General features: G+C 36.0%; 8 protein-coding genes and 4 long non-coding RNA genes across 15 annotated transcripts in view; 2 read left to right on the top strand and 10 right to left on the bottom strand.

Moving 5' to 3' along the window:
- Nucleotides 1-7455, top strand: part of LOC129923999 (39S ribosomal protein L9, mitochondrial-like) — a 13003-nt gene extending 5548 nt beyond the window's left edge. Inside the window, exons 3-8 of the mRNA XM_056017576.1 lie at nt 770-932; nt 2747-2871; nt 3745-3795; nt 5116-5217; nt 6622-6702; nt 7138-7455. Coding sequence (XP_055873551.1) covers nt 770-932; nt 2747-2871; nt 3745-3795; nt 5116-5217; nt 6622-6702; nt 7138-7215 — 600 coding nt within the window. The 3' untranslated portion in view covers nt 7216-7455. The remainder of the gene's footprint in view (nt 1-769; nt 933-2746; nt 2872-3744; nt 3796-5115; nt 5218-6621; nt 6703-7137) is intronic.
- A 29157-nt stretch (nt 7456-36612) lies between these two features.
- Nucleotides 36613-58928, bottom strand: LOC106066619 (cilia- and flagella-associated protein 52-like). 2 transcript variants are annotated; one of them, XM_056017561.1, is made up of 15 exons: nt 58804-58905; nt 57619-57756; nt 56532-56659; nt 54276-54414; nt 52478-52673; nt 50408-50514; nt 49097-49195; nt 47332-47478; nt 46534-46612; nt 45994-46169; nt 44868-45068; nt 42348-42524; nt 41396-41581; nt 39406-39528; nt 36613-37455 (listed from the first exon to the last, which is right to left on the bottom strand). In XM_056017561.1, the coding sequence occupies exons 2-15, from the start codon at nt 57742-57744 to the stop codon at nt 37294-37296; spliced, it is 2046 nt and encodes a 681-aa protein (XP_055873536.1). In that variant the 5' UTR covers nt 57745-57756; nt 58804-58905; the 3' UTR covers nt 36613-37293. The 2 variants fall into 2 exon arrangements, with proteins under 2 accessions (XP_055873536.1, XP_055873535.1); XM_056017560.1 differs by having other exon boundaries at nt 36614-37455; nt 57619-57759; nt 58804-58928.
- A 1625-nt stretch (nt 58929-60553) lies between these two features.
- On the bottom strand, nt 60554-66462 carry LOC106066616 (uncharacterized). Its single transcript, XM_056017575.1, has 3 exons — nt 66288-66462; nt 64178-64243; nt 60554-62989 (listed from the first exon to the last, which is right to left on the bottom strand). The coding sequence occupies exons 2-3, from the start codon at nt 64209-64211 to the stop codon at nt 62070-62072; spliced, it is 954 nt and encodes a 317-aa protein (XP_055873550.1). The 5' UTR covers nt 64212-64243; nt 66288-66462; the 3' UTR covers nt 60554-62069.
- A 254-nt stretch (nt 66463-66716) lies between these two features.
- LOC129924000 (uncharacterized) lies at nt 66717-74933 on the top strand. Of its 3 annotated transcripts, none has more exons than XR_008775966.1 (4): nt 66717-66735; nt 70540-70674; nt 72187-72328; nt 74799-74933. It is a non-coding gene; the product is annotated as an uncharacterized LOC129924000 (long non-coding RNA). The 3 variants fall into 3 exon arrangements; XR_008775965.1 differs by lacking the exon at nt 66717-66735 and adding an exon at nt 70234-70379; XR_008775964.1 differs by lacking the exon at nt 66717-66735 and having other exon boundaries at nt 70386-70674.
- A 1090-nt stretch (nt 74934-76023) lies between these two features.
- On the bottom strand, nt 76024-78379 carry LOC106066618 (uncharacterized). The gene is made up of 2 exons (XR_001217585.2): nt 78202-78379; nt 76024-76401 (listed from the first exon to the last, which is right to left on the bottom strand). It is a non-coding gene; the product is annotated as an uncharacterized LOC106066618 (long non-coding RNA).
- A 1951-nt stretch (nt 78380-80330) lies between these two features.
- Nucleotides 80331-81539, bottom strand: LOC106066617 (uncharacterized). The gene is made up of 2 exons (XR_001217584.2): nt 81391-81539; nt 80331-80506 (listed from the first exon to the last, which is right to left on the bottom strand). It is a non-coding gene; the product is annotated as an uncharacterized LOC106066617 (long non-coding RNA).
- Nucleotides 81540-86047: 4508 nt separating this feature from the next.
- On the bottom strand, nt 86048-87908 carry LOC129924001 (uncharacterized). The gene is made up of 2 exons (XR_008775967.1): nt 87661-87908; nt 86048-86236 (listed from the first exon to the last, which is right to left on the bottom strand). It is a non-coding gene; the product is annotated as an uncharacterized LOC129924001 (long non-coding RNA).
- A 3488-nt stretch (nt 87909-91396) lies between these two features.
- Nucleotides 91397-92464, bottom strand: LOC106062337 (FMRFamide receptor-like). Its single transcript, XM_013220605.2, has one exon. The coding sequence runs from the start codon at nt 92462-92464 to the stop codon at nt 91397-91399; it is 1068 nt and encodes a 355-aa protein (XP_013076059.2).
- A 10417-nt stretch (nt 92465-102881) lies between these two features.
- LOC129924036 (FMRFamide receptor-like) lies at nt 102882-103901 on the bottom strand. Its single transcript, XM_056017642.1, has one exon. The coding sequence runs from the start codon at nt 103899-103901 to the stop codon at nt 102882-102884; it is 1020 nt and encodes a 339-aa protein (XP_055873617.1).
- Nucleotides 103902-113295: 9394 nt separating this feature from the next.
- LOC129924035 (uncharacterized) lies at nt 113296-113919 on the bottom strand. Its single transcript, XM_056017641.1, has one exon. The coding sequence runs from the start codon at nt 113917-113919 to the stop codon at nt 113296-113298; it is 624 nt and encodes a 207-aa protein (XP_055873616.1).
- Nucleotides 113920-119964: 6045 nt separating this feature from the next.
- LOC129924034 (probable G-protein coupled receptor frpr-1) lies at nt 119965-120981 on the bottom strand. Its single transcript, XM_056017640.1, has one exon. It carries the CDS (start codon nt 120979-120981, stop codon nt 119965-119967), a length of 1017 nt encoding a protein of 338 aa, XP_055873615.1.
- A 7011-nt stretch (nt 120982-127992) lies between these two features.
- Nucleotides 127993-129030, bottom strand: LOC106075309 (uncharacterized). The gene has a single exon (XM_013236271.2). The coding sequence runs from the start codon at nt 129028-129030 to the stop codon at nt 127993-127995; it is 1038 nt and encodes a 345-aa protein (XP_013091725.2).
- Nucleotides 129031-144179: the final 15149 nt, after the last annotated feature.

Raw genomic sequence — 144179 nt, 5'->3', positions numbered from 1 at the left:
ATAAAACAACACAAGATACAGAAATTTTACAAAGAGAATTAGATGAATTACAGAAATGGGAATCAATTTGGAGCATGTCTTTCCACACAGAAAAATGTCAGTTATTAAGAGTAATAAAAAACAACAACTAATTAATTCCACTAATCTTATTCACGGTAAACCAGTAACACAGACTGAAAACACAAAATACCTAGATGTTATAATAAATGATGAAACTATTAAAAAATCAAACAAAGCATTAGGGTTTATTAAAAGAAATTTCTATAAATCAAAAAAGAACATAAAACTAAAATGTTATTTAACCTTGGTTAGGCCAATAATAGAATATGCATCCTCTGTTTGGAACTTAAGAAAACATTAAGAAACTGAAACAGACAAAAAATAGAGCAGTGAGATTCATAATAAACGAATATTCACATTTGACTAGAGTAACACCTTTAGTAAAATCACTAAATTTAGAAATATGCTAGGATAAATTTGTACAAATGCTCCTTCTTCCCTAGTGCTATTAGAGCATGAAATGGGTTGCCTGAGCTAGCCAGGAAAACCAGTGACTTGGCAGAAATTAGGTCAATGGTTAATATCCATGATTGAATGCATGACGCGTAGGACATAATCATCTGTACTATATAAGATAAGAAGATATATTAATTAATATAATATTTTGAGAGTGTATTTTATTTTTATAACGTGTGTATTTTTTTCATGATATAGTTGTCTTGTATGATTTTATTTTTATGTTTGAGTAACATATCTCAACTATTTACAGAGCTACACCATCATAATGGAAAGAGTTTTCCCACTGCCACCTGACAAAGATGGAGAAAAACCAGATATCAGTCAGATGAACGAAATTCATAAGATTCTGCGTGATGTTGAAATAGTTCAATATCCAGAGGAATTAGATTGCCTCCTTATTCAGTATGTTGAAGGTAAGGATAATTACATAATACATAGTTTACATCTTAACAGCAATGAAATGAAATCAAACTTTAGTACTAAGTGGTTTCTATTGTTTTTGTTTTCTATCAAGTTATTTAAATGGTGGTTTATTATAAGGGGATGTTTTGATAAGTCATTTTATGTTAGTAAAATGTTATGAAACTGAAATTGGGAAAGTATCTTATTGATTTGTAGTCTTTTTGATTACTGTTGGAAAATGAGAATATTTGGTAAAAATGTGTGCATTTTAAGTTACCAGTATTTATAATTTCTGTGATGGAAATAGTCAGTTCTACCTGAATTTTATTCCTTTTTCTTGTGATGTGTAGTTACTGTGTAGAAATTTAAGCGAGATTCTTGTAGATCATAGTTAAAACAATATACAAAAATATTTCTTTTAAAACATTTATTCTTTTTCTGGTAACAATAAAGTCGATATTGCCTTGCACCATAATCAATTTTTGTTGACACAAAAATCTTGTCACTTCCCTAAAACTGTCATGTCATTAATTTTTTTTGTTTTTTGGGCATTGCACACCTTTTTACTTTTACACCTAAAGCTTAATGGTTTTCTTTTTAAAATAGTGTTGTTAATAAACTTAAGGGAGGCAACTCAGTGAGGCACATTCAGAAAGGAGGGAATGTTTATTTACAGATGATATGAGACTATTACAGCAAACATAAATAGCAATCTTGGTCACTGTCAGGTGCCACCTCTGTCACCTCTATCACCACTGCCACTAGGGTCACAGATCTTTGTCGCTCTATAGTTGTCCAAACACCACCAGGAATGTCTTTTGCTATCCACTGTTTCTCAAACCTTCCTGTCCTATCTGCCCTACAGAGCATCTATACTGTTCCTCACCATTTTGCTGGCCTGTCCTCTAGCTATGATTTCTGTTTAGTGTAGGCAGAGTGGACCAAACTCTTCCTTTCTACTTCTCTTCTGTTTTCTTCTTCTTTCTTAGGCAAAAGGAATCTTTGTCTTAATTAAGATATTCTTGTCTTGGACAATGTGCAATAGTGTGCTGGATGGCAGTGCATATAAAAGGAGTTATGTACTAAAAGCATTTAGCGTGTCAGACATTAACACCTAAAACCAACCTGGAAATCTCCCCCACATCTCTTACAAGACTAAAATAAGAATCTTTAACTCTAATGTCATGGCGGTCCTACTATATGATTCTAGAACATGGATAACAACTGAAGCAACAATATAAAAAGTACAGACCTTCATCAACAGATGTCTTAGAAATATCCTAAAAACACACTGGTGAACAAAATAGACAGGTGGGGATGAGTGGACAAAATATAGAGGTGCAGATCTTAGAGAGGAAGTGGAGATGGATTGGTCACACCATTAGAAAAGATACCAACAACAAAACTAGGCAGGCCTTAGAGTCTAACCCCCATGGCACAAGACGTAGAGGAAGACCAAAAAGAGCATGGCAACGCATTTTCTAGATGAAGGACAGGAAAGAGCTGAGAAGCCATTTAAAAAACTAGTAAGAGACCATGGCCATGGAGAGTGGTATGTTTTTACTGAGGTCCTATGTTTCATGAGGAACGCAAAGGAAAGATGATGATGAATAAAAGAGCACCTTTACAATATATCAGCAGTAACTCACTTTTTATTTAGTTTATATTTATGGAACTACTTTGGTCATGTTTTGCCTTTGATACTTACATACTATCCTTCTCTATTCTTTTCTAAAAAAAATAAATTTCAATGCTGCTGTTAAATAATTTAAAATATGACATGAAAATGTTGATTTCATCAAAAATGTATATGTGCAATTCTTAGGGTTAGGTATAAGAGGAGACATAGTTCGTGTCAAGAGGAGTTTGTTTCATGAGCAGCTGTTTCCTTCTGGTCAGGCTGTCTATGCATCGCCTGACAACATTAAAGAGCTGGAAGATGAAAGGAAGGTTTGTAGATTTTCAATGAAAATTTATCCGCATTATAGTGCAACCCAATTTAAATTATATAACTAGTATCATTTGTTAACTGAGTGTCAAACTCTAATACCTATCATTTAGAACCTTGTTGAAGGCTGGACTTTTAAATCTTAAACTTGAGACATTCAGTACTCCTATGAATCAGACATTAGTTGGACAAAGAAAGTATCAACATGAACAAAGTAGTATAAAATACTAACAATTAATTGAATAGACAACTATTGGAGCTAACACAGTTTCTGAAAACATAGTACTTTTTTAAATTTCATTTTTGAAGTAGGTGCTTTGTCTAACTGTTTTGATTTATTGATAAATACAAAGTTTTTAGTATAGCAGATTGTAATGGCATATGTGTTAGTTTGTGATGTGATTTATGAGTTTCACATTTGGTTATGCTTCTTAAGTAAATTTGCTGAAGTTAATTAGTGCTTAGAAGCTAGATGGCTGTAATGAGTTGGATGTGGTAAACAAAGGAATGACATCAGAGAATTAGGAGAATTAGGAATATACTTGGGATGCTTGAGAGAAAGAAAAGAGAAACACTATTCTGTACAACTGATCACTTAAAATTTCATTTTGTAACAAAATGCATACTTATCATTAAGTAATTAATCACTTACACATCAGGTCATCCTTGGTTGTTGTTAATTATGTGTTGTTGTTGTTTTTTTGTTCTCTAAAGAAACTAACAATGCTGGTATGTAGCTACACTAATTTGTCTTAATTTGCTTTTAGTGTTATGTGGTCATAATGGAGACACTACATCTTAAATCTAAAAGTATCACTAATCAAAACATGCTGGTAAAAGTATTTTACTAAGTTTGGTACAAACTTTATTTGCAGGCTCTTGGAATAGACAAACCTGAAGCTAGGCTTGGTGTTCAAGCCAGGATGGTGAGTGCATTGTGTTTTACAGCCCTTGGACTATTATATCTTTTTAATTCAATGTTTTTTTCCTTTGTGGTAACTTGATTTAAATTTTTTTCTGCCCAAGGCTTTATTGTTGTTGTTTTTTTTTAAAGACAATGAAATAGGGCATAGTTATAAACTAAAACTAATAAATTAAAATAGTTTTTTTTTTTACTAGCATTTCTCAACATCTGGTATATTTACCTCCTAGAGATCACAATGGACTAGTACCCACTAATATGCTATGGGTGCTTGAGAGAAAGAATATGAGAAACACTATTCTGTACAATTGATTGCTTAAACTAAACAAAAAATATGCATGGTTATTTACAAACTAGGTCATCCTTAGAAATGCCCATATGAAAAACAATGCCTTGAAGGCTAACTTTATTTGATTTTATTATAGCTACTGATTAACAATAATCCTATTGCTGTTATCAGTGTGAAGGGTTTTATCTCTATTTGGCCACTGTACCTATTTTTTGGAAATTACCTGGTGTGTGAAAAAAATGCATCAGAATCTATACCTAAACAACCAATGGCCATTCAACCTCGTGATTAGCCATTACTATTATCTTCACACACACACACTCCCCCCCATCCCAAATATATTTGAATTGACTATGTGCGTTTTAAATGTGAAACATTTTGTGACATTGATTATGAACCAGTGACGTTGAGGTAGTTATAGTTTTTTTTTCACAGTCCTAAAGTTGATATTTTAATTGATTACACTGTTAGGAATCAGAATTAAGGTTGTGAGAAATCCAATGAAAAAAAAATCTTTAATTTTTTTTAGATTTTAAGTCAGATTGTTAGTAAGGAAGGTTGGGGGGTGGGAAGTGTGTGAGTCCCTCAGGAACTCAGTTATAGTTTAGGGACTAATGTCTGGTAAGGATAAGAGATCTCTTAGGGATCATCATTTATGATAGTATGTATGTCACAGCTGGGTTTTGAGTACCATATGGGTGGGAAGCGTGGTCGAGAGGCCAAGTGCGCTTGAACTTGGCTTGGCTTGGCTACCTAGAAGGGGGCTCGAGGTTCGACACCCGACTCGGGCAGAGTTGTGTTTACTGAGCGCCTAAAGGCAGCACGGAAAACCAACTCCTAGATACCCCCTCCCCCCCCACCGGTCCACAAATGAGATTGGACCAAAAGCGCTCTGAGCATGCTATAAGCATGAAAGTAGCGCTATTTAAAAGCTATAATAATAATATAATAATAATAATAAATTACAATCTTTTGACTCTTTCTAGTCAATACTATTTTATAACTGTGTGTAAAGTTAATATCAAACAATTCCAGGCTATAAAAGAACTGTCGCATATGAATCTTGAGATCCCAATGAATGATAAAGAAGAGTGGACACTTACCAAAGAACATGTCCAAGTGGGGTTTAGAATCCAGGTGAGCACGGCTAAAAAGTTTGTAAAACTTCTTGGGCCCTTAAGATGAATTTTATATTCTTCTATTGCGTTCTCAGCACTTTCAAGGGTTCAGATAATTAGTCCTATATCTGAGATGAATTGTGCAGTGGTGTTCAGATTCTATAAGGCAGTTGAGTTTTCTTCTATTGGGGTGTTTTGGGGTCAGTTTCTTTTTCTCAATTCTCCATAAAGTCATTTCAATTTTCAAACAAGAAACTATACCATTGTTCTTGTATTTAAATTACTGAAAAAAATCAAGAAAATGCTATGAAAAAAAACTTTTAAAAGGAGAAAGCTTGTTCATGCCTTCTACTTATTTTTTTGTCTATTATTGGTCATTTTGTTACAATCCATTTAGCACTTAAATCTTTAGCTTTTTAATTATCTTTCACTGTAAATTTAATTAGCACAAGCTCTTGGCATCATTGGGGTGAAGCAGCTGACTGGTTAGCACTTGTCTTCTCAACTGAGGTCTTGAGTTTGAATCCTGTAATTGTGAAGTTTAGGATATTTAGGTTTTCCCCTGAGGTCCACCCAACTCGAAGCTACTTGACATTTGTTGAGGAAGTAAAGGCAGTTTGAGTTTAGGCACATTGGCACAATTTAGGCCATGTCGTGCCCGTTATCAGCTTGTCATTGTGCTGACACATGATACTTTTGTTAACCATCAGCCATAAAAAAAGAGTTTTACATCATCTTCTCCCATAGATTTGCAAGGTCTAAAAGAGCTGTCTTTATTTGTTACTGTTGTTTTTGACATTCATTAATCTCCTTCAGTCCTAACTTGAGTTGTAAGACAACTATGGCTCATCTAGTGCATGAGCTAAGAGCCTAGCATTGGCTGTGGTTGGAATGCTGTTTCCCACACACCAGTTTCTAAAGCAGTGTCACAGGATCTGCCAAATTGTAGCACATTGTGCTTCAAGTTCTTTTAGGGTCACCTGCTCCTGATTTTGTATCAGGGTTGACTCACTAAGCCTTTCCCATGTTTGGATATAGCTGCAAGGCATTGGAGGTTTGAATTCAGAGTTTTCTTTCTTGTAGATGGCTAGCCAACAAAGGTTAGTGAGCCACATCCTGACTAAAGCTTTCTGGTTTAGTCACCAGAGGCTTTCCCGCACATCTCCTTCTGTGCTAACAATTCCTCTGGACCCGAATTCTGAGCTACATGTGAAGGAAAGGAGTTGGACTGGTTGTCAGAGGTCATTTGAGACTCATGCCATTATTAGAAGCATTTTGAGTAGTGGATTTCTTAAATATTATCCATTATCTCTTACTGGTGGTAAAAATATTATTATTAAAAAGATATCCAGTGTTAATAGGCAAGAAATACTCTAGCTGTTTCCAAGATCTTTGACAACATTTGTGACTAATCTTTCTTTAGGGTGTTGAACTGCAAGAAGAATGCATTGTTTTACCAGAAGAAGAAGTAAAAGAATTCAAAGAATTGATAGTGAAAGTTTGTGTAAGTACACCATTTGTAGAGACATGCTTGTGAGGGTTGTTAAGATTGGTTAGGACAGATACAAAGTTTTAGATGTATCAACATCTGATGGTTTAGATGCTTAATATCTAATGTTTTAGATATTTCAACATCTAATGTTTTAGCTATTTCTATAACTTTTTTTAAAAATACCTGCTTATGTTTTAGATGTATCAAAATGTTTCTGCAAATTTTTAAATGTTCTACTACCAAAGCTAAAAAAAAAAATTAATTATAATTGTAATATAGATGATAACTTTAAAACACCAGCCATAGTCTTGAGAAAGTGGCAAATTATGTTAATTAACCTGAAATTTATTTTTAAAATAATTAAGAATAATATTAAGTTTTTAAACTAGATATTGCTAAAGACAAATAAAAACTTATTTTGACAAAATAAAAAAAAATGTTTTTCAGATCAACGGCTTGGAGTCTGTAGACGTTAAAGCTAACATTATTCCCATCTCACAGAAATATGTCATCCCTAAGAAATGATACAGTTAAGAATTTCTATGTAATTTGAAATTAATGACAATTGTGGACTTGACTGGATGTAGTGGCTCCGGCCTTAACATTGCAGTCATGTTCATCATTTAAATTTTATTTTATTACAAACATTGAATGAATGAATCAATCACAGGTATGTAGTTGCAGATGATTATATCTTCCCTAGCAATTCATGTGTAAATTATACAGACTGTTATAAAATTATTATTATTAAATATTTTGCTGCTATTCCAGTCTTGGATCTTTGTTTTCTTGTACTTTAAAAACAAAAAAGGAGGTAAATGTCCTGTTTATGACACCATACACAAATCTTCATGATGGTTACAAAAACATGAGCTTATTGTCATTACTCTGACACTGCCAGAAACAAGATTTGTTGAAGAGAAAACAAAGAAGTTTTATTGTATGTGAAGCTTTCTAGGGATGCTTTAAACATGGAATGTCTGCAACAGCATCCTCTCTGATAGCAATAATTTTATTGTAGTTTTAAAAGCAAAAAAAAAAAAAAACAACACCTTTTCAAATTGATAGATATGCACAGAAAGTTTAATAAATGCAATCAGTTTATAGTTTCAGCTGTATGTTTTGTACAGCTGGTGTGACTAGACCAGTTTTTACATTTGCATAAGCTGCAAGGGGAAACAAGAGCAATTTGACATTACTTTTTTTTTATATACAAAAAACAAATATAAACAGAATTTAGCCAATTTGAGGTTTGAAATACATTTTCATGGGTATCAACAACAGGAATTTAGATTCAGATTTAGATCTCAAATCTTAGTTATCAAATTAATAATTTACTCAGTAAATACAAATATTACTAGTACTGTTTTTTTTTATATGCTTAGGCTAAATATGAAGAAAAAGTATATTATTTCTAGTTACTACACAGTCACTTGGTATTGTCCTTGAAATTTATTCTCATCTAACAAAACTGTTATCAGTCAGGGGTCTAAGTCTGTACCTGACATCTGCAGTAGCTTTTCTCTGGGTCTCAAATGTGTTAGGTGCTTAGGCTAAATATGAAGAAAAAGTATATTATTTCTAGTTACTACACAGTCACTTGGTATTGTCCTTGAAATTTATTCTCATCTAACAAAACTGTTATCAGACAGGGGTCTAAGTCTGTACCTGACATCTGCATTAGCTTTTCTCTGGGTCTCAAATGTGTTAGGTGCTTAGGCTAAATATGAAGAAAAAGTATATTATTTCTAGTTACTACACAGTCACTTGGTATTGTCCTTGAAATTTATTCTCATCTAACAAAACTGTTATCAGTCAGGGGTCTAAGTCTGTACCTGACATCTGCATTAGCTTTTCTCTGGGTCTCAAATGTGTTAGGTGCTTAGGCTAAATATGAAGAAAAAGTATATTATTTCTAGTTACTACACAGTCACTTGGTATTGTCCTTGAAATTTATTCTCATCTAACAAAACTGTTATCAGTCAGGGGTCTAAGTCTGTACCTGACATCTGCAGTAGCTTTTCTCTGGGTCTCAAATGTGTTAGGTGCCTCCAGGCTGTGTCTTGTGCAGTAACACTCAAATAAGCAAACCAATTGACACAGGTGAAAGGCCAACACTATAAAGGTACTTTACGCAGATGAACCCCGTCAAACAAGAAGTTTAATACACAATGAAGAAAACCCTCCAATGTCACTAAGTTAATTATCTAAAGCTGCCAGAAGTCTTGTGTGTTTACTTTCGCTACACTACAAATCCTAGTCTTGTGTTTAATAATCACGTCACTGTCTCTAAGCAAAAGTTTCCCTTTTTAGGAAACAGTTTTTCACGCCAAATTCCTAATCGTGTCTCTTTCGGATACAATTTCCTGAAGGGGCTCTTCTCTTCTATGTCAGTAAGAACAATTAATAATTATCAAAGAAATGAAAGCTTAAGTTAGTCAATCTCTGAACTTGTATAGAAGGAAACTGTTTATGTCACTTCACATACTGTACCACTCACTTAAGACATCTCTAGAAAATAAGCACAAGAAGGGAGGAAACTCTGCTGGTAAAAGTAATTAAAATGAGAATACTGCTTACTAATTCTTCTTTGTGTGTCATCTGATGTATCAACTAGGTGTTCTAAATATAAACAAAAAGTTCATCTTTAGTCTAAAAAACAACTTTGAACACACATTTTATGTACAGATCTTTATCCATTTTTATTACAAAGGTTATATCATTTCACTCTGTCTGGTAAAAAGTTGTACACATCCAATCTCTGATCAAATGTCTTTAGGAAATTGTTTCATGTTTGGGTGAAACTGTTGTTTTTGTTAACATCTTAACTAATAATATCATGGCTCCTGTCTCCAATGACAATGGATGTGCCCAGGTGAATCACTAGCTTTAGGTTTTATTTGTGTTGGAGCAGAATTGATGTTTGACTAAATATGAATAATATAAAAAATACTTCTGTTTTTAACAAAGCTTATATTAAGTGTAATTGTATCAATTAGTTTAGAGAAAGAAGGTGGTATCTGGGTGAAGGTTACCATGATAGCTTTTAAAATGTATTATATATAAAATAATGTGTACGATTTGAATTCAAACTTGAGAGCTCAAGCTACCGTAGTGCCAGCGATGTGTTTATGAAAATAGAAGAGGTTTCATAGCTCTATTTTGTTAGTTTCAAACTTAAAAGGGAAAAGTATAAAGGGGAATAATTCAACTTATGCTGCCACATCTGTCATATACAATATGTTTTCCTTGTCCAATACCCCCCCCCCACCCCCAAAAATCATTATCAACAATTAATTAATTGGTTCATTTTAATTTATTGATCATTGTTTTGTCAGTTACAAGAAATAATTGTGCAAAATTTCAACTTCATCCAGGATTGGGTGTGGGAGAAATGACATGTACGAATATTGTACCAGACAGAGTGAGCTGATATAAAGCTTTGTAATAATGCAGTTCTGGATCAGCAAAGTTTGCCACAGTTTGTGCATATTAATATCTAAATTAACTCACAAGTTTTGTTGTTGTTTGTTTTTCTAATTACTTTATATAGTGCAGCTTCTAGATCCAAACTCAAGCCCCCTTTTTAAAGTGGCCAAGCCATAGCCAAGAGGTTTTGGTCTCTCAGGCACACATCCCTTTTTAAGTAGTAGACCTGACATTCTTACCAGAACAAAATAAAATCACAACCTTGACTGGAACTGATTGAGTGAAAAATTCAGAACCCAAAAAACTTCAGAAAAACAATCATTCTTTAAAAATTGTATTTTTATTAGAATTGAATGTTCATATTGCTTTCTGTAAATACTATTCATAATTAAAATCTAATTTAGACAATATTGGTTTGTCAGGCAACAAAATACAGAAAGGACTTCATACTAGCAGCTAACACAGGCGTGACAAATGTTTTCTTTATAAATAATAAAGTAAAGGCATGCTATGTACACTGAAAGACTCATGCTAAGTGCTGCATTGTATTGACATACTTGTTGAAGACATTTTTCTTTAAGTTCAGTTAAATTAAATTAATGGTAGAGAAGTAAATAACCAGCCACTCAAGAGGTTTAGTACCTTGTGAATTTAAGCTATTCCTTAACACAGTATTAAATATGGTATCTTTCATCTCAACACAGAAAATGTGCAAATAGCTCATCATGCATCCGACCATATTTCAGAGAGCCTGACAGAGCTTAAAAACATCTTGGCATGTTATACAAAGCTAATTAAAGTCAGTTATTCAGGCCTATCTCAATTTTTTAAACAATCAACATTGTCTAGCACAGTAAAGTCTAAAACTAAAAAAAGAGAGCACAAGCTTGTAATAATTTTTATGACTACTGTACAATCATATAGTGGAAAAGAAAAGCGATAATTTTGAGCTAGTAAAGAAATAAAAATCGTTTGTAGTTAGCCTTCCAGTTCTCTAACCCCCTCTCCCCCCCCCCCCCCCCACAATCCAAAAATATAATAAATATTTAAAACTATGAAAAGCCAGTCCCAGTCTAGTCTTTATCCTTGCAGTGCACCTTGTGGCAGGTCCCAGATACAGATGGTTCCATCCTTTCCCCCAGACACCAAGAGCGAGGAACAGGAGCCCAGCCTGCAGCAGATGATGTCGTCACTGTGTGCTCGTCCTACGTGAGTGACCACCCCTTGCTCCGTGTGCCAGAGCTGCAGACGTCAGAAAGAATAATAATAAAGCTTTTTTTTTCGAGTCAGAAGATTAATGAGGAGTACAGTCGTCACAAAGAATAGATTGTGTCTTAAATAATAAATAAATAAATTATTGCTTTTATATAGCGCTACTTTCATGCTTATAGCAAGCTCAGAGCGCTTTGGTCCAATCTCATTTGTGGACCGGGGAGGGGGGTGGGGTGGAGAGGGTGTATCTAGGAGAAGGTTTTCCGTGCTCCCTTTGGGTGCTCAGTAAACACAACTCTGCTCAAGTAGGTTGTCTCTAACTTCGAGCCCCCCTTCATAGTCAAGCCAAGTTCAAGCGTACTTAGCCTCTCGACCACACTTCCCACTTCTTAGTAGTAGGCCTATTCACACACAAAACAAAGCCAATGCCAAATGCTTATAATTAACGCTTCAGTTATTGGTATAATATTGTTGTAGCACTGCTTCTGCACTGGTATTTAAGGTGCGCACCAGCACGCCGTTTAGTACCAGGCCGAGACATAATTGATATAAAGGAGGGATAGGGCTTCCGGCCCATTGAAAGAAGAGAATAGCGAGTTGACCAATCATTATGTAAGGCCTGAACAATGACCTGCGACATCGCAACCTGTGGGCAGTTTAGACTAATAGCTTGTTGTCACGTCTGACGTCAGACCTTTTGTTTAGTTTAGACTAATAGCTTGTTGTCACGTCTGACGTCAGACCTTTTGTTTAGTTTAGACTAATAGCTTGTTGTCACGTCTGACGTCAGACCTTTTGTTTAGTTTAGACTAGTAGCTTGTTGTCAAGTCTGACGTCAGACCTTTTGTTTAGTTTAGACTAGTAGCTTGTTGTCACGTCTGATGTCAGACCTTTTGTTTAGTTTAGACTAATAGCTTGTTGTCACGTCTGACGTCAGACCTTTTGTTTAGTTTAGACTAATAGCTTGTTGTCACGTCTGACGTCAGACCTTTTGTTTAGTTTAGACTAATAGCTTGTTGTCACGTCTGACGTCAGACCTTTTGTTTAGTTTAGACTAGTAGCTTGTTGTCACGTCTGACGTCAGACCTTTTGTTTAGTTTAGACTAGTAGCTTGTTGTCACGTCTGACGTCAGACCTTTTGTTTAGTTTAGACTAATAGCTTGTTGTCACGTCTGACGTCAGACCTTTTGTTTAGTTTAGACTAATAGCTTGTTGTCACGTCTGACGTCAGACCTTTTGTTTAGTTTAGACTAATAGCTTGTTGTCACGTCTGACGTCAGACCTTTTGTTTAGTTTAGACTAATAGCTTGTTGTCACGTCTGACGTCAGACCTTTTGTTTAGTTTAGACTAATAGCTTGTTGTCACGTCTGACGTCAGACCTTTTGTTTAGTTTAGACTAATAGCTTGTTGTCACGTCTGACGTCAGACCTTTTGTTTAGTTTAGACTAATAGCTTGTTGTCACGTCTGACGTCAGACCTTTTGTTTAGTTTAGACTAATAGCTTGTTGTCACGTCTGACGTCAGACCTTTTGTTTAGTTTAGACTAATAGCTTGTTGTCACGTCTGACGTCAGACCTTTTGTTTAGTTTAGACTAATAGCTTGTTGTCACGTCTGACGTCAGACCTTTTGTTTAGTTTAGACTAATAGCTTGTTGTCACGTCTGACGTCAGACCTTTTGTTTAGTTTAGACTAAAAGCTCGTTGTTACGTCACAGGTCGTTACGTCAGACCTATGCCTATGTGAAAACTGCCCACAGGTCGCGACGTCGCAGGTCAAGTGTTGGCGTGAGCAAAGGAAAAAAGGTTGGCGATTTGTGTGTAGGGGTTTTTTGAAGCGAGAGTCACAGTTGTAAGTGGTTGCTAGACTCCAGAGGGTGACTTATGGGACTGCGGTGTGGCGGTTGAGTTATGTGGCAATCGTTCGTATTGAGTCTTATACCGAGAAGCATCAATGTGACAGCAAAGACTATCATTAGCAAGAAGTTCCAGTTAGCAGCGACTGTAACTTGTTTAATAAAGAGGGATAACTCTATCCGCAGAAATAAGAGAGTGATCTTTCCTTTACTTCTTCTTCTCGTCCAAAGTCTTGAGCGAAAAAGAAAATTATATATACTAGTAATTAGCAAACTATTTTTGAAGTACCAAATATAAGAAAAGCCTCTTAGTTGTGTGTGGTCGCCTACGAGTTTATGTGAAAACACAAACAATCTTTAATCGTTTTTTTTCCACGATAACTATTTAAATATCAATCTATTCTATTATTTTATATAGATCTTTGAATACTATTTTTATTATGATATTTCATAACATTTTTTTTATTACATTAAATGCGTGTCCTCATGGTCACTGGGGATTCAATTGCTCCAAGATTTGTCCTAACTGTGTCTACCCATGCGATAAGAAGACAGGGGCATGCAGTAGCTGCATTGACGGATATAAATTGTTAACGTCTCTTGCAATCAAGGTAAAGGATAATACACAATACGTTGGATTCCTGTGATTTATTGAATTATTTAGGGATTAGTTTCTGCAGTGGCTTATGCTTGTGAGTTTTTGGAATTGAGATGCTACAGAAGGATCCTAAGTTTCACATTTAAAGAGTCCCCCTTATACCTAGTGCTTAAATTTTGAAACCAAAAATAGATATCCATGAAATCTATTTTTATAAGTAATTCGCTGGCACAGTGGTTAGTGTATCGGCTTGATGAGGCTTGATCTCTCGAGATCGAATTCAAGTCGTAGAACCTTTTTAAAAAAAAATGCATTAAAAATCAATCACGTTTACGATAACATTCAACCAGATACACACCCCCCCTCTCCAAATACCTCAAATGGTCTAGACAAGTAATAGGATCACATCACACTGAGAAACTTTAAAGCAAGAAATTGCGCTAAGCAAAAAAAAAAAAAATAAAAAAAAAAAATAGAGAAAATATTTCTAATTGCAATGATTTATTTGGGTTAGTCCCGATCTATACAAAAATTTTAATTAGATGACAGATCCAAACTACTTGATACTATTACACTTAATCTAAGTTTTTTTTTGTTTGTTTTTATTTAAACTCAAAGTGACCGAAGGGCCCGACAACAAGCTGAAGATTATGAAATGGGATTCATGGAGGATGACAGGCTGCAACTTACTCCGTTGGCATCGAGATCAACAGCGAAGACCAAGTCTGTCAAATCCTTCAGCCCTGTTGTTCATAACAATGCTTCTGACACCTATGTCTAGAGAACCGATCGTTCCTTCCACCACAGCGGATGTACCTTTGTTGACCCCATCGGTCCCATGCTGACCACAACGGACTCCACAGTGCCCTTGTTTATCATTGTTACTTGAATGGGTGTTGCTGTGTATGCTTGCTGTGTTAAGTTAGATGTGTGTGTGTGTGCTTACCTCAGAGCTTTACAATAACAAGAGTGGAAACTTAGAAGCATTTACCCGAGAAAAAAAGTATCTAAGTATCTACGCTTTGTAGGTATTAAAAGTCTTTAAAAAAACTGCTTAAAATTTAATTAATTATACTGCCAAATCCGGTTATTTGTATCACCGGTTAATCGGATTAGCCGTTTATTAGGACAGAATCTTCTACTACCGAAGCTTTCTTGTAATAGAGAAAATGTTTGTGTAATCCAACCAGCCGGTTAATAGACCATACTTGCATAGTCTCAATGTGGGCCGATCAACCGGAATCGATTGTAGTCCCTGGAGACAGCGACCGATTATAAAAATGTTTATCTAGTTTAAAAACTTGAGATCCACTCATATAATGAACCATGACTGTATAGCAAAGTCGAGTACATTCGCAAAAAAAAAAAAAAAAGCCAGAAAACCTCTTTTTATTATAATGAGGAGAAATGGTCGCAATTCTAGCCCTCCCATCTAGATCCATTTAATTGAAGGGTGTACGACATATTTTTGGAACTCTTGAGCCGGGACGAATAAATATTTATATTCCATACTGAATTCTTGCATTGTGAATAGAAGGTTCAAAGAGTCAGATCGGACCTTGTGACGATCTAATTATGACCCCAGCAAATGGTTGGGACATCGCTGATTTCTTCAATGCACTCGAAATGCATCTATCACCTTTTTTTTCCATTCATGATTATCTCTTAACTCATTGTTCTATGGATCCTATTTCTTTTGTTCTCTATTGCCATTTCACTGAAAATGTAAGCTTATATTTTTCGTATTTCATTTATACATTCTTAATGAATTCACGTTTTATTTTAAATAAACACATTAAAAAAATATTAATTTAACGTTTTTTTTTTATTAGTTAATGATTTTATTTCAATCTCCAGTGATTTTTAGCGTAAGGGGAAAAGCCTCTATTAGGTTTGTGCAAAATGTCCGTCTGTCACACTCAGATCTTGAAAACTAGAAGAGAAATGAAAAACATTATTTCAATATGCGTTGTTACTTGCGAAGTTTAGGATGCAACGGCTAGTTTTGGTTTTCTAAAAGCAAACCGTTTAGTTTATAAAATTAATTATGCATGGGATTTTCTTTTCATAAAAAATACACCAATTCTAAAACAATACATAAATGTAAGGGAGAGAATGTTACAATAGGCCTATGTTTACAAAGACAGCTAATCTTTTCTGTTGGTTGGTCTGTCCGTCACGTTTAGATGGACGGGCAGAGAGACCACACTAAACTAATAGCGTTTATTACACTTTCGGAGTCACTAATAAACAAGTAATAACTGTTTCACCACAATGGCCAAAGTCCCCCTGGCCCAGCCTTATCGCTAAAGAGTGCCACGACGACCTCACGCACATACGTTGGAGCTGTCAAAGGAGGTGTAAGAGTTTGAGTAGTGACGGAAACTAAACTAAACTTAAAAAGTTAAACTGTTTCAATTTTAAAAAATAAGTTAAACTTAAAGTTTATGATGAATTTCAAAAAAATTATTAATTATACTACAAAATCTTTTCATACCTTTTTTTTATTTGGGGGGGGGGATCTAGATCTAGCTAATCATCATCCGACTGTATACCTACGTACGGTTCGATCTAATTCTTTAAACATTATAGAAACATTTCCCCATAATGAAATCAGTAATATCAAATATGTTTCGTACATATAAGTTATTGCAAAATAAAATGTAAAAGGAAGATGTCTAAATAAATATGTGTGCTGATATTTTTTGCATGAATTAAAACCTTTAGAAAAGAAAACTAATTTTATCTTTTTAAAGTATATTTACTTAGTAAATATTGGAAAATCATACTATATACCGGTATAATAGTAATTGTAATATAGTAGTATATATCTATAATTTCACATTAAGATGTAGGCCAAGTGACCAGAGAAACTAAATTGTTGTAGTTTTATAAAACATTTAACCTGGGTAACTATTGAATTAGTATAAATACTTGCTTGACTACCCATGTCAATGTGTTATTATCTTGCCTGACCACTCACCAAACACCCATCACTATTGCACTATTTATGGCGTAGGAAAATGCGGGGTGGTTTTGTCATTATACGGACTATACTATACAGTACACTATGCCTACATGTGTACGTCTATCTGATCGGGTAGTCAGAATCTGTCGGTCACACAGTTTATTTACTTTAGGGCTGGGAGGGTGTGTAATTATTTGATTGTAAAGATAGATCTACGTACATGCTTGACTAACCACACAAGTAATTCTTTTCTTCTCTGACCATTCGACATTAAGCAAACACTATTGGAGAGACTATTGAAAGAGTGCAAACCTTTAAATACCTTGGTACTATCCTAGACAATAAACTAAATTTTACTGCTAATACTGATTATATCAGCATAAAAGGGCAGCAAAGATTACGATTGCTAAGAAAACAGTGCTCGTTTAATGTTAGCGAAAAGGCCTTGGCTATGTCTAATCACGCTCACATCTGCAATATTTTAAGTTTTAATATCACTGCCTGGTATGGCAATCTGAGTATTACAATTTTAAAAAAAACTTTATAGAATCCTAAATGCACAAATTGTAAGACAAATTTCCATACGAACAATAAAGATTATTATTATTATTATTCCTGAACAGTGCCAAAATGCGATCGGCCAATTGACGTTATTCATGCAGAATGTGGCGGACGGCTTTCAATAGGGCAACACAAATCGACCTGGTTAGTCGACGCTAGCGGTTTCATAGATCTCAAACAAGCCTACGATAAAGTATGGGTGCCTAGTCTGTCATATGTTTAAGTGATATTGGTAAGCACGTATCGAGGAATCTTCCACTGGAGCAAGGCGTGCCGCAAGGTCGGCACTCAGTTGTACACTTGTGTACATCTAGTGATGGGAACAAAACTAATTTTTAAAAGTAAAACTAAATCTAAGTTTCAACTAAAATAAAGCAGTTAAACTAAAAGTTAATCACCAACTTCAAGTTCTGGAGAACGTTCTACATGGGTGCATTGCGCTCTCAAATGAATTAAAGAGGGCTTCTCTTTTCCCGTCCGGTTGCTTCCCCCTCTCCGATAAACGTTTTCGACATGCTGTCGATGCGGAAGTGCGTCCTTGACCAGTGGTGACAAGGCAATGTGACCCTAGACGACGACTACAAGCAGCCAGAGAAACCATCGCATCGTATCCGGTAGAAGCGTCCACTATCTACACAGGCGGCTCTGTGGAGATGCTCGAGGTCATTGTGAGAGCTGGGTATGGTGCGGTGATCCCACTATCTGGCAATCCCGAAAGTGAAGAGCTGATATTATTCTGCCGTGGTAAAAGCAGCCTCGAGGCTGAGTCGGTAGCAATGTTCAAAGCGTTGGCATGGCTGTATGAAAGAGTCAAAAATGAAACTGCGCCAATTAGGGTTAGGGTTAGCTATTTTCATTGATTCGATCTCCGTCCTAGAGGCCCTCGAGGGGCAGTGTGCAGGAGTCAGAAGTGGAAAAGTTGCTCACGTTCGTGAAACACCTTCAAGAGCTTGGTGTATATAGTTTTATCCAATGGGTGCCCACCTATTGTGATCTGGTTGGTCACAACAGAACCGATATTTTATCAAAAAACCACGGTCCAGACGGCATTCGTGCACTTAGAAAGGAAAGTGTACTAACCCTAGCCGACAGCCGATTGTTGGCACTTTGGTACGATGACTTGGTCGCTTCCGACAAAGGCCATAGGTTGATGATCAGATGATCACACGTCTTCATGAATTCTATTGAGTTAAACTATCATGTCATAATAAGGCTGTGAAAAGATCATTCTAAATTAGGCTGCTTTATTGATCCTTACGGAAATGTGTTCTGATTTTAAGGACTCTTTTCTCACATAAAGACAAACAGAAACATACACATAAATACAACAGACACAACATAAAGAGTTCATTCAGCGACTACACACAGGCATCTTGGTGTTTTTCATGTTCCCTGGTCAACGAGTGGCGGTGATATAGTCTGACCGAATGAGGTAGAATTAACTTAAATAAAAACAAGATTACAAAGAGAGTTTTGTTGCCACACAAACTCAGAGGCGGCCCCCGTGGGAGAAGGATCCCTGTCGGATCCGCATATTCGCAAGGAATATTCAAGACGTGATTTTGTTTTCATTATTAAAAGTAATAATGTTTCAAAGATTCATTGGGCGTTGTAAAATTTATTTTTAATGTAAAATCTCCCGCTGGTCGACGGAGGATGGCATCGAGCAGGGTATGAAACCGAGACCGTAGATATAATCAGTCCTGCGCTCTAACCGCACGACCAGGCATTGCTCTTAACCTAATGACAAACTGGTTACAAACTAATAGCCTATTATTGATAATATACCTACACATTACACATTATTTAAAAAAAACTTGTTCTTACAATAAAAAAAAAATTAATATGAATATTAGAATTGCAAACCTAAAGATGGAATTCATCTAAGAAAGAGTGAGAATTCTAATTTAAATAAAATATTTTTCCAACATTCTAATCTTTTATTTTTTTTTAAAACATTTTGTTCCAATGTTTTGACAGGCCGGATCTGGCCCGCGGGCCGTAGTTTGGCCATCACTGGTCTACAATATTTTTTTTTTTTTTTTTTTGCCTTGGAGGAGAAATTCTTGCAATCATCTTTCGATGTATGTGGACTGAGCTCTGGTCAGCCTGGGTCTCCTGTTAACTGTAGAGGAGAAAGGGGGGGGGGGCAATTCAGGTTGTTGACTTCAAAAATATTATTGTTTTGGATTGTTTTACTTGGTGAGATGTTTTTGTTGAATATAATGTAACTCATAGTAAGGCAGTGTGGTTTTGTTCCTTTTCCAGGACAGTTGGACTTTTGGATATAGATAGAGTCAAAGTGTAGACTCTAATTATTTTTCTGTGTTGTCATTATTCAGTCTTTGGAATATTAAACTGTTATATTTTAATTGATACTGGATATTTCAATTCTCTGAACTGATCCTGTATTATAGTACAGACTATGTAATTAACATGCTATATGTCTGTGAATTGGCATTCTGAATCTTTATTCTGTCGTTGTATGTGTCCTTACGGTATTGCCCAGGACTAGGATACATTTAGTAACCAGCATTGGAGTACACATACGTATGTTATAGAGGAAAGAAGTCTTGACTATGGGATAAATGTTCTAGTTTCTTTGAACAAAAGTAAAGAGTGTAAATGTATTATCGTCTTGCGGTCGGTGTCATCGCTCGATAAAATAGCATGTGAAACTCGTCCATCAGTTTACAAAAGTAGAGATTCAAGAAAGTTCTTCACATGCCAACGTGAAAGTCAAAACGTTTATGTGGATCAATGGAGCACTGGCAGCAGCAAGAAACCCAAAAAATACAAATGAATTAACTGCATTTGGTGGGTATTTTAGTGAAGAAATTGTAGATATCTCAGGCACTGAGCAGTTGTCTTTGAGTGTTCGTTTTGTTGATTGCGATTGTATTCGACTTCATTGGTTTAGTTCCTGTGGTTCAGAGAGACGCACTGCATGTGTCTAATGTCATTGTACTGTCTAGACATGGACAAAATACTTGTCCAAGGTTGCTTCCTGGTGGCTACTATTCTTTTTCATTAGCTGTCCCTAGCGATAGCGTTGGAACTAAATTTACTTCTTTTGTGTGAGACACAACTAACTAAAAAATACAAATCCATTCAAGATTTAAGTCTCAACTTAGAGATCTTTGACTGTTTGGTGGATACCTGAAATGAACTATGATTGGGAACAGAGCATATAAGACTTCTAATTAGTAACAGAGCATGAAGGACTTTTGATTGGGAACAGAGCATGAAGGACTTCTGATTGGGAACAGAGCATATAGGACTTCTGATTGGGAACAGAGCATAAAGAACTTCTGATTGTGAACAGAGCATAAAGAACTTCTGATTAGGAGCAGAGCATATAGGACTTTTAATTGGGAACAGAGCATAAAAAACTTCTGATTGGGAACAGAGCATAAAGAACTTCTGATTGGAAACAGAGCATAAAGGACTTTTGATTGGAAACAGAGCATAAAGGACTTTTGATTGGAAACAGAGCATGAAGGACTTCTGATTGGGAACAGAGCATGAAGGACTTCTGATTGGGAACAGAGCATATAGGATTTCTAAATTGGGAACAGATCATAAAAGACTTCTGATTGGAAACAGAGCATAAAGAACTTCTGATTGGAAACAGAGCATAAAGGACTTTTGATTGGAAACAGAGCATATAGGACTTCTGATTGGTAACAGAGCATGAAGGACTTCTGATTGGGAACAGAGCATGAAGGACTTCTGATTGGGAACAGAGCATATAGGATTTCTAAATTGGGAACAGATCATAAAAGACTTCTTATTGGGAACAGAGCATAAAGAACTTCTGATTGGAAACATAGCATATAGGACTTCTGATTGGGAACAGAGCATAAAAGACTTCTGATTGGGAACAGAGCATAAAGGTTTTCTGATTGGTGTGACAAGTCAAAAGCTTGCTGTCAGAGTCACTCAAACTTATCAAAGCATTAATTATATTTTATCATTATTTATTTATTTTATTTTAGTTATCTCCCCGTCTATCCCCAATTTTTTCACCCGCCCCACCTTTTCCTCGTCTCACTAGACTGAGTCCACCACCATGGCGGCTTTTCTCTTATCTCCCCTTGACCGGGGTAAAGATAAACACAGTCTCTTTGACCTTACCCATCGGATGTCTGACGGCAGCAATTGACACCACCTTGGGTGGAATGCAAGCCAATCTTTCTCCCCCTCTCTCCCACGTCTCTCTTTGATCAAAGAGATTACTCGGGTCAACGCGCTTCGTGACATTCCAAGGTGCGACTCTTGTCGGATTCATCCACGTGTAAGATAATTCTTAGCCTAGGACATTTCCTGTTTCCGCCCGTCTCTCCCAGGCCTTTATAAGGTAAATTAAATCAAGCCAGACCCTCTCATTTTCTCATTCGAGCTGAGCTATCGAGTCTGGACTGCTTCATTTATTCTTTCTCTTAGAGGAATACCTGGTGGTAAGCCGAACTTAATCACAAGTTCCATCTTAAATTACTCTGTGCATATTTCTCACTGGATATTATCATATGTATTTTATTATTTCATTTATAATTAATTAGTGCATTGTGTATTTCTCACTGTCGTAAGTAGACAACATAAACATGGCATATGTATTTAATTATGTATTGCATTTAATCTATTAATACTACGTAGCTCAATTGATCGTTGATGCAACCATGTATATATTTGTACATCTTATTTTATTTCCTTTATCTCGGCTGACCACCTGATAATTAACTAGCGCACTAATACTGCGTTTAGAGAAGAGATATGAATTATCTCCTTCTTAAGTCATTTTACTCTAACGAGAGTTGCGCCCCTTGAACGGGCACCCTCTCCACTCAAGCGCGCTCCATTGTTCTCGACCGACGGTTGTATGTAAACAAACCGTCATGGTCGCTGACTTTGCCCATTCTCCCCCTCCCCCCGTTTTCTCTTCCAACTTGTGTTGTTTATTTGAGATTATTATTTCCCCTTTTGTTGTACATTTTATATTGCTACTATCAGCCATTTTTTTCCGATTCCTTTTGTCATCATCTCCCCATTGGGCTCTAAAGGAATTTTACCAAACTGACAAATGCACCTCAGTCGAGGGCATCGATAAGATGCATGAGAGACATGTCCTAATCTGTCTTTATTTATCCGCAGCCTCCCTCAGGTGTCTGCCTTTGTGCTTAGTGCTATTCAGCACTGCACTTGCCTATTTATCGGATCACTCACCTGCCTATTTATTTGGCATTGTCTGCCTAGTCAACTGCCTACTTGCTATTGAGTATCATCTACTGCCTACGTGGATCTACTCAACTCTACTACTTGACGCTATCGGATCTATTTGCCCGCCTATTGGACAGCCCACCTGTCAACTTATTAGGTGCGACGTCCCTATAGACCCACATCTGTGCGAGACGTCATAGCTACGCCAAACCTTCCGCAACTCACTGGACTTATCCTGTCAACTACGCTGCCCACGGCAGATCAGCTCTGCCTGCAGTACCCTTGTTCCCACGGTAGCCGGCCACCCGCCCTACTGTACCCACTACAGATATCAGAACTTTGGATTGAGACTCCACAAGGACTGAATCACCGGCGTCCTTCTACCTGCTAGAGCGCCACCTCCAGCTGCCGAACCTCAAGCCAGGATCACAGCCAGCTGCGACATCAACAGGACGACCAGCCAGCTAAGTTCAGAAGACAAAGTGACATACTCTCTTATTAAGTGCAAGAGTGATGATTAGATATATTATTGATTAGGGATAGATGCAAACCCTCCCCCTTTTTTATTCTTGTATGTAAATATTTATGTAAATAAATATTCTTCATTTTTAACTTTGTATCTCTCTTTTATTGCTTGTCTCGTTGCGTGCCTGCTCTCGAATTATATGCTGACGGGTTAGTGTGTGATAGCTTTCAAAAATAATCATCCCCTAGACATTAAACGAGCCAAACACACGTCACTTTCCCCAACCTGTCACAATTGGGAAAAAAGCATAAAGAACTTCTGAATGGGAACAGAGCATAAAGGACTTCTGATTGAAAATAGAGCATAAAGGACTTCTGATTGGGAACAGAGCAATTGGGAACAGACTAAGAGACTGGAACGAGAGTCTGTAACCGTAGTTTTGCTGGTTTCTTTGTAGGTCGTATGGTCATTATAGTCTCAAATGTCGCATGGGCCAGAGAGCCAATCTGGTTCTTATCAGTCCGGCTAGTCTATCAGCCAGTGTCCCATATCGGGAACCCTCAACATCGGCCCATCGGTGTAAAAGAAAATGGCATCTGATGGATAGGATTTTATAAAAGCTGATGCCAAGTTATTGAGTATGACAGGTGATAAGCGCCTCTCGGTTGCTCCTACCTGCCATAAAAGGGTCAAGTTAATTTGTGCGATAGGCATCTTCTCCACGAAATGCTAGCATCTATCCTTTAATAGGGATCTGATCAAAGGAGAGCTCAGTTGTTTTAGATAAATTGACTGCGATATTTTTATGCGATTTCTTTCTCTCCACTGATTGACTAGTATTGGGGAGGGGGATTAGCCACAAATCCCCTTTTTATAACATTCGTAGGCTTTCAGTACCACCCTCTTTCTCCTTCAATGTAAGGGACCACGTTGCTTTAACCAGACATAGAGAGTGATTTTGTAAGCTTTGTAAAAAAAAAATAGAGTGTTCTGCTGTATTACACCAACTTTCAGGTGGTGACATATATAAGAAAGAAAACGCGTCTAGCAATATCGACCACCTAACATCTTTCTTAATATATTGTAATAACTGAAGTGAGGCAACACAACGAGGACATAGATGTTTATTTACACGAGGACATCGCAAACACTTAGTAACGTCTGCCTTTAGTACAATATCTCCATATTGGCTCTCCACTTGGGCGGAAATCGTTAGTCTCTTATGTCAACATCCGACTTGTCTGGTCACTGATAGTGCGCACCTTCTTTCTGCACTATCTTGGATGGCGGTGCGCATGGCAAAGTCATAACATTGCCCCCGTCTTAGCACTTTTCGTCCCGAAAAGAAACACTGCAGCTGAGGTTTGACAGTTCAGGTGGAGGTCGATCAGTGGGAGCCACAGGCGGCAAGAGCGTGTTCCCCACGAGGCCATCCGCATTGTTTTCTTCCAGTGCCGCTTTCTCTTTCTCCAGTTGACCAGGCTGTTGTTGCGATAATGACGTGGCCGTTTGCCACACAAAGAGATAGGGTCGAGCACTGTTTTCTTCAGCACAGCCGTTGATTGGACACGCTGTCTCAGTAGACCTTCCCGACAGACGCCTCTCAAGGAAGCTACAGGTTCGCTTGCAGCCACGTTGCAAGCAAAGTTCAATGCACCGAAGTCATCCTCAGACAACAGTCTTACGTCCAGAAGATAGGTCTCTTCAGGTTCAAGTGGAAAATGTCTTTCTCTTGACAGCTCAGATTTAGAGTGATTTGATTGACATTCATCTATGCCAATGTCGATGATGATGGTAGAAGTACATATGCGCTGTTGGTGGTTTTCTTGACATCTAAATTCTATGTGTGAAGCGCCGCACGTACAGTTCATGCTAAACTTCTGGATGCTGTTGTCAAGCTTCGAATTTCCCTCGTGAGCACCGACAGATAGGCAGAGGTCTTTAAGGTCCATAGCAACAGGCTTGAACGCAGACCCAACGTTGTCTTGATCTGTCCGGCTCATTGAGGTATTGGTAACAGGTACAACAGGAACAAACGCTTCAGGCACATAACAGACTTCAGTTAAGGTACTGGTAACAGGTACAACAGGAACAAATACTTCATTTGTCTCTTTCCGTTTGACTCGGTACATCTCGTTGAGATTATCACAGCAATCGTCATCACGTTTCTCGTCTTGAAAGTCACAACCACAAGACTTGCCCACAACACAGACACAGACGGCGCTCAAATCCCCAGCGTCTCCGTCACCACTGTTTGTGCAACCACAGTCTTGACCACGCAACTTCTTGACCAACGAGTCTACAGGCAACTGCTCCTTTACCAACGAGTCTACCCCTTCTTTCATTCGAGACACCATTTTATCTACCTTGTTCCCCATACTGTTAATTTGTTCACACATTGCTTCATTTATCTTGCCAATAAGCTCATAAATCTCCGGTTCAATTTCAAATAAGTAGGTATCTGGATCTTCGTCTTCATCTATCAAGGCTTGCCGGAGACGACCTGTAAGCACCTCCTTGGTACCACCAATTATCTCATATCGGTTACGAAGTTCCTTCCTAAGCTCTCTAACTGAGAGTTGGTCTAATCGTTTCAAAGCTGCCATTGTAAATCCTACCTCCTCTCGTTGAGTTGCCTATAATCCCACTTCTGACAACCAATTGTAATAACTTAAGTGAGGCAACTCAACGAGGACATAGATGTTTATTTACACGAGGACATCACAAACACTTAGTAACGTCTGCCTTTAGTACAATATCTCCATATTGGCTCTCCACTTGGGCGGAAATCGTTAGTCTCTTATGTCAACATCCGACTTGTCTGGTCACTGATAGTGCGCACCTTCTTTCTGCACTATCTTTGATGGCGGTGCGCATGCAAAGTCATAACAATATGTTATAACCATAGACATAAATAAATATAGACTGGCCTATTAAAGAGTTTTGTGAAACGAAAATTTGTGACTTGCAATTTTGTGTACTTTATTATACAGCATTTATGAGCAGTATAAAAGTTAGGTATTCATATCTATTTCAGCCACACACCTATATATATTTTAAATAAGGAGGCGGTGTAGTTTTGTTTAATCTCTAAGAATGAAGATCATGCAATTTTTTCATAATTCGGAAATCCGAATACAATAGATATACATGTTTTCAAGTTACATGAAGTTACTTCCTTTGGCCAGTCTATATTTATTTATGTCTATGGTTATAACCTTGCCATGTATACCGCCATTCAAGATAGTGCACTATTAGTGACTAGACTAGAGAAGGATGTTTACATTATGAGAGAGAGAACGATTTCCGTCCACGTCTAGAACCATATGAAGAAGCTGTGGTCAAGGCAGACGTTGTCTTTTGTATATGTGATGTCTTCGTGTAAATAAACATCTATATCTCGTGTATTAGACTCCCTTATGCTATTACACTAAATTGCATGAAAAATTATTATTTTTTGTTGTAGTGTTTTCTTTCATCCAACATGTTTTCCTGTACGTTCGCTCATATGAATTCATTCATTTCATGGGCGTTAGAATAGTTGGTGGTGGGGTATAAAAAACAAAACGCTGCAAACATACACTAAAATAAAACTAATATTAGTATTGAGTGTGTTAGTGTGTTTATGTGTGTGTGCGTTTGTTTAAAATATTTGTTTTCTATTTGTTCACACATGTGTGATTGTAAATGTGTGAGTTTATATGTTTTTTTTTATTGTCTGCGTTTGATTAGTTTGATGTTTAAATGTTAGTTTGTTTAGATGTATACGTTTGTGCGTTGCAATGTATGTATGTGTGTGTTGTATTTGTATGTTTTTGTGTGTGATTACTTTTTTTTTTTATTTATTTTGGTTTAAAAAAAATTGTATTGTGTTTTTGGTTAAATGTTTTTGGTTAGTTGTGTATTGTAATGTTTATGTGCTTGTGTTTGTATGTGTGTATGTATTTGAATGTTTTTAAATGTATTTTTTCAAGCCTGTGTGTTTTTATGTGTATACTAGTGATAGAATGTGTTTGATTTAAATGTATGTTTTTTTCATTTTAGAAATTATTTGCTTTTTGTGAGTTTATTTTTAATGTGTGTCTTTGTTTTAATTGTTTTAGTTTTTTTTTCAGAATTTTTGTTTGTGTTAAATCTGTATTTGTTTTTGAATATGTCCTTGTTCTAACGTGTGTGTGATTTAATTGTGATAATGTGTAAAGTTGTTAAATGTAAGTGTTTGTGTGTGTTCAATGTGTGTTGTTTATGTGTAAGTTTTGTTTTAAATATTTTTTTGTATGTTCACACATGTGTGATTGTAAATATGTGAGTTTGTTTAAATGTGTTTTTCTTTGTCTGCGTTTGATTAGTTTGATGTTTAAATGTTCGTATGCGTTTGTTTAGATGTATGGGTTTGTGCGTTGCAGTGTATGCATGTGTGTGTTGTATTTGAATGTTTTTGTGTGTGATTCCTTTTTTTTTGTTTAAAAGATTTTAATTGTGTGTTTGTTTAAATGTTTTTGGTTAGTTGTGTTTTGTAATGTTTATGTGCTTGTGTTTGTATGTGTGTATGTCTTTAATTGTTTTAATTGTTTTGAATGTTTGTGTTTTAATGTGGTTTTTTTTCAAGACTGTGTGTTTTTATGTTTATAATTGTGTTAGAATTTGTTTGTATTTGTTTTTGAATATGTGTTTGTGAATTATTTTTTTAGTGTCTGTTTGTTTTTTAATGTGTCTATGTTTCTAATATGTTCGTGTTTTAAATGTTAGAAGTTGTGTGTAAAGTTGTTTAATGTGCGTGTTTTTGTGTGTTAAATGTATTAGTGTTTATGTTAGTGTGTTTGTTTAAATTGTTTTTGTGTGTTTTTGTTTAAATGTATGTTTTCGTGTCATTGCTTTAAATGTGTGTTTACTTCGTGTCCAATAGTTGTGTTTAAATGTGATTTATGTTTTAATGTGTGTGTTTGTATTTGAATGTGTGTGTTTGGTTTCGAAAGTGAAAAAGAAAAAAAACATATCAGACCGCTATACTTCACTGCACAACATGGTCTAAGAAGGCAGTATTGCACATTTCTTTAGTTCTAGAAACACAAACTCAAACACTAGTTCTAAATACAGTACAAGGATTCCCTCTACTAATAGTCGTTCCACGCTCTCGCTAGCCCACGAGCTTCTCCAACCAAACAAAATTAAACAAAATACGAACAACCAAAACGAGGCAGCACAACACGAACACTGTAGGTATTTTTGTTTTGGGATGCAGCGTTACATTGGCTTAGGTTTTTACAAATATTTACATAGAAGAATAAAAAGGAGGAGTGTTTGCATATTTCTCTAATCAATACTATATTTAATTATCACTCTTGTCACTTTTGTCTTCTGAACTTAACTGGTTGTCCTGTTTTTGTCGCAGCTGGCCGTGTCCTGGCTTGAGGTTCTGTAGCTGGAGTCTCAATCCAAAGTTCTGATATCTGTAGTGGGCACAGTAGGGGGGGTGGCCGGCTACCGTGGGCACAAGGGTACTGCGGGCAGAGCTGATCTGCCGTGGAAAGCGTGGTGAGCAAGATAAGTCCAGTGAGTTGCGGAGAGTTTGGCGAAGCTATGACGTCTCGCACAAACTCGTGGTCTATAGGGACGTCGTACCTAATAAGTTGACAGGTGGGCTGTCGAATAGGTAGGCGAGTAGAGCCGATAGCGCCAAGTAGTAGAGCCAAATAGGCAGGTAGGCCAATAGGCATGTAAATAGTAGAGCCGAATAGGTAATTGAGTGTGTAGACGAGTGGCTGTCAAATAAAGCCGAATAAATAGGCAGGAGATGATACTCAATAACAATTAGGCGAGTGATCAGATAAATAGGCAGGTTCTTCCTTATTACTGCTGAGCTGTGAACTCTTTTGCAGACTGTGCCAAGGAAAAAAAGTGTGCTGTTTTCTTCAGTTGTTCAGCACTGCCGTACAGGGTGTTTGTTAGACTGTAGTGGAAAAAGGGTCTGCCTAAGGTTGATTAGGAAGGGGCATTCAAAGAGGATATGGTTTACGGTTTCAAAGGGGTGGGCGCAGTGTCTGCAAAGGGGGAGTTGTGTGGAGTTTATTTTTTTCAGGTGGTAATTTAATAGTGGTGTGTGTCCTGTTCTTAGTTGGAAGATTGTAGATTGTTCTTTGCGGGGGAGGAAGTTAATACTGTCCAGTTTGTTAGGCGTAGTCATTTCTCTGTACATGGCTCTGCCTGTGTTTCCTGATGCCAATTGGTTGAGCCACTCCTCTTTTTGATTGTTGACTAACATTGACCTTAGGGTCAGGTAGTTAACAGGTCCATCTGGTTGTTCCATAGATGAACCTGCCTTTGATAGCTTATCTGCCTTGTCATTTGCCATGATGCCAATGTGTCCAGGGATCCACTGTAGTGTGATATTGATATTTAAATTTGATATCATCTGGTGGATTATCACAATGAGTGTTGTCAACTCTCTTGGGCTTTTTGAGGTGCTGCTGTTAAGTGCTTGCAGAGTAGATTGGGAGTCTGTAATGACAACAATATCTAATGGTGGTTGCACTCCTTCATATAATTTGTTTTCCACTGTCTGTAGTGCTATAACAATTGCCTCAATTTTGGCTTGGAAGTTTGAGCAGTAATCGCCACAGGGTGCGCTTATCTCAAAGTATTTATTTTTAGGGAAGACCAGGAAGGCACCAAGACCAGCATTGATGGTGGCTTTGAAAGCCGATACGTCTGTCTAAATATGAATAGCTGTTTTTTGATAGCTTATATAGCTTATAATTTTTTCAAGCGTGCCTACTTTGAGCTCCAGTGAATTTGATTCTTTTGTTAAGGTGTTATTTAGTAAATGTGTTTTGATGGTTGGTTGTTTGTAGTTTAGTCCGGGTGTAATGTTTTGAAAATCTGGTAATTTTTTCTATGTTATTGGGTAGATGGTGTTTTAGATCTAGTTCGTCAGTAAGTTGGATCATCATCATCATCATCAAACTCCATTAGAGTGAGGGCTTGAGAGGCTCAAATCCTCTCTTGCAAAAGCCCTGGACAGAAACCCTGCTGTCTTGCGTAGTGCACAAATGTCGCCATACAGGTCGAGAATTTTGGGTTTCCCAGACCTGTCGAGACGGAGATCAGCAAGTCTGGGGCAGTCAAACAGAATATGAGGCACGGTTTCCTCTTCTTCCCCGCAGCGGGGGCACCGTGAATCAAAAATTTGTCCATAGCCGCTAGAAATATAAGCCAATAGAACAGTGGCCTGTCCTGCACTGTGATATAATAGTTTGCTCAGACCTGGACAGCCTCCACCATGGGGAAGTGCGGTCAGGGCGCCTCATGCGCTCCCAGACTCCACGGGCTTTTTGGGACTTGTCCCATCACTCAAACCACTTTTCCATTTCTGTTTTTTGTATTATAGCCAGGGCTTGATGAAAGCTTACAGCCTGATCAGTGGGTGGAATTTGCCCTCCCTGGTGGGCCAAAGAGTCTGCGATTGTGTTGCCAGTCACACCTATGTGACTCGGTACCCACTGCATTATTACTGGGGTGCCATAGCGTTGTTTGATGTTATGTGAAGCCATGATAACAGTGTTGATATTGGGGGGCCATGGTCCGGGGCTTTGCAAAGCCTGTAGTACAGATTTTGAGTCATTGACCACAACAATCTGTGTTGCCCTCAAATGTCCCTCGCCGAATTGAGAGTCAATGACTTTTAAGGCTTCACAGACTGCCATGGTCTCCGCATCAAAACTGCAAACACTACCACATGGTCCAAAGATTTTGACTGTGTAAGAGCCAAGAAAGTCGATGTAGGCTCCATAGCCTGCTCTTCCAGAATCTATTGATGCCGACCCATCAGTGTATGCAAAAATAGCACTGTGCTTGAAGGTATTAATGGTCTCCAGAGCTAGGATTTGAAGGTCGTTAGATGAACGGCTTTGCTTAGTGGCATTAGGGTCTACTAATTTCAAGCGTATGTCTGGGGTTGTTGGGCGACACCAAGGGGGAAGGGGATGAAAGCGTTGAATGTTTTGTCGGTTGGTGGAGAGGCCAGCTTCATCAGATAGTCTAGTGGCATGATGCATAAAAGACTTCATCTGGATACGTCTTCTGCATCTCCAACCATCCACTAGTTTTCTAGCTGTGAGTTATTCATCCAGCCTTTTATACCGCTCATAGCAGGTCAGTAGTGACTTTTCCCTCCTAAGAGTTAATAGACCTATATTAGCCATTATTTCAGCCGCATTTACTGGGCTTGTCCTAAAGGTTCCACAGACAAATCTTAATGCTTGTGACTGTATTTTATCAAGTTGTTCAAGAGCAGTCCTAGAGCCATAAATTTGCACAGGTAGGCTGTAGTCTATGATCGGACTACTCCTAAATACAGGGATCGGAGCATGTCTACTCGGGCTCCCCACTTCGTGGATGCCAGCTTCCGCACAATGCAAAGTTTCCCTGAGGCTTTTCTTACAACATCCTGGATGTGCTCACACATTTTTAGCTTGCGATCTAAAGTTACACCAAGGTACTTGGGTAGCTTTTCCATGCTGAGAGCCACTCCGTTGAGGGAGAGCTGGAAAGGTTGCCCGAGAATGCCAGTCCCGAGCGTGAACAGAGAATAGACCGTCTTGGAGGTGTTTATTTCTAGCCTCCATTTTTGTGTGTATGAGCAGAGCGTATGGAGGTCTTCTTGTAGCACTTTTTGTATAGAGGTTGCGCTCCTTCCGGATTTCCGAAGGACAATATCATTAGCATATAGCAGCTTTTGGCATTTTAGCTGAGCCAGTAGGTCATTTATGAAGGCCGTGAAAAGGGCGCATGACAGGACGGAGCACTGGGGGAGGCCGTGCTCGAGGGTCATTTCCCCTGAGACTTCTCCGTACATCCTTGTTCTTATTGTACGCTCTTGTAGGAAGTCTCTAATCCAGTAATATATCCGTCCCCGCAACCCCACGGCTCTGATCTTATGAAGCAAACCAGGCCGCCATACTTTATCATATGCCTGTTTTAAGTCAATGATGACTGCGTATGTGCTTTCGGTCCTTTGGAATCCATCTGCTACGCTCTGCACAAAGATGTTGACTTGGTCTATAGTGGACATTCCAGCCCTGAAACCAGCCTGTTCTGGAGCTATAACACGGGCACTCTCAAGGTACCAAACCAGACGCTCAATTACCATTTTTTCAGCCATCTTTCCCACTCAAGATGTGAGTGAGATGGGCCTGTAGCCCTCAGCAGTGGAAGCATCTTTTACCTTTTTTGGTATAGGAATAATGGTGGCACGTTTCCATGCCCTGGGCAGATGACCATCTGCCCAGGTTCTATTTACGAATGCCAAGAGCACGGCCCTTCCTTTCCCCCTACATGCTTAAGCATTTCGGGGGTGATACCATCCGGCCCGGGAGCCTTTTTAAGCTGGCATTTCCTTATGGCAGCATTAAGCTCGCCTATCGAGAATGGGGAGTTCATCGTTCCCTCAGCACTTTCGGTCTGTGGTTCCTTTCGGTCTTTTTTTTCATCAGCTTTGCGAGCTTTATCAATGGCTTTTGACATTGGGGACTTCTTGGCAGCCTTGTTGATCTTAGCAAAATATTTTTTCAACAAGGTGGCAATTTTCTTTTTCGATGAAATGGTTACCCCACTCGGTGAAGATAATGGGGTTGCTGTTTTCGTACGCCCAGCATTTTCGAGATTTCTCAGAAGACTCCAAGCTTTAGAGCTATCCCTTAGGTTTAACCTTGCACAGGTGTTGGTCCAACGTTCTCGTTTTTCCCTGTTAACAGACGTTTTGACTAGTAGGCTGAGTCTGTTGTATTTCTGCCTGAGTGTTGGATTGTTTGGGTTCTTTTGGACCTTTTTGTATGTCCTTCTCCGAGCCATAACAAGTTTGTTGATTTCAGCCGTCCAAAAGTTTTTGAATTTTTTACAAGGGTAAGTTCGAGGAATAAACTTTTTAGCCATGCCCAGGATAGCTGTTTTTATCTGACGGTACATAAGGTCGACAGAGCTAGAATTTACATGGATTTTTTCAAGGGGCATCGTCGACAGCTGTCTCGTATCCTTTCCAATTAGCCTTACTATAGCATCACTTTCGTGGTTCTTTAGTGGTCTTGGTGTTCATTTTAGAAAGAGTGGCAGTCAGTAATAATGGAAGGTGGTCACTACCAATATCGCCTAGTACTTGATAAAGTATGACAGATTCCAAATTAGCAGAGACCAAAGAAAGATCTGGTCGTGATAGGGAACCATTGCTAGCATGCAGAAGAGTAGGAAGAGAGTGTTTATTTTGCAAAAGAAAAAGGTTAGTAGAATTGCACAGGTCATGAACTTTTTTACCAGACTGATCAGTGTCATCATAGCCCCAGGAAGGTGAATGGGCATTTAGATCTCCAGCTATGATAGTGTCTACAGTTATTGTTTCTCTGACATCTAAAGCCAGTTCTTGTTTTGGTGGATTATAAACATTGATGCACTTGAAGCGTCTATTATTTTTCCAAATTTCTAATACCAAAGTGTCTGTCCTCCCCTGACTCAAGTCTGTGGACACTTTCTTGGTGACCAGAGCATTAGCCACCAATGTAACCAGGCCTCGGCAATCCCCACAGGAGCAGCGGAAAACAGAGTACCCGGGTATTGAGACACTTCTTTTTTCACCTATCAGACATTCTTGTAGTAAGGCAACATCCACACTCTCTTTGTGGAGCAGGTTAGTTATTTCAAGTGTCTTTGGAATAAGTCCTCGGACGTTACATTGAAGGACTTTGAAAGTTTTAGCATCAGATTTGAAAATTTGGGGATCATGTTGCTTTATCTTTCCAGCTAAATTAGTGTGGGGGATACTTACTTTCCCAGTATGAGGTATTGGTGTTGGGTTAATTTTTTCTGAGACTTTTGGCCCTATTAGAAAATACGTACACTTATAAAGAAGATATATTTGGATTACTGTTGATATTAGCTGTCATTTTTTAAAGTATTTTTTTTGTCGTGTGATTGATGAGGGCGTCTGATTCACCCCCGGGCCAACAATCTCCAGTAACTACAGTCACAGTGCAAATTTGACATTACATTTTTTTTTATACAAAAAAAAATATAAACAGAATTTAGCCAATTTGAGGTTTGAAATACATTTTCATGGGTATCAACAACAGGAATTTAGATTCAGATTTAGATCTCAAATCTTAGTTATCAAATTAATAATTTACTCAGTAAATAAAAATATTACTAGTACTGTTTTTTTAATATGCTTAGGCTAAATATGAAGAAAAAGTATATTATTTCTAGTTACTACACAGTCACTTGGTATTGTCCTTGAAATTTATTATCATCTAACAAAACTGTTATCAGTCAGGGGTCTAAGTCTGTACCTGACATCTGCAGTAGCTTTTCTCTGGGTCTTAAATGTGTTAGGTGCTTAGGCTAAATATGAAGAAAAAGTATATTATTTCTAGTTACTACACAGTCACTTGGTATTGTCCTTGAAATTTATTATCATCTAACAAAACTGTTATCAGTCAGGGGTCTAAGTCTGTACCTGACATCTGCATTAGCTTTTCTCTGGGTCTTAAATGTGTTAGGTGCTTAGGCTAAATATGAAGAAAAAGTATATTATTTCTAGTTACTACACAGTCACTTGGTATTGTCCTTGAAATTTATTATCATCTAACAAAACTGTTATCAGTCAGGGGTCTAAGTCTGTACCTGACATCTGCATTAGCTTTTCTCTGGGTCTTAAATGTGTTAGGTGCTTAGGCTAAATATGAAGAAAAAGTATATTATTTCTAGTTACTACACAGTCACTTGGTATTGTCCTTGAAATTTATTCTCATCTAACAAAACTGTTATCAGTCAGGGGTCTAAGTCTGTACCTGACATCTGCAGTAGCTTTTCTCTGGGTCTCAAATGTGTTAGGTGCCTCCAGGCTGCGTCTTGTGCAGTAACACTCAAATAAGCAAACCAATTGACACAGGTGAAAGGCCAACACTATAAAGGTACTTTACGCAGATGAACCACGTCAAACAAGAAGTTTAATACACAATGAAGAAAACCTTCCAATGTCACTAAGTTAATTATCTAAAGCTGCCAGAAGTCTTCTGTGTTTACTTTCGCTACACTACAAATCCTTGTCTTGTTTTAATACTCACGTCACTGTCTCTAAGCAAAACTTTCCCTTTTTAGGAAACAATTTTCACATCAAATTCCTAATCGTGTCTCTTTCGGATACTATTTCCTGAAGGGGCTCTTCTCTTCTATGTCAGTAAGAACAATTAATAATTATCAAAGAAATAAAAGCTTAAGTTAGTCAAGCTCTGAACTTGTATAGAAGGAAACTGTTTATGTCACTTCACATATTGTTCCACTCACTTAAGACATCTCTAGAAAATAAGCACAAGAAGGGAGGAAACTCTGCTGGTAAAAGTAATTAAAATGAGAATACTGCTTACTAATTCTTCTTCGTGTGTCATCTGATGTATCAACTAGGTGTTGTAAATATAAACAAAAAGTTCATCTTTAGTCTAAAAAACAACTATGAACATACATTTTATGTACAGATCTTTATCCATTTTTATTACAAAGGTTAAATCATTTCACTCTGTCTGGTAAAAAGCTGTACACATCCAATCTCTGATCAAATGTCTTTAGGAAATTGTTTCATGTTTGGGTGAAACTGTTGTTTTTGTTAACATCTTAACAAATAATATCATGGCTCCTGTCTCCAATGACAATGGATGTGCCCAGGTGAATCACTAGCTTTAGGTTGTATTTGTGTTGGAGCAGAATTGATGTTTGACTAAATATGAATAATAAAAAAAATACTTTTGTTTTTAACAAAGCTTATATTAAGTGTAATTGTATCAATTAGTTTAGAGAAAGAAGGTGGTATCTGGGTGAAGGTTACCATGATAGCTTTTAAAATGTATTATAAATAAATAATAAATGTGTACGACATGAATCTAAACTTGAGAGCTCAAGCTACCGTAGTGCTTATGAAAACAGAAGAGGTTTCATAGCTCTATTTTGTTAGTTTCAAACTTCCAAGTGATAAAGTATAAAGGGGAATAATTCTACTTATGCTGCCACATCTGTCATATACAATATGTTTTCCTTGTCCAATACCCTCCACCCCCAAAAATCATTATCAACAATTAATTAATAGGTTAATTTTAATTTATTGATCATTGTTTTGTCAGTTTCAAGAAATAATTGTGCAAAATTTCAACTTAATCCAGGATTGGGTGTGGGAGAAATGACATGTACGAAAATTGTACCAGACAGAGTGAGTTGATATAAAGCTTTGTAATACTGCTGTTCTGGATCAGTAAAGATTGCCACAGTTTTGTGCATATTAATATCTAAATTAAGTCACAAGTTTTTTGTTTTCTTTTCCTAATTACTTTATACAGGGTATCTTTAGGATCCAAACTCAAGCCCCCTTGTTAAGTGGCCAAGCCATAGCCAAGAGGTTTTGGTCTCTCAGGCACACATCCCTTTTAAAGCAGTAGACCTGACATTCTTACAGGAACACAATAAAATAACAACCTTGACTGAAACTGATTGAGTGAACAAATCAGAACCAAAAAACTTCAGAAAAACATTCTTTAAAAATGGTATTTTATTAGAATCGAATGTTCATATTGCTTTCTCTAAATACTATTCATAATTAAAATCTAATTTAGACAATATTGGTTTGTCAGGCAACAAAATACAGAAAGGACTTCATACTAACAGCTAACACAGGCGTGACAAATGTTTTCTTTATAAATAATAGATTAAGTAAAGGCATGCTATGTACACTGAAAGACTCATGCTAGGTGCTGCATTGTACTGACATACTTGTTGAAAACATTTTTCTTTAAGTTCAGTTAAATTAAATTAATGATAGAGAAGTAAATAACCAGCCACTTAAGAGGTTTAATTTATAAGCTATGCCTTAACACTGTATTAAATATGGTATCTTTCATCTCAACACAGAAAATGTGCAAATAGCTCATCATGCATCCGACCATATTTCAGAGAGCCTGACAGAGCTTAAAAACATCTTGGCATGTTATACAAAGCTAATTAAAGTCAGTTATTCAGGCCTATCTCAACTTTTTAAACACTCATCATGGCCCTAGCACAGTAAAGTCTAAAACTAAAAAAAGAGAGCACAAGCGTGTAATCATTTTTATGACTACTGTAGTGGAAAAGAAAAGCGATAATTTTGAGCTAGTTAAGAAATAAAAATCGTTTGTAGTTAGCCTTACAGTTCGCTCGGCTAACCTCCTCCCCCAACAATCCAAAAATATAATAAATATTTAAAACTATGAAAAGCCAGTCCCAGTCTAGTCTTTATCCTTGAAGTGCACCCTGTGGCAGGTCCCAGATACAGATGGTTCCATCCTTTCCCCCAGACACCAAGAGCGAGGAACAGGAGCCCAGCCTGCAGCAGATGATGTCGTCACTGTGTGCTCGTCCTACGTGAGTGACCACCCCTTGCTCCGTGTGCCAGAGCTGCAGACGTCAGAAGGAATAATAATAAAGCTTTTGTTTTCGAGTCAGAATATTAATGAAGAGTACAGACGTCACAAAGAATAGATTGTATCTTAGTAGGCATAGTATTCACAAAAGCCAATTCCAAATGCTTATAATTAACGCTTCAGTTATTGCTTTAATATTGTAGCACTGCTCCTGCACGGGTATTTAAGGTGCGTACCAGCATACCGTTAAGTACCAGGCCGAGACATAATTGATATAAAGGAGTGAAAGGGCTTCCGGCCCATTGAAAGAAGAGAATAGCGAGTTGACTAATCATTATGTAAGGCCTGAACAATGACCTGCGACATCGCAACCTGTGGGCAGTGTAGACTAATAGCTTGTTGTCACGTCTGACGTCAGACCTTTTGTTTAGTTTAGACTAATAGCTTGTTGTCACGTCTGACGTCAGACCTTTTGTTTAGTTTAGACTAATAGCTTGTTGTCACGTCTGACGTCAGACCTTTTGTTTAGTTTAGACTAATAGCTTGTTGTCACGTCTGACGTCAGACCTTTTGTTTAGTTTAGACTAATAGCTTGTTGTCACGTCTGACGTCAGACCTTTTGTTTAGTTTAGACTAATAGCTTGTTGTCACGTCTGACGTCAGACCTTTTGTTTAGTTTAGACTAATAGCTTGTTGTCACGTCTGACGTCAGACCTTTTGTTTAGTTTAGACTAATAGCTTGTTGTCACGTCTGACGTCAGACCTTTTGTTTAGTTTAGACTAATAGCTCGTTGTCACGTCACAGGTCGATACGTCAGACCTATGCCGCGGCAACGAGCTATTTAAACTGCCCACATGTTGCGACGTCGCAGGTCAAGTGTTGGCGTGAGCAAAGGAAAAAAGGTTGGCGATTTGTGTGTAGGGGTTTTTGAAGCGAGAGTCACAGTTGTAAGTGGATGCTAGACTCCAGAGGGTGACTTATGGGACTGCGGTGTGGCGGTTGATTTATGCGGCAATCGTTCGTAGGGAGTCTGCTACTGAGAACCATCAATGTGACAGCAAAGACTATCATTAGCAAGAAGTTCCAGCTAGCAGCGACTTGGACTGCTACTAGACGGGCTACATGACACACAATATTGTTTAATAAAGAGCAAATGCGTGCTTTTTTTAAAGAAAGAAGCACAAAAAGAACTTATGAATAAAACTGGGACATACAACGTTTTGTAAATAGTCGGCAGATAGCAAGGTAATATAACACAGTAAACTTGTCGGCTAAAAACTTAATAAAACATTGTGTCTTTTATAGAGCAAGAGTGAATGTGCATGAATGTTTGGCCAACTGAGACCTATTGTTAAGTATCTTGAATTCTCAAACGAAGTTTTTAATACCGGTACTAAAACTGAATATTATGTCTAATGGCAATAACGACAATTATCGGTTAATAATTATAGCTTTAACGAATATGTTCATTCAACGCCAACATTCAGGTAATGAGGATCAGTTTAAAGCTTTCTCTTTTTTTTTTAAAAAAGTACCCTACTTAACTTGTGTACAATGAAAGTAAAACGCCTCCCTTTCCAAACTTGCGATCTATAGGGCAGATGATGTAAAGGCCATCTGTTTCTATGGCATACGGCCAACGATGTGTCCATCTCCAACTCATCGACTGACCGCGATATCCCAATAGAGTTTGGTGGACTCGTGGCATCCTAAAAAATTCTGAATTCAGTGTTTTATAAGGATTCGAACCACAGACCCCTTGGTTTGGAGGCCAAGAGCTCTACTTCTCAGCCACCACGCCCCTTAACTCATGAAGCCGGAAGAAACAAAATTAACACACGCGGAGATAACCTAACCCCAGTCCTAACCCCTAAACTTTTGCACTTTATTAGTACTGTCATGAGTAACGCCTTTGTTGTTATAATACTGTATCACAGATCCATTTTTTTTATTATAACATAAGACTGAAACTTGGATCTTTACCTTCACAAGTCTGTCCTCGCCCACTGTCACAAAGATGGCTCTGAATTTCTTTTCCACTTCCAGACAGTTGACTGAGCCGTGTTTAACCCCATCCAGCTCAATTAACGATTCGCCGTCAGTAGACTGAAAGAAGTTCAAATAGGGCTTAATCACAGTGATCGGCTTTTTTTTTTTTTTTTTGTTTACATTTTAAGCATTTCTTTTAAAAATCCGCTTCACGTTTAATAGTAAGATAGAAAGTGAAAAGACAGATATTCGGAGAAATGCCGTGGCGATGTAATGAAACCTAATGAAATCTAAGAAGAATTGGGAGAGAGAGAGTATAAAATAGGCAAAATAGCAATGTGGAAAGTTATAATGAAATTTCACAACAAAAATTTACAAATTCCTCGGTGTTTCTGGCTAAAGTGGGTTAAGGAATTTCATTCTACACTTTCTAAGCTTATATCAACTCATTCTGTCTGTCGGTTAAAAAATTTCATTCTACACTTTCTAAGCTTATATCAACTCATTCTGTCTTTCGGTTAAAAAATTTCATTCTACACTTTCTAAGCTTATATCAACTCATTCTGTCTGTCGGTTAAAAAATTTCATTCTACACTTTCTAAGTTTATATCAACTCATTCTGTCTGTCAGTTCGTCTGTTAAAAAATTTGTACACGTTGTTTTCCCATATCCATTTTCGGATCAAGAAAGTTTACACAATTACTTATTGTACCTAACAAAACATGAACTAATAAAAAAAAAACAATATTCAATTAATTATTGGTAATTAACTATTTTGTTTGGATATCGAATAAGGGAAATAACTTCTACACCATTGAGAGACATAGTTGCAAGTGTGGAGTTTTTCCCCTTAGAAAAGTTTGTTTTTTAAAAAAGGATTTTAAAAAATTATTTTACTTATTGAAATATGTAATGTAGGCCCTAGCTATACGCTTCTGTATTCTGTACACCGAAGTGACCAAGTGACCGAACACACACAAAAAAAAACAACACTGTCTAGTTATGGATCTGTCTCTTAATAAAAATCCCCCCATGGGATAGTCAGATTAAAAAATTAAGTAAACATTTAGATCTATAACACTTATAAATCGTTTTAAAGAGATATATTATCATAATATCATTCTCTTTTCGAGAACTAGCTACCGGTACCACGTTTGTTTTATCTCCCCTACCTTTTTTTAAACAATTATTCTTGTCTCTATTCCGATATCATTGCTCTATCCAGATAACATTGCACTTTTTAGATATCATTGCTTTAATCAGATATCATCGCTCTATCCAGATATCATTGCACTATGTAGATATCATTGGTTTAATCAGATATTATTGCTCTATCGAGATATCATTGCTTTAATCAGATATAATTGCACTATGTAGATATCATTGCTTTAATCAGATATTATTGCTCTATCGAGATATCATTGCTTTAATCAGATATTATTGCTCTATCGAGATATCATTGCTCTATTTAGATATCATTGCTTTAATCAGATATTATTGCTCCATCCAGATATCATTGCTCTATCGAGATATCATTGCTCTATCGAGATATCATTGCTTTAATCAGATATTATTGCTCTATCGAGATATCATTGCTGTATTCTATCTATTGAGATATCGTTGCTTTAATTAAATATCAATGCTCTATCCAGATATCATTGCACTATTTAGATATCATTGCACTATTTAGATATCATTGCTTTAATAAGATATTATTGTGCTATCCAAATATCTTTGCACTATTTAGATATAATTGCTTTAATCAGATATCATTGTACTATTTAGATATTGCTTTAATCAGATATCATTGCACTATATAGATATCATTGCACTATATAAATATCATTATCATATCCAGATATCATTACACTATATAGATATGATTGCTCTATCCCGATATCAGTGCACTATATAGATATCATTGCACTATATAAATATCATTGCTATATTCAGATATCATTGCACTATTCAGCGACACACTTACGTCAAAGATGAAAATTTTCCCCGCCGAGCCACAGACGATGAACTGGCACTCATCCGTCAAGAAGTCCACAGCATTGAGACCATTGGTCACTTTGACGATCAGTCTTCTCACACCTTTGTTTAGGTCGTAGATAGCCGCTGTTCCATCCATACTAGTGGAGGCGAAAGCTTTGTCTGTATCTGACATCTGACAAAATAAAAATATGCGTTACCATTTGGAGAGACCGCTTTAAAAATGTGTTTGTGATCGCTTGTGTTACCTAGCTTATAGCAACTCACTCTGTCTATCTGTCTGTGTGGAATCTTGCACACTTTATGTCTCCAACTTCCCGTTCTTGAATCAAGTTGAAACTTTGCACAATTATTCATTGTTGATGACAGCACATAAAACAATAAATAATTTAACCATTAGTTCATCAATTAGTAGTATTTCATTAATTTTGTGTTGTAGTATATAAACGCTAATGGGAGATAAGCCTTGTGTTGAGAATTAGGTCGTTCGATAAAAAAATTAAACTGTAGACTATTATTGTAGACAATCAAACCTTCTTTTTTATAAGTACTTATATAGCTCAGTGGCTAACTCGTCGGTCTTCCATCGTGGAGGCTCGAGACACCGAGTTCGAATTTAGACTCGAGTAAAACCATTAGGAAGTTGCATTCAGGTCTCAACTTTTCTATGTATCTGATCACAAGACACTTCCACAGACCTACTAATCTCCGCCCCAGACTTGCTGATCTCCGTCTCGACAGGTCTGGGAAACCCAAAATTCTCGACCTGTATGGCGACATTTATGCACTACGCAAGACAGCAGGGCTTCTGTCCAGGGCTTTTGCAAGAGAGGATTTGAGCCTCTCAAGCCCTTACTCAAATGGAGTTTGATGATGATGATGATGATCCCAAGACTAAAACAACTACTTCTTGCTGTATGTGTGAAGAAACTTGGATTTACCTTGATCATGGTAATGGGTCCAGCTTGATCAACAAAGTTATACAATAGGAGACCTTGGCGCACTTTGCGCCCACGGCAGTCTAAGTCAGCTACAAGTTTCCAAACCCTGCACTGGGCGTCGTTACCTCCTGTCACCAGCAAGTCAGACCTGGAGGTTAAAGCCATGGCTGTCACTGCCTGGGGAAGACAACATACCCTAACTGATGAAACTTGACTGGGACGAGAGAGAAAGAACAATCAATTGATTTTTTTCTTCTAGAAAGCTTATTACGCCTGTAGGCCTTTTTTGTTATAAAACTTGTATCAATTCAATATGTCGTTCTGGGTGAAGTCTTGTACACGTTATTAGTGGTTAGTTAATAATATTGTTTAAAACCAGTACAGCTTATGAGTAAAGTTCGAAGTTCGAGCAGTCCCGATTTGACAAGAGGTTCGAACAGTTCACTTTTTATTGCTATAACTTTTTTATTTGAATGTTTACCAAATTACTACTATATTGCTAAATGGCATGCAGCTTTTTTCTTTACTTCCGACACATACTATTTCCTTTTCCTTGTAAAGGCTAAGTTCATGGTGAGGTCAAACTCAGGAGGTGTGGAATTATTCTTTTTTACAACCCGGTAGTGAAGGAAATGGGTAATGGGATTAAGGCTATTTTTAAGTCTGATGGTTCATCAGCTCAAAGAGACTATTTGAAGTTGTGGAGGGTCGGAAATGGTGCAATGGATAGTGTTCTTGCGCTGGAGTAAAAAGAAAATGACTTTATAGTAAAAATTAAATATTAAAACATGTTTTTAGATATATTTTCTTTGATCTGCTCGAACCTTCCACCAACCCGATCGAGCTTACTAACTGGGGAAAAATCCGCTCGAGGAAAAGTACGCTTGGCGATACTTACCCTACACCTCTTTGACTTCGTATTTAATTTTAACTAAGCCTAGTGATACATTAAATCCAATCTATTTTTATAGAAAAAAGGACGAGGAATTCAGAGATACCATCAGTTTTTTCATAGGTTAGACCGTTACAGTGCTATAAAAATCCAAACTTGAAAATTGCTGCCAGCGGGCTTAATGCGCTCGAACTTCGCACTTTACTATATAGAATAAAAAAATATGCAGATGATCAAAACTATACACACAGTCAATAGGCTTGATAGTTATTGAGAACAATGAAAAGTCACATTATTACAAAGCCGACATAAACTCACAAAGTCTGTCTGAAACTTAGCACAATTATTCATTGACATGAATCAATTAAAGAAAAAAACAACAATTAGACAATTAATTAACGGTAATTCATTATTTTGTTTAATAGCAACAAGGGAAACTAATACTTCAGTATTCACAGATATATCTATACTTGTTGGGTTTAGTCCCTTGAAATAATTGTTAACTCTGTTTCTCCCTCACGCATTCTCCGATCAAGTTGATACTTTAAACGATTATTTATTGCACCTAACAAAACATAAATAAATAAACGAAAATACTCAAGTACTCAAAATACCAAGACGTCAGTTAGTGCTGGATTTCAGTAGGCCTAAGTGAAGGCCCTGGGCAGTATATCTTTGGATTATCCAATCTATTTAAGCTTTACCATGTACTATTTATTAAGTTAGTATAAGGCTAATGAGTTTATACTGTTATAAGTCAACACTCAAGCTGGCAAAAAAGGAGGAATTTCTTAATACTGTGAAGAGACACAAGCTGAGCTGGTTTGCTCATGTTGAAATTTGCAAAAGTCATCCTTTAAGGAACAGTGGGTACAGAAAAGGTCGACTAAAGAAAATCTGTCTTGGCATTGTACAAGAATGGATCGGACTGTCTCTTGATATTCTGCTAAAAGCAGCAGCTGACTGGAAAAGTGGAGAGATTTAGGCTACTTACGTAAATTGTCACAACACATCCACAACAAAGATAAGATGAGATAACCATTTCATGTTTATAAAGGAAGATTTAGTTGACATCTCCTTATTTTGTCCTATATAATATGTAAATTTAGTAAAATAAAATTATATTTTGAAATTGGAAGCCCCCTTAAAGGTTCTCCTACACCCATTCACTTGAAAGACAAGAAATTAATCAATAAAAAACATTAATCAATTAGTCAATAAGTTACAAGTAATTAATTATTTTGTTTGATACCAACAAGGAAAAATAATCCTTCAGAATACACATATATATATATATATATTATAGATAGATAATTGTATTCGCTATTTCTCCCACACCCATTCTCGGATCAAGTTGATTTTTTTTTAAATTGTACGTAACAAAATTGTAAAAAAAAAAAAACAACAATTAGCCTATTAAATATTTATAATTAATTATTTTGTTTGATATCGAACAAGGGAAATAACTTCTACATTAATGAGATATATAGTAGTAAGTGCGGAATACTTCCCCTTAGATAAGCTTTGTTTTAAACAAAATATTTCTTAATATTTTGCCTGCTCGTTTTTATGTCAAACTGGGGACATAAGAAAAATATGTATATAGGTCTGTGTTCTAAACTACTGACCTGTTTCTGTGTGTTGTCGATTCTGTAAAGTTCCTTCAAACTCAAGTCGTCTGCTTCGAAGCCCAGTATGATTGTCTCCCCATTGTCCCACCCTGTGAATAGAGCAGTCCCGTCATGGCTGACCATAACAACAAGACAGTTTCTATTGGCACGGAAGTAGCGGCGTACCTCCAGGAGAATCTTTAAATTAAACACTCTGACCTGCACAGGAAAAACAACAGAAGCCAGTTAAACACACGGAACTGCACAGCAAAACAAACACAACAGCAGCATGTTAAACACTCGGACCTGCATAGCAAAACAAAAATAACAGCAGCATGTTAAACACTCGGACCTGCACAGCAAACCAAAAATAACAGCATCAGACCATCTTTATTTCGTTGTCTAGCCCAAAAAGAGCTCGATTTGACAATGTAACACACAAGATTTGACTGTGATCAAGATTATGAAATACAGACTTTCCTTCAAACAAATAGTTTGTCATATTAGAATCTTATGTGTTACTCTATTCGTCTATCAGGGCAGGCCTTTCGAATTGCGGGGCCCAATGTAATGGATAATTGCGAGGCTCCTCTACTAATATTATTTTTACAATAACAACCATTACTATTAATTAGATCATTGTAGCCTATCAACATTTGTTATTCAACATGCATTGGAAGCAACTCAAACGTTATAGGTGAAGTGGGTTAATTAAATTTACGTTAAACGTACGATACACTAAATATGTTAACCCTTTTAGTTCTACATCTTTAAAAGCCTGTGGCAAGAGCCATGGCTGATAGAGATATGCTTAATGGAGTTATCGGTCAAATCGGCTTAAGTCAGGCCTTATCGTCTATTATAGTTAACTGCTCTGGGTGATTTTAGTTGCTGATTCGGGCAACCCGTTCCACGCTCTAATGGTCCTTGAAAAGAAAGAGTATTCAGAGAAATGTTTCTTCGCATATGGAGTACTTCCATTACATTGCTTTGTGTCTTAGTAATATATTTAGTTAAGTTTTTCTATTACTCGTCCATGGTCTAGTTTTTCTTGTATTAATGCAGTCTGTCTAGTCAACTATCAGTATCTGTATTTAATCGTTCTAAACCTCAACATTACATTTTATTCATTTTCTGGACTCACGTATTCAAACTCTCCAACAACCATCAGTTCATCTGAAGCTCTAGGGAAGGCAATGGAGTTGATTCTGTTGTTACTGCATGTCCTGACTAGTTCTGCTGTCCACTTGGCCAGGTTGAAGCGGTAGATCTGACAGTTCTTTGTGCCGATGTAAAACTGATGTCCAGCACCAATTTTGGCTGAAACAAAGCATTTTTTTTTCTACAATTTTCTAAAATAACTCTGCGCTGCATGGACTCAACGCTTTTAGTCGTGCCACGTTTCTCCCTCAATAGCTACGGTCTGCGGGCTTTTTCAGTGCATGGACCAAAGGTTTGGAAATCGCTCCCCATTGATCTCCGACAAGCAACATGCTTCACTACATTCAAGAAGAACATTGAAACATACATATTAAAAACTGTTTTCAGATTAGTTTCTCATTTTAACTTTTCTGATTATGTCTGATATGTTATTAATAGCGCCCTAATCATATCTTCTTAGCCCAGTTCGAGTCTATAGTCTGTTTTATATAGTGAGAACCAAGGCTACAGATGTGCAACTTACATATAGACGTGACGGCAGAGTTATCCCTGTCACTTGACCATGTTTTGTAGCCTTTATACATTGCCATAGCTCCACTCACCTGGAAATACGAATCAAATCATTAAATAAGAACAATCTGGTATAAACTTTGTCACATGTAAATTATGAGTGAGTCTGGTGTGAATGTACTCTTTGGTTTCTTATAGTTATAATGTTTTTTGTTTGGTGTAATGCACAAATTGTAAGACAAATTTCCTAACGGATAATAAAGATTATTATTATTATTATTATTAATATGAATGCAACATAGGTGATACCTAGTGGAATGAGAAGGTTAAGACCGTACCATCCAAAGAAACCATGACATTGTATCAAGTCCAACGATGTAAACAGATATATACAGAGTAAACTACGTAAGAGAGCATGAAGATTAAATTGATTTTTGCGTGTTTAAAAATCTTGTTTGTAACTAACGATTCGATTGTTTTTTCTCTAACATAAAGACATAATATTAAAAAAATATACTAAAAAAAAAAACCCAACAAAGCTCAATGTTAAATGTAATTGTATAAAATAGTTTGGATTTTCACAAAGTTATATCCTATTCAGCCCCTTTTTCTCTTTTTAATATTTTGGGCTTTTGGTTTCTGCTTAGTTCATTGATGGTATTCAGAAAGCATTTAGACCCTTTTGGATCTACCTTCTGTCCAGTGTTTACTTGCAGTAGGCTTTCAGTAGCTTAGAGACATTGATGTCATTTAGAAAGCGTGAGACAGCTGTTCACATCTCTCTATGTTGACCAGTGGTTCGGGGACTTACCAAATTTCCTTTCCCCACAGACAACGTGACAGTGTAGTATCCCATCTTTCCTTCTCCTGAGCCAATCAACAAACAGAAGACATTGTCCTCCAGCATCCTGGTGTAAGCGAGGCTTGTGATGCCTCCAGCGATCTGTTTGTTCGGTACCTGAGAAATAAAGTCACTCAAGATTCTTTAAACAAGTAAAATAAAAAAAGGTAGTTTAAAAATGGAACAGCGAAATCAATACTGAGTGGGATTACATCAATTAACTTAAATCAGTCATATAATTAATTTTAAATAGCTTTAGACCAAAAATAATACATTTTTTTTCGATTGGAAATATTTTTACTAATTGTTTTTTGTTTAGCTTAACTATCACTCCAATAGTACTCTCAGTGCGCTATGGTCCAATCATTTTGTAGACCACTTAGGAGAGGGGATATTTGCAGAAGGCTTGCGTGCTGCCAAAAAAAGTTTTATAATCTTTTGTTGGCTTAAATTTTATAGTCAAGAACCTAATTCTCTACAGAAGGCTTATCTCCCCTAGAGAGTACGGAGTAAAGTTTCCCTTTCAGACCTTGCAATCTATGTCAGGTTTATATTAGAGCTGGGTGGACTCAGAGGCACCCAAAGATCCCAAAATTTAAATCCCAGGATTCGAATCCGGAACCCCAGGTTCTGAAGCCAAGCGTTTAACCGCTCAGCCACCGCGCCTCCTAAAGGAAGAAAGCAAGAGTAAAATGCTCAATAAGTTAGCAACAGAACAAATGTACGAAACTCCTATATAGAAATACATTATGGGTATGTTGAAATCAAAATACACATCTGTCACGGATGAATATGTGTATGTATGTATAATCTATTTTTACAATCTGCGCGAATGACCGGAAGTGTGTTTTGTTGTCAGAGAGAGAGAGACCAGCGTGTGTGATATGCAGTAAAGATGATTAAAGTTTATGTGTTCGATCTAGTGGTTTCATTGTTTTATTTCGTTAACTACAACTGAACCAGGGACACCTAGACGTATCGAGACCTAAGGTAGATTCTTTCGAGTTATTATTATAAATAAAATAAGGAATCTGTGACAACATCAATACTGTCACGAATCGATACTACGACCTAATGGACCTCATTCACTAATCATAAACAAACACCATTTAGCCCACGTGATTCTCTATCTCTTCTATACAAATTACGTAATACACTAAGGCTGTCACGTGATACGTTGTTTTCGTTGTTTTATTAATATTATCACGTGGCTAAATGTTGTTTGTTTACGATTGGTGAATGACATCCATTCGACCTGCTTCTAAAAGCCGGGGTCAGGTCAAAGAAGACGCAGAACAAACACACGTTAATTATATTCATCCAATCAGGGAAAGAGGTCAGGGTAAACAAAATAGCATACATCAGTTTCTAGAAGGTCAAAGTTAATAAAATATTTAGAATAGAAGTTTCTATCAGTCTGGAAAGTATTGAAGTACTACGAGAAAGGAGAGAAAAAGATAACAAGGCCAAAGAATAGACGGGTCATCTATCGCAGGAGTCTCAAAAGATGGAAGAGAAATGTCGAAAAATAATCGGGAGATCGCTTGTGGTCCCTCAAAGTTCCAAGACCACGTGACATGGGACATTTAAAGGTGAAAGAAGTAGAACACATGACAATAACTGTTTTTGTCTTTGGCCGTCAACACTTTTGACACCGTGTTGTTTCTTGAACTTTGTCAATCAGCCATGTCATTCACGAGGAAAACAGAAGACTACATTTTTTGTACAAATTTACCACGAATTGCAGGGCTCCGCCTACTGCATGAAACACCATCACATCGCCGGAAGTCGTTCCGCAGAATACCAACGGATTCTTGGGATTGTCGTCTACAATCTGGTAAGTTCGATTTGGCAAAGGCAAGAAAAAAATGTGCAGAATAATAATATAGTTAATAACACAATGTAAGAATAGGAGACGTTTATTTTGAATAGAAAGTGATACGTATAAGAATGCTTGTTCTATCTATCTATCTATCTATCTATCTATCTATCTATCTATCTATCTATCTATCTATCTATCTATCTATCTATCTATCTATCTATCTATCTATCTATCTATCTATCTATCTATTTATCTCTATCTATCTATATATCTATACATCTATCTGTCTGTCTTATCTAATCTAATCTAATCTAATCTATTCTAATCTCATCTCATCTCATCTGGATGGCTGCCTGGTCGTGCGGTTTGCGCGCTGGACTGTAGTTCAGATTTATCGATGGTCCAGGGTTCAAACCCTGCCCGCTCCCATCCCCCGTCGTCCTGCGGGAGGTTTGGACTAGGAAGTAATTATCTTCAACTCTGAAGGAACATCCGAAACATGTAAAACATTTTACAAACATCTCATCTAATCTTATCTTATCTTATCTTATCTTATCTTATCTTATCTATCTATCTATCTATCTATCTATCTATCTATCTATCTATCTATCTATCTATCTATCTGTCTGTCTGTCTGTCTGTCTGTCTGTCTGTCTGTCTGTCTTATCTAATCTAATCTAATCTAATCTAATCTAATCTAATCTAATCTAATCTAATCTAATCTAATCTAATCTAATCTAATCTAATCTAATCTAATCTCATCTTATCTTATCTTATCTTATCTTATCTTATCTTATCTTATCTTATCTTATCTATCTATCTATCTATCTATCTATCTGTCTGTCTGTCTTATCTAATCTAATCTAATCTAATCTCATCTCATCTTATCTTATCTTATCTTATCCTATCTTATATTTCTTATCTTTCTATCTTATCTATCTATCTATCTATCTATCTATCTATCCAACCACCATGTCTGTCAGACTGTCTGTATATATCTATCTACACGTAGAAAGACTCCGATTAAAAACAAATACTTTCTACTGATATTCTATGCTAAGAAGTTTAATGTTACAACATGGAAAAGACAACACCAGCCTCAAACTTTTCCCATATCTGTAATTCATTTCTTTGGTTTAAGTCTAAAAGCAGTTTGATAGATGATTTCAATACGCAGAAATGTCTAAAAAGCTGCACATTATGCCAGAAGACTAAGCTACTGACCTCCATACAATCAATGACCCGTGTATTGTTGGCAAAGCGTAATTCGATATTGTCCAACGACTTGTTAGAACTGTCAAACGTCCATATTCTTCCATAACTATCTCCTCCTGTTGAAGGAATGAATGACCCGAGTTAGCATAAAGAAAGAATTCATTACGCTCACATGGGATGCTGTGACATGCATTTAAGCCAGGTTGAGGGGTATTCTCTTTAATCTGTCGTCCGAAGGTCCCAAGTTCGAACCTAACCCGTAGTCTCCAACCACCCTGAAGGATATTTAGGCTGTTATCTTCACTTCAGAAGAAACGTACGAAAACAAAGATCCTTGCATCATTATAAATGCTACTTTTGATTAATCCTACTTTTGTTTTATAAATGCTTCTTCTAAGTAATGCTACTTTTGTTTTATAAATGCTACTATTGATTAATGCTACTTTTGTTTTATTAATGCTACTTTTGTTTTATTAATGCTACTTTTGTTTGATTAATGCTACTTTGCTTAATGCTACTTTTGTTTATTAATGCTACTTTTGATTAATGCTACTTTTGGTTTATTAATACTATTTTTGCTTAATGCTACTTTTGATTAATGCTACTTTTGCTTAATGCTATTTTTTTGTTTTCTTAATGCTACTTTTGATTAATGCTGCTTTTGTTTTTATTAATGCTACTTTTGATTAATGCTACTTTTGTTTGATTAATGATACTTTTGTATGATTAATGCTACTTTTGTTTGATTAGTGCTACTTTTGTTTGATTAATTCTACTATTGTTTGATTACTTCTATTTTATTATTGATATTGATTAACGCTACTATTGATTAATGCTACTTTTGTTTTATAAATGCTTTTTCTAAGTAATGCTACTTTTGTTTTATAAATGCTACTATTGATTAATGCTACTTTTGTTTTATTAATGTTACTTTTGATTAATGCTACTTTTGTTTGATTAATGCTACTTTTGTTTGATTAATGCTACTTTTGTTTGATTAGTGCTACTTTTGTTTGATTAATTCTACTTTGTTCGATTACTTCTGTTTTATTATTGATATTGATTAACGCTACTTTTGATTAATGCTACTTTTGTTTTATAAATGCTTCTTCTAAGTAATGCTACTTTTGTTTTATTAATGCTACTTTTGTTTTATTAATGCTACTTTTTTTTTATTAATGCTACTTTTGTTTGATTAATGCTACTTTGCTTAATGCTACTTTTGTTTATTAATGCTACTTTTGATTAATGCTACTTTTGGTTTATTAATACTACTTTTGCTTAATGCTACTTTTGATTAATGCTACTTTTGCTTAATGCTACTTTTGATTAATGCTACTTTTGCTTAATTCTACTTTTGATTAATGCTACTTTTTGTTTTATTAATGCTACTTTTGATTAATGCTACTTTTGTCTTATTAATGTTACTTTTGATTAATGCTACTTTTGTTTGATTAATGCTACTTTTGTTTGATTAATGCTACTTTTGTTTGATTAATGCTACTTTGTTTGATTACTTCTGTTTTATTACTTTTGTTTGATTACTTCTGTTTTATTACTTTGTTTTATTAACTCTTTCTCTCCGTAATTATTTCCCAGGTTTTAAAATTGATTCTTGTGTTGTCGGGTAAAAGCAATAATTGTGCTAAATCCAAGATTGTTTTGTCGGAGAAATAACGTGTACAATTTTTTTGGTCAGACAGACAGACAAACAGACAGAGTGAGCTGATAGAAGCTTTATAAAAATTAAACAAAGGCAGATTTTATTGGGAATTTATTTTGTGTTGAAAATGGCGATGGTGGTGAATACCAAATGCTAATATCTTCTGGTGACACCAACCATAGCAGCGCCTCTGCTGAATAGTAATTTTGAAAGGGATGCAATATGGGCTTAGAAGATGCCCAGGTATCGTCAATGACTCTCAATGAATCAAGTCTTAACTGGCGATATGATTCTATCTAAATGTTAACTGTGTCAGTAAGCTCCAGTGTGAGAGTGTGTGCAAGTGTAAGTGTGTGTGTGAAGACGGTCTGATCAAAAGTTGTACACATTTTTTTAGGGGTCGAGTAAATCTTTACCTGACGCAAAGCTGAACTCGTTGACCTTAGATGTGGCCACACATCTCATGATCCCTGTCCTTTTGAGAGTAGCCAACTTGCCACAGAGAGGCTTCTTTTCCAGGACACACCAGAAGACAACGCTCTCATCGTCCTGGCCGCCAAGGGAGATAAAGTACTTGTTGTTGCAAGTGAAGGCCAAGTACTCCACCCTTGTCTGGAATAGAGAGTTGATTAGCTAATTTATTGAGAGTGAGATTGAGAGAGATTGACAGAGAGAGAGAGAGAGAGAGAGAGAGAGAGAGAGAGAGAGGGGTAAGACAGGAAGAGTAAGAGAGAGAGAGTTGGAAAGAATAAGAGAGTGAGAGAAAGTGAAAGAGAAAAAAAATGAATGAGACAGAAAGAGAGAGAGAGAAACAAAGATGGAAAGAAAAAGACAGAGGAGAGAGAGAGAGAGAGAAAGAATGAAAAAGAGAGAAATAGTAAGAGAGAGAGAGAGAACGAGGGAAAGAAACAAAGAGGGAAAGAACGAAAGAGAGACAGAGAAAGAGAGAGATAGAAAGAATGACAGAAAGAAAGAAATAGAAAGAGAGAAAGATAGAAAAAGAGAGAAAGAGATTATCTAACTTTTGGAGCGAAAGTGAGATTAAGAGAGAGAGAGTGGGAGAGATGCTTTGAGGCGTCCAAAGATGCCGAATTTTTATTCCTTCAATATGAATGTGTGACTGTAAACGGTTGCTATTACCAATCACCCTGCCCCCTTTTCAATTGTTATGTTATACTCCTTTTAATAACATCAAAAGCAGTATAATGCAGTATTCTATTCAAAGTAATTAAGGTAACGATTTTACTGTAGATTTGTGTTTACTAATTGAGATATCTTACAGTCCTCTAAGTCTACGTCTACAAATAGGCAACTCAAACCCAAGTTTCCATTCGTATGTTAAGTTTTCGTTGCATTATCCACCTTACGAGGGCAGGTACCAATACATACACATCACACGACACACAATATAGTGACTGAATCGTATGGCTATACAAGAACCGATTTCAGCAACCAGTTTGCACCCGCTTCGGGTTTTTAGGGCGTCTTTGTGTCCACCCAACTCTAATGGGTGCCTGACATACGTTGGCGAAGTAAGGGCTGTGGGTCGTTGTGCTGGCCTCAGGACACCCTCGTTAACCTTTGGCCATAAAGACATGTGATTTACATCATTTGATCACGTGCATCGTAAGGTCTGAAAGGGCTACTTTTACTTTTTATATTTTTAAAATTCATTAGTAGACTGAATGAAGGCGCGGTGGCTGAGCGGTAAAGCGCTTGGCTTCCAAACCGGGGGTCTCGGGTTTCAGTCCTGATGAAGACTAGGATTTTTAATATCGGTATCTTTGGGAGCCTATGAGTCCACCCAGCTCTAATGGGTACCTGACATAAGTTTGGGAAATGTGAAGGCGGTTGATCGTTGTGCTGGCCACATGACACCCTCGTAAATAGAAACAGATGACCTTTGCATCATCTGTCCTATAGACAACAGGGTTTTAAAGGGGAACTTTACTCGTTAGCCTGAATACAATATAACATTTTTGAAATGGGTCATTTATTGAATATAGCAGGGCTTCCCAAAATGTTTTCCGCGAAACACTACTGTTCCGCGAGGCCTTAATAGGTGTTCCACGAACTACTGGAATAATTAACTAGTAGGCCACCACTTGAATTATTCTCTCTTAATAAAAATCAAAGTGTTCCGCTAAATATTCCGACTGTACGAAGTGTTCCATTAAGGAAGAAAGATTTGGGAAACACTGCAATACAGAATACCTTGTGCAAAGGAAACTCCATAAGTTTCTCACGGCTGCACCAATCCCACAGTATTATCGGTGCCTTCATTTCCTGGGCTATTTGTTGTCCCGTGACAAGGAACTGGCCATCGGTGGACAAGGCCATAGCTGTTATCGTACTAGTAACAAATAAAGGATACACTTGTGATCATATAAATTGAAAGCAATACTTATTTCATGCAAATAAATAAAACTATTTCAATGATAATTCCTAAATTAAAGTATCGCTAGTTTTTTAAATATATTTTAGGCGAGAATGTGTATCCCTTGGGCTGGGCAATACAGATAATTGGGACATTTCTGCTCATGAGTGTTTTGTCCAATGTACGAAGAAGGGACACTTCTCATATTTGTCTAACCTAAAGATATATATCGTTTTTTATTTTTATAATATTGTCACAGTAAAAGCTAACGACAGTTGTCTACTCTTTGATTATCTTTGAATTTTAAAATCCTGTTTATCTTAATTTAGAAATAAAATACAGTAAGATAGAAAAATAAAAAAAAAACGTAATAAAGAAATGAGGCTATGTAATGAAACACACACACACACACAAAGTAAGAAACTGAATAGAGGAAGATCGAGAGAGAGAGTTTGAAATAATGGACACATTCAGGAATCGCGAGGACATTGAGATATCATTGTCGCCAGCTAAATAATAATTACTTCACCCTCCCTGCAAGCGAAGAGCTTAGACATTTGATTCTACGGTGTTAAAAAAAGTGCACTAACATTATTATGGCTTATTACAAAGCTTAAATCAACTCTGTCTGTCTGGTAAAAAGTTTGTACAAGTTATTTCTCTGACACCCAATCCTGGAACAAGCTGAAAATTTGCACAATTATTTCTTGTACCTGACAACACAAGAATCATTTTAAAAAAAATTAACAAATTAGTTAAATAGCTATTGGTAATAAATTATTTTGTATGGTATCTCGAACAAGGGAAGGAAATTGTACTTGACTGAAGTAGTGGTATAAGCTGATTTATTCCCCTTTATAGATCGTCTGAAATACGACGAGACTATAGAAACTATTGATAACATCCAATCTTCTATGTCCATAAGAGCCTCACTAACATAGCGCTTACAATGCCTACAATATACAACTATGCTTAATATAAGCTTTGTTTTTTTGAAAAGAGTATTTTGAAAGAAATTTTCTTGTTGAATACTTTCCAAGTAAGTACACTGTATACACTAATATTTACTACACCGGAGAGACCAAAAAGCTTTGCTAAATAAGGATTGGTCTCCATGTATGAAACATCTACAACTTGAATCGACCAGTGCAGTGTGTCACTTTTGTTGTTATTTCACCAAGTAGGCCTACACATGTTTTTCTTGTCATTGGTCTATGACGTAGGTCTATACTATAATGTCGGTCTGGACTATGATGTAGATTGTAGGTCTTGGCTATAACGTATAATATAGGCCTAGAGCCCTGGACTATGATATAGTCCTGGACTATGATGTAGGTCTAGACTATGGTGTAGCCCTGGACTATGATGTAGGTCTGGACTATGATGTAGATTGTAGGTCTTGGCTATAACGTATAATATAGGCCTGGAGCCCTGGACTATGATGTAGGCCTGGACTATGATGTAGGTCTGGACCATGAAGTAGGCCTGGACCATGATGTAGGTCTGGACTATGTTGTAGGTCTGGACTATGACGTAGGCCTGGACTATGATGTAGGCCTGGACTATGATGTAGGCCTGGACTATGATGTAGGCCTGGACTATGATGTAGGTCTGGACTATGATATAGTCCTGGACTATGATGTAGGTCTGGACTATGATGTAGGCCTGGACTATGATGTAGGCCTGGACTATGATGTAGGTCAGGACTATGATGTAGGCCTGGACTATGATGTAGGTCAGGACTATGATGTAGGCCTGAACCAGAAGCGTAGATAGGGTGGGGGAGGGAAGGAGGGGGAGAATAAAAAATACCCCCCGGGGCCCCACTTCCCAAATGAGTGTTTTTTATATTAAATATTACACAAAATGCAGGGCCTTCAAAGAGGTCAACCCCCAATTGATGGCGGATCCCTAGCTACGCCACTGGTCAGGACTATGATGTAGATGTCGACTATGATATAGGATGTAGTTCTGGACCATGTGGTAGGTCTTGACCAGGAGTTAATAATCTTCATTTCTGAACGAGTGTTAGATACGTATTGAATCAACACAGAATTAAAGTCACGTGGTTAGTGGGCGGTGCTACTACTTACTCTGTATGTCCGGTCAATATCTCCTGAGAGCCGGCACCGGGTCCTATAAGTTTCTCAATCACGACAGAGTAGCCTACTGGGAAGATCACGTGGTCTCCCTTGGTGTGCACAATGAGACCTTTCTTCACCTGGACCAGAAAACGAGAGATTGATTCTTAAGCAGATACGTAGACACCAAAAGTGTTCCTCAGTTAATATTCTTTCAACGTATTAGTTTATAATTTTCGTACACTATCTTTAAGTAGCGTTGTATAACATTGACTCAACGGTGTCTCAACGGTCCAACAACTACGGGATAGTTAAAGATACATGTAAAGGCATGAATATGGTCACACATCCTAGCCAGGGCCGGATTTTGACACCCAGTTATCTCACACATAAATAGAGGCGCGGTGACAGAGTGGTAAAGCGCCAAGCTTTTCCGAATCGAGGTTCTTGTTGAAGACTGGGGTTTGTAATTTCGGGATCTCTAGTGCGCTTCGGAACCACCCAGCTCTGTTGTGTTGGGGAAAAGTAAAGGCGGTTGGTTCTTTTTCCACTTTACATCCTCGTTAATCTTAGACCACAACAATAGATGGCCCTTATATCATCTGCCCTATAGATCGCCTTTACATCATCTGCCCTATAGATGACCTTTACATCATCTGCCCTATAGATGGCCTTTACACCATCTGCCCTATAGATGGCCTTTACATCCTCTGCACTATAGATCGCCTTTACATCATCTGCCCTATAGATGGCTTTACACCATCTGCCCTATAGATGGCCTTTACACCATCTGCCCTATAGATGACCTTTACATCATCTGCCCTATAGATCGCCCTTATATCATCTGCCCTATAGATGGCCTTTACATCATCTGCCCTATAGATGGCCTTTATACCATCTGCCATATAGATCGCCTTTACATCATCTGCCCTATAGATCGCCCTTACATCATCTGCCCTACAGATGGCCTTTACATCATCTGTCCTATAGATCACAAGATCTGAAAGGGAACTTTTTTATTCACACTTAAAGGAGGCTTCCACAAACATGCATTCCGTCATTTCTATGAGGTACACAAAACTAAAATGACGTCACTTACGTTGCCATTAAATCCAATGACCTGGCGCAGATGTAGCTCGCAGACTTCATTCTTCGGGCATGTTTCGTCCACAATGTTCGGCTGCGAGCTAAGGTTGAGAAATGGCTGTAAGCACTGAGCAGCCATCTTTCTAATCGCCTGCTATTTTAGAAAGGATATCTTCAAAGCTATAGCTACAATGGTTTTCATGCCTAGCAATTGTTTCAAAATAAGCCTATTTCTTACAGCGTATCAACTAAAATTCCAAAGTTCTCTTCCATATATGACCTTAAGTGGACACAGGAACAAATCAAACTATTGTGTTTTTGTTTGAAAGGACATTTTATGACAGAGTAAGAAAAGTGTTTTTGTATTTCTAAGTCCAGGTTTTATGTTTATGTTTATTTAGCTATTGACTACAGACGTAAACTTGTTGATTTAGACTTTATGGCAGCACATCGGCACATTTTGGCCATGTCGTAGGTCCCCTTGGTCTTTCGAGGACCCCCTCTCCAGTTCAGAAAGTACAGTAGGAACGTAAAAAGGTATTAAGATTTTTGTTTAAGTGTTGAAATAAGTTTATAATTCATGTATTAAACATTTGTTGTTAAAAAGTTAATAAGGATATACATGTATATATATATATCTGGACTTTGTCTGAAATCAACTCTCTTGTTGACTGTTTAACTTTCAAAACTATGCTCAGTGACAGTATTCGTGGAATTTTTGGAGATAAATAACCAAACAGATCATCTCGATGTAAGTCTATAGTCGCATAGATCTAGTCTTTGCAAACTCTTCGTAATGTAGAAGTAGACTAGAACTAAATATAAACCTAGACGGTAGACCATCTGTGACACTGATCAGTGAAAAACAAACTAATCTATAAACTTGACATTTTAACAATTAAAAACAGGTGTAGTATTTAAATCTACTAAGTGGTACTCTATTCGAAAGAAATTATTCTAAAAATCTTAACTATTATAAAGAGAAAATTAGAAAATATCAATAATCAAGATCTAGTCTAGATCTAGAATCTAGATTAGATTGAAGTCTATTTTTTTTTCTCCCTAGAATCTTGATCTTTGTGCTTATCTAGTTTTACTAATCTTAATCTTGATCGTAACACTATCACATTCCAGTAAGGTAAATGTTGTGTACACAAAGCCAAACTGTGCTTTAGTTACATGTACAAGTACATCTCACCTGTTTTACTCGTCTATACAGTCACTGTGCAAAGGATGGAACAGTACAGAATTGTTGTCGGAAGTTGTTTTTGGAGCTTTGACGTATGTGATCAATTTTTTTCCATTTCACAAAATTTGGTTTCCAGAGTGTGTGGGTACTTTTTCTTTTATCTATAATAGTTGATTTTCAGCATAAACTCAACAATATCAAGAACGCAAGAATTGAACTTCAAGCGTGGAACAAAAATTGCTTTCGATAAAAAAAAAATGCTACAAAGAGCTAAGAAAATGTAATTCTGCTATAAAGTAAAGTCTCTTTCAGACCTTGTGCTCTATAGGGCAGACGATGTAAAGGTCATCTGGTTCTGTGGCCTACGGTTAACGAGGGTTTCATGTGGCCAGCACAACAATCAACCTGCCTTTACTTTTCCCCAACTAATGTCATTAGAGCTGGCTGGGCTCAGAGGTGCACGAGGATCCCGATATTAAAAATCCCAGACTTTATCAGCATTCAAACCCAGGACCTCGGTTCGGAAGCCAAGCGCTTTACCGCTGAGCCACCGTGGCTCCATTCTGCTATGCAGCACAAATAGTCATAGAACTTTGTAGCTTATGACTAGGTGCGTGACGTGTAGGACGTAATCATCTTGCTTTTTGAAGTAACGTCTGTATTTTATATTAGAAGAAGATCTCTACACTTCCTTGATTCTGTACACCGGATACACCAGAGAAAGCTGATTATTTATGGATTAGCCTCCGTGTAAAGAAAACTTTACAAAGCTTATATCAACTCATTCTGTAAAAAGTTCGAAGACGTTATTTATCCCAAAACCACTATTATTCATTGTCGAAGACGATACACGAATAAAAAAAAAATTTGCTAATACATCAATTAATTATTGGTAGTTAATTATTTGTTGGATATCTCAAATAGTCCAAAAGGGAAATAACTTCTACATTATTGAGGGATATAGTTAGTTGTACGAGTGAGTTCGTTCCCTTAGATAAGTTTAGTTTTTTTTTGTTCAAAGTATTTCTGTATTGCAAGTTTCATTTTCGGTATTAAAGGGAACCCTTAGTTTACAAATTGCATGGCATGGGGGGGGGGGGGGGGATTAGAGATTTCATATATAAATTAACCAAATAGCACTGCTCTCATGGAACAGATACTCTGGTGTTATGGAGTGTGTGTGTTTAAATGGGAACGGGAAGAGGTTAGGTATTCAGTTTCAATGCTGAAGATAGGAGGCATTGTCGTCAGCTCTCTTGTGTAAGGGAGAGGACTCCAAATTGCCAGACTGAAAAGACGTGTTTTTGTAGTGAGTTAGATGTTAGGAAAAAACATCTTCTGCTTGGTGGGCATTCAAGCGTGACGATCAGGCATCCAGTTCATAGTCGGCGACTAGGCGCATACTTTGGGAGATTCGGAGAGAACTATGCCTCACTTTGCCGCATTTACAACAAGGATGAAAGCAACAGAATATACATCCACGGAGGAAGCCTCGTTCTACACGAGAGAGAGATCAAGGTTTTGAGAGAAAAGTAAATAATTTATTATTTTATTAATGTGTTGTTTTTTTTTTTAGATAATGAGAACACTTTTAATTTTTGAATTAATTATTTTTATTACCGGTATTTTGCGTGTGTGTGTGTGTGTTTTTTTTAATTAGAAGAAATTGTGGCAAATAATGAATGTAGCCTATACAATAGTACAATAACTGTTTGAGGAAAACAAAATACAACAAACAAACAAACAAACAAAAAAACAAACAAAAGGCTGATAACATTTACCACCGGGTATTTGCATTTAATACAACAATTAATGTATGCTATAATGTTTCAACTATGTGTCAAAAAGTGTCACAAGGCTAAAATACAACACACAAAAAATAAATATATATATTAATATCCTAAAAAAAACAACAACAAAATATAACAATCACTGGCAGAATATATGTTTGCTATTACCAGTACTTTGTAAAAAAAAAAAATCAAAGCACTCTATAAGCATGTTAGATAATATGTACAATTCTTTAGTATATAATATATTTAAACATGCATATGAATATAAATAAGGAAACAGTCCAAAATTTGTTAGAATTATTGTAAAAAGAAAAAAAAAATACTGCAGATTCAAAGTGGTTTAAAACAATAAAGGTCATAAACCATAAAAAGATCTACATTATATATGAATATCACCAGACTAGTTTAAAATGTGAACACAAGATAAAGATAATGCCTTATGTCACCATTGATGAATTTAGCTTTTGTAAGTGCTCTTAAGGTTTCTTTTGTTGCCTGAATCAACCAGAGTTCAAGCCTCTTATTAACTTTTTTTCAAAGGAGTGTCTATATTTTATAAGATAGTAAAACTCACCTTTCTGGAATCAGTGGGATAAATTAATAGTCTCTATTTTTTAAACGCATCTTTTAACCACTGGTTATTTTGATCATAATGTTTACAGTCACAGTCTCTAAACATTTCTTTCTGCATCCCATTTACTTTATATGTAACTAATCTTGCAATGGGATGTGGTGGCTGAGTGGCAAAGCACTTACTGAAATTCCCAGGTTCAAATCTCACTGAAAACTGAGATTTTTAATTTTATGCTTTAATTGCAATACTGAATCCACCCAACTCTAATGAGTACCTGACATTAGCTGGGAAACGTAAAGCAGTTGGTCATTGTGCTTGCTGCGTGACACCCTTGTTAACAGTCAGCCATAGAAACAGATGAACTTTACATCATCTATAGATTACATTGTTTGAAAGGGATAATTAACATCTTTACTTTTAATCTTGCAATGGTAATGTTTACAGACTTTGCTCAACATGAACTAAAAGCATGCACAAAAAAAAAAAAATGTATACATTTTAAAAACAATATAATTTGATCTATTTATGGCTCTAAAGGATGCTAACATAAAAACAAGAAAAGGAAAAGCAAGAGTCTCTTTCATACAACTCAAGAAAAGATTTAGTACATTTCTTCTTTGTTTGAAGCCATTTCTTTTTAAAACTTTACTTTAAAAAGTATAGACTTTCAGTTTCTTTTTCTTCTTAGATGAATTGAAAACATTTCTTTCAAAGCAAAGATTTTATTTAAAAAAAAATAGTTTAAAAAAATTAGTTCATCTTACAATGAATGTTCCATCTTTGAAATATACATTTGTCTGGTTTTTCTTTCAAAGATAATGGCTTTAATAACTTATTTCTCTAATTTCCATTCTACTACCTTTCAATGTAAGCACCTGCATTTTACCTTTTTAAAGTGACTACTTTTATTATAGAAAATCAAAACCAGTACCACTGAAATTACCGATGTGGTTGACCCCACTGTGGACATGAGTGTAGTTGTACCACCAGTTGGACCGCAGCATGTAGATCCAGGCTCCGCTGCTCCCTGGACACGTGCAGGTTGTGTATGTGTAACGACTGTTGCCCCCATTCTCTTCATCTTTACCTCTGCATCGCCCAATGGAAATACGCTTGGGGCAGCCATGAGGGTGAGAGACAATGATGGCCAGATTTTCAGCACTGCCCCCTCTGCGATCAAAGTCGTCATGAACATCTTTGATAAGACCGTAAAATGTTTTGATTGCCTTGTCAAGCTCTTTCACCAAGCTTTCGTCGCATGTGGCGCAGGTCATCTCGCACCAATCCCTCTCTATGTCAGCTCGGACTACGTCCAGACCAGCAAGACTGAGGACATGGCTATCTTCATTGTCATAGAAAAGCTTGCATGTGGTGTGCTTCACCTCCGTCTGGTCAAACACAACATGGGTAGCGGTCAACACGTCAACCTTCCACCAGGTCTTACTTGGAGTATCAGTCAGCCGGCACTTCATGCAGGGGCAGGTTTTGTCTTGCCTGTCTGTGTATTTAAACACAAATCGGATCCTCCCACTTCCAGTCCGTAGCACAGTGCTCCCTTTCTTTTTGTGGAAAGGGTAATGAACCGAGCTGTCTGGCCAAAATTCTGGCCTGTTGTCACTGACTAGCCGGACATCAACATGGACGGTCAAGTAGGCCAAGCTTTTAGTTAGCTCATAAAGACTGTGATACTGACTACCTTCAGGTAAATGGCTGGGAGAGAACTCATCCACAGGGATGAACTCTTTGTGACCTGGATTCTTAGGGCAAGATGACATATGACTATGTAGCTCAGCCTCACCACCTTCTGAGATCTGAGTCTCATGGTTTCCTGTAGAGCAAAGAATTAATCTTTACAATTTTAGTACATATCACTTTAACATATTTTAAATGCTAGTTTGTAAGTATTTTGTGCACCATATATTGCATTGACTAGCCAGCTTTCTAGAAATTTAACTGACGCAATTCTCTTATTGTCTACTCAGTAAAGGTTCTTGAATTAATGACTTGCAGTTTAGTCTTTGTAGTGTTAATTATCTTAATTTTTTTTAAAAGCTATTCAGCATCTTACTAAAGCAGTAAAAAATGCTTCAATAACCTCATTTAAAAAACAAGTCATTGTTAGTGTACATTTTATTTCCCTGTAATAGTGGAAAAACTTTGATTTCAATTTTTTATTTCCAAAATTAATTTACTTTTTACACAAAGTCCTTTCATTATTTTTGGAAAACATTGTTTCTATATAGTAATGCCAGATAAAAATGGATGCCCAGAAATATGCAAAAGAATAAACATTTAAAGATTATCTATTATCAATAATTTATCCCTGAAATTATTATATATTACTAAATATATGAGGTGAGTTTCTATTCAACTTTGAACTCTTTCAGTGCGGTGTTACTCTCGGCGAGTAACTTCGCTAGCGCTGGTCAGTGCGGCATTACTCTCAGCGAGTAACTTGGTTTTATAATATTTATTTCACTAAATTTTTTATACTAAACTTTTTTATTTCTCTTTTTTTTTTTCATTTTCCGGATGTGAGAGTGATTGTTCTTTGTTTTGGTAGCAAATTTGAGGCAGTACAAACACGTTTTTTTTTAAAAAAGACAACATAATGTTAATGGTTCCTCTTTTTTTTAGTTTAATTCCCGGGACCTGAAAAATGTAAATAATACAATTTCTTAGTGCTTTTTTCATCTTTTATGAAATCTGAAGCAATTAAATGTGTGATGTATTGTGATTTTTTAATATTTTCTTTTTCCATGCTCAGTTTAAAATTAATGAAAAATACATTTTCTTGAAAAATTAATTATATTTATATTTTTTTTGTAGCCCATTCATTTACCTTTAAAATAAAATAAAATATGTTAGATTATTTAATAAAATAAGAAAGTTATGTTAGTTTTAGTAACTCTACCCAGTTGAAAATTTGATTTCAATTAGGAAAACTCCATTTTTTCGATCAAAATAATTCGCACTGAAAGAGTTAAGTAGAACTACATAAAAAAAAAAAAATTACCATAGAAGAATTCACTTCGATCCTTTTCAGACATCTCAAACAAAACTTGTATTGATTTTGTACTTGCTGAGATAAAGAAAAAAAATATTTTTCATTATGCAATAAAATGTAATCTTATTGTTCCTAAGCTAACATGGTATCAGCTCTGTAAGTAATACTATTCTCAAAAGAAAAAACAACAGAATGCTACTTTAATAGTATTTGTAATACTAAAGTTGAGAGAGGTTGTATGTTTTCTCCATATTAAATACATATTTATTTGTATACAGAAAGAAAAGCCAGTCTGATATACATCTAGTAGAATAATAATGTATACAGTAGAGTTTGTAAAACTTTTAGCTTTCAAATGCTCATTATCATTATAATCATCTTCTTTTTTTGAAGTAATATCTGCATTTTATAAAATAATAATAATAATAATAATAATAATAATAATCTTTATTATCAGTAAGGAAATTTGTCTTACAATTTGTGCATTACACCAAACAAAAAACATTATAACTATAAGAGTCCAAAATGTACATTCACACCAGACTCACTCATAATTTACATTGTTCTTATTTAATGATTTGATTGCCAGGGGAACAAAAGAGTGTTTGTGTCTGTTTGTCTTTGCTATAGCAAATATTTAGTCTCCATAGTAGCTAGCTAGGTGCTATGCTGTGGGGGTAAGAAACTCTAAAAAGCCTCTTAAATATATTGAATTCAAATTTAGTTTACTAAACAAATAGTTGTTCACAAAGCATTTAAACAAATGAGCATCTTGAAATTCCAATGATTTAGATTCTACTCGTAGGCAAGCAATGTTAGAAGGCTATACAAATTTACATAATCCAAAAAAAATATTTTTTTAAAAAATTTTCTAATCAATTCACTATTTATAGCTTCTAGGTCTAGACTCTATATTATATTGAATTATAGATCTAGTCTAGATTCAACATTAGTTAGGTTAGTATTTATTTGTAAAATATTTTAAATATAGGGCCTATCTAGAATAATCATCTCAGTTCAAAAATATTACAGCTAGATCTAGACTACACTAGACCAGAATTAGTATCTACTATAAGATAAAAAAAAAGTTCCCTTTCAGACCTTGTGGTCTATAGGGCAGCCTAGATGATGTAAAGGTCATCTGATTCTGTGGCCTACGGTTAACGAGGGTGTCATGTGGCCAGCACAACGACTAACCGCCTTTACTTTTTCTCCAACTAATTTCAGGTACCCATTTGAGTTGGGTGGACTCAGAGGCGCCGGAGGATCCCAAAATTAAAAATCCCAGTCTTCACCAGGATTTGAACCCTGGTTCAGGAGTCAAGCGCTTTACCGCTCAGCCACCGCGCCTCTATACATGATAGTATCTATTTTTTCTAAGTATGGATTTATGCAAATAGAATTGATAGATAAGATAGATCTAGATTAGATCTATCAAAGTATCATCTAACTATAGATCTCTAATATTATTTTATGCCTAGAAAATGCCTAGATTAGATATAATCTAGATCTAGATCAAGATGATGACTGCAATGAATAGATCTAGATCTAGAATCTATTGTATAGACTAGAATCTGACTAGATCTATAATAATCTATATATATATATATATAGATGTTGATTCTAAATTCTAGATCTAGTACTAGACTACTAGACTTACTAATTACTAGTCAAGTCTAAGTCTTAAGTCTTAACTCTAACTCTAGTCATTATCATCTATATCTATAAAATAATTAGGCCTATAATTTATTTTAAAAGTATGATTAGGCTATATAATATACTAAATTATAGGCCTGGAACTAAGGCTAAGTCTAGATCAGTAGATTTCAGGTGATTATCAATCATTATCTGGAGTAGATTCTAGATTAATCTAGATCTATATTTATATAGGTCTAGCTAGATTTAAGATGACTGGACTCTGGACTAGATCTATAGATTAGATCATTAGTAGCCTACTGAGCCTTCTCCAGATAGTCACGCGATAGTGAGATACTACTACTTACTACTACTACTACTATCTTCTATATAGATTCTAGATATAGATCTAGATATAATCTAGATTCTAGATATAGTCAATATAGACTATAGATCTATAAGTATTAATCGACTAACGACTAACCTCAAAACTAACGACGATAACAGACGATACTGAGTCTTGATCTGGATTTCTAGACTAAATATCTACATTGCTTGATTGCATTGAATTTAAACTTAAACTAAGGCCAACTTAAAATACTTCCTCGTAGACGTGGATCAGATCTGATGTAAACATTGATAAGTTTCCGAAGTCATGTGACTGCATAATTAGGTCGGAAAAGAGCTGTTCTGAGTCAGGGAAACTACACTTTGGAAATTCCCACAACTTACTTTTAACTCAGGCTTAAGCGATATTTTGTTGTATTGGACCCAAATCTTATTGAATCATTAAATTTCTTAAATACCATTATCAAGGTCCATATAATGAAATCTGGTATAATAAACAATTGATATAAAAATCATTAAGCTTTGTAAAATATTATTAAGTCTGATCTAAACAAGTAAACAAAGACAAAACAACTAGCAATCTTGTAAGTATCGAGATTGGTCTGAAATATCGATATTTTTAAAATTTGTATCTGATGTAGGCTGTATATAGCTTTTCTATTTATAGTTTTGCATACGATAACGTGTCACTTCGATAGTCAAAGTTATAAGTTACCCACCAGATCCAGTTTAGAAACTCTATATAATGATGCAATGCGTCAGACAGAGCTTTTTTAAAATACACTTTTTAAAACTAAAATATGCATATTAAATATTTGTTTAAAAAGAAAATTGAGATTGAATGTACAAAAACTCGATTTCTTTCTTCTAATATACACAATTCATTAGTGGGTCGTTATTAAAGCTTTCGAATAATTTGTAGGTGCCTCCACAAAACTCCTGCCCCGGGGCCTTCACATACTTAAATCCGGGGAGGGGGATGCGACGTTTTTTTGAAGAAGACATTTCAAAGCTTCTCCGCTTTCGTTATTCTTCTCGAATGGTCAAAATTCTCTCAAGTGCTTCACATCGTTAGTTTGACGACTTTTGTGCGATAAAAACTAAAACGTTCGCGGCAAAGCTTCTTACTTAACACCAAGATTTTCTTAACTTGTCATAAGATATACATGTACTATATGTACCTTGAACATCCCTCGCAATGCTGCCTCCTTCTTTATTAGACTTAATTTGTGCGACTTTTTTTTTTTTATTAAAAGGAATATTTTGCACTCTTCCCCTTTGAGATCTTGTGGTCTATAGGGCAGATGATGTAAAGATCACCTGTTTCTTTGGCCTACGGTTAACGAGGGTGTCATGTGGCCAGCACAACGACCAGTCGCCTTTACTTTTCCCCAACTATTGTCAGGTTCCCATTAGAGCTGGGTGGACTCAGAGGCGCCCAAAGATCCCGATATAAAAATCCCAGTCTTCACCAGGATTCGAACCCGAGATCCCCGGTACGGAAGTCAAGCGCTTTACAGCTCAGCCACCGCGCCTCCTGTTATTTGAACATCAGACTTCGTAATCATACTTTGAGAAGAAAAATGCTTTGCAGACGACAGAGATAGGATTGATAAAGCTCAGAAAGCAGGAAAACGCTTGGCTACCTTACTTGATGGAGAGGGAACCTGATTGATGCATCTCTAATATTATCTCCAGAAATAACTTTTTCGGTTATACAAAACACTTTAAAATGATCTACAAAGTAGGGCCTATTATTTCTGAAAAGAAAAAGACTTAACGTTTAGTTTGGCGCCAACGGTAAAAGTTTGAGAAACACTGCTCATTTACATTAGATGAAGTCATATGTCTCTCACATTTCACATTCGGCCAGTCCCACCCTTTCTTAATTTAATTTTATTTGAACGGCAATCGTCTTACTAAGAGAAATAATATAACCTAGACTTAAGGAAAATGAATTTCTGAAGCTCAGAAATCCTGAAAAGTGGTTAGCAAGCGCCCCCTCCCCCGCCCGACCAATTGCTAATGATTTGAAAAACCCATCATAATGTTGTATCGTTTCATTCTAAAAGTCCAACAAAGGAAACATATTCGGGTAATGTTAAGTCTGTTTCTAATTTTAATAACCTTGCATTGCAAAATATACAATAACCATTGAATGTCGTAAACAATGTGTTTTATAACAACAATCATTGAAAGTAGGTCATCAGCTCACTGTATTGGTTTAACAAAAAGAACAAACTAATGACAGTAATTGTTGAGAAATGTTTGGAGAAAGTTGATGGTGTTTGTGTGTGTGTGTGTGGGGGGGTGACACCCTGAGCTAACCGCACCTGCTGACACCAACACTAGTGACGCCACTGTTATTAATTGCTTAATTGACTCATGATTTGTTAGGTGCAATAAATAATTGTGTAAAGATTCAACTTGATCCGAGAATGAGAAGGGAGAGAAATAACGGGAACCATTATCAAAGGGAACAAAACCCTAAATACAGAAGGATTAATTTCCATTGTTGGATTTAAACAAATTATTGATTAGCGATAATTAATTGATTGATTAATTTTTTATTGGTTTAAGTTTTATTACGCACAGTACATAATTGTGTAAAGTTTCAACTTGGTCCGAGATTATTTTATGGAGAAATCACGTGTTCAAAATTTGGCGCAGACAGAGATATAAGCTTTTTAAAAATGTGTCTGCGTCAATACGTTGAACTGTATACGAGGATGATGAAATGACGATCGAGCCCATTACAAATATATACGTCCTAATGCCTTCAATGTCTGTCACAATTCAGCGTTCGCACATCCATAGTATTTAAAATTGAACTTCATTTGGCTGGCGTTCTTTTAGTTGGAGAAATAAACTGGCTGACTTCCTTCATGTTTCGCCATAATCATACGTGAACAAGTATTTTTTATTATTAGGAAATAAAAAAAACCCAGAATGGTTGTAGGTTAACAGAATAGAAACATTTACTATTGTATGATAGTTTTGAAAATGTCAAATATCTATGTTTGACAGGTAATCTCAATCTAATCTCAACAATATTGTTTGTGTCATTCTATCTAGTTTTAAGTATAGAAGCACTAATTACTATACGACAGCTGCGCTGGGCTGGACTCTTATCCCGCACGGGAGACGACCGCATGTTAAAGGTGATCTTCTTTGGCAGGCTTAAAGGAGGACGGCGTATTAAAAAAATGCCCCCTTAAGCGCTATAAAGATAAACTCAGGCGCCATTTCGCCCACACTGGCATAGAGGAAAGTAACTGGCAGCAAGTGGCCCCTGAAAGAGTCGGTTGGAGAGCTCCCACACGACATTTGAGACTCAAAGGAAGGCCATTACTGAAGACAGGCACAGAAGAAGGAAAGAAAACTTAAACAGACCGCCAGCGGAAAACGGCTTTGTCTGCATGAAGTGCTAGAAAATATGCAGGTCCGCAACTGGGTTTTCGTATGAAACTCTGCACTCATCTTTAATCTTCGGAATCGAAGGGCATTGCTATTATTTTATAGTTCTAAGTAGGAAGAACTGCAAGAGAAGATCGCGACAGTTATGTCCTAACTTCGTAAAGAAGCAGGTTTCTGAAATAAACTTGTTCTTCTAACGATACAAATTAACAAGTAGCTTATTACATTTTATTTTACATCAAAGTCAGTGTTTTTCAGATTTTTACCTGTGCCATCCCTTCCACCTAACAAGTGAAATTTCGTTTAAAGGCGTCAAGATGGATATGATAAATGCAATGAAAAAGAATAATCTTTAATACATATATTTATTACACAATTTCCCGTTTCCTTTTCATTATACACACACACACATATACATACACACACACACACATACATACATATATACATACATACATATATATGTATGATATACAATTTAAGAAACGCCGGCGTCAAAGTCGTTTCACTTATTCTGTGTAGACACACTATACAACTAACACTGGAGCCTGGTGACAGCTGAAACAGAGAGTACATGTTCTATATAGTTCGTTGTCTTCTCATTTCTCCAGCTTTGTAGAAACACGAGATGTTACATTACCTGTGTCTATATCTTCATTCTCCTCGTAAGATACAACAGGTGTGAGAAGGCCTGCGAGACAGGCTGCACTACATCATTCTATTTTTAACTATTTCAAAGTCTACAACGTCAAACAATAGCCCAATGCTGGCGACACAGAAGCTTATAATTAACTTACAACTGCAACTTACGGTCTCGTGATTAACATTTTCTTTTTGCGTTATTGACAAACCTCTTCATTATTTCTCCGTCTATGTACAATTATAGTGTAATTATGTAAAGGAACATTTTTTCGTTTTCATTACATAAAGATAACTTTGTTTTTAAGTGCACGATTATTTTTATTCTAAAGTAAACAGGACACTTCTTGGTTGTTTTTGTTTCTGTATCATCACCACTTAGATCTAGAGATTCTTGTTGTGCTTACAGATGAACACTGCTGTTTGCTTCTTGCTGCTAAGCTGCATGTGCGTAGCTGTTAAAGCAGGTAGTTTTTTTATTATTTTTATATCTGTGTTATTTAACTCTTTATTTTATCTCTTTACATGTCTGGAGATACTTTCTGAAACAAGTCTTTATAATAGAATGAGCGTAACATTGACAAACGAAACATACTAGGCAATTTATCACGCGGATAAAATATAGTGGTCAAGCCTATTGCGGATAACAACATAGAGAACTAACCATCATTGTGACAAACAATAGTGGACAAACCATTATGTGAACATAACGTAGTGGACAAACCATCATGTGAACATAATGTAGTGGACAAACCATCATGTGAACATAACATAGTGGAAAAACCATCATGTGAACATAACGTAGTGGACAAACCATCATGTGAACATAACATAGTGGACAAACCATCATGTGAACATAACGTAGTGGACAAACCATCATGTGAACATAACATAGTGGACAAACCATCATGTGAACATAACGTAGTGGACAAACCATCATGTGAATATAACGTAGTGGACAAACCATCATGTGAATATAACGTAGTGGACAAACCATCATGTGAACATAACGTTGTGGACAAACCATCATGTGAACATAACGTTGTGGACAAACCATCATGTGAACATAACGTTGTGGACAAACCATCATGTGAACATAACGTTGTGGACAAACCTCATGCGGAAAAAAATATTGTGGACAAACAATCATGCGAACATCGAGTAGTGGACAAGGACAAAACCATCATATTGACCAAAGATAGTGAACAAACCATGATGTGGACATAACATAGTGAACAAGCCATCATGTGGACATAACATAATGGACAAAACGATCATATTTAAAGAACAATCCTCAATCCAGTTTATACTTTTGATTCTCTCACGTTGTGTGAGTGATCTTGTGCATCACTTTTAGAAGTGACAGACTTGTATATCTTCTCCACATCATCTGACATGCTATTTTGGAGGTGCCGTTCATAGAATACACACACACTACTAAGATGCAATAAAATGACACGGAGTAGATATAATTTTTCTTGAGTTAAATTCCTTATAACTAAAACTTGCTACAATACATGTAGATACAGTAAAATATATTTATGATGATCAAATATAAAAATTAACCACACTTGTACCTTGACTAGCGACATCTAGAGCTCACTCTCCAACTAGCCTACTTAAATAGTCTGTTACCTGAAATCTCTAGAATCTTCTTTTCACACCCACGCTATCGTAACCTTCACCCTTTTTTCCCCGCCTTTTTTTGTTTCACACCTAACTCATGCACATGGACCTGCACTCATCACCTGATCATGCCACGTCACATTCTTGTGACTAGCCTTGACCTTGCGTCCCGCCTACTTATTTAAGTGTGGCAGTGTGTGTTTAAATTTGTTAACATTCAGTAGGAAGACCTTAACTTATTCCTGCTATTTATTTCTGCCTCCTAAATGACCTGGACAATAGAAATGTTACAGTTATGCGCAAGGCTGTGTACTTGAGACAAACTCAAATACTTCTTTCTATCTATTTCATAGCCCCGACATGTACATTTCGTCATAGGGCTTATAACATTGGCGAGGCTCTCCCTGTGGTCAACAACATATCGTGTACATGTGTGGCGTACAATTCTGGAGCCAGAACTCATTGTGATTATTCCAAGTTTGATGGGAAACACAGGTGAGGTAGTATATTTGGTTTTTAATTGTGGCACAAACAGATATCTTTGTGGTAGAAACAGATATCGTCATTGTCCAGCTGTAGAACAAACAGATATCTTCATTGCCCAGTTGTAGTACAAACAGATATCTTCATTGCCCAGTTGTGGTACAAACAGATATCGTCATTGTCCAGTTGTAGTACTAACAGATATAGTCATTGTCCAGCTGTAGTACAAACAGATATCTTCATTGCCCAGTTTCTAAAATGGTGTTAAGCTAGTTATTTAACATACAGATTTGATGGTGGCCTATTCAACCCGAGGCGGCTCAAAGCAAAATCAAAAACAAATTCAGCAGTAATCAGGGACTTGCTATTTTCTGACGACTGTGCCCTAAATCGCTGCTCTGAAAATGATATGCAGGCCACCGACACTAGTTCCAGCTGGAATAACCTGCCTAGTGTGCAGCCGAACATTCCGGGCTCGCATAGATCTCACCAGCCACATGAGGAGGCATAGAACCCCAGTGCAAAGCCCTCAGCCCCCTGGATGTCAAAGTGGTCATCATCGAACCACGATGGACGAACTATATAGATATATCTGTTTGCTTATATACTCACTTGCGTGAATAGACTTGAGCGGAATTCTTGTCAACATATGGGGGCATGATTGCTGACTGGTAAAAAGTTTGGCTTCCTAACCGTGGAGTCCCAGGTTCGAATCTCAATGAATTTTGGGATTCTTAGTATAGCTGGTGATTGGACGTTGTGCTGTCACATGACACCTCACTCGTTCTACAAAAAAAAAAACATGACCTTTACATCGTCTTCTAGTAGACCTAGCGTCTGTAGAGGAACTTTACTTTATTGACTTCAAATAATATAACTTTATTTAAAATAGACAAAGTAAAAGTTATATCTTGAAAAAAACTTTCGCACGTTTAAAAAAAAATATCCAATCCGAAAAATCAAACGAGTATAGATCATAATGTTAAATCATACAAAATAAAATTAAATATATAACAATGATATTATTAAAAAAAAATTGACTGTCCTCGACTAATTCGTCTTCTAGGTTGCATACCTTTCTATTATGTTGTAAAACGAATGATTTGAGATAAATCTTGAATACAACCTTCTGGTCTAGATCCAACATAGGTTACGTCCCCTGCTCTTGTCGTCCTCAGTGACAAATGGTAAAATTTGGGACGAAAATGAGACAGCTCGATGATCTAGTCTACTGGCAGGGGCGGACTGGCTATATGGGCCCGCTGGGCCGGTACCTAAAATAGGCTTGTAGGGCCACCCAAAGGACTTAATGAATGCCACTATAGAACGTATAAAATTGTTAAAGGTATTATAAGATTCTCTTGTAAAAGGGGCCCTATGAGCGTCGTGTTAAAAAAAAATGTTTTACAGACTCTACAGTGTAATACTAATTAAATCATTTTCTGAAACAATGTATAACCTATATCCGTAGACAGTGCTACCAGTAGGCTTCCTCCTTTTAGGAGCTACACACTTAGCGATTAAAAGCAACATAAGGACTATATTTCTTAAAACCGCGGTGTTTCGGCTACGTATCTGTCAAAACCGCGTCTTGGCAAGCCCCTAAGAGGTAAAGAAATATGTGTAAGAAAGTTCATAGAGGTCATGCGTTCAGTTATCGATACATTATCAAACTTAACAGAATGATTTTGAGGACAGGTAGACCTAGAATTGGATGTCTATCTTATGATGTATAAGTTGTAGGCCGAATTGTATAGAAATCCCCCCTGGTCGATCTTAACACCCCAGTCCGCCTCTGTCTGGTGGTAAGCAATATGCTCGCTATATTCAATAATTCAATATGCAATGTCCACTTGATCTATTTAAGACATAAGAAAAAATGGAGGAATGCTTTTTTTTTTCATGACGTGACAAGTTGAAGAGGCTGGAGACATCCTTCAACAGTAGGGTTTGTAATCAGAGTACCCCTCTCCTAAATAAAGAGCCTAGTTAGGCTGACGTGCTCCATCCACCTGCATTTCCACGTTTGAAGGTTGCTGAATCTCCGCTTTTACTCTTTCCCTTGCCAGTAAAAGCAGTTTCTCCGGGCTTAGTGTGTAATCCACACATGCTAATTGTAGGACTTAGTAGTCAGAGATTATTTGGAGCAATCCAAGTGATTGGATACTTTTTATTGGTCCAATCAAATGAAAATTCAGTTTGACTACCATAGACCACCACAAATAGTTTACTGACATAGGGAACTTATTTTCATTGCAATTTCTAATTATAAAAAATCTTGCAAACGAAATTATTTATTACATAGACCCTATAACTCATAAATACATAGGTCAGTAAAAAAAAAAGTGTAAGATATTTGTACAGCGAACACATTACACAGAATTACTCAGTAAAACGTATGACTAAGAGCTTAATTCATTATATTTTTTTATTCTATGCGGCTTTACTTTCAATTATACGTTATTTTTCTGTTTTTTTTCAGCGCTGATTTCCCTGGCAAATAAAAGACAAGAAATAGAAAACCAAAGCAAGCAACAACTGACCCGTCATTAGAAGAAAAAGATGTTATTATTGAGATAATCATCAAGGAGCTAATAAAGAAATTTGACGAACACAATATCGTGTCAGTATTAAAAAAAACGTATTGTCCATTTTCTCCCATTGTACAAAGCTAATAGCAACTGACTATTTGTCTGTCTGGTACAAATGTTGCACACTTTATATCTCTCGCTTCCCATTCGCTCTGATCAAGTTGAAACTTCGCACATTTATTCATTGTCAATGACAGATGACAACACACGAATCAATAAAAAAAATCAACCATTTCATTAATTAATAAGTGGTAAACATTTTTTAAAAATTCAAAATGAGATAAATCTTGCAGTCTAGAGAGATATGTCAATAATTGTTGCTTTCTTTCCCTTATGTAGGATTTATTCTTCAAAAAATTATTTAAAAAAAAAAAGTATTTTGCTTGTTTTAAACTGTTAGTTAGGAAATGTTTTCAATCTCTGAAGAAATGCTTTCTATTATTGTGAATGGAATACTTTCAATGATGTGATTTGAAATTGTCGTGTAGAGTTGTGCATGGCACTTGGAACCCTTTGGCCAGCATAAGCGAACCAAGGCTCCCTTTCACCAACCTGAATAAACAAAGTGTGCAACTCGAATACACCATTCTGTCTGGCGGGGGAGGGATGGTCATCAATGATGTGGTAGAAATGTTTTTTAGTCAGTGTGTTCACTAAAACGTGCTCCTGTGTCTTCAATGAACATTTACAGTTACATAAAGGACCGGATTTGGGAGAGGGCAATGGGACTACTGCCCCTAAGTCTCCACAAGAGAGAGAGAGCCCCCACAATAAAAGAAAAAAATCAAAATTTCCAACAGTCATTAACTTTTACTTTTTTTTTTTTTCGAAAATTTGTGTTTGTATTTTTACCAACAATACTTTAAATCCTACGGTTGGCAATACTGACATGGTTAATTGTCCAAGTGTAGTGGGAATCCTCGAAAAATCCCCGAAATTTTATTACATTTTTGAGCAACTTTCCTGAACATTGAAATAGCACTAAAAATGTAGTTGGTCTCAAATAGCACTGGAGAGCAATCATTTAAACAAACAAAAAAGTAATAAGAATAGGCTCCGAACAATGACAGGCTTTCTGATTGGCAAAACACTGAATTTTTCAAGCTTTGAAACCAATTCATTAACGAATCTTTTTATGTTGTTTTCTAAATAAGAGACAGACAATAATACATAAATACATTGACCCTCGCACAAGAAGGCCACATTAACGTTGTCGATAGAATACAATGACAAAAAGTTATATAAACAAATCCTATCATTTAGTTTATTTGTCTTTGACTGTTTGCAACTTAAACAATGGAGCTCGTGCTGACAGTTCACGTCTGTTCTGTTCTTATTTTCCGGGACAACAGATGAGCTGTTTGATTTGATTAATGCAATAGTTGTAGCACACGTAAGTATCTTCCTTGCAAATGCAGTAGTCCTTTAGAGTGTTTAAGCAATCAGCTTTGCATTCGACATCATCATATGTACAATTCAGACAGGATGTAAGGGCTGAAAAGAAATAGACAATACGTGCCTTGAAAGTTTCAAAGATACCACTAGAATAAGACAGCATGTACGTTTGCAAACATACCATTTGAAACATTATACTACAAACAAACCACCAACAAACATACCATTTGAAACATTATACTACAAACAAACCACCAACAAAAATATCATTTGAAACATTATACTACAAACAAACCACCAACAAAAATATCATTTGAAACATTATATTTAAAACAAACCACCAACAAACATACCATTTTAAACATTATACTACAAACAAACCACCAACAAACATATCATTTGAAACATTATATTTAAAACAAACCACCAACAAACATACCATTTGAAACATTATACTACAAACAAACCACCAACAAACATATCATTTGAAACATTATATTTAAAACAAACCACCAACAAACATATCATTTGAAACATTATATTTCAAACAAACCACCAACAAACATATCATTTGAAACATTATACTACAAACAAACCACCAACAAACATACCATTTGAAACATTATATTTCAAACAAACCACCAACAAACATACCATTTGAAACATTATATTTCAAACAAACCACCAACAAACATATCATTTGAAACATTATACTACAAACAAACCACCAACAAACATACCATTTGAAACATTATATTTCAAACAAACCACCAACGAACATACCATTTGAAACATTATATTTCAAACAAACCATCTACAAACATACCATTTGAAACATTATATTTCAAACAAACCATCTACAAACATACCATTTGAAACATTATATTTCAAACAAACCACCAACAAACATACCATTTGAAACATTATATTTCAAACAAACCATCTACAAACATACCATTTGAAACATTATATTTCAAACAAACCACCAACAAACATACCATTTGAAACATTATATTTCAAACAAACCATCTACAAACATACCATTTGAAACATTATATTTCAAACAAACCACCAACAAACATACCATTTGAAACATTATATTTCAAACAAACCATCTACAAACATACCATTTGAAACATTATATTTCAAACAAACCACCAACAAACATACCATTTGAAACATTATATTTCAAACAAACCACCAACAAACATACCATTTGAAACATTATATTTCAAACAAACCATCTTCAAACATCGCATTTACAAAGCTACAATTACAAGGATACGATTACAAAGATACGATTACAAAGATACGATTACAAAGATACGATTACAAAGATACGATTACAAAGATACGATTACAAAGATACGATTACAAAGATACGATTAGACAAATATTGTTGTAACTGAACTGTGATGCTGGTCAGTTTAATCAACCGACACATGGGACACAGGCCTGTGTACTTAAAAAAAAGGGACCGATGTAAACATTCTCCGTGTAGGTCAACGGTGTTTTTGGTTATCTGACTATGAACTATGTGTTGTTTTTAAAAGACTTTGGGTCAAGTGTGGCGGACTGAGAGAGGAACAAGAACGTTAAGAAAAGAACGATATTCATTGTTTACAAGACGTGTATAGCTGTTCCATTCAGACATTGACTTCTGCCCATTTGTAAAGTATTGGATTGTTTTCTCTTTATTATTTATTACACTCATTAAAGTGTCTCGTTAGATCAGAGCCCAAGTTGTCTGGTTCTTGACTTAGCCACATTGTTTGGTCAAAGGGTTATAGAGAATCGTAACAATATAATAAAAAACAATAACTAACATAGAGTTTGCAAGTCTACTATTTACTCTAACAATGTTTACAGTATCTACAAACATACAGTTTCCAAACCTACCATCTGTAGCACCAACGAGTAGCAGCATCAAGAAATAGCCACACATCTTCATTTTGCTGTAGAGTCAGACCATTAGTTCTCACTACTCAAGAAATGTCAAAGATAAGAAAAGAACTATGTTTAAATCTACAAGCTGAACTCTTTGTGCCATAGTTTTTGTTTCTATTCAGAAATCACGACCGATAAGAAAAAAAAAATACTTGGACAGTACAAATAGTTGAAAAATACTTGTACTAGAAGAAACATTTGTCAAACAATTTAATCGATAATGCCAACCAAGGGATAAGTATTATTTTTTTATAAAGTTTTTTTAAAATTAATTTCCAGCTTGATAAAGTTAATGGTGATCTATCCTCTCTTACTTACGTATGACCTGTAATGCTTCATTATAGCAAATGATCTATGCCCAATGGTGTCCAGCTGATGATTTACATTTGCTTGTTAACTGGAATTTCTACATGAAACGGTGCCCAAGATGTTCATGTACGTCTGTTTATTCAAATCTTTATTAAATACAAGGGAGAAAAAAAGCCATATTTGATTTTAAGATGATTATAACGGTAAAAGAGTTTTTACTGTGTAGTAAATTAGGTAGTTTTCCTTCTACCATAGAAACTGACTGTCGCATTCCTAGCAAAATCTTTAGAAACCCTTTTGAAATAACCGTCCACCCAGTTTCCAACTTCTAAGATAAGATAAGATAGTTGTTATTTGTCCAATCAAATTGAAATTCAGTTTGACTACAAGTTACACCTTAACGTAACTACTAAAACTTCTGGTTTGTGTTTTTTCCACAAGCTTATAGTAGAAAAAAAAATATTTTGATTGTCACAGACACAACAAGATCAAAGAGAATTAATACTACTCTTGAACATATGGCGTCATAGGAAGAAATACGAATTATGACGTCATGCATTCATGAGCTCTAGTATGGACTGAAATTGAAGGGCAACAACCTAGTAGTCGAATAAGACAGTCGGTTGTTTTAACTAAATAATACTAGTTTGGTTTAAAAACAAATCAGTGTGATTGCAATGCTGTGATTGTAAGACATTTATTCTGGTAGGATTATTTCATTTAAGTATTCGCAATTTCTATTTCTTCATCCTGAGTTGCGTTGTGATTATCAGAGAACAAACAATTTTTTGGAACGTATTGTCAAATCAATCAACTGAAGACATTAAAAATGTCCATTGTGATGTCAAAAATATTGTCAATAATGTCGCTTATTGTGACGTCACTGATACTATAAATGATGTTTATTTAAAACGATATAGTAATGTCAAAGATCGATTGAGTTAATGATGTGAGATGTCCATTAAAAAACTCTGCTCGAGGCATCTGCTAGAGTATATGTGAAAATTCCCATTTGTGTTCTCTAATTGCTGTATAGCGACTCTCGAAAAAGCACGAAGAAAATGTCGTCCAAAGTAAAACTGTCCGGACAATATAAAAGTCAAAAGGGATTCCGTTACGCAACCTGTCACAGCATACCATTTCTTCTGTGAGCTGTTGAGCAGACTGTGCCAAGTAAAAAAAAGTGTGCTGTTCTCTTCAGTTGTTCAGCACTGCCGTACAGTGGGTTGGTTATGTTCACAACAACCCGTAATTAATTTGAACAAGATGAAGGATTTGTGGGGATATTTTCCACTTAATCGCAGGACTATCCAAGAGCCGTGTCTAGAGTGTAGCCTTGCTCCCCTATTGTTTTCAATGTAAAAAGTAAACTAAAGTTCACCTCTCAGACCTTGTGGTCTATAGGGCAGATAATGGAAAGATCATCTGTTTCTGTGGCCTACGGTTAACGGGAGTGTCATGTGGACAGCACAACGACCAACCACTTTTACGTTTCCCCAACAAATTTCAGGTATAGCTGGGGACTCAGAGGCGCCCAAAGATCCCGAAATTAAAAATCCCATTCCTTACCAGGATTCGAACCAACGCTCCTCCGTTTTCAATGTAAACTTTTGATATATTTTTTTTACTTTTTAACGTAATCAAAATAACATCTAAGTGATTGATTATCTGAACACATTAATACCAAGATGATTTCAGATCGCTTGATTGTTATTGTATTGTTATATATATATATATACCTCCTACAAACACAACACAATGTGAAACCATACTTCATTTAGTTAATTTTATTTTCCCGGACAACAGTGCAGCTGCATAAGCATAGAAAAACAAAATTCGAAGCAGGCGTAGGTGTCAGCTTTACAAAGACAGTTGTCCTTCAGTGTATTCAGGCACTGGGCTCTGCATGCAGCATCCGTAAATAAGCAGCTTGTACACTCGGGAAGAGCTGCAAACATCAAAATATGAAAGGTGACAGTTAGACATGATGTGATCTTTTTATAATTCTTCAATTCACTTTGCAAATTCATGGGAACTGGAAGAAAAACCTAGACACGGATCTCAAAAAGGGCTCTAACGATTTGAATAGAAATTTGACAGCTGATGTATAGCTTACGGGAATGAATTACTAGCTTATTGGCCGCATTCTAGTTTGAACTAGTAGGAACTTATTTCTTATGAAATTAAATTTTGGTTTTGAAATTTATTTTTTTTGAACAGACAAGTCATCGGAGATTTCCGCATGTAAAAAAAACCATAAATAATTAGACGTTGAGGACCATTTTACGTACCGTCTTATAAGTCTGGGTCTTGATCATAGTGGATCTATAGGCCTAGCATTAGAATTGGGATTCAGTAGAATTTAATACGAAATAAATTCTTAAAAGAGAAATGGTTTTTGAAAAAAAAAAAAACGACATATCTTTTGTTATAACTGTTTAAATTCTTTCTTCCTGGTGTCTTAGATTACATTGCACTGTGTACTACTTCCAATTTCACATAAATGTATCCCCCACCAATGGCCTTCATTAATTCATTCAGCCAAGTACACGAGCAACTGTAGGAAAAAATACTGAGGGAGTAGAGGAAGGCTTTATAGCACTGTGGTCACGAGTAGGTCATGGTCATCACGTTTTATATTGGGCCTCACTGATTCTCAACAATAACTTAACTTTCTGTTTACATTAACAATATAGAGAAACGAGTTCGAGACATTAATATCTACATTTTATACCTAAAACGAAAGAGTAAAGTATGCAATGTTATACATTTGATTATTGTTTATATGTTGTTTATATATTCTAGTTAAATCGTAGTAATACACACACACACCTTGTATATTTCCCACGAGTAGTAACATCATCATCGACAAGACAGCAACACAATGCATTGTTCGTGTAATGAAATGGTAGATACACTTGTAAATGATCTATAAGCGTCTTGATAGTTCAAAGCAAGAATGCATCGTCTGCTGTTTTTTATAACCTTGACGTGCTCAGACGTACCAATGAGATTGTGAGTGTTGCTAAATTTGGAATAACACGAACGATAAGCACCACAGTTTTTACTATAAATACACTTAACAAGAAAAATATTTAAAAATACTTTAAAAAAAAAGAAGCTTAAGTCGTCATGTAATTAAATTTGTACTAGATCTAGACAAGCAATAATACTTCTGTGCAATTTAGCATAATTTCATGCTTTTAGCTTTCTCAATGTGCTAAGATCTTATCACTTGTCTAAACCAGTTGGGAAAGGAGGGGGTGTATCTGAATGTTATCATGGTTGCATTTTAAATGCATTTATATAAAACCAAAGTTGAATGATTTGAATTCAAACTTAAGGCGTAAGCCTCGACAAGCTAACACTAACCGCAGTGTCAGAGAAGTGATTATGAAAATAGAATATTTCCGAGGCGGCCCTAGAAGTACGCGGGGCCCTGGGCGAGTGCCATATTCGAGGCCTTAAGCCGAAATACTTCATCACACTAACGTCTCGTCCGCCTCTAATGCTGTAGGCCTTATTTTTGTTACAAACCAGTCCCTTACTTGAGTACTGTACTCACTTTACACTGACCACGTTACATAATGTTCTACATGAAAGATTTTGTCTTTAAGGTTAATGATTCAGAAATAGTTTACATGAACAATCAACAAAGTAGATAATAATATTTCTGTTAGACACGCTAAGAATTAATTTCTCTTTTTCAGTCTAGGTATAACATTAACATATATAGGTCTGTGATTTGATCATCATCGGATAAAAATTTGTTCCCGTTTTCCAGTCTTTGCCTTTATCTATCCATTAGTCTGTTGGACCGTTGGGGTCACCACGCAAGATTCCTCTCTGTCCTTTGCCTTAGAACCTCATTCAAAGGCAGGCCCGTCCATTCTTTTTTGTTGTCCTCCCATCGCTTGCTCTGCCTGCCTCTTCTTCTTTTCCCTGGTACTGTTCCCTGAAGAAAGGTGCTGCCTGGTCGTGCGGTTTGCACGCTGGACTGTCGTTCAGATTTATCGATGGTCCCGGGTTCAAACCCTGCCCGCTCCCATACCCCGTCGTCCTGCGGGAGGTTTGGACTAGGAAGTAATTATCTTCAACTCTGAAGGAACATCCGAAACATGTAAAAAAAAAATAATTTAAAAAAAAAAAATAAGGTCTTAGCGAGCTCCGAAGATCTTGTAATATGGCCATAGATTTTTACCTTGCGTTTTTTTTACGATAGTTAGCAGGTCATCATGGGGTCCAATCGCTGCAGTAACACTGTCTCTAATCTCTTAGTTTGTGAAGCGGTCCTTGAATGTCTTTCCAGTCTAGGTATAATATATATAGGTCTGTGGTACATGTCTAATGATCCTTTCAATATTAAAATTATTTTGTGCTACAAACAGAAATTTCAAAATGTGATTGTGCGATGCTAAAAACTATTTTGTATCTTCAACCCCCCCTCCCCATCATCATTACTTTCTTTATTTTGTACAGGATTCACAAAAAAAAAAAAAAAAATTAGTTATTCACAGTTTCTCCGCCGAGTGTGAAAATATCTTAATATACTAAATATATCCTCATTTTAAATCACTTCTCACAAATAGAACTAGATTTTTAGACCAAAATTTATTCAGTTGTTTATTTTCAACTACAGCACTGGTGCTCTATGTAAGACAAAAGTTGAAGCAGGCGTAGATGTCAGTTTTGCATAGACAGTTGTCTTTCAGTGTATTCAGGCACTCGGCCCTGCAGCTTTCGTTAACTATGTAGGTAATACGTCATTTGGATAGAGCTGCAAACATGAAAATATTAAAGATAATAAAATACACAAAATGTGCTCCTTAAGTAACATAGTGTTTTCTTATATAGACAAATTGGGTTCCAATCAGTGGCGTAGCTAGGGTGGAGGAGAGGGGGTCCAAATATGAAAATCCTCCCGAGCCACCCCCCCCCCATCCCGAGGGGTCCACCAAATGAGTGTCTGAAACTTGTTTTAACATTAAATATTACGCCATTATCACGTCATGATGTCGAATGTGAAAATGCAGGGTTCCCTAAAGAGGTCAAACCCACCGGCCCCCTAATATCTACCTACGCCACTATTTCCTATTGACTAAGTGTGTTCTCTTACAGACAAAGTGTGTTCTTTAGCGTTGAACCATAAACATTCTTTATATATTACAATGTGTCTACGAAATAAATTCTCCCCATTCTTTTCCTTCTATACTCTGAAACCGGATACTAATGAACATAAATGTTTATAATGTATAGCCATTTAGTAGCAGTTCAAATGTTTTAATTGAGGTACTTTTGCCACTGAAGTGTTAATTATTTTAAATAAATGTTTTCTATTTGATGTGTAATAGGTGTTTTAAAATGATACAGTAATATTGAATAAATGTAGTTACACACACCTTGTGCATTTCGTAATAACAGTATCAGCGACACAAAAATAGTACAATTCATTATTTTCAGCAATCTATAACAGTTTAAAATTTTCGCTGAAGTTTGGAAACTAAGAACTGCTGTTGTGCTTTGAAGCTTGTACAGGCTTTAACTATTAATAACATAGCTTGTGTTACTATATTTAAAAAAGTAGGAAAGATAAGCGGAATTTAAAAGTCATTCGTTTTTGTTAGCGTGAAGGACATTTCTGTTCTAGGCCTATCTGTATCTGTCATTCAAAACTACGAATTGTAAGCTAATGAAAAGATAACAGATTAAATTGATTGTATAGAATAATATTACTTCTCATCTGTAAGCAAGATGTATCGTGAAATACTGTCTGTTTAACATTGCTAGGTTTACATACCTTAGAATTGCATTGTAGCAAAAAGATTGGCTATTTAAAAGTATTTCCCCTTCTCTCAGGCTGTCATTTTTTGCAAGTCATTTAACAATCCAAAGAACTTTTTAAAACAATAAATCATTACTTACTGTTCCTATACTAAGATGCTTTTATGACAACTATTTTGATATAAGAATTGTATCCAAATATATACCGGATTCGTCCCGTTTTTGTTTAACTAACTGAAATGTATTAAAAATTGCGAAATGACCAATAACCACATACGAGAATAATATTGCTTTCACAATTCCTGCGTCTGACACCAAACATTCACGTAAAAAAATCACAAAATATATAATGTAAAAAAAAAACAACAACATTAAATTGCATAAATTGTATAAAGGTAACATTATTCGAAATCAACGATTTGGTAAAGCAAGAATCCCTCTAACTCTAACTTACAACTGAGAAAAAAAAATGCTTTAAAAATAAGTACCTGTAACGTGCTACATCCTTACAAGGACTCATTTTTTAGTTATTGGAAAGCGACCCTAATTTGTTTTTACAAAGCTTATATTATCTGTCTGTGTGTCCTGAATCGTAAAAAGTTTGTACACGTTATTTCTCACACACCCTATTTCGGATTAAGCCGAAATTTTGCACAATTATTTCTTTTATCGGACAACACAAGATTCAAATAAAAAAAAATACTTTATTAACTATTAATAACCAATTTTTTTTTTAGGTATCTAGAACAAGGGAAAGAAATCGTACTTGAAAGATGTGGTGTGGTTTCTTGTTTCAAGTTTTTCGTTCTGAAATGAATGTAAATAGTAAAAATGTAAAAATACATATGTTAGTGCTACAGACACTCGTGTACTTTCACAAGTATGCACTTAATCAATAAAACAAGTACTTTTTTAACAATTAAATCTGTTGTTTATAATAAAAGTTACCGAAAACCTCTATAAATGTACTTCAACAACTAAAATGGAGACTTGTCCAAACCACAGTCTGAGTCAGGACAAGGCTGCCAACTCTTTTAAATATCTTCCTTGAAAGGATAATGGAAGATGCTCTCGAGGGCTATGAAGGTACTGTAAGCATTGGAGGAAGACAAATTACTAACTTCCGCTTTTGCGAACGATATAGATGGTCTGGCTGTGGCAAAAGAAGAACTAGCTGACTTGGTAATGCGCATAGACAAGACTTTCGCAGCATATGGTATGCAAATCAATACCAAAAAAAAAAATTATGACCAATTGCCAAAAGGGCAAAAAAGGTCGCGCTGACCCTGGAAAAGATTGTCTTTTTGTAAAATGGCACAGAGTTGTAATATTTCATTATTAATAAAACATCGGCTGACTAAAATCTAAAGACTTTCTTTTTAATAAGGCCACTTTAGATATGCTCACATGAGGCTGCTGGGAGATAAAGAGCTTGGCTTCTGAACCGGGGGTCCCGGGTTTGAATCCTGTTGAAGAATTGTGGAATCTTTGGACGCCTATGAGCCTAGCCAGTTGGGGAAAAGTAAAGGCGGTTATTCGTTGTGCTGGCCACATGACACCCTCGTTAATTGCAGGCCACAGGACCAGTTGACCGTTACATCGTATGCACTATAGTCCACAGAGCCTTTACTTTACTTTGAGCTATACTAAAACTCCTATTGAGGTTCAATAAGTTGTTAAGATGTGAGCTGCCAGAACACAAAAAACATTTGAAACAAAACTTGATTCAGTTGTTTATTTTATTTCCCAGTGCAACATGTTTGCATCAGAAACACAGAAAGACAAGACTGAAAACAGTCGTACGTGTCGGCTTTGCATTGGCAGTTGTCTTTGAATGAATTCACGCACTCGGCTCTGCAGCTTTCATTTACAATGCAGCTAACACAGTCGGAGAGAGCTGAAAACATAGACATGTTAAATAATAATTATAATAAAAAGACCTCAAAGTAAACAAAGTTTGTTTGTATATAGACATAGCGTGTTTGTATGATTCGTTTGTTTGTGAATAGACAGAGGCGTAGTTCAGGTGGGGGAGGGAGAGGGAGAATTAGAAAAATCCCCCGGATCCCCACTTGAGGAGGGCCCCACATTAGTGTGCTTTTAAATATTACGCAAAATGCATGGGCTCCTAAAGAGGTCCAGTGCCACTCCCGGGTCCCCAAATGATGGCTAATTCCAAGCTAAGCCACTGTGTATAGAGATAATATAGAAAAGGTGAGTATTTTTATATTTCTAAATAAGTTTTTTTATATGTAGACGTAACGTGTTTGTATATAGACGTGGCGTGCTTGTATGTAGACGTAACGTGTTTGTATATAGACGTGGCTTGCTTGTATGTAGACGTAACGTGTTTGTATATAGACGTGGCTTGCTTGTATTTAGACGTAACGTGTTTGTATATAGACGTGGCGTGCTTGCATGTAGACGTAACGTGTTTGTATATAGACGTGGCTTGCTTGTATGTAGACGTAACGTGTTTGTATATAGACGTGGCTTGCTTGTATGTAGGCTTAAATTGTACAACTCACTCTATATGTTTGTCTGGTACAATGTTTGTACGATTATTCATGAGCATAGACATGAATAAAAAAAATTAACTTATTAATTAGTAGGATTTAATTATTTTAGCGTAATAACACCACCAAGGGAAATAAATACGTTAATATTAATAGATATGACTAAATATGTAGGGTTTTGTCTCCTTAAATAATTGCACTTGTTATTTCTTCCACACCCATTCTCGGATCAAGTTGAAACTTTAAACAATTATTTAATGTACCTAATAAAGCATGAATCAATTTAAAAAATAACATATTTGTCGATTAATTATTGATAATTAGTTATTTTGTTTCTTATCGAATAAGGGAAATAACTTCTACATTACATGTGCGGAGTTATTCCCCTTAGAAAAGCTTTTTTTTTTAAAAGGATTTTTTGTTGTTGTTGCTTGTTTTGAATATAGACATAATATAGAAATAATGAGTATTTGTATATATAGACGTGAGAATTTGTGTATAGAAATAGTGTGTCTGTATATAGAGAGTGCTTTTATATATAGAAATAGTGTGTTTGTATTAGAATGTTTCCAAAGTCTCTACCATACTTCTCAATTTTTTTGAGTAATAGAATTATAACATTGTTACAAATATTTGAAATGTATAAGCATTCAGTTTATGTTTTTTTAAGTTCCTAACACAGCAATACTGCAATTTCTACTTTGTATGCAAAATTAAATCTCTGACATTTTTATAAACTATTTAAAATAGTGAATTTTATGAAATGTATATTGTTTCAAAGTTGAGCAAGTAAAATAACACACACCTTGTACATTGGCTGCTACTAGTAATAGTGTTAACAACACAGCTACACACTTCATAGTCCCTGCAGACGTATCAATGAGATTCTGCGTTTTACTGTGTTAAGATAAGAGACAGAATTTACATCTACACAAACAAATATTAGTGATTTTTGTGTTGTGCTGTTGTCAGGACTGTGTGCGAGCCAGTAGAAGGTCGTTCCTGAGTAGTGAAAGACATTTTGGTGTTGTTTTGATGTATCAACCATTCCTTGGACAGCTGTGACAACGGATCTGGAATCCCGTGGCAGTGGCAAAAATGTCCAACAGAGTCGGCACCTTTTAAACTGCGTTATCATTTCTTATCTTATAAAATTCAGACGTTACTTTAAAAAAAAAGATGATTACGTCCTATGCGTTATGCATCTAGTCATGCATCTTAATCAATGACCTAAATACTGCCAAGTCATTGGTTTTCCTGGCTTTCTCAGGCAATCCATTCCATGCTCTAATGGCACTAGGGAATAAGGAGCATTTGTACAACTTTGTCTTAGCATATGAAACTTGGAATGCGCCTTTAACTTTGTGTCTTACTGAGTATTTTATTAGATATTGTTTTTGTATTTGAAGATTATGGTTCAGTGTTTTATGTATGATTGCTACTTACTTTTGAGTCTTCTATCCTAAAGGCTTTCTAAATTTAGTGATTTTACTAAGGGTGTTACTCTAGTCAAATGTGAATATTCGTTTGTTATGAATATCACTGCCCTATTTTGTGTCTGTTCCAGTTTCTTACCTTTGACAATCACTGTAAATAAACATCCCCAACTTTTCTGTCTCTTTTCGTAGGGTCAATTTTTATAAACTACTGGCTCACAAAAAACACTTCAGTTGGGCTAAAACAAATGCTCAGATCATATATTTACATTTTATCCGTCAAGCTTAAAACGCGATGTAAAACGACATTCTATCTTCTACACTTTAACTTCATTTCAATGTTAGTGATTAATATGACTCCCCTCCCCCCAAACAAATTAAAACATCTTCGAAGTCCTAAACAAATTACAGCGAAAAAAATGTATATATTCTATCCTGCTATATCATGCTCATAAGGCGCAAGGGGCCAAACTAAGTACTTAACAAGGCGCGGTGGCTGAGCGGTAAAGCGCTTGGGGTTCGAATCTTGGTGAAGACTGGGATTTTTAATTTCGGGATATTTGGGTGCCTCTTGAGTCCACCCAGCTCCAATGGGTACCTGACATTTGTTGGGGGAAAGTAAAGGCAGTTGGTCGTTGTGCTGGCCACATGTCACCCTTGTTAACCGTTGGCCACAGAAACAGATGACCTTTCCATCATCTACCCTATATCATGCTCATTGCGCCTAATTACATTCTCAATAAAAGATCTAATAATTCTAATCGGTTATTCGGTCTCTCACGTTAAAGATCAAAAAAACTTGTAAAATCTATTGAAAAGTGGTTTTCTCCCTTTCGCAAAATAAATTAAATGTAATATAGGTCAGAAATCTCATTATCGATAATAGGTAGAGTTTGGGTTTGGGTTAGTTTAGTTTTATTCAAGTTATGACTTGAAAAACTACTTATAAAGACCAACTCTGTAATTTGTTACTGTTAGAAGAATAGTATTAATGTTTCTTGTTTGTATAATAGGGAGTGGTCAATAATGGGAAGAATACATAATTATATCGGGGAGTGGTCAATAATGGGAAGAATACATAATTATATCAGGGAGTGGTCAATAATGGGAAGAGTACATAATTATATCAGGGAGTGGTCAATAATGGGAAGAATACATAATTATATCAGGGAGTGGTCAATAATGGGAAGAATACATAATTATATCAGGGAGTGGTCAATAATGGGAAGAATACATAATTATATCAGGGAGTGGTCAATAATGGGAAGAGTACATAATTATATCAGGGAGTGGTCAATAATGGGAAGAATACATAATTATATCAGGGAGTGGTCAATAATGGGAAGAATACATAATTATATCAGGGAGTGGTCAATAATGGGAAGAGTACATAATTATATCTATGAGCCAAACTAACAAGCAAAGTAAAAGTAAAGTTCCTCTTTCAGACCTTGCGATCTGTAGGGCAGATTAAGTAAATATCATATTATGTGGCCCACTGTTAACTAGGGTGTCATGTGGCCAACACAACGCCTATACTTTTACCCAACTAATTTCAGGTACCCATTAGAGCTGGGTGGACTCAGAGGCTACCCGAAATTAAAAATCCCAGCCTTTACCAGGATTCGATCCCAGGACCTTCGGTTCAGAAGTCAGGTGCTATACAACTCAACCACCGCGCCTCCTAAACCGAATAAGGCTCAATCTTAAACATTTGTTTGTTTGTTTTAACTAAGAGCCTCTATGTTTGAAACAAGAATAATGTGAAACATTAGAGTACATTTTCTTGGCTGTCTTTTTTTTTTATTATTCAACGTACACTTTTCGTTGTTCGTAACGGCTTCAGATAATCAACAAACCAGCAATGAACCCGGACTTGTCGTTCTGTCTGTCATTTTAAAATCTTTAAATGCTCAATTTTCAGAAGACACAAAATCTTTGTTTATATTTCTTAGAATATTTATCTATAATATAAAGCATACAGTAAGGTGTATGTGTGTATATATGTCCCGAATAGAAATCAAAACCGTTTGACCAATCTTAATAAAACTAGGCATAAAAGTTCCTTAGATCATGGCGAAGACCGTAGTGTATGTTTAATGTCCCCCCCCCCACAACTGGAGGGCCCTAAAAATAGACGAAAAGTACCTAATTGTATCTCTAATGAATAATGAAACTTTTTATCAAATCGGGTAAACCCTTCCCCATAGAAGTTTAGCTATGAATCTGTCGGCTGAATGGGTAAACTCATTTTTATACTCTCCTTTTATTTTCGTGACAAAATAGAAAAAAATTGTGAAAGGAACATTTTTCATGTTTGACATAGATCTAAATTCAATTCAGGAGATTAGTAATACCCAAACTAAGGCCCGCAGGCCGCTGGTCGTTTCCGGCTAGTACATTTAAAAAACAAGCAAAATTTAAAATAAGAAAATAAAAATATAAAACGAAGAGAAGAACCGAAAGAAAAGAACAAAACAATTACTGCCATATCCCCTAATATTGAAAGATTTATCTCCCTTTTTCTATTTAAAAAATAATTCATTGCCACTAGTTAATTAACTACTTTGTTAATTTATTCATAAGTTGTTCTCGGCAATGAATAATTCTGCAAAGTTTCAACTTGATCCGAGAATGGAAGTGGAAAAAATAACGTGTACCAAAACTGTACCAGACAGACAGACAGACGGAGTGACTTAATATAAGCTGTGTAACAACCTGTCAAGGTTTAAACTTGAAGTTTGGCTGGACATCAAGAAAGGCCTACCGTAACAAAAAACAACAAACGTTTATTGAACTGAATTGGCTAATGTGTAAAAATCAAATGTGTTCAACAGTTTTTCTTTGGAATACTCATAAACACATTAATAATAGCCAGTGCAGAATAAAAGCGTGCCTCTCAATCGACTTTCATAGAACATCGATAGCATTAACTCTTTCTCTCCTGATTTTATAATTTAATTCTATACCAAATAAAACATTTTCTGATAACCAACGAAAACGTTATTGAAGCTTAATCAAATAAGGGGTAGTGAAATACTATTGACAAAATTGAAGAATTCCGTCGAAACGTGGAAAAATAATTACGGAGAGAAAGAGTTAAATCTACGGCACAGCTTTTGTTCTTGTGACAATTTCATTGTTTGGTTTTATAGCATCAAGAAAACAGGCTTGGAAAGTTTTCCTATATTTGGTGCTCATACAATAATAGACCAGGATATTGATACTACAGTTGATGTTCTCGAGTAATAACGTGAAGGAAGAAATTAACACTGTGACGTCGTTGTAGGCACCATTCAGATTCAGTTCACGCACTAGGCTAACACACGTCAGCAAGATGGATTGTGGCAGGAGACAGACGACGAAGAGTGTCGACACCGTCGCCAGCATTAGAGCAAGCTTCTTCTCCTTGGCTGATGTCTCAGCGCTCTTGGTGTCGAGATTAGAGTTTCTTACCGCCACAGACTGTCTCCACTTGGATTTGGACTTCAGCTTGACGACTATGACAGCGTTGCACAGAATCAGAATACAAAATGTGATGTACGGGACGGACAGGTCGGAGACAAGGTATGCAATCCGCAGCACCTTTTCGGCATTGCTTCGATAGTACACCGTAATCTTAGTTTTGTTTTGCTTGACGTCCAAGCCCCAGTCGAGGTAGGCGGAGTAGTATGGGGGGTAGAAATACAGGAGCAGAATTATGCAAATGAAACAGTTTGCCCCAATCGCGAAGTTTCTCGTGATGATCTGCCTAACGCGCATGGGGAACACAACGCAGAGGCATTTCTCACAAGCGGCAAAGGCTGTGATGACGCCGCTGACTCGAATGAAATATTGCCGGGGATAGAAAAACTGGGTGCAGAGCGTCGCCGCTGATAAGAACGGGATGTCCACGTCGTTCCAGATCGGGCTATTCAGAACACTGACCGCCATATGCAGGAGGAGCGCCCCAATGTCGCTCATAGCAAGTGCGCTTAAAGTTATGTTCACGCTGTCCTGATAACCTTCTTTTGTAAAGACCACGATGTTGACCAGGTTTCCGAGCGTTCCGAGGGCAGACACGAAGAGCCCGATGACCAGATAGTTACAAATTAAAATAATGGACAAGGCTGGAGAAGGTATTAAGCCATGAACACTTTGTTTCTCAGACAGTGTGGAGTTTACAGTCGACATATGGACAAAGTCTTAAATAAATATACTGTCAATCAAAACTTATGATAAGGTAAATCTGTTCAAGAAAAAACAAAATCTGTACGTAAGTCGTTACTAATCAACCTTTGTATTTTCATGTAGATATGCAGAGCCTAAAACTGAAAATAAATGTTTGTTATATTTAGTTATAGCATAGAAATCAAGCATAGCAACACACAATGCATGTCTGTCTGTCTTTCTGTCGGTCTATCTATCTATTTATCAATCTATCTATCTATCTATCTATCTATCTATCTATCTATCTATCTATCTATCTATCTATCTATCTATCTATCTATCTATCTATCTATCTATCTATCTATCTATCTATCTATCTGTCTATCTATATATATATCTATCTATCCATCCATACATCCATCCATCCATCTATCTATCTATCTATCTATCTATCTATCTATCTATCTATCTATCTATCTATCTATCTATCTATCTATCTATCTGTCTATCTATCTATCTATCTATCTATCTATCTATCCATCCATCCATCCATCCATCCATTATATTTAGTTATAGCATAGAAATCAAGCATAGCAACACACAATGCATGTCTGTCTGTCTTTCTGTTGGTCTATCTATCTATCTATCTATCCATCCATCCACCCATCCATCTATGTATCTATGTATCTATCTATCTATCTATCTATCTATCTATCTATCTATCTATCTATCTATCTATCTATCTATCTATCTATCTATCTATCTATCTATCTGTCTATCTATCTATCTATCTATCTATCTATCTATCTATCTATCTATCTATCTATCTATCTATCCATCCATCCATCCATCCATCCATCCATCCATCCATCCATCCATCCATCTATCTATCTATCTATCTATCTATCTATCTATCTATCTATCTATCTATCTATCTATCTATCTATCTATCTATCTATCTATCAATCTATCTATCTATCTATCTATCTATCTATCTATCTATCTATCTATCTATCTATCTATCTATCAACCTATCTATCTATCCATCCATACATCCATCCATTCATCTATCCATCCATCCATCCATCCATCTATCTATCTATCTATCAATCTATCAATCTATCTATCTATCAATCAATCTATCTATCTATCCATCCATACATCCATACATCCATCCATTCATCTATCCATCTATCTATCTATCTATCTATCTATCTATCTATCTATCTATCTATCTATCTATCTATCTATCTATCTATCTATCTATCTATCTATCTATCTATCTATCTATCAACCTATCTATCTATCCATCCATACATCCATCCATTCATCTATCCATCCATCCATCCATCCATCTATCTATCTATCTATCTATCTATCTATCTATCTATCTATCTATCTATCTATCTATCTATCTATCTATCTATCTATCTATCTATCTATCTATCTATCTATCTATCTCTCTATCTATCTATCTATCTATCTATCTACCTATCTATCTATCTATCTATCTATCTATCTATCTATCTACTTTGTATTTGGAAGTGCATTATCTTCTTTTTTCAATCATCACTATCAAAAAATGTAAATACAAAATTGAATATTTACAGAGATTTACAAAGAGAATTAAGCCGACTACTGCAGAGAGTTCCCCTGAGTTATTAAATCTAGCTCACACAATCAACTCTATACAGTATGGGGGATCTCAGTTCGTTAAAAAATAATTGAATGAAACACAACGGCTAAAAACTTTAACGTAATCATTAATTATCTTTCTGTTTTCAAATGTAACGAGGTTTATTTACCTGTCTGAGAATATTAGGCTAGGAACAAATCATTCTCCGCATTTTATAATCACAGACTGGCAAAATTAGATGTTAGAAGGTGATACATTGAATGACGTACATTTAAGAAATACGACTAAAAAATTGGATTTTAAAGTAAAATCTATTTAAGAAAAGAATAGTCTTGGCCATATTACACAGAGAGACAAAAAATAATTATATTTTACTGTCTGAATACTGAGTTTAATTTGTGAGTTTGAGCAATAGTTATTAATAGGTGTTCAGCGGTTTCTTGGTTCAAATGGCAAGTATATATATTTTATATATTATATACATGTGGGTAGAAAGAATTTCTTTAAAACAAATAACGAAGTTACACGAGCTTCAAATGATGTTTAATGAACCACCCAGCTGGGAGTGGTGCTGTAGATCAGAGGTTCTCTAACTTTTAAAGTTCAGGGACCCCTTTACAAGCTATACATATTGGCGGACCCCGGACATTTACCTGAATTGTCTGCCCAAATCGCATATTTGTAAAGTTACTGGCCTAATCAAACTCTCCGCAACCGTGTGTGCTTTTTTGGATCTGGGCTATTTGCAATGCTATAATATATGAGGCCTTAAGAGCTTTCCCTGTTGTAGGATTGCTTATAATTTTCCGCTGATTTGCATTCACTTAATGTTCGCGTTTGAAGAATCAACGAGTTTATCTTCTTTTAAATCATTCTCATTTGTTATAAGATGACGCTTCGGTTTAGCAAGTTTCAAACGTTCATTCGGTAACACAATCAAACATATGACACATTGTGTCTGATCACTGTTGACTTTGCACAGTAAACATTAGAATAGAAAATATTCAGGAGCATATTTAACTAATATTGCCTTATGTGGTGCGGCCTTATTTGCGGCATCTTGTCTCAGTACATTGCCACTATTATCTATACATTAATGCTGTTCTTCAGATGTCTGCTCTCTCTTCAAATATTATTCCATAATCTAACAATTAGATGGGCGTTAGAGAAAAAAAAGAATCACTACTGTATAGTAAATAAATTAATAATTATTAACAAAACAAATCGACTAATGTGGGTGTCTTGTACATTCTCAGGGTCATCGTTTGAAAACTTTAAAATGAAGTTAGCCTACGTCTTGAAAGGCGTGAGAAATTGAAAGACCAACGTTGATTTATTCGTAAAATAAGTAAAGGCTAGTCGACTCGCGGCGAAGCATACGCCGCTATTTACTTAGTGACGGGTGAATACAGAGAAGGTTACTTGTTATCCCCCTCTCTTTTTTTCGCTGCGAAAGTTACGTGTGGTAACTCTAGTCCGACTTGCAGAAATGAAAGAGTTATCTTTCCATGAATTCTTGGTGGTGGGAGGAATGGTTGAGCAATGAAGAAAATTATATATATAGATATATAGATGATATTAATGCTCAAAATACAATTCTATCATTGGCAATCATTGATGTTTTGACAATCTGCGTTAATAAGGACGTCGACATAGACAAATTAGCAGTAGCGTGGGGGGCGATTCGATTATTATTTTTAAATTATCCGATGGGATAAACTAGCCTTTCAAGAGAAAGTTATTCTAAATGTATACAATTTTCACCTTTCTGCCAGTCGTCTAGTGGACCCCTGGGGGTCCACGTACTACACTTTGAAAACCCCTGGTGTTGATTATATTAAAAAAAAATCAGGCTTCACGAAAACTTTCATTTTAACTACTAGCTGTTTGGTGGTTCTATTATGTCACTCGAATGATTGAGTTAGACTGGCTGAAATAATTAAATTGACTAACCCTAACCCAAACTGTTTTTACATGGGATGTTAAAACCTACATCACTGCAAAGTAAAAATTCCATGAAAAAGCAATGTAATATAATAAAGTATCAAACGGTTTTGAACATTGAACACCCAATTTCCTTTTTATTAGTCGAATTTTGATAACTGCATATTGGAGCAGACATTTTGTGAAAGTGAAAACCGAAGATTTCTTACAAAGACCTCAGCACACAATTTTGAAATCCACTGAAAAAAAAATGGAGACAGCTTGCAATTAGGGCGGAATTGAGCTGATAAATAGTGGTGGCTTTGATTCCATTACTTTTGATATTGTAAATATTGGGTCGGCATAACCTCCTAATCTGATATACAATTTATTACATGTAGTAATTTCGATATTGAAATCCACCGGATACCAGCATTACAGCATTTTACCTTTGATCATTTAACAATATATATTTATTACTATTTTCTTAAAAGTAAAAACAAGGTCAGAATAGATCATAGGTGTCGCTACTCTTTTTATCTTACCTCCTTGTAAGTGAAAGCTAAACGAAAATCTATATAAACAAAATGATGTTCCTTTCCATAGAAAGATAGACTCGCCCCTTTGTTGTAAAGCTGACTAACATGAAATTACTATAGGCAACTGAAACGTCTTATAATTTCGTTTCATAAGTAGTAGTTGTGACGTGATGTTTCATAAGTTATTATTGGCTCATCTGTTAATATCTAGGGGAAATTCTATTTATTTATCCCGCTCACATATACAAAATATATAACAGGCACACCGCTACTAACAGTAGAACAAGTAGATTAAATTTATAAACTAAAAGAATTTAAGAGATATAAGTTTACAAAAGATAACTGATGAAAAACAAAATATATTTGATGATCTGAATTCGGGTGCTAATGGATAAATCATAGATTGCGTTGAGTCTGGATGATAGTGTTTCTATTGTCTAGTCTACTTATTTTCTTAGCTGCTAGCTCGTTGTGTGGTGGTCGTAGGAATGTCCCTCAGAAGGATAAGTCATCCGGCTCTGTCTTTAAACGTCGGCTCGGGATGTCTTCTATGCTGTAGGCAATCTGGCACTAGGGTTAGGACCCTGCCTGCTACATGTCAATATTCATGCCTTGAAAGTGATTACCTCGATAAGTAATCAGTTATAATAAAACGGGGACTTAGCGTAGTACACCAGTTAAGGATAAAGATAAAATAAAATACTAGAAATGGAGTTAAGTGATAAAAGGGTTGATATGATTAATTAAAACCATGTTCATCCATGGAACCATAAGTTCACCAAGTGTAAGAGGCATAATATGAATTATAATGAATACAATAGGCATGTACAGTAGCTATCTCACATGTGCTCTTTTGGTTTAGAACTCGGTGAACTCAGATCTTACATGGCTCTTAGAGTCACGAAAACTTATAGTTTGAATTAATGATTAAGATTCATAAACGGGCAAACTATAACAAAACAATTATAATAAAGGAATGGAGAACTATGGTTTCAAATATAAACAATCGTAAATACATGAATAAAAAGCTGTATGAAGTCATATAAACATATAGCGTCGAATAAAATAATAAGGTGTACATGCATAACAAAGTAATAATATAACAATGTAACGACGAGGAACATGGCTATGTACAAACAAACTCCTATAAAATAAGTATAATTTAGGTATTTAGACTCACCCTTTTGTCCCTAATGAAATATCAAAAAGTCGGGAGGAGGCAGTTGAGTTTAGGTATGAATTTTAGCGGGCTTGTTAAGATGTTTTTGAGTCTCTTTATATAGAAAGGATTTAGTTAATTAGACTTTGGGGGGGGGGGGCAGGGGAGCAAAAACATTGATAGAGATTCCAACATGTAGCTGCATATCGATGTCATGCGTCACTTCATATTTATTGTCTTTTATTCGTCGCCTACAGTACGAATAGGGACCCAAACGAACATGTCTCAGTCCAGCATGTGTGTCTCTATGTGTGTGAGTGTGTGTATCCTATGTGGCGGGAAATAGGTGTGAATAGTTATTATGTTGCTGTGTTTAGCGCTAGTGCAACTTCTATTGAGCCGCTTGATTAGAGATCCGTGGATCTGGTACTCGCCAAGCCAAAGGTACTGGCTCTAACGGCCGGAACTCATTTATCTTCTATATCAGTGATGCCCAAAATACGATCCGCGGGCCAGATCAGATCCGCGACGTGGTTTCAACCGACCATCCAAAATGTAGGCACAAAGTGTAGAAAGTCACCATTTAAAAAAAAGTTTGGAAAACATATCTTTACCTACGTTAGGGCCCTCAATTTTTATCTCACGGATTGGTACCATGACTTTAATATTTGTGTGTTTATGAAATGAGACTCTAAATGATAGAATCTACGAAGAAAAGTGAACTGGTCTTTACTTGTTTGTTGAAAGTAAATGTTTGACATGCCTGGTCTAAGGGAATGCGAGAGCTTTCCCATTGCACTGTGCGGAGTTGAAATAGAGCTTCCATGCCCGTGTAGATAATCTATGCGCCGTTCCTCAAGGGACCATTACAATAATGGCTAGTCCTGCACAGTTAGCTTGGTACAACATAAGAAAATGGCTGGGTTCCCGGGTGCTCGGCCTTCGGGCATGTATTTCGGAAATAGCAATATTTTACATAGACATTGACTTGGACAACTTCCAGACAGAACGGTTTGTTCAAGCAGGCTTACACGCCTAGAGTTCCAAGAGCTTTCGGCTCAACTCTTTTGACAATCAGACTGTACACTATTACACAGTGGGACTCAACTATGAAAGGGGCTGTATTCGTTGCTACTGATATTATATTTGATGCTTTCTCTTTAAAAGTAGTCCTTCAACTATGACATATAGTTACGGCTTGATTGTCAATAATTAGTTTTCACAAAAAGTTTTTCTTGATCCATTATAAAACGAGCATATGCCAGTAACAATGCTAACAATGTTACAAAGACAGTCGGTGTGGAAACGCAAACTCAAAATCGGCCCCCCGAAGTGGTCCACACAGGCAGGTAAAAGGCAGGTTTCAATATTTTCAGAAAGAACACCAGAATGAAATTCTATCAAAGACAAATGACAGAGAAGAATGGAGAAAGAAGGTTGACAGATATTGTGAGGTGCCCCAGCGGTCCAGCAGACCAAAGGATATGTGAAAGTGAATGGGAAGTTAGATGTGAACCTGGCCTAACTGATATCTTATAATGAATCTAATTGATCTAATTATTTTGTAAAGGGTCAATCTCGTATTCAAAGCCTGAAGAAAAAAAAACATTTCCGTAAAAAACAAAAAAAATCCTTTAGTTAAGTGTTTTAGCGTGGTTTCATTTTACAGCAGTTCACGCGATAATATGAAGAACTATTTAATAATTGTTGCTTTACATTATGTCCAACTTATATACATACAAAATATATTTTTTGTCTTTAAAAAAAAAAACTAAACATTCTACACAAAATTAATAGCGTCTTTTCCTCTTTCACGGGCCGCTAAAAAACATTTCGTAAAAAAAAAATAATAAAAAAAAAGAGTTCGGTGTGGTCTTCACTCTGTGTGGGTCCTTACTTCCGGTAATAATATGAAAAACTACTTATTAGTTGTTGTTTTCAATTATGTCCAAGTTATATACATACTAAATAGATTTTTTCTCTTTAAAAAAATAAAACTTTTTTTGTGTGTACATGTAGTAATTATTATGACAGAACTTACACAAACTTAGCACTACAAAATGTATTGAAAAGTTTTTTTTTTACTAAAAATCTATAACCATTTGCATAAATATGGTTAAAATATGTTCAATTTTTGCCTCCCCTTCTAAAGAGCCTACCGTGTTTGTTACTATTAATAGTGAATAGTTGTAAAAGTGGTGGATTTTTATGTAAAAACTGCTTCCATTAGTGATTTAAAAAATTAGATTTTTCGCTTTCAGAAAATAAAAAAGTAGCCGTTGCATCAGAACTTTGAATGGTCTAAAATATTATGGTGTCAGATTTTCACTATCTTTTCTAGTTTACGAGATCAAAACTGAACGGACGGACAGACGGACAGACATTTCACACAGAACTAATAGCGTCTTTCCCCCTTTTTGATGCCGCTAATAAAAAGGCTTTATTACTGTTGATTTGCATAAATAAATAAGTCGTTTGCAGATAATTACAAAAGAAGCTTTCAATGTCGCAAATCATTTTATCAATAAACTTTTGAATTGTTTTGTTGCCGAGAGGAATTGTTAAATAATATCAAATGTAGTTCTTTGCACAAAATAGTTTTAAAAACTTCTTCAGCTGCTTGCTAAATCATTTTTTTTTCACTTATTGTGTGGTGCTTTCGAAATTTCACAATAAGCAAACGATATTTTAACATATCTGCAAGCCATATTTTTCTCTTTTTGATGTCAAAGAAAAAAGATTTTGTTCATTGTAGGTATTTTCTCAACTTTATCATTGACTTTTTAAAAGTACATCAAACCTAAATACATTTTATCAAGATGGCATCGTCTTATATGATCCTCCAGCTTAGGTGGTTTCATAGTGTCATTACATATACATTTTACAATGTCTTCTAAGTCTTGATCGAAATGCCTGTCATTAGAATGTTAAAAGGTGTACTAGATGTTTACATTCGCTGAACCAGAATTCTTTCTCGGGGAGATGGAGTGAACGGGGCGGGGAAAAACGTTTTAAAATCTAAAATTCATTAAGAGGATTAAAATCGCTCAATAAACTGCTTAATGGCGGTATCGTCTTTTCAAAAAAATATTTTTATGTTTTTCATATTTATTTCATTTGCACACTGTCATATACTTGAAAATGTATTTTTATCTTATTATACATTAAATCGTTTACATTTTGATTTATAATCTGTATAATCTTTATTGTTTGGAAACTTTCTTACTAAACTGATTAAGATCTGAATCATGACCTTGTTGCTGTTGGCCTTATTTGAAAATCAAATGCAAGTAGTACGTCTTTTCAAATAAGTATTTTTAGAATACCTCTATTCAACTAAACCTTCGTGGACAAAAACACTGGACACGGATCTCGACGCCTATAACGATGTTTCTAGAAATTTGACACTTGATGTATAGTGTTGAGAAAAGAATGACTACCACCTTGGTCACATTGTGAAAACTGACCGCTGCAATTTTTCAAAGTAGAAAAAGAAATACATTTTGATTATGCTAGAGAACGAGAAAATATTTATCTTGATCGGAACATTTTAAGTCTTTCGGGTATTTCCGATTTCATTGAAGAGTAAAATGAATTAATGTTTGGGAGCATTTTGCTAGAAGTCTTCTAGATCTTAATCTAAAGGTGTATCATTGGAATATAATAAAGTCTACAAGATCTATATACTTGCTTATCCAGGATTTTTTTCTCGGTTTGGGGGGAGGGACAATGGGACGGGGTAAAAAAATGCTCCTTTTTTTTTTTTAAATCTAACATTCATTAGTTATTAAGAGTAAAATAATTATTGTTTAAGATTTATAAAGGATTTTTAAATTTATATTTTACCCTTTTTCTGCTAGAACGTGTTTGATGCAAAATAAAAAAAAAAAATTATTTAGACAATCATGACGATTTCTTCGATTCTGAAGATTAAGGATCAGTGCAGTTTTTCACATGACTACGCAAAGCTGAAATTTTGGACAATTATTTCTTTTATCTGACAACACAAGAATACATAATGAAAAAAAAAAGATTAATTAAATAACTATTGGCAATTTATTATTTTGTTTGGTATCTTAAACAATGAAAATACTTTTTACTTGTCTGAACTGGTGGTATAAGCTGAATTAGTCCCCTTTATAGGTCGTTGTCTGAGTCTTAGTGCACACAACATGAAAAAAAAAAAAAAGGACGAGACTGTAGAAAAAAATAGAAACAATCTTCCATGCTCATAGGCTCTCCACTAGCAGAGTGGTTACCGTGTTGGCTAGAGCTATGAGCACGAATCCAGGTCGTTTCAATTTTTTTAAATTTTATAAATTTTTTTTGTTAGTCTAGACCTATTACAAATTTAATTACATGACTGATCCAAACTAATTGATCCAACTCATTCATTGGTCTTCTTCAGTCGTAGAACGAGTGTGGTTCATCTCAAACACTTGTTCATGTAACTGTGGAGCCCTATTTCGGAGAGACATTCCACATATATTGCAGGTTTAAGTGGCTTTCACTTTGGTGGTAGAGTAGCCGGCCTTTTTCCGCGTGGCACGCTTTTCTTCAAAATGCTGGGCCCATGTTTTCTCACAGTCCATAGCTTTCTTGGTCATCGTCTCTCTCCAGCTAGTGCTGTCTAAGGCTGTGTCTTCCCAATGGCCAGTATCAATGTTCACTGATTTTAAATTCCTTTTTATCACATCAATAGGGGCGACTAGTTTTTCTATGTACAACTATGCTTAACATAAGGTTGTTTTTTTAAAGTATTTTTTATATTTGTTATTGTTTGTAAGTATAGTTATAGGTACATAGGACAAAAATGTGAAAATGACATTTCCCATTAAAACTTTATTGAAATTTAGACAATTAAAAAAAGTATATGCAGAAGAGAATTTAACTTCTAGGGCACAAAAAGACAAAGAGTTAAAATATACATAGATTCCTTTGTATTTTATGCTCCCGATATTGCTTAACTAATTTGTAGGTACTTGGTAAAGATTGCAATTTAAAAAATTCAACAAAATTTTAACTTAATTAAACGTCTTGAAACATTACTTCGTACTTTGATATAATAAACATTAACACCTTTGGGAGGAAGTTACATTTTTATTGTTTGTAAATAAGATTGGGGTTATCATCTAGAAACTTGTACAAAATGTTAACTATATTACAAGCTAGTTGCTTTGGGTTTTAGCTTTTAGGATTAAGGCAAGGAAACCACTCTTGTAGCCTGTCTCTAAACTTTGAGCTCATGTTGTAATAGACTATGATATTGACACTACAGTTGATGGTCTCCAGTAGAAACGTGAAGGAATAGACCAACAGAGACACATCAAAGTAAAGTCCATTCAGCTTCAACTCACGCACGACGCCGACTGCAGTCAGCATTGCAGACTGTGGAAAGAGGCAACCGATGAAGATTGTTGACACAGTAACCAGCATGAGGACCAACTTTTTCTCTTTGGTAGATATATCCTGTTTCTCAGAACTTTTAGTAACGGATTGTCTCCACTTTGATTTAGACTTGAGAGTCACGACGATAACAGTATTGCAAACAATCAGAACAAAGAACGTACAATATGGGAGGAAAAGATCTGTTACCATGTAGGAAACTTTGAGAACGCTCTCAGCGTTGTCCCGGTAGACAATAACTATCAAACTCTTATTTTTCCTTTCATCTTCTCTCCAGTCAAGATAAGTAACAAAGTAAGGTGGAAATAAGTACAGAAAGGTCACAAGAAAGATGCACATGTTGACGATAATAGCGACGTCTCGAGTGATGATTCTCTTGACTCTGAAGGGTATGATAACACATAGACATCGCTCAAACGTGGCGAACACAGTGATGATACCGCTCACTCGAATGAAGTACTCACGTGGATATACAAGCAAGGCTGACACGATTGAAAACGTGTAGAAAGGATGATCAATGTTGTTCCAGAACGGACTTATCAACACGTTGATAAACATTTGAGTAAACAACGCCCCGATGTCGCTAAAGACCAGGGCACTCAGTGTTATACTCACGCTGTCCTGCACTCCGTCTTTAAGGAAGTTGGCAAGACTAACAACATTTCCCAGAATTCCTAGAATACCAAGCACGTTACCACAAATTGTAAGATTAAAGGTCAAAAAGAAAGTGACAATGTCTGGATTAACTAGACCTTGAGTGGTGGCCGTAAAAGTTTTAGTGACATTTCCTGTAGGCATTTTAAATTATTCCAACTTTATCGGCTGAACTATCGTCAGACACTTTAATATTCCAATGTTATTATAAATGAAAGTATGTGAAAGATTCTTTTCACTAGGAACTTTGTAGTAGAATATAAATAAATGCCGAAGTTATATTTTTTTTAGCGTCGGTTGTTTTAAATACGTTTATATGTGGTTGTCAAATAATCAAAATACGTTTCTTAAGGTTGAAATAAAACACAGAACAATGTCCACAGATGCTTTTTAAGTCTCAGCACAATATTTCTAAATCTGAAATCGTAGAGCAGAACAAGCTTCCATATCCCTGGATGGTCTTATATCTCTTTCAGACTTTCCGGTGCAGCCATTTATTTGTTGTCCATTGTTTTTGAAGGCGCGAATTTTATCACGGTTTTGTTCTTTTCGTCAACTGACATTGTTGATGTAATTCAGCCTTGGAGATTTAGCAAGATGTAATTTGTTCAATGGTATGAAACTTTACTTCCGTCAAAGGGACATTTTATAGTATTTCCACACTTTGTTCTATAAGTGGTAATCGATTCACCGATATATATTCGAGTGGTGAATATAAGTACGTTTGTGCTTTGTAGCACCTGACAGATATCAAAATCTGTCTATTTACAAGTATGTTTAAGGTTCGCTAATTGTAACTATTAATATAAAAAAAATTGTTCAACGATCTTTCTATTACACTATAACCACTTTTGTTGACTTTTGCCTGAAAACTTGTGTATACATTAACTGTTTAATATCTTTGACATTTATACAGAGGCTTACAGATTTGCGATGTGAATGCTGGTTTGAATGGTCATACAAATATGTTATTATATTTACTTAACTAATTGTTTTAGTCATCAATTAATTTACTAAAACTATATTTCTGTTAAAAAAAAGTTCAATTCAATGCGGAACGGGAAAGAAGTCTCTTTTTATATTATGGTATAAATAGTTGAAATTTAATTACTTATTTGAAACACCATATTTTAGGTAATCGATTTTTTACCCAAGATATCTCCCTTGAATAGATATTTGCCAAGCTGTAATCCCTATACGTTGTCGAGCATCAAGATAATTGGACCATGACGTTTATGTAACATTGTATCATTTGACAAATTCAACATTACTGTTATTAAAACTTGCTTGAGGTTAGTTGTACAACTTTATATTTGATTAAATTACGATTTTTTTTTCAAAATTACATATTTTTAACTTCACTACTACTTAGTTACAGAATTTATTAAAAAAAGGAAAATAATGTCTAAAGTAAATAGACTGGAGGCAAGCCATTCCAATCAATAGTGTTCTACACTTTTGGCTATAATTATTTCGTTTCAAACACAAAGTAAATGACAGTTTAGTCAATATGTCAGACAAACGATTTGATTTATGTACGCTCAAACTTTAACAAGTTTATCTTGTGTCTTTTATTTATACTAAAAGAATAAATGTTTATTTAATAAAATTCGTGTTTCTTTTTATGAACTAAAATCAATAAACATTTCTAAAGGAATAAAAGCACGTCATTTATAAAACTCGCAATATTATACATTGTAAAAGTATGGATAAGTCAGTACTGGGAGCAATAAGTTGAAAAATGAAAAGTTAATTGAAGAAAATAACAAACTCATAGATTGCCGCTGTAGGCCTCTTGATTCTAACTCCCCCTGACCTCAACGTGGCGCCCTAATGGAAACGTCAGTTAGTGGAAGCGGCAAACAACGGTAGAGAACCTAGACTCTGTCCGGTTAACCTGGTGGAGCTTTTTTAAAATCTCGTGCGGGGTTGGGATAGAACAGATACCTGACAACCCAGTCCAACAAGTCCGCCGCTCCTTTCCACAAGGAAGTCATTAATGACCCGTAGGTGGAGTGGCCTGTCCTTTCACAGTATTGCGGCAGTTACAGATTAGAAATATAAAAAATGACCAGTGGTCAGAGCGGCCTCCGGTCGCTTTAAGTGAGCGGGATCTAGAAACGGGGGAACGTGCACACGTTTATGACACGACCCAACCCAAAAAATGGTGGCTACCATTGTGGAATCGTCAGACAAGACTTGGGGTTAAGAACTTCCTGTCTACGCCTGTCTTTTCGAAAAATACTTACCAACGGAATAATGGGAATACCACTGGCGCTCCAATTGATTCCGTAATGGACTTTTTGGAAGGTCCGTTAATTACACTTAAAATGGGAGGTTAGGATATTTTGAGCACGTAGAGCACGAGGGTTAATTTTTTGTTTGACAGGTTTCCGATGTTCCTTCAGGTTCGAAGATTATTGCAATCTAGCCCAAATCTACTTAAGGATGACCAGGCAGCCATCCGTAAAATTAGATTACCTTAACGCTTTTTTTTTTTACCTTTTACTCTCATAAGTGACCTATTATCTTCTTATCTTATATAATACAGACTTTACTTCAAAAAAGAAGATGATTACGTCCTACGCGTCATGCATTTAGTCATGCATATTAACCAATGACTTAAAATCTGCCAAGTCACTGGTTTTCCTGGCTAGCTCAGGCAATTCATTCCATACTCTAATAGCACTAGGGAAGAAGGAGTATTTGTACAAATTTGTCCTAGCCTATGGAACGAGAAATGTGCCTTTATCTTTGTGTCTTTCTGAGTATTTTATTAAATTTTGTTTTTGTATTTGAAGATTATGGTTCAGCGTTTTATGTATAATTGCTACTTTACTTTTGAGTCTTCTGTCCTGAAGGCTTTCTAAATTTAGGGATTTAACTAAAGGTGTTACTCTAGTCAAATGTGAATATTCGTTTGTTATGAATCTCACTGCTCTCTTTTGTGTTTGTTTAAGTTTCTTAATTTTTTCTTGAGTTGAGGGGTCCCACAGACTACGACTAAGACTAAGACGGCTGTATTGATCCTTAGGGAAATTTGTTGTGATTACAAGGACTCTTTTCTCATATAAAGACAACACAACATAAACACACACATACACAGTTGTAAGTTTGATAAGAAAAATAAAGTGTTTGCGAAAAAGTCAAAGGAAACTTTTAGTGTTATTTCTAAGAAATTATGAACTACAAAATATCAATAAGAAATGTAACTTCCTCCATACCAAAAATAAAATACAAATAAAATATGTTAATGCTGGGCAAATGAAAATGATATACATAATAGATACATATCACCATATAAAAGTGACTAAAAGAACTGTACATGTATACATAGAGCTAAAAAGACTGGCAATATTTGTAATCAATGAACTTTTGAGAGCCAATATAAAACACAAGAAACTGCCTTCTAAATATTGTTTTTAACAACGAAGTTCGTATCAAAATTCTGTTTTAAAAATAACATTTGAATCAGTATTCTATTCCATGAGTAAGTTAATAAATGGTAAATCTATTTTATAATGATACTTTTTCCATTGTGACCTTACACTGGGTTTTTTTGGACCGATTTGCGAATCTATGAATGAAGCTTGATTTTGTAATGAATAAGTCATTATAGTAGCCCCCGAAATGGGGCAATACGCTATTAATTTTGTGTGAAATGTCGGACCGTCTGTCCGTCCCGTTTAGATCTCGTAAACTAGAAAAGATAGTGAAAATCCGATATCATAATATTTTAGTCCATTCAAAGTTCTGAAGCAACGGCTACTTTTTATTTTCTAAAAGTGAAAAATCAAATTTTTAAAATCACTTATGCAAGCAGGATTTTTTTTCATAAAAATACACCACTTTTACAACTATTCATTATTAATAGTAACAAACATTAGAGGCTCTTTAGTAGGGGAATGTACTATTTGCCGTATTTTTAACACATTTATGCAAAAGGATTTCGAGTTTTTGTCAAAAAATTTTTTGTTTACATTTGTATTGCTAAGTTAAATAAGTGCTGTCATACTAACTACTACATTTACACGAAAAAAATGTTAACTTTTTTTAAAGAGAAAAAAATCTATTTAATATGCATATAAGTTGCAAATAATTTAAAACAACAATTAATAAGTAATTATTCATATTATCAAGTGAATTGTTGCTCCATACAGCTATAATACAACAATTAACTAAAGGACAATTTTTATTTTTTTAGCGGCCCCCGAAAGGGAAAAAGACGCTATTAGTTTTTTGTGGCCTGTCTGTTCGTCTGTTCGTCCGTCCAGTTTAGATCTCAGAAACTAGAAGAAAAAATGAAAATCGGACATCATGATATATTATATCATTCAAAGTTCTGATGCAACGGCTACTTTTTTCTTTTCCGAACGTGAACCATCTAATTTTTAAAATTATATGTGCAAGCAGATTTTTCAAAAAACTACACCACTTTTCAATGAAAAATTTCAGGGGAAGTAAGTCTTATTAAAAAGTTCACAAGCTTCTTCATTTTTAAATTAAGCTTCATTCATAGATTCGCGCATTGGTACAAAAAAAATGCATCTAAGGTAATTGAAAAAGTATCAATGGATCATTTTAAAAAAGATTTTCTATTTATTGACTAACTCATGGAATGGAATACTGATTCGAATGTTGTTTTTAAAAAAGAATTTTAATGCGAACTTCGTTTCAATTGTAAGTTTTAAAAAAATCTACTTTTTACCGCGCAGTTTTCACACATCCTCATTAGGCTATCCACTTGACAACAATCTGAATCTAAATTACAATAAATAGAGGCGTGATCTACATAGATCTATAAACGAGTTCTAGTCTAGATATAGTAGTTTCTATATCAAGATTCTAGATCTAGATCTAGATCTAGACTTAGAGCCTTAGATCTAACTCTAGTTCTAGACTTAGTAGATATAGACTTAGAATGACTGAAAGTATAAGAAAAGATTTCAAATATATTGTTCATCTCGATATGTGTTTCCGTAGTGTAGTGGTTGAAACTTTTTTTTTTAGTTAATAAATATTTCTACATTTTTTTGTGAGTCACATCCTGTAAAATAGATATGCATTTTTTTATCATTTTTTTCAGTATATTTTTTTTACAGCCTAATATTTCTATCCTCTATCAATGTCTAGATCTGTCCGTCTTTCTCTAGGTGGACCACTTCGGGGGCCGATTTTAAGTTTGTGTGTCCACACAAATTGTCTTTGTAGCCTTGTTTTATTTTCTTATTTTTTTTACGAAATATTTTTTTTTTGAGGAATTAGAGATTGACCATTTACAAAGCAATTAGATCAATTAGATATTCATTATAAGACATCAGTTAGGCCAGGTTCACATTTAACTTCACATTCATTTTCACCTATCCCTTGGTTTGCTGGACCGCTGGGCACCAAACAAGATCTGTCTACCTTCTTTCTCCATTCTTCTCTGTCATTTGTTTTTGATCGAATTTAATTCAGATGTTCTTTCTGAAAATATTGATATCTGCCTTTTACCTGCCTGGGTGGACCACTTCGGGGGCCGATTTTGAGTTTGCATGGTGTCTTTGCAACCTTGTATTATATAAGGTTTGTAAAAAAAAATAGAATTATAGGGCTGGCAAAATAAAAGTAAATATGTAAAGATTCAACTAAGTTGGGAATAGAGCTATTTCTTCTTTCAAAATGTTCTGCGGAAAGGACCGTTTCATTTGAAATACTGTGTATGTATGTGGGGGTATTACAGTTCAATGAGATGGAAGCCTACAACTGATGGGCCTAAGAAGTGTTTGTGTATATTCCATAATAAAAGGTTGTGGAACCTTTGTTGTTTGTAGAATGAAAGAGAAGGAAAATAAAAAGGACATAGACTTTGAGACCAGGAAAATTGTGTTCGTGGTGGTTGAGCGTTGTAATGCGGGCCGTTTTAGTGATTGGTTTTAAGAGTGTTCTGTGCAGAATAAACATATATTGTTGGCCTCCTTCGTTCGTAGAATTACCATGGTTCATCTTGAACACTTTTTCCGGTGACTGCGGAGCCCTATTTTGGAGAGACACTCTCGTCCACAAATATCGCAGGTTAAGGTGGCTTTCGCTTTGGTGGTGGAGGAGCTGGCCATTTTTTTTGTATGACATACTTTTCTTCCAGAGCTGAGGCCCGTGTTTTTTTCGTTGCCTATGTAGCTTTCTTGGTCACCGTCTCTCTTCATCTAATGCGGTCTAGGGTTATGTCTTCCTAATGGTCAGTATCAATGTTCACCGTATTTAGGTCCCGATTTTAAATCCACCTAACGGAGGTAGGGGTCACAGGTTTTTCTTGAGCCAGACGCGAGTTGCTCGTAAAGAAGGACTTGCCGGATGCGATTGTCTGCCATTGGGCAAACATGTCCGAGCCAGCGCAGGCAACGTTGTATGAGGACTGTAAAGATGCTGGGGAGACCGTGTCTCAGTATTGCACACTCTCTTGCCATGTGATTTTCAAGATCCTTCGAAGGCAGCGGAAGCGAATTAAATTAAGTTTTCTCTCCTGCTTTGCGTAGGTAGTTCACACATCCTAGTAGACTTTTATTTTGTTAGCTGTAGTGTGTTTCTGGTTTTCCCAAACCCTAGCGTAGCTCTTATTGAGGTCATTGACATCTTTTAGTTAGTCGATGTATTTCTAAATATCTCCAAATCTTTTACTTTCTTAATTTTGCCTTTTTTTTCTTAAACTCGCCTTCATATTTCTCCATATTGGATACCCTTTTTTACCAGATCTGAAAGTACAAAAGTTGCTACAATTTTGTGTAGTCTTTCCGAGCGTCTGTCTCTCAAGTTTAGATCCCAACAACTAGAAAATGATGTTTAAAATTATCCTTCATGATATTTTACAGCTCGCTTAGGGTAGACGGTGGTGAATTCTAGTTAGTCTATTTTATTTAGGTAAGTAAATAATTGTGTGATTTCTCTGCAAATATTCTCCCTCCTCTCAACACATTTCTGAATCGCCTCTAATACAAGGCTTAGCGTCGGGGGTGGGGCGATAGATATCATTGCCACCCCCATTTCACAGAATCGGCCAACAAATAAGAAGTGTGGGCGAGATAATATAGAACTTGGCTAACATATAAAAATATTTAATATATGAAATTAAGATATATGAAACATTTGTACACGAATTGCGTGATTTCATTATAAAACTTTCCCACCCTCGAAGAAAAGGAGCGATCATCCTTAAGGCCACCCCCCCAGATCCGCAAATGCTAACAATTGACTAAAAAGCATTCTACTTGTATTAAGTACTTGGTTAGCTCAGTGGCCTTCCATCTTGGAGGCTCGAGTTCGAATGGACACTCAAGCCGCTGTGTAGACCTTCTCCTCGATGTCTCCTCTCTCTACCCACAACCCCACTGGTTCTCAAAAGTTATTGGACAATATGTCACCGAGAACGTTATAGACAGACACGTTTGGCCAAACAAAAATAACTCTAAAAGTATTTCTAGATCTACAAAAAAAAAAAAAAAACTAGAAATTTAAAATAATTGATTTAATTTCACTCAATATAAGCATTGTATATTTCACAAAAGTATTAGTTTATCTTTTATTTATTGTAAATGTTTGTAAAATGTTTTACATGTTTCGGATGTTCCTTCAGAGTTGAAGATAGCTTACTTCCTAGTCCAAACCTTCCGCGTCAGAAAATGGCTTAGTTTCTGTACTTAAAATATGACCAACTTTCTAAGTAGCTTTAAACCGTGTCATTTTTCTTGTCTATTTTTGATAAATGTTCCCCATTGATCCTCCAATCTCTAGGCTTCGTTAAACAATCTTTTATTTGCGGCTCAAATCAAGAATGCTGTCATATTTGTTTAATTATGCCGTTTATATGTTTAAAAAAAAACAGCCTCACTTTATTTACAAATCAAATATGTTGGCTTATTATTATGCTAAAAAAAAAAAAAGTAAAAATCCGTTCATTTTTTTCTGGTAGAATCCTATTTCATAAACGCACTAATGTTAAGGGTCATGGTACTAATCAATATAAGAAAAATTGAGGGCTGTAACGTAGGTGAAGATATATAAGTCAACGTTTTTGTTTTGGGGGGGGGGGGGTCTACACTTTGTGCCGACCTTTCGGCAGGAAGAGGGGAACAAAGTCGCGGGCCGTATTTTAGGCATCACTGATCTAGCACAACCCACCAGGTGGTCGTGAATAGATTATTTCATCTATGAATTAATGGAGAACTGAATTAACGTCATTAAAGAAATAGTTAATTTATCAAATATATCTTCCAACATAGGACATCGCGCCGCCGCTTGATAATCATTAACGTAGACTATTCTAGTATATTAACAGCTTCTAAAATTATTTTTAGAATACTTTTAATTCCTATTATTTTTGTCTTAACTCTTTCTCTCCTAACTGACGATACAAACGTTGATTGCACAAGAATATGGTAAATAATTACGGAGAGAAAGAGTTTAAAAAGTTTATTTCTATTTCTCACAAACATTATATTAACAGTTTATTTTTTTTTTATGTAAATGCAACCAGGCGAGTATAAAAGAAAAACATTTATTTATTTATTAATATTTATATATAATTAAAATTATTTTTTTTTATACCATCACTTTACAAAATCAATATTTTAATACCTAAAGTTGAAATTAATGAATTGTAAAATGTGTGTAAAATGTTTGACATGTTTCGGATGTTGCTTCAGAGCTGAAGATAATTTAATTTCTAGTCCGAACCTCCCGCAGGACGACGGCGGGATGACTGTATGAACTCAGGACCATCTACAATTCCGAACGTTAGTCCAGCGCGTATACCACACGAGCAGGCAGCCAACCGTATAGAACAAAGTGTGTCCATAAGTCGATCGGTCACAGAGTCATTGTAAAGTACAACCAGTAGAAGATAAGGAACAATATGACGTTCTAAATGGTATTGTCCAAAGAAATCCTCGGGTCAAAGTCTTATTTTATCTTATCTTATCTTATGTAATACAGGCGTTACTTTGAAAAAAAGAAGATTACGTCCTACGCGTCACGCATCTAGTCATGCATGTTAACTAAAGACTTTAATTCTTCCATCTTGACTTGCTGAAGTCTAAACGTATAAGCTTTCCAGAAGAAAAAAATATTTAAAAAAAAATATTGAAAATAAAAAATCCAAGAATCATCGCAGTTTTAGAAAAGTATTTATAATAAAAGTCAGAGACAGCTCGAGATATCAAGGTTCATTGTGAAGGCAAGTAACAGGTATTTTTTAATGTCGTACGTGAAACTATTTGGTTTTTCGTGAAAATTTTTTAAAAAGTTTCAAACAAGCTTTAGAGTAACAAGAGTTACGCCACTGTTCAAAATTTATCATTATTGTTTCATACGACAAAGGAAAATTTATCGTGTATTTTACAAGAGTTATAACAATATGAAAAGCTAAATAATAATAAATAATTATAAATATAAATTATAAATATAAATTATAAATATAAATTATAAATATAAATCTTGAGCAAATAAGTCATTCATTTCTTTTTTTTTAATAAAAAAAAAATTAGGAACATTTTCTGTTGAATCATGTTTTAAATTTACAACAAGGAAACCATGAGTGTATTCTGTCCCTGAACTTTGAACTCATGTTGTAATAGACCAAGACACTAACACTACAGTTGATGGTCTCCAGTAGAAATGTGAACGAATAGACCAACAGAGACAAGTCAAAGTAGGGTCCGTTGATCTTCAACTCACGCACAATGCCTAGTGCGGTCAGCATTGCAGACTGGGGAGAGAGGCAGCCGATGAAGATTGTTGACACAGTGACCAGCATGATGACCAACTTCTTTTCCTTGGTAGATATCTCTGGTTTTCCGGACAACTGGTTCACACCATGTCCAGTAGTTGACTGTCTCCACTTGGACTTAGACTTAAGCGTCAAGACTATGACAGTGTTACAGACGATTAAAACGAAGAACGTACAATATGGTAGGAAAAGATCTAATACCATGTACGATACTTTAAAAACGCTCTCAGCGTTGTCATGGTAGACAAGAAATATCAAGCTCCTGTTTTTCCTCGGATCCACTCTCCACTCATAGTACGTAACCGCGAGAGGGGGAAGCAGGTAGGAAAGGATCGCAATGAAGATGCATACGTTGACCACAATGGCGACGTTCCGGGTGATGATTCTCTTGACCCTCATAGGTATGATAACACATAGGCATCTCTCCAAGGTGGCGAACACAGTAATGGTGCCACTCACTCTAATGAAGTACTCACGCGGATAAAAAAGGGTTGATGATAATATTGATAGAGAAAAAAACGGATGGTCAACGCTCTTCCAGAATGGACTAATCAACACGTTGATAAAGAGTTGAGCAAACAACGCTCCACTATCACTAATGACCAGTGCACTTAGAGTGACACTCACGCTATCTTGCATTCCGTATTTCGCGAAGTTGATTAGACTAACAATGTTACCCAGAATGCCGAGGAGGCCAATGACGTTACCGCATATTGTAATGTTTAAAGTCAAGAAGAAAGTGACGATATCTGGGTTGATCGATCCTTGAATGTTGGATGCATTGACATTTGTTGAATTTTCTAAAGACATTAAAGAGGAATTCTATTTCTTTGATATTACAAGTTCTTCTCAGAAACTGTTTACTGCTCAAGTAAAGGAATCTATACCCACATTACACATATAATTCTGATATTGCCTGAAGCAAAGCTACTTAAGATACTTAGCTTGGATTGGAATACATTTGGTAGTTTACATTGGTGTAAATAGTGTTGAGTTTTCTGAATTCAATAAGGCTAAATCTTTTTTCTTTAATATCGCATTTGAAATACATATTATGTTGACTATCCATATAAAGTCTTACACAAAGTCTAAAAACTTAAATCATCAAATGAGCTTCTGTTTCTTTTGTCCTTGTTTTTATTCCCTCCTCTGTTTGCTATGAAGAGGCAGTTAAGCCTAAGCAATGGCTACATACAAATAAATGTACATTCCATCTAGCCCATTTAAAGAAAATATAAGACACTAATTCTTATTCTTAGCACTACTTTAATAACCGTCTAATATCGCCATGTTTTGACTGGAACCCACAGAGAAGAGAAACGCTTGGAGACCGAAGCAAACATTGAGGAGATCAATAGAACAAGACGCAAAAATGGCAGGAGGGAATGGACCCAACGGAGAGGTATTTCCTAGAAGAGGGAGTCTGATGACGAAGTACTGTTGAGTCCTTATGCACCACTGTGAGTCAAAAGGACTAAGTCAAGTAGGTCAGTAAAATCAGAATAACTTCAGCTAGAAAATATCTTTGGCTAGATTGTATAAAGATCATATATACCCACACTTTTAAAACGATATTTAAGATTCTTGCTGCACAATGTACTTTGAGATCGTTATATCAAGCACCTATGATAAGTCTGTGGTAATTTAAGTTAATTTTTTTGCATAACATTGCTATTAAAAATGAAAAAAGGATATTAGGTCAATGTAATTAACATTTGATAGTATTTAAGAATTGTTTGTTATATTATTGGACTAAAAAGTATATTTAAAAAAAGACGAATTTTTATTTCAGCAATCGGGTATGATCAATTTACCTCCACCCAAGATGTCGTGGATTATAGTTATGAGTTCTTAGCCCTTAGATAATATCACAAAATGATCTTGTTATACTATTTCAATTCTTTAAAGCCATTTCTGCATTAGAAGACATTGTTACATCTACACATTACCACTAATTTTCTCAGAACAGAAAATGGCACCTTTTTAATGCAATTATTTTTCAAAAAGTTAAAAAGTGCATATCTACAGATGCAAAGAAACATAAACGAGAAGCCAATGTTATCATTTCTTTGTACATATGAAAGTGTCTACGGTAAATTACCTATATTTATCGAATTAGTTCTGTGAGAGAAAAGAGAAATTTGTTTTAAATGACCTAATTTCTGAGCGATTAAAAGCAATTACTAAGTCTAGTACTTTGAATTTAATTTAGAACCACTAATATTAGTACAAAGTACGTGTTTGGCTCACAAGGTGTAAAGTGGATTAATTAGTCTAGGCTCAGGTGGGCGTGGTTAGGAATCACTCGTTCTTTAAAAAGAAGAATCACGTCGTAATTAACTCTTTCCTTCCTAATTGACGATACCATCGTTGATTTGACCTCATTAAATTAAATTAAAGTTTAATGTTATAAAATTTATTTTGTGTTATATAAAAAGAGCATGCATTCCTCTTTAATTCTATACCAAACAAAAAAGCAATGTGCGGCTGGTACGGGCCGCACGGGCATCAAGTAGTGGGGGGCATCATACTGAGTACAAACTTTCTCTGTAAAGCTACACATTGTAATTACATAAATAAAAACAAATACATTTATTTATTTTGTTTTTTTTTTATTATGTCCTATATTCTGTCTAAAATAAAATTAAATGTAAGATGTAGAACAGCTTGAATCAATTTTTACCAGATTTGTTTAAATCTTTGAAGGTAACGCACTTTTAAATTTTTTTATAAAGCCTTACATGAAGTTACATCAATGTTCAATGGTTAAATGCACTAGTTACGGACATATTTAACGTAGTGGTTTTATTTTTAAATTACTAATTAGTAATGGTCCAATTTTTTGTGTGGACCTTACCCCATTCAGCAACACAACCCTACTAGAGTTGGATTCGAACTCAAGATCACGTAAAGTGGTCAACACGTAACCAAGCGGTTTTAGCCTCTCAGCCACACATCACTTGCTTGGAGGGAACTTGAAGTTTGTCTGTGACTAGGCAACAGTAATGACAGCAGGGCGAATACGTACATGTCCCAACAAAATAAAACGAATTTTTGTATTGTAGAAGTGCTCATGAAAACAAAAAAAAAATCATACAGAAAATTTGAAAACGAATATTTCTACATTAATTTCCACAGTAGACATAACAACTAAAATGGAGGCGCGGTGACTGAGTGGTAAAGCGCCTTGCTTCCGGGGGTCCCGAGTTCCAATCCTGGCGAAGACTTGAATTTTTTATTTCGGGATTTTAAGGCGCCTCTGAGTCCACCCAGCTGTAATGGGTACCTGACATTTGTTGGGGAAAGTAAAGCCGGTGGGTCGTGGTGCTGGATACATGAAACCCTCGTTAACCTTAGGCCACAGAAACAGATGACATCTACAGCATTTGCCCTATAGATCGCAAGGTCTGAAAGGGGAACTACACATCTAAAATCTGGATCAAAATTTTATGGTACATTGTCATGCAACCCTTGTTAACGGTAGGCCACAGAAACAGATGACCTTTACATCATCTGCCCTATAGATCACAAGGTCTGAAAGGGGACCTTTACTTTTTTTATTGTCATGCAGAGCTCAAAGACGTATTAGCCACAAGAAAAAATTGCCAGGCGAAAAAAAGATGAAGATAGATTTCCTATCAACAGACGAGAAAGAGCCACTGATGGAAATATCTTCATTGTTCATGAAATAATAACTCCATAAGGACAATGTCATGATAAATATAAATTTTAGTCACCTTTATTGAATCCTCAGATGGAAATCAATCTCGATGTTTCTTCCAGCGACCTAGAAAAAAACGAGTTTTGTCTGGGGTTTTAAGTAATTGTCGCAATTTCTCCAGAAAACTCCGAACTTCCAAAACAAGAATCTTTTGAGCTTTAGAGTTTTATATAAATAAAAAATGTCAGTCCCCGAATATTACCATCTTGATTCGCATATTTTTCTTTTAATATTGTGGCAAGTGTGGCTACATGCAAGCAAAGTTTTTCCAAACTTACTTTGATGAAGAAATACATACAATCAACGCTGACGAATTTATGACTCACTAATTTGGCAACTTTGTCTATTTAACAAGACCTAGGGGAAAACAGTGATTTCGATAATATTATCGACACTTTGCCGGCGAGAAAGCACATGAGATTCTCTTGCATTCTATTTTTTGTAAAATCTATTCTTTGCGAAATAGAAATGCTTAAATAATGAATACACTATATTTCAAAATTAGAAACTTTTCACTGTTTTTAAACCTTTTTTTTAGAGGACATCATGAGGAACTGCCGCACAGGGCATCAAATAGCTTTGCTACGCCACTGTTTTGATAGCTTTCTAAATTTAGTGATTTTACTAAACGTGTTACTCTAGTCAAATGTGAGTATTCATCTGTTTTGTGTCTGTTCCAGTTTCTTTATCGTTTCTTTAGTTGAGGCTTTGTTTGATTTTTTAATAGTTTTATCAAATGGCCCATGATTCCATGACAGATTTTCATTTATTATAACACCTAGGTGTTTTCCTTTTTAGTCTGTGTTAGTGGTTTACCATGAATAAGAGAAGTGAAATTTACTAGTTTAAGTTATTTTGTTACTCTTGTGTCATGGGAGCCTAAAAGTAAAATAAAAAAATACTTTCGGTAATTCACATTAGTGTTTTAAGTGGGGTAGTTAAAAGCTATACATATATTACGACTTTGACGTTATTTAAAGACTCATTCTCTTTCATTTAGCGTACGATAATCCACATACTATCTGCAATACTTTCAGCTTGCAATTTTGAAGTAAGTGAAAGAGCAACTTGCCAACATTATTTTAGGTTAGAATCCACATCTATCATCATATTTATTAAAAGTACTGTACACAATTTCGACCACTGATGTGAGACTTGTACTTCCCTTTGTCTGCATCTTATAGAATGAAAAGATGCAAAAGTCTTTCGAAAAACAAGATTACAAAAAAAGAATGTGTGTTTTAAACTCAAACTCAGAAGCTTCCCCCCCCCCCCACCCCCCAAGAGCACACGCTCATGTAACTTGTTTGGCAAAAACTATGGATAATAAGGCAGGGTAATTTATTTTCAGAACTGAATGATTAATCATGTTAAAGATATACAGAAAATCATTTCATTCCTTTAATATAACACAGAATTAGAGGCGGGTAGACTCAAGGGCACCCTTAAATTCACGAAATTTAAAATTCCAGTGTTCACTGAGACTCGAACCCAGTATCCAGGCTCGAAAGCCAAGCGCCTCCGCTCCCGTTTAAGAGTATAAAATATGAATTTTTGTTTTCAAAATTATCCACAGTTTTGTATTGTTTATACATAGCGGACATTCTTTTGGAACGGAAGATTATTTTGTCCAATTTCAAACCCAATGCAGTACGTCAGGGCAAGGAAGCGGACGACATTTATTTTAGGTCCAACTTTAAGACAGGATCGCGCCAAATATTTTAGTACGTAAAAACACCATTCAGGATGGGGTCCTGGGCGACAGCAGTGTCTAAAATACTATAAATCCGGCCGTGGTTTATAAATTATGAAATGTACTTATTGAAAATTAATCCCTAGGTTTAAGACATTATTATTTATTGTAACTTTTGACCTCTCATTGCACTGATTATATTGTTGTGTATTTATGTTTCTTGTTGTATGTTGTGAACTGATCTGTTCTTGTATGTTAACATGTCTTGGTGTCCATGTTAGCCTAGGATCAAGACATGACTTCCTGTAGTCTTTTACTAGAAGACTGCATAAAAACCAACACATTTTATAATCACGTCATATACAATACATAGTTTATTAAGAAAACACATGTCCGATCATTAATTAAAGTCAAACTGTATCTCTTTTAATCAATACAATTTTAATGTTTTGCTAGTTATAAAAAGTTTAAAACAAGTTTGTGGTATTGAAAAGATTTTTTTGGTTGTACTTCAAACTTCTTAACAAGAAAAAAAAAAGTTAAAAAAAAAAGTTTTTATTAAGTGCACCAATAAGTTTAAATCAGTCATGGGATTACATTTGTAATAATCCTTAAACGACAATCTATAAATGGGACTTATTCAGATTTTACCACCACTTCAGTCGAGTACTATTTCTTTTCCTTGGTATTCAGCATATACCACGCTTTGTATAGTACTATTTCTTTCCGTTGTTTGAGATATCAAACAAAGTAATTTATTACCAAAAGTGAGTTATAAATATTTTTTTTTTAAATTGATTCTAGTCTTGTCAGGTAAAACAAATAATTGTGCAAAATTTCGGTGTCAGTGAAATAACGTGTACTAACATTTGGCCAGACAGACAGACAAACAGACAGATATTCAGACAGAGTGAGTTGATATAAGCTTTGTAAAAATAAATCTAGAAAAGTTTCACAATGACTGATATATTTGTATCCACTTTGTATTTCCTAATACACAATTTCAATACGTAGACGGCTAATTTTACTGCTAAGATCTAAGAGAAGGAAACCACGATTGTATTCTTTTCCTGAACTTTGAACTCATGCTGTAATAGACAATAATATTGACGCTACAGTTAATGGTCTCCAATAAAAAAGTGAAAGAATAGACCATCCGAGTTAAGTCAAAGTAAAGTCCATTCAGCTTCATCTCACGGACCAGGCCCACAGCCGTGAACAAAGCAGATTGAGGAAAGAGACAGCCGATGAAGATTGTTGATATTTTAACCAACATGACCACCAGCTTCTTCTCCTTTGTAGATATCATACCTTTGTTGGAATCATGGCTGAAGCTACTACCTGTTACCGATTGTCTCCACTTGGATTTAGACTTGAGGGTCGTGACGATGACCGTGTTGGAGAGTATCAGAAAGAAAAAGGTACAATAAGGTAGGAACAGATCCGCCACTGCGTAGGAAACTGTGAAAACACTCTCAGCATTGTCCCTATAAAATACAACAATGGCGCTCCTGTTTCTCCTAGAATCTACCCCCCAGTCAAAGTAGATGAAAGCGATGGTAGGGTATAAGTAGAGGAGAAGGACAATGAAAATACTTGTGTTGACTGTTATGGCGACATTTCGCGTGATGATTCTCTTGACTTTCAAGGGCGCGACTACACATAGGCATCTCTCAAAGGAGGCGAACACCGTAATAAACCCACTCACTCTAACGAAGTACTCTCGAGGATATACCAGCAAGGCGGACAAGATCGACATTGTGAGGAATGGATGATCGACGTCAGTCCAGAATGAATTACTCAACACGTTGATAAACATTTGCACGACCAGCGCCCCAACATCACTGACGGCCAGAGCGCTCAGTGTTATACTTACAGTGTCTTCCATTCGGTCTTTAGCAAAGTTGGCAATGTTTAATACATTTCCAAGAATTCCGAGAACACCAATCACGTTACCACAGATCATAAGATTGAAAGTCAAGAAGAAATGCAGTACATCCGGGTTCAGAAATACTTGCAGATTTGTTGTGGAATTTTCAGAAGACATGAGTAGTTTGTTAAAAATTTCACTCAAATACAGATCTACATAAAATACTTTATTTTAATTCGCCACCGTGTTCTGATCATACGAAATAACTGCCAAATATAAAAATTATGTCTTCCTTGAGCAGCGCTTTAAGAAAAAACTTTTCTTTTAATCCTTAAAAAATCCTTTGAAATCCTAATTTTGTTGTTCTCTAGAATGCACGAAAGTACTTACAATGTTTATGTCGTGGCAAAAAGCTTTTAAAACTGTCATAAATCTAATTTGAGATGGCGATATTAAACACCATACCATCTTTATATCTTCTATTCAATCTTGCACTATAAGTTAATGAGTTTCTAGTTAAGTAGAATTATTTCTTTTAGTCTTTCAGAATTAGTTAAATTTATTTTTGTCTCTGATCCCACGTTCTAAATATTTAAAGCAATATTGTGTTAGCTTAGGTTGTATATAGCACGGTACATTGCTGAGTGAATCAATAACCTTTACATTATAGTACATTTAGTATCTTTATGATTAAATACGCATATTTGTTAACCATATCAACTTTTTAAATATGCAACTGTTACTTAAAAAAAGAAACTGAAATAATTCAAACCAACAAAAATAAAATTGTGTTTTTTGTTGAATCGCTTTGAACATGGTTATAATTAGTCAGAATTAGGAAATTTCTCTCTGACGACTATATTTTAAATGTATCGATTATATCACATCAGTTACGTGTGTTAAAGAAAGAGGCATATCAACGCCATAGGATCCCGACATATTATAAAAATTCTATCATTTAAGGTTAATCAGAAGTCTTACATTTAAAAGCAAACTTTATGTACTTTTACTACAACACTTAGTACAGTCGTGTTCGCTTAAACCTTAATCTGTAGTCCCTGCAAACTCTAAGGTCCAAATAATCAAATCATTTGGCACTTGTTTTAATATCGTTTACAATTCTCCATCCCTGCTAATCGTGTTCTATTTAGATAATACATATGGAGCTGTGGATAGAAGCAAAATATTTCTATTTATTTTCTAGATGCGCTTTAACTTTAATCGCTTTTCGTGTTTCTGTTTAAACACTGAGCATGTCTTGGTATAGAGTCAAGTGATGCATGCTCTAGCTCCCCACGAAGTGATGTCATACTTTTATTTTAGGAGGATGAAAGCCAAATAAAACTGAAAGCTTGCATGTTCGCCAGTAAGAGCCTTGTGTGAGTCGTGTCAATATGGTTTTGGTGTGAGTTTAAATAAAACTTGATGCATGAGAAGCAGCCCTTTGATCTTTATTGCTCTTGATTCAGTTGAACTGTGCGTTATAGATTTTGGTCTGATTGTGGTCATGAAGATTGGTGTGAATCAGTAGACAAGCGTGAATGTATTAGTAGACAGGCGTGATTGTATTTGATGTTTACATTTATTTGACATTTCTTTTCATTCTGTTCTACACTAGTTACAAAATCTCTGGTTGTATCTGTGGGCTTCGGATTGTAGTTACGAAAGTCCCGAGCACGCTTCTTCCATCCCCTACAGTTCTAAAAAAGGTTTAACTAGGACCTAAAAAAAATTGTATTTTTGAAGGAATTTTAGAAACGTATAAACAAAACAATCAATATAATAAAATTGTGAACAAAAAATAGTTTAAAATACATGTGTCTCAACGTAAACATTTTTGATATTTATTGAGAGTCAAATTGTAGGCTGCTTGAAAGAAGATGAGTAGAATTCGTACAAATGTAATAACATTAATAATAAAGAGATACACGCAGCACGGCAATACTACAAAAAAATTTCCTTTAATATAGCCTGCAATTAAGTCTTCTCAACTAATGCATTTTTCTTCCTTTCAACCATTGATTTGTCTTGCTTTTGTTTTTTTGTCTTGCTGGTAAAATAGTTACGTTGCGAAATTCTGTTTTTAAAATAAATATAATCTCTAGATATACGAGAAATTGATATAATATTCCATTAAGTCTAGTAATATAATACAATTATATATAATTATTCCAAGCCAGCCAAGGCGTCTGCTGCTAATAACAGAGCGGATGTCCTGGCACCCTGCTCTTCGTAGCACTTTCTCATTGGTTATCTTATCTTGCCACCTTATTTTAAAGATCCGCCTTAGGCATCGGAGATGGCAGACATGCAGCTTTTTTTCCTGCCATGAGTAGGTTGACCATGTTTCACTTCCGTACAGCAAGGTGCTCAACACACAGGTCCGGTAGACTAGGGCTTTAGTACTGCTAGTCAGCAATATGTTGTCCCAGACTCTTTTCTGCAACCGTGACATGGTGGCCATTGCCTTGGCTATCCTGTTGTTGACGTCTATATCCAGTAGAGTGTTGCTGGATATGATGAAGCCAAGGTAACAAAAGTGATCAACAATTTCTAGTGGTTGGCCATTAATGCTTACTTGAGGTGCAGTGTTTGTGTTTTTTCGACGCCTTGGCTGGCCTGGCCACGTTCGTAGAATGCCAGTAGGTCGACTTCCACAGGGCATTCTGTATGGCGATCTAATAGAAGGCAGGAGAGCCGCTGGTCGCCCACTTTTGCGTTATACGGAAGTATGCAAACGCGACATGAAGCTCTTCAAAATCGACACTAGCAGCTGGGAAGAGGTGGCACTGGATAGATCCACATGGAGAGAGAGCATAAATGAAGGCACGGATTGCAGATGTCATACACAACAGAAGCAGAAAGAAGGGTGAAAATGCAACGGCGCCAGGTGATTACATATGCCCAACCTGCGATCGCAACTGTGTATCAAGGATTGGCCTCTTTAGTCACACAAGAAGTTGCAAAGGGAAAAGATCGTCTCTCGAGACGTAAAATGCCACAGAATAATTATTCACATATACTTCAAATACATTTACATGTCAAAGTCTACAACTCAAGTGGAATCTTACATTTGGTCGTTCAAATATCGATTTGAACACAAAGTAAAATGAATCTATTTCTTATGGTCTGGTAATTGTTAGCAGCATGTATGTTCTGTTCATAATGTTATAGTTAACTCATAGAGTAAATATAATGTGCATAGCTAACTCACCTTTACAATAAAGCTACCATTAAATTATCTGTAACATTTAAAAAAGGTTTAATCTAAAATGAGTTACATGTTGGAAATGTATTATTCTTGGCAAAACCAGCTTCCTATTTACATTCCTACACATAAACCTAGTCACACGTCAAAACATAGACTCAGTGACGTAGCTGGGTGGTCCAAATTTGAAAATCAAACGCACTTGAGAGGTTCCCCAAATGAGTGTCCGAAATTTGTTTTTACAGTAAATATTACGCCATTATCTCATGTCATGATGTCGAATGTCAAAATGCAGGGGCCCCCATAGAAGTCAAGCCCCCCCCCCCCACGGAACCCAAAATCCTTAGCTACGCCACTGCATAGATTCAGACAAATATACAAATAAAATTACACATTAAAATGATAATACAAACCTTTAGATATCTTGAGAAAGTTGGGGGTATATACTGGAACCTAATAAAAGAAGCTGTTTATGGTATGCCTTAGATACGTAGACAGTATATAGAAGACATGCACAAATACTGAACCACTTTCAGATGAAATAAATGACAAGAAAAAATGATACTGAAGTCCTTCTAAGAGCGGGCCTGCAAAGCATCCACACAGTCCTGATGAAATCCCTGCTGCGACGGGCATGTCACATCTGTAGAATGAAAGACTCCCGCATCCCTGTATGGTCGATTAGAAAAAGGGAAGCGCTCGCAATGGAACAAAGAAAACGCTTCAGAAACACCCTCAAAGCTTCACTGAAAGTCTTCAGCATTGACGCAACCAACTGTGAGACAGAAGCACATGATAGAGCATCATGCCTCGCTCTAAAAACGGGCGCTTAAATTGCAGAGGAAAAAGAGAACTGCGCTGGCAGAAGAAAAGCGTCTAAGAAAAAAAGCAAAGCCAATGACACTAGCTTCAGCGGAAATAACATGCCCAGATTAGGGGCGAACATTCCGGCTTCACATAGGTCTCGCCAGCCACAAGAGGCACAAAACCCCAGTGCAAAGCCCTCCGCCCAATGGGCAACATTTAACTTCGGTTTACTGCAGTAAGCGCATAGCTTACTAGCAGGTAAACAAGCTTTTTTTTTTTTTTTTACTATTCCTCTATTCAGCTTGCTTATTCTTCATCGAGTCGAAAACCGAGAACCTGGGTGGACACGGTTTTCAAAAAATGGCTGTAACAATTTTCAGAGAAATTTTTAAATATTTAAGAACAAATTACTTGCTAATTATCCACACTTGGAAAAGTCTTGTTTGACCGTTATAATTTTTTTCAAAGTATAATAAAAAAAAATCACATAAATTTGGCTTGAGGTCTAGACAATCTATATCTTGAACACACATACGTCAGCGGGTATTCCCGCTTTATTACAGAGTTCAATAAATAAATACATTCCGCGCACCGACATAAGTTCGGATCTATAGGCCTATCAATAGAATTTTATTAACTTGAGTAGATGTATACAAAAGATTAACCAAGATTTTTTTTCGGGAAAAGGGCTGTTTCGTCGGGGCTCCATTGTTTTATTTATCATTCATTGGTTATCAAGAGCAAAGTATTCACTTTTACAAAGAGTCTTCAGGTTCATGAATGCGGAATAGTCTTTTTATAAACATTTTGTTTCTGTTTCTTGTTTCCAATATTGCAAGAAAGTGTAATGAAGTTATTGGATTAGTAATGTCAAATCTTATTTGAACTCCAGGACATATAGATTTCCGACACTAGTGTCGCCGGCCACGTCATCACTAAATAAATGATAGAAAGAAATGGGCAGAAACAATCGTGTTAGAAACACTTTATTCTAAACAATCGTGTTAGAAACACTTTATTCTAAACAATCGTGTTAGAAACACTTTATTCTAAACAATCGTGTTAGAAACACTTTATTCTAAACAATCGTGTTAAAAACACTTTATTCTAAACAATCGTGTTAGAAACACTTTATTCTAAACAATCGTGTTAAAAACACTTTATTCTAAACAATTGTGTTAGAAACACTTTATTCTAAACAATCGTGTTAGAAACACTTGTTCTAAACTATCGTTTTAGAAACACTCGTTCTATTATTAATTTATTAGTTGATTGATTTCTATAATCAATCAAGTAGGAGTCTCTGGCTTTGTGAGTCAATCATTTCCAGATTTGTTTAGAGGGGCACTTAAACGCAAATCAGCAATTATAAATAAAACACTGAACCATAATATTGAAATACAAATACAAAAAATAATAAAATACTCAGAAAGAAACAAAGAAAAAGGCACATTCCTCGTTCCATATGCTAGGACAAAATTGTACAAACGCTCCTTCTTCACTAGTTCTATTAGAGCACGGAATGGGTTGCCTGAGTCAGCCAGCAAAACCAATGACTTGGCAGAATTTGAGTCAATGATTGTGGGAGTTTTTTTCTCTCCCCCCCCCCCGACATTTATTGTACCCTAGAATAGGTTCTTCCTGGAGTTTGTGTAAAAATTGTATGCACCCCGCCCTTGACAGCAAGGGGGTTTGGAGGACCGCCGCCAAGCACTATTTCCGGTAATTAAAGCCAAAAAAAAAATGCATATTCTGAGGTATCTACAGTGCATTATTCTGCTATTAAAAAGTTTTAGTTCAAAAACCTAATCTGCTATTCTTGCTATTCGGTGAATGTAGTTTGCTTTATATTTTATATCGAAAAGGGAAGTTTTATCGTCAAAATCATCTGTTAGGTTGTTTTAAACTAAAAAATCTCTGGAGTTTTTTTTTTAACAAATTAAAAATTCCCTTAGCTACGCTCATAGACTTTGGTGACTGTAGTTTGCTTTACAATAATATTGAAGGAGGGGTTTTCATCCCCAGAACTATCTGTTGGGGGATTTCAAACTCAAAACCATGAGAATGGGTTTTAAACTTAAAGCGCTCTGGAGAGGTGGAGTTTAAATTCAAAACCCCTCTTGGCTACGTTCATAGAATTTTTATATTGAAGGGATGGTTTTTAGCTTCAAACTCCGCTGGAGGAGATTTTAAAGTCAAAACCATCTTAAGGGGTTTTAAATTAAAGCCCTCGGCAGGAGGGGGGTTTAAACTTTTAAACCCATCTTGGCTACGCTCAGAGAATTGTGAGTGTGTAATTTGAACCCCAACCCCCCCCCCCCCCGGCTACACCCATGCCTACACCTATCCCTTAGGCCGTTGGTCATTGGATAGAACCTCTTTTAGTGACAGGCCTGCCCATCCTTTTATGTTGTCTTCCCATCGCTTTCTTTGTCTGTCTCTTCTTCCTTTTCCTTGTTCTGTTCCATGAAGGAAGTCCTTGCGAGCCACATTATTTCTCCAACACCCAATCTCGGATAACACAGTTATTTGTTTTACCTGACAACACAAGAATTAATTTTTAAAATTAACCAATTATTTAATCAATTATTAGTAATTAATTATTTTATTTGGTATCTCAAACAAGGGAAAGAATTTGTACTGACTGAAGTGGTGATATTAGCTGACTTAGTCCCCTTTATACATCGCCGTACACATGCACAACATGAAAAAATAGGTCGAGACTATAGAACTACGCAACCTTCCACTAGTAGAGTGGTTACCGTGTTAGTTTGACAAGCCAAATAAGGTTTGAGTCATGGGTTTTAACTCAGGTTGTTCCCCCTGTTTTTTTGTTTTTTTTTTATAAATGGTCTTTTTTATTGTTAGTCTATGTCTAGACTCTAGACCTATTACAAACTTAGTGACATGACTGATCTAAACTAATTGATACAAGTATGACGATACCAGCGTTGATTCCACCATAATGTGGTAAATAATGACGGAGAGAAAGAGTTAATATTAGCTTTGCTTTTATTTTAAATATGTTAAAAACGGTTTTATTGTTTCATTATGCAAGAACATTCTTTCGTTTATTCATTTTAACTTTACATAAAATAATAGAGTTATGTATCATTTTGTTAGGCTGTAAATTCCCAGTCACGGCCACAGAACTTTTTGCATTCTACGAAGTATTACAATTTGTGGCCCAACTTTGGAAACCACATGTGTAGAGTCTCTCTGTACTTGGTACTCATGTTGTAATACACGAGTATAGACACGCTACAGTTGATGGTCTCCAGAAGTGATGAAAACGAGTAGATGGTCAGAAACAGGTCCCACAGTGGTCCTTCCACCTTCATGTCCTGTATGAAGCCAATCACGGTCATCAAAACACATTCAGGCGTCAGACACGTGACATAGATGACCGACACAACTGTCAACATTATTACAGCCTTTTTGTCTTTGATGGATAACTCTGTTTTCGAAAGACCCGAAGAGATAACCTTTCCAGTAACAGATTGTCTCCACTTGGCTTTCGACTTGAGTTGAACGACTATAATCATGGTACAGATGATAAGACTGACATACGTGATATAAGGAATGAAAAGATCGTTGATAATATTTGTAAATGTCATAACGTATTCAAAATCCTCTCGGAAAAAGAAAGTTATAACCGACCGATTTTGTGTTGGTATAAAAAGCCAGTCATAGTATACCACCGAATGTTCTGGATATAAATATAACAGAAGTACAACAAAAATAAGAAAGTTGACCACAACGGCTACATTTCTGGTCATTATTCTCTTTACATCCATGGGCAGAACCACGCAGAGGCATCTCTCAAAGGCGGCGAATGCCGTGATGAATCCACTCACTCTGATGAAATAACCGTGAGGGTAAAAAAAGACCATAGCTAGCACGGTGGAGGAATAAAATGGAAGCTGGACACGCCTCCAGAGAGGATTAAACAAAACATTCACCACCAATTGGAAGAACAAAGCCCCGATGTCACTGACGGCCAACGCTGTTAAAGAAATGTTCACACTGTCATGGAGTCCTTGTTTTTTAAAGTTCCAAATGTTGATAAAATTCGCCGCAATCCCAACGATGCCAATGACCTCAGCACATATCAGGATGTTAAAAGTCATAAGAAATTCAACCAGTGTTGGGTTTATTAGTCCTGCTTTGACCACCAATGTGAAGTTATTCGTTGATTTGTTTGACGACATTTTTGACGAGTCTTATTTTACTGAAACATGAGAGAGCAAAGCTGAATACTATTATTATACAGTATACTTAGTGTAAACAGCGCCCTCTATAACAAACGTCAACGGAAATATATCGATGATGATGATGAAACATTAGAAATGAAAAGAATGACTTGGAAAGTAAACGAACGAAACTTTTCCTAATAACAATGTTTCTACTACTGGGTCATAACAAAGAGTGGATTCGGCTGCATTAATTGGGTCTCAAAATAAATTGTTTTCTTTTTTTAACCATGCATGTAAGAAAGATTTCAGTGCTGCGTTTTTTTTTCGGTTTAAGAAGTAAATCTGATCAGACCTTTACAAGATGAACAGGGATTATGTGATTGCTTTTTCTCCTCGGGGTTTTGAAGTGCGTATTTCAATTTATGACAACGACGATATCTAGATGGTTACTCTGAGATTATTATTTTAAACCTCTATATTCCATTTACGCATTTATAAAAAGCATCACTTTACAAACCCCCTTAAAGCCTTTTATAGACATTTTTGTGTACACGAAAATATAGCATCGATCATGACGAAAGTAATATTTCACTATGTTTTTAAATTAGCGAATTACTTAAATGGGTGTTTCCCTAACGTTTTCATGTACGGAACACTTTTGCTCATTCTGGGGATCTAGCGGAAAACTTTGGTTATTTTTTTTATTTATTAGAGAGGTTAATTCACTTGGCGGCCTACTAGCGAATTATTTCAGTAGTTAGCGGGACACCTATTCAGGCCTAGCGGATCACTGGGGTTCCGCGGAACACAGTCTGGTAAACATTGACTTAAACAAATAGTTTTGAAAATGAAAATGTTCCACTGCATAATAAAGATCTAGACTAGAGCTCTACACTTCTACGTGCAATGAAGGTATCAATGTATAATTGGTTTCATATACAATTTCCGCTGACCCAATAATAGAATATTATAATATCATTCGTTCAGGCAGCAGACGGTATTTAAGATCATGGGTTAGATACCCGGTTTGAACTAAACATTTTTTACATTATTTTTAAAAATATTTTATTATGTTATACTTTTAGTAGTATAATTAAGGGGTTGTCTTTAAAAAAATGTATTTCTAATGTTTCTCTTGTTTTAGATGAAGGTACTGTAAATGAAACAAATAATTTTCGTCTCCACTTAAAATTTCATCAATATTTTTTTAAATATTGTTTTATTTTGATTTGGACACTATTACAACCCACACTCACGTTATAATGTGATTTAATGATCACAAAACAAAATTAAATACTAAAAATATCTATTGTCGTATACATGAAAATTACATTAACCACAATCACACATAAAAAAACATAGATATGTATTATTCTACTTTAAAGAAATAATACTAGGAACATATAAAATATGACTAAGGGATCTCGCGAAAAACATTTCCTGCGCCAAATAGGCTGCGCCAAAACTGCGGCTCCAAAATGGCTTCTAAAAACGTCCTGCTTCGTCTTTTAGATAATGCGTAATCTAGACGATTAAGACACTTAACATTAAATCATTCTTTACGTCACGCAACATTCAAAGTGAAGAAGTCATAAAGAGTTTTAATCTGCCCTTCCGATAATATCTAAAGTTCCATCAGAATGGTTGCGTGTTGTGTGATATGCGTTCTGGAACTGTCGTCTCGTCTCAAACGTCCCGCATAAGACCCACCTCCAAACCCGTTGTCATTCCGGAGGTTTGTTCTAAGATGTAATGATGTTCAATACTGAAGAATCATTTAAAACCTGTAAAACCAAGAGGAAAACAGAACCAAAACACATTTAAAGTGATCTATATTTAACATACAGTGTTACACTCTACAGAATTGAAATACCTATTCCATAGTTGCTAATACTGTATATATTTTAACCAAACATTTTTTTTATTCTTATCTGAGTATTCAAGAAAGTACATTGTTAGGTCACAATCACACGCCTTTTTTTTATATTTTAGTCAAGATAAATCTTGACGGTATAGATCTTAACTGGCTCAATTAGTTTGTTCAACTTATTTCCTTGTTTGACCTATAACCCCACTAGTCCCCAGTTTTAAAGATGTTACCCATCCCGGATTAGATCAAATATATATTAAAAGTATCATTTATACTACATTAGTTTTATAATGGCGCCTGATCAAAAGTATATAATTAGAGGAACCACACTGTCATATTATATTTCTACAATATACTCAGTCTACGTAAGTCTATAATTAGTTCTTTGAAATCATTATTTCTCTAATATAATTGCATCTGCCGTACCGTGCTATTTTATTTAAACAATAAGAAAATTAAATCAGGGGAATGTAGTTTTTGCGAAAAGTAATTATTAACTCCATTTTCTTTTCTTATAATTCACCTGTTGTATCAACAGAAAAGATTTGAATTCTAAATAATTACTAGCATAATTTTTGGATGGAACCAAACAAAATTATTGAGCCTGGGTGCTACTTTTAAAAATAAAAAATTACATTAAAATGGTCGAAAAAGTAAGCTCTATGAGATTAACAAAACACTGAATTAATTCCAACACCGGCGGACAATTTTTTTGTTAATACTGTTGTAACCTTGCCTTGCACCAGTGTTTGTGATGTGTACAACCCGAACTATTGAACACCAACAGGAAGACGCCAAATTGGAGAGAAGAACTGTGTATCAAGTGATTGTGAAGAGACTAAAATGTTTGGAAACTAAGGAGCCGTTTTTATGTGCTTCCTTAAGGCTGTAGTGGGGACCTGGAGCGAAGCAGGGAAGGCTGTTGTTGGTCTCTATTCAGGTTTGCTGGAGAAAGGATTGGTAGAAATAGGAACAAGACTCTTTGAATGTAAAAGGCTGTCCTGCTGAATAACCACGGGTATTTATTTACTTTGTTGAATTGCCTGCCTTAGATTTACAACAATACGTTGGACTTATAGAAATGTCACAACTTTGACTGTAACGACAATTGAATTGCTGCGTGCCCTTTTAAATCTTTAACAAGCCAATTGAAGCCAAAGATACAACCGTAGCAGTTTCTATCATGCAGAATTGCAGATACAAAGCCGATCGCACACAAGAACAATTTATCTCGTACAAGGCGCAAGACTGTAGAAATGGACTCTGATATTAGCTTCATAAGCAAAAATAATGAGTGGACAATGTTGCATTTGCATGTGCTGTCAACGCGGTTAAAACTGTTCACATTATTAGAATACATCTATTCAATTCGCAACTTAGTGCAAACTTTAAAACACTTTTTAAAAAGACAATAGCTTCTTTATACAGCTTATAGAGCGATTGTTTTTCTCTTAATAATTTATGATTGTTAGATGTAAAAACTGGAAAAGTTATTATTCCGTTATCAAAACTTCTACTCATTCGAAAGGATTAACAACATGGCAGCTGAAAGAGCGAGAACCTGTCCTCATTCTCTATGATGTACTCTATGTCGATGTTGTTTTACAATACCTCTATTCAAGTCAGAATTTCATAGAACCTACATCCAGGAACTTGGACTGCTGATCTCAAAAAATGTATTTTACATTCTTGTGTTCAATGAGCTAGTAATTCTTTTCTCAGCGATATACATCAACTGTTAAATTTCTAGGAAAATCATTAGAGCCGTTTTCGAGCAGATGGCGTAAAGGTTATCTGTTTCTATTGCCCACAGTTACCCATTAGAGATGGTTGGACCTAGGGGGCGCCCAAGAATCCTGAAATTAAAAAGTCCCAGTATTCACTAGGATTCGAAACTGGGACCCTCGGATCGGAAGCCAAGCGCTTTATCGCTCAGTCACCGCGCCTCCGATTTTGTTCTTGTAAGTTGTATATATATTGTTACGAATCTCCCTATCCAGGCTCTCTGCAAACTGCACCTTACACCACCAACTTAAAGAACTTGACAACTCAGGGCTCCAGTAACGTAATAGTTTAATGTCAATAAATAACAGCCAACACTGTACAATTGGCAGCACGTAACACAAGGCTGTACAAATATCTCTCCACCGTATCAACTCTTGCACTGGTCTCTCTCTGTCTCGTCTCGGACTTGTACTGAGCCGTTGTAACGAACTGTAGATCGGGAAGTTGTGACTGACTCGTCTCTGATACCTTCGCTCTTTAAATAGGGTTCCTGCTGGCCTTCTCGAACCGGACAGAACGTCGCTCGACCATTCAGGGTGGTCAGATGACTACAATTCTCGTGACGCTCCTGAGCTGTGTTCACGACGCCGATCCTTCCCGAACCGTCATGTTGAAACTCGTCTCGGCTGACCGTCGTAACTCGTCACGCTCGACCGCTCATCTAGCGCTGGCCTGGTGCGATTGGCGTTGGCTGACTACACACACACACACCACCCCCATCTGTGCCACCACCAGGTTTATAACAATATGAACATTTTATTTATTTTAAATTTATTTTCTTGAACTGAATCTTTTATCTGGGAGGTAAATATGTCAAACTCTAAATGTTAGAATGTAACTTTAATGAACATCTTGAGTATACATTTAATTAACTTACGGATTCTTTGTTTACTTGGTCTTTCATAAGCACTGTGAATTAGCAGAATGAAAGGAAGAGATGGAGAATGAAAGACTAATGGAAGACATACAAAAACAGAAGCGATAGCAGCCCCAAATGAAGAATGCAAACGTGGACAGATACAACCAGATGCCGAAAAGGACAGATTTTCAGAAAATAAATAGGACATCGATTTTTAACCCATTCGATTTGAGTAACTAGCAAAGTCATTATGGCGACCTAAACAGCAAAGATTGCAACCTTTGAGGAGTTTTCTTTTACTAGGCAACGTAGACATATGTATCCAGCTTACGTAATCGAATATGTAATATAAATCTTGTCGTTTTCCTTTAGAGACGCTGAAATGCTGAGGACACTAAAAGACAGAAGAAATAAAGGTTTAGATATTGAAGCACATGGATCTGAAACTTAGCTGTCTTTATTAAAGTAATCTACAGAGACTTTGTGAATTTAAAAGTTTTATAGTTTTTACTAAAATGCTCGGTCTGTAATCTAGAACCGTAACTGAGATATTAGCCTTAGAATATTGTTTTGGAGAGGGTTGGAAAGAAAATGCTTGCAGAGATTGTATTTTTGTTTTTAAACTTTTAATGTATGCTGTATTTTCTACGGCTAGATAAAATATGTTGTATCATGAACACAATGAGGAATGTAAAGTTCCCTCTTCTCATTGGGAATATCTGCTGGTGACACCTGGTCAAATAGTCATCTTATTGTACTTCGTTAGTGGACATTTTCATACTTGGTGGGTAAGCTATAAATAGTAAACAATTTGGTGTATACGGTGTGCACAATTAAATGTTAATAAGCTTTGTTTTTTTAAAGGTATATGAACATTTGTGTGTGCCTGTTAGGTATATGAACATCTGTGTGTGCCTGTTAGGTATATGAACATCTGTGTGTGCCTGTTAGGTATATGAACATTTGTGTGTGCCTGTTAGGTATAGGAACATTTGTGTGTGCCTGTTAGGTATAGGAACATTTGTGTGTGCCTGTTAGGTATATGAACATTTGTGTGTGCCTGTTAGGTATATGAACATTTGTGTGTGCCTGTTAGGTATATGAACATTTGTGTGTGCCTGTTAGGTATATGAGCATTTGTGTGTGCCTGTTAGGTATATGAACATTTGTGTGTGCCTGTTAGGTATATGAACATTTGTGTGTGCCTGTTAGGTTTATGAACATTTGTGTGTGCCTGTTAGGTTTATGAACATTTGTGTGTGCCTGTTAGGTTTATGAACATTTGTGTGTGCCTGTTAGGTATATGAACATTTGTGTGTGCTTGTTAGGTATATGAACATTTGTGTGTGCCTGTTAGGTTTATGAACATTTGTGTGTGCCTGTTAGGTATATGAACATTTGTGTGTGCCTGTTAGGTATATGAACATTTGTGTGTGCCTGTTAGGTTTATGAACATTTGTGTGTGCCTGTTAGGTTTATGAACATTTGTGTGTGCCTGTTAGGTTTATGAACATTTGTGTGTGCCTGTTAGGTTTATGAACATTTGTGTGTGCCTGTTAGGTTTATGAACATTTGTGTGTGCCTGTTAGGTATATGAACATTTGTGTGTGCCTGTTAGGTTTATGAACATTTGTGTGTGCCTGTTAGGTATATGAGCATTTGTGTGTGCCTGTTAGGTTTATGAACATTTGTGTGTGCCTGTTAGGTATATGAACATTTGTGTGTGCCTGTTAGGTATATGAACATTTGTGTGTGCCTGTTAGTCCTTTGAAATCCAATGATCTAAATTTACTGTAGGATAAAATAACGTCAATATAATGGAAACTGTCTTTTGTAACATTGTTAAAATTATTTTTATTTTCTTTTTTTTCCCTTTCAAATTTCCTTAATATAAATACACAGCCAGTTGTGGAAACATAGTTTTATTTTTTTTTATACAATACTTATTTATTTATTATTTATACTATTTAACTCGTAACTTTGTGGTAACTAAATCTTTTTGGTTTGATGGGCTCAAAGACCTGGATACGCATTTTGAAAACGGCTGTAACGATGTTCCTAAAGAGTTGACATATCGTTGGGAAAAGAATGCCTAGCTCGTTGGTTACACTGCTAAAAACTCGAGTTGGATGGTTACTATTTTTCAAAGTATAAAAAGAAATAAATTAAAATTTGTCCAAAGAAAAAGACATTGCTAAATTTTTATTTCCCACGTCATGTCGTTATTAAGATTAAACAAAGTATAAAGAAACGCATTATTATGAGCGCGTTCTTTTACTTAAGTCTTAAACAGACAAAGAAAAAAAAACAACAAACAATTCAAAAAAAATACCCACTCCTGTTTTTAATACCTTAATTTTTTATGACCATTACATTTCTAAAATATTACAATATCCAACTCTCTCTCTCACTCTCTCTCTCTCTCTTTCTCTCTCCATCTCTCTCTCTCTCTTAAAGCTAAAACCATCATCGAACTAAATCTAAGTAACAAGACTTAGAACGTAAAGATAAAAAGGTCTTTATCAATTACGCTGCTACATGACATCATTTCCAAAAGTTGCATAGTCCAAAGTATGCAAATAAAAAAAAATCGAATGGAAATAATATAAAACTTTATTTCAAATTAAGTTTCTTTCATTCTCCAATCAAATTTTAAAATCGTAAATGTTTGCGAAATCAATTTGTAAGTGAACCTCCTGTTTACACTTCTCTTGAGACACAGTAAAGTCTTTATAAGATTTGTAATCATTTTTGGTTTCAGCTACATTCACCAGCAGGTCGCCATTGAGATCATTTTATTTTGCCCAGGGGAGAATGCTTTGTTCTAGCATTCAAAACTTTCAAAACAAGTCCTTGCACTTATAAAGCTCAGGCTTTTTAAATTACGATGTGTAGAAGACTTGCGTCAATCTTGTCAAACTCTACAGAGTCTTACTACTGTTGAACTTTTACAAAAATGATTGAACAAATCTAATTACACACATTCCCTTTCTCCTTATTACTGCTATGGAGTGTGTGCGTGTGTTTCTATGGTGACGTAAAGAAAAGGTTTGAGATTGGTTGGTGGCTATGTAGTGTGAACGATGCAATATAAGATTCATTTTCGTCAGCTGTCTTGGGTAGGACAGATACACTTGATCGCCAGCGTGAAAAGTCGTGTTTTTTTTTTTAGATTTACTTCAAAATGCCATCTTATATTATTATTATTATTATTATTATTTTATATTATTACTAAAGTCAACTACTATATTTAAATCAAGTTAAATGTGTATATATTGTAATAAAAGTAGTATATAAGAACTTCGTTCACAAAGAAATTTATCAAATTTTTTTTCAAGTTTTAAAAGTAAAAATATAATTTGCCTGCAGAAATTTAGTTGCGTACCAGGATTCTGGTGCTACAAGTCAATGACTGTTAAAAACAGTTACTCAGTAAATGGAATATTTGGATGAGTGCATGAAAGACTGCAGGGAAACCTTTTTCCAGGGTTTCTTACCATAGCGCCTAAGCATGCTTTAGCATAAAAGTAGTATTTTACCAGGGTTTCCCAAATTGTCTTCCACGAACTATTAGAATAATTAATTAGTAGGCCACCACGTAAATTAATCTCTCTAAAAATAAATACTCAGAAAGTGTGAAGTGTTCCATTAAGGAAAAGAGAAACACTGATTTATACAAAAGAAATCCAATGGGTTACAATACCACTTGCTCTACTTCCTTATCCTCTTCATTGTGTGTCTATAAAAAAGTTGGACTGAAGGCTTTGTGAACATTGGCCAAAGAAACGAGTTTCTCCCAGTGGTGAAAAGTGAGAGACTGAGGGCTTTAATTCAGCTCCTTAATAATCAACAGGGCCACGAAAACGTGTATCAGGAGCACTACAGTTATAATAATAAGAAAGCAATGTCTTTGATTCTGAAGACTGGGTAAACTATCTCACTACTACAGAAACCCAATAGCGACCTGCACAGTTTATCTAATGAGTAAATTAAAGTCAGGCCGGGGGGGGGGGTTAGTTATTGTCATCAGCGCCTGTCCTCGGCCTGAGCCTCATGTCGTCACGTGACCTTCTTGAGAGTTTTACATTTCTTTCAGAGGTCACCTGGTGCCGCTTTCATCTACTCGTTAAGTGTAAAGTGATGCCTGACTTGATCTTAATAACGGTTTCAAGGGGCACCTCAATTACCTTGTGCTCCTTTTAAGGTTGACTAAAAGATCGCCAATACTATTTCAGTCATCTTCTTTCTCGTTCGCATTTTTACTTTTGAGTGTTCAGGCGACAAGACCAATACATGAGATGAACTGCGCAGTTGTTTCCAGATCACGGAGCTCTCCATGTAGTTTTCTTTCTATTGGGCTGTTTTGGGGCTATTGTCTTGTTCGGGCCTTTTGGTAAGGAATGCAGTTTTGAAGGACATGGTCAAAATTCTTTGGTGACACTCCACATGGGCAGATTTCACTAGTTCCAATTTTGTGCTTCCAGAACATGTGTTGTCTCATTCTCTGTCCGATCCTGAGTCTAAAGATTAGACGTTGATCTTGTTTGGATAGCTTACATTAGGCATTATCTTTATTTTGATTCGGATGAGAGCTCGTCCATTTCTCATTATTTTATTCACTAATAGTTTTTTTCATTTCTTTTAAATAGGTGCAATGTTTAAATGTTGTATTTGTTCTCCCACACTTGGCGAGTGTGTCAGCCTTCTCATTTCCTTCTAGTTCAATATGTGCTGGTAACTATTTCAGTAATAGTCCCCCGGTCACTAGAACTCGAATGTCTGAATCAGAGTTATTATGTTTGGAAGCAAAGTTTCTCGACTCTCAACCAATGACCCTATAAAACAAATCTAAACTACAGTATGAAATCCTTGGGGAGGCATAGAATAAAAAATCTGTAAGAAAGATTATATACAGTACAAAATCATGAAAATTGCAAATCACAAAATTTTCTTAAATAGTTTGTAATTTCGTTAGAACAATTCAGTCGACTTACGTAAAGACGTGAAAATTTTATATTTAGTCAGCTTTGATAAATATCAAAACATATCATTGATTTGATATTAAGATGTTGATAGTTCCTGGATCGTCACAAAAGGAAACAAAAGGAAACAAAAAGCCAATGTCATTAGAGTAGCATACAATTTTCCGACAAAGTAGAGTGACACCACGAAGTCTGTCGGTATGACATAAAATAAAATGTAACATGTGTTACATAGCTAGTAATGTAGATATCTAATCTAAATGATCTTGGAGATTTATCAAGGCAATACAAACGCATAACAGAGTTAGAAATATAATTAAAAATGATATGTTTTTTTAGGACATGTTTTTGGTCTATAAAGTTTGAGAACCACTTCCAAACTTTTGGACCGCAATGTATGAATTTTGTTAGGAAAACGCAGCCTACAAGTATCGTTTAGCCGATGGAGCGAATGGAGGGACAAATGGAGTGATTCGCACCATTCAGAAAAGCTCATTTACTTATTTACCTAATTTTAATTACTTTACATCTTTTTTTAAAAATTCTTTACAATCTCTCAAGAGCAAAACCTGGAACTTGGATCTTGATTTTCCTCTAATGATTTTCCAAGACATTTGAGAGTCTATGTATATCTTTGAAAAAAAAAACCCAGATATTTTGCCACAGAGGGAAAACTATGGTTTGACCTTCATAATTTTGTTAAAAATTTAATCATCTACTAATTTAATTTAATAAATATTTATCTTGAACAGACGTCAATGGAAATTCCTGATTATATTGACTAATTAGTTAAATAAACTACTAGAAGATAAGGCGAGTTTCGCGCCCTGTCTGTGTGGAAATTATTCCAAATTACTGAATTTATATCTCCACACTAGAATTATCTATACATCTCTAACTAGATCCAGTTACTATTCTCCTAATGTTACAATATCTGGATCTATTTCACCTACTCTGCCTCATCGTGGCGCCGCGGTGGAAACGAACGTGAGAGGGGACGATTAGGCCAAAGCCTAAGGGGATGCGTGAGCATCCCCATTGCACTGTGTGGAGCTGTAGAAGAGCTTCCAAAACCTTTGTCAACACCCAGGCGCCGTCCCTCAAGGGGCCTTAGCATGGTTAGCCTGGCATAGTAAGGGTAAATCCCGGTGTACACGGCGTCACGCCGTTTCTCTAGTCCGCGAGTCCGGAGTGTCCGTGTCACTGAGAGTAAACGTCAAATTATACACGAATTTAACCTCGAGTCTCACCCCCCGCCAGACATAATGGTGTAGACGAGGCATTCAGGCTGGTAGAAGGAAGCTCTTGTACGCTTTTACTGGCCTTAAGGTTTCAATTGCGATGCACAACTCTACACTACACTTTCAAATATCACGAAGCTAGAATTATATTAACCCTGAGTAGATTTGTATATATTATTTTAACGTCTAGGATATGTCTAAAGACACTTTGCAGACGCGGACACAAAAAAAGAAGCAACAACAACATATAAATGATGCCAAAGCAGAAATATCTCGACACAGTCATGACCCTTCCAAAGATAAGATTGATGTGGAAAGATTGATTTCTAAATAATTCCTGACGACATTTATGCAGCCAAGACACATCGTTATTCTTTTGCATCAGTAAGTAACCTGGCGTCTGAAGCAATGACGATGATGACACAACAGTTGACTCTTCAATAAGTACAACTGGACTAAACAAAACACGAACAGGCTCCGCTACCATCATCTCATACTCTAAAAGTCAATACAGTACCGGTTCTAATAGTAGCTACCAGTGTCAATGACAACTTTGTGGTGCTGGACTTGGGGGGGGGGGGTAGGTAAAGTTTATGGCTGGCTTACATTCGGAACTGATGGAAATCCACAACTCTTTGAAGCAAATCCACACAGTTTCACAGATGCATGTGATGGTTGGCACACCTAAAGTTGTACCTGAGATATTCATGAAAATTTGTACAGCACATCCAATGACTGATCACAGTGCTGTATTTCTTATATTACATTTCTGCTATCTTTATAAAAAGTAGAGTATCAGTATGTTCTTTTTGTTTTAAATGAAGCTGTTGGAGCTGAGACTGGTGCATGCTCTCAGAAAGTGTGATGTTAGATTTTGAGAAAAAAGTCAAAATGCAGTCCGTAATGGGATGTGTGGTTGAGTAACATAAACCTCTTGGCTACTTATAAAGGCTGTTCGAGGTCAAATCCCGAGTCAAGTTAAACTGTGTTTGTTTAGTGCCTAAAAGCAGCATGCAATCCTTGTCGCTGATACCCCGCCCATTTTCAACAAAGATTTGAACAGAACGCATTGAGAAGAAATGAGCAGAAACGAAGCGCTATACAAAGTCATGCTGCAAGATGTCTTCCTGGCGACCACATACATACATACATACATACATACATACATGTATACATACATACATACATGTATACATACAAACATACATACATACATACATACATACATACATACATGTATACATACATACATACATGTATACATACAAACATACATACATACATACATACATACTGTCAAGTACACTGTATCAGCCAAGGTCTGCCGGCAAGGTCAACTACCTCGGGAAAAACCAGCCTTGTATTAGTTTCAGTTTCAAAATGTACTTTATTGGTTCCAAAAGTTAATTGTTGTACATTAGACTGCAATGATTGGTTGGTCTGGGAGGGGTAAGTTGTTGATCACGTGATTACGAGCTGAAACCCGGCGAAGATGCAAAATAGCTTCAGTCAGTTGTATAGATTTGTAGGGATAAGATCTAACTTGTATGTATTTAAGAATATATATTTTATTCGTATCAAGACTCAGATATATTATTGAATATATCAGTTATTCAAGTACATTTAAGCATTGTAACTATTTGTGAATAGTGTTTTCAAGTTATTAATTAAAGTAATTGTTTTTGAACGAAGAGAAGTTTCCTCATTGAATTTAGATCGTACTTAGATCATATTTGTCAAGTTGTAACTCCTAGACCTAGATGATCCTCTTATCAATTGGCAACATTCTGTATGATCGTATTATTAGCATAGATCTGTTTACTTCTATATGCTCATCTTATCGAAAGATCATTTCAAGATCCTCGGCAATCACGACCATTGATGGTGCAATATAGTTCAAGTCTGATCATGACAGTAGCACCATCTTAGAGTGTGACATCAACACCATTGATGACCGTGACACATACATACATACATAATAATAATAATAATAATTTTATTTATAAAGCGCTGTTAACAAACAAAATGTAGGCTCAAGGCGCTGTAATAACATTACAAACAAAAACACGAGAGCTAAAATGACAGTTAATCTAAAAAAGTTTTAAACAGATAGGTCTTAATGTTCTTCTTAAAAGTGTTGTAGCATGTTGTCTGTCTGAGATCAATGGGGAGTGAGTTCCAAACCTTTGGTCCGTGAACTGAAAAAGCACGCAGACCGTAGCTTTTGAGGGAGAAACGTGGCACTACTAAAAGCGTTGAGTCCATTGAGCGCAGGGTTCTCTGGGGGACATATGGAGTAATCAGTTCGCTAAGGTACAAGGGCATCTCATTGTTATATATACACTGATGACAAAGTGTGGCGACCTTGTAATCGATTCTCGCTTTCACGGGAAGCCAATGGAGCGTGCGCAAGAGCGTAGTAGCAGAATCTTGTCTAGTTTTTTTAAGGACTATTCGAGCGGCGTTGTTCTGTATACGTTGCAGTTTGGCTATTTTGTCTTCAGGTATACCTGCTAGCACGGCGTTGCAGTAGTCAAGGCGGGAGAGTATGAATGCCACAGCTAGCGTTTTTGTTGACTCCGTTGTTAAATATGGTCGGATTTGGCCTAATCTGCGCAGCTGCAGATAAAGATCTTTGCAGAGTTGATTTATGTGTGGGTCGAAAGATAGTGTTGAGTCGAAGAAAACTCCAAGATTCCGCACTACATGGACAAAAGGAACATGGCAGTTAGTGATAAAGAGAGAATCTGTGCTTACAACTTTTGAGACATTGTTCCTAGTGCCAATCTTAATTATTTCTGTCTTGTCTTCGTTCATATTGAGTTTATTTTCAACCATCCAATCGCTCACCCTTGCAACGGTACTACTGATTTTCTCTGCCAGATGCGACACCTCTGAGGGTACTGATGAATCGTATAACTGTGAGTCATCGGCAAAGAAATGGTATAAGATGTCGGTTGGCCGTATGACACCGCTGAGTGGATATGTGTACATAGTGAACAATACTGGGCCTAGAACTGATCCTTGGGGTACTCCGTACTTCAAAAGTAAGCTTGTTGATTCCGTCCCGCTAACAACGACACTTTGGGTGCGTTCCGTCAGGAAGGATCCAAGCCACTTTAGGACGACTCCTGCTAAACCAAAAGTTGCAGAGAATCTGGCCATCATAATTTCATGGTCTAGCGTATCAAAGGCTGCGGACAAGTCCAGCATGGAAAGAATTGATATGTGGCCTTTGTCGGAATTGTGAAGTAAGTCGTTTAGTACCCTGACCACTGCTGTCTCTGTGCTACGGCACTTCCTATATGCAGATTGAAATTCTTCCAAGAGACAGTACTGTTCAAGATGAGAAAGAATTTGCGCTAACACGATGCGCTCCAGAAGCTTTGACAGGAAGGGAAGATTTGATACCGGGCGATAGTTTTTTAGACATTCCGGATCAAGACTGGATTTCTTTAATAAGGGCCTGACAAGTGCATGCTTAAATTGCTGTGGTACAATGCCTGAAGTCAGTGAAGAGTTCACAATGTTGGTAATTGTAGGTACAAGCTCATCTAAACATTCAAGGAGCAAGGAGGTTGGAATGGGATCAAGGTCACATGACTTATTTGGCATCTTTAAAATAGTACTTTTGACATAATCTTCAGATACACGCTGAAACTCGCAAAAAGGAGTATTTTGAAAAATTGGAGAGTGGTCAAGCTGTGATGAGAGGGATGGCATGTCATTTCTAATCTGCTCAATCTTCCCAATGAAGAATCTATTGAAGGAATCAGGAAGTTCAGATACTGGGATAGATGACGGCAAACGTTCGTTATTTGCTCCCCCTAACATTTCAGCGGTGATCCTGAATAGCTCCTTTGAAGAATCAGAATTTTCGATTTTTTGTCGAATATGACTAGCTTTTGCGTCTCTAATCATACGGTTAACCTTGTTTTTTTTCTCGTATGTATATTTGTCGATGTATCGTCAGACCTGTTTTTTGAAATCTACGTTCGGCACGTCGGCGAATAAGTTTGGCAGTCTTTATGTCTTCCGTCAACCAGGGTGCAGATGGCCTAACTGAGACTGTACGAGTGACAAGAGGTGCATGGCTGTCCAGCAACTTTTTCAAGCAAGAATTGTAATTGCTGAGAACGTCTGTGTTGCTTTCTTGCAACAGCAAAGAGGTTACGTCCATTTTGAAGGAGGCAATATCTATGGCTTTAAGTTTACGGGAAGTCACGTTTTTCTTTGGCTTTTTTGCTTTTGATAGGCGCATTTCAAAGTGTACAAGAAAATGATCTGATAAGCCGCGGTCTGAGACATTGAGTTTGGCTATAAGCTCACTTGCATTTGTAACAATCCAGTCAAGAGTATGGCCTTTGACGTGTGTCGGAACATTTATCAGTTGGTCTAAGTTGCGATCCTTTAGCGCATTTTTCAGC

Source organism: Biomphalaria glabrata, chromosome 18 (genome assembly GCF_947242115.1).
Source record: "Biomphalaria glabrata chromosome 18, xgBioGlab47.1, whole genome shotgun sequence".
NCBI classification, from domain to species: domain Eukaryota; kingdom Metazoa; phylum Mollusca; class Gastropoda; family Planorbidae; genus Biomphalaria; species Biomphalaria glabrata.
The sequence above is the reverse complement of the archived record's forward strand: the minus strand, read 5'-3'. Positions and strand labels throughout refer to the sequence as shown.

Bases quoted from the DNA above. Each gene is read 5' to 3' on its own strand.
- LOC106066619 (XM_056017560.1), bottom strand. From the start codon at position 57,744: ATGGCTGCTCAGTGCTTACAGCCATTTCTCAACCTTAGCTCGCAGCCG. The intron at 49,196-50,407 runs GTCAGTAGCTTA...CGAACTTACCAG, and splicing joins GGGTCATTGATTGTATGGAG to ATTGTAGACGACAATCCCAA. The intron at 47,479-49,096 runs GTAAATTTGTAC...TTTATTTCTCAG, and splicing joins GCGGAGCCCTGCAATTCGTG to GTACCGAACAAACAGATCGC.
- LOC106066616 (XM_056017575.1), bottom strand. From the start codon at position 64,211: ATGTCTGAAAAGGATCGAAGTGAATTCTTCTATG. The intron at 62,990-64,177 runs GTAATTTTTTTT...TTTGCTCTACAG, and splicing joins TCGAAGTGAATTCTTCTATG to GAAACCATGAGACTCAGATC.
- LOC106062337 (XM_013220605.2), bottom strand. From the start codon at position 92,464: ATGTCGACTGTAAACTCCACACTGTCTGAGAAACAAAGTGTTCATGGC.
- LOC129924036 (XM_056017642.1), bottom strand. From the start codon at position 103,901: ATGCCTACAGGAAATGTCACTAAAACTTTTACGGCCACCACTCAAGGT.
- LOC129924035 (XM_056017641.1), bottom strand. From the start codon at position 113,919: ATGAGGGTCAAGAGAATCATCACCCGGAACGTCGCCATTGTGGTCAAC.
- LOC129924034 (XM_056017640.1), bottom strand. From the start codon at position 120,981: ATGTCTTCTGAAAATTCCACAACAAATCTGCAAGTATTTCTGAACCCG.
- LOC106075309 (XM_013236271.2), bottom strand. From the start codon at position 129,030: ATGTCGTCAAACAAATCAACGAATAACTTCACATTGGTGGTCAAAGCA.